We start from the raw sequence: 140,194 nt of genomic DNA, 5'->3' as shown, positions 1-140,194 counted from the left end.
TCAGGTCATGATCCCATGGTTTGTGGGACCGAGCCCTCCACTGTCAGCGCAGAGCCTGCTTGGGACTCCCCCCGCCCCCTTACCGCCCATCCCCTGCTCTTCTCCCTCTCTTTTTCTCTCTCAAAAATAAATAAACATTTTTTAAAAATTTTTAATAAATATATTGTCAGTGCCTGGTTGGTTATTGTGATGAGAAATGTGATTGAATCATTTATTAGTTTATTGTAATTAGTAAGGCTTCTAGAAGTTTAATCTTTCTAGGAGATGAAAATTTGTGGGGTAGTTCACTCTCATTTTGAAAAGACTTTTTTACTTGCAACTCACTTTGAACTAACTTCCCCTCTCCACTCCCCCTCTGTTTTTTTATGTAACCAAATGGCCTGTCAGTCCTTCCTATTCTTAATATTATTTTGGGGGGAGCGGGAGGATCTTATCTTTGTGTATATTCTTCTTGATTACACAGAAAAGAATACACATCCACACCATAAAGAGACGTGTAACTATAGAAGAGACAGAGAATAGGGGTGCCTGGCTGGCTCAGTTAGTGGGGCATGCAACTCTTGATCTCAGGGTTGTGGGTTTGAGCCCCACGTTGGGTATAGAGATTGCTTAAAAATAAAATCTTTTGGGGCGCCTGGGTGGCTCAGTTGGTTGAGCGGCCGACTTCGGCTCAGGTCATGATCTCGCGGTCAGTGAGTTCAAGCCCCGCGTCGGGCTCTGTGCTGACAGCTCAGAGCCTGGAGCCTATTTCGGATTCTGTGTCTCCCTCTCTCTGCCCCTCCCCCGTTCATGCTCTGTCTCTCTCTGTCTCAAAAATAAATAAACATTAAAAAAAATTTTTTTTTAATAAAATATAAATAAAATCTTTAAAAAAAAAAGAATTTGGGGCGGGCACCTGGGTGGCTCAGTCGGTTAAATGTCTGACTCTTGGTTTCGACTCAGGTCATGATCTCATTCATAGTTCATGGGTTCAAGCCCTGTGTTGGGCTCCACATTGACAGTGTGTAACCTGCTCAGGATTCCCTCTTTCTCCCTCTCTCTCTGCCCCTCCTCTACTCACTCACTCTCAAACTTTAAAAATAAATAAATAAATAAATAATTAATTTAAAAAGGAGAGACAGAATAACTATTTGACCATTAACACTGCCTTACATATTTAAGTCAGTAGCAAAAAAATAAACATCTTCCATTTGTGTTACAACTAGCATTTGGTAGACTTTGTATTTTTCTCCTTTTTAAAAAATGTTGCAACTCATAGCCTTTCATAGACTAAGCTTGTACCATTAACTAATTTTGTTATTTTCATTGATGTTCAAATTGCCCTTAGAATCTGATCAGGTTCACTGCTCTGTTCTTTGAGTACCACCCCAGATATTTTTTTTAATATGTTTTTTGTGAGTTTATTTTAGTTTTTTTTATTTTTTAAATTTTAATTATTTATTTATTTATTTATTTATTTATTTATTTATTTATTTATTTAGAGAGACAGAGACAGAGAGCATGAGCACGGGAAGAACAGAAAGAGGGAGAATCCCAAACAGGCTGTCAGCACAAAGACCCACATAGGGCTCAAACTCACAAAACCATGAGATCATGACCTGAGCCAAAATCGAGAGCTGGATGCTTAACTGACTGAGTCACCCAGGGGCCCTTACCCCAGATATTCTTGAAAGCATTCTTGCTCTCTGACAATACCAGGCTTCATTTATTTCTTGCCTTTTTTTGTGTTTTTTTTTAAATAGTGCCAGGAGTCAGGGAGAGGGTCAGAGGGAGAGAGAGAGAGAGGGAGAATCTTAAGCAGGCTCCACACTGAGCACAAAGCCCAACGCAGGGTCTGATCCTGCGACCCTTGGATCATGACCTGAGCAGAAATCAAGAGTCAGACACTGAACCGACTGAACTACCCAAGCACCCCTATTTCTTGTCTTTAAACATAGACTCAACCATCTTCTGAGGACAGGTTCCTTTGAACAGAGTAGTTACTTAATTATTTATTCAGCGTACGTTGGGTGACTACTATGTGCCATGCACTGTTTGGTTCCTAGGGATACATCAGGGCACAAAGCAGACCGATCTGTTCTCTGCCCTTACACAGCTTATCTAGTCAGGGGAGCCAGATAATAAAAAATAAGTAAATGATACAGTATGTCACACAGGTTGACTGTGCTACAGAGAAAAGCATGGAATGGAGAGAAGAAACACTGGGAAAACTTTTTTTTGTAACTTTGTATGGTAACAGGTGGTAACTAGTATTATTGTGGTGATCATTTCACAATGTGTATAAATATTGACTCATTGTTGTACCCCTGAAACTCTGTTCTGTACCAATTATACTTTAATAGTGAAAGGAAAAGACACATTGCCTAGGATGGAGCGATTGTAGTTTTAAATAGAATGCCTGATAGGATGTGGGGTATAAGAGTTTTGGGCTGAATAACTGGAAGGATGCAGTTGCCATTATCTGAGAGGGAGAAGATAGAGAAGGGGAAGATTTGGATGGGGAAGATCAGGAGTTCAGTCTAGGACCTGTTAAGCATGGGGTGCTTGTTTAACATTGGAAGTTTTTGAAGATGTGGTTAAAACCCCCAAGGCTGGAGTTCAGGAGAGGGGTCTGGACTGAAAATATAAATTTGGGAGACATTGATATACAAATGGGTTTAAAATACTGTTTTTTTTTTTCCAATTCAACATTCTATGTTGTTATACTTTTCTTACTGTATTTAATTTGCCTAAAATTGACTTCTGTGATAGCTCAGCACAATAAAATCCATATTTCTCCTTATCACAGTATCAAGACCCTGCGTGATCTAGCCCCTTCCTACCTTTTAGACCTTATCTTGGACTTTCTGTCCACCATTCACTTAATTCCTAACACTCTGACTTCCTGAACAGCTCTTCCAAAAGCTCTTTCCTGCCTCTTGGCCTTTTGGGGGGAAAAGACCCTCTTACTGTTTAACTCTTACTCATTCTTCATTCTTCAAAAGGGCCTTCCTTGACCTTTGGTATCAGTTAGGATTCTTTTGAGTGAGACTGATCCCAGTTGGCTTCTAAGATATAAGGAATTGAGGGGCACCTGGATGGCTCAGTCAGTTAAGCGTCAGACTTCGGCTCAGGTCATGATCTCGCTGTGAGTTCAAGCCCTGCGGCGGGCTCTGTGCTGACAGCTCGGAGCCTGGAGCCTGCTTTGGATTCTGTGTCTCCCTCTCTCTCTGCCCCTCCCCTGCTCATGCTCTGTCTGTCTGTCTCTCTGTCAAAAATAAACAAACATTAAGATATAAGGAATTGACTGGTTTATGTAACTCCGCAGTCAAGAGCCAGAGTGGTTTCAGACAACTCCAGCTTCCCAGTTAGGCCCAGTTAAGCTTCCAGGTTTAGGCTTTGGCATCTTCTTTGAGTCCGCTTACAACTGACATCCAACCTTTGCTAAATCCTGTTGACCCTACCTTCCAAGTATGTTCCAAATCCAGTCACTTCTCATCACCTCAGCTGCTGTCACTACGGTCTGAGTCTCCATCTCTCACCTGGACTATTACAGTAGCCTTCTCACTGGACTTCCTGCTCCCACACTAGCTTTCCTTATCCCCAGTCCTCCACAAAGTGGCCAGGTGGATCCTCTTAAACCCTAGTCGGTTCACATTCCTTCTCTGATCACAAGCCTCCCTTGGCTCCCACCTCACTTAGAGTAAAAGTCAGAGTCCTTACCATGGCCTGGTGGGTTTTACACGATTGCCTCCCCGGCTTACCTCTCTGACCTCCCCTCCTACAGTCCCCCTTCGCTTATTCTTCTCCAGCCACACTGGCCTCGTTGCTGTGCTTCAGACATGCCAGGTACACTCACACCTTTGCATGTGCTGGCCCTTGTGTCCAGAACATTCATCTTCCATAGATCCACGTGGTCCACTTCTTTAAGTCTTTAGTCAAATGTTTCTCAGTACAGTCATTTGTAAGTACTCTAATTAGAATTGTAGCCCCACTCCCGCACTCCTTATCGTCTCTTATCATTTGACTTTTTCATTTTACTTATAGCCATCCGACACACTCTGTATGTCATTCCACCATTTGTCCCTCTTAATGAGAACTCGAGCTCCATAAGGCTGAGATTTGTGTTTGTTGCGTTTGTTGTTCTCTCCCCAGTCCCTAAAAGTGCCTGGCATAGATCAGGGGATTCAATAAATGTCTCTGAATCAGTGCAGTCCAGGTGGTGGCAGGGCATCTCCACATAGGAGCAGGTGAGGCAGTAGGTTCCACCTGCCACATGGAAGTCATCCAGGACACAGGTAGTTCTTGAAGTGATGAGGAAGCAGCATCCTCATGAGCCTAAGTGGGGCCCACTTCGCCCTTTCTTGTTTCTTTTCTCCAGGCTCAGCGACAGCCTCACCAAGGACTCCATGAATATCAAGGCCCATATCCACATGTTGCTAGAGGTGAGAGCAGCTCACCCCACTCCCAGACTCTGTCTCCGAATGTGTTCAGGGTGGTGACCTGAGGAAGGGAGAGAGCCAGGGACGAGAAAGACCATCTTTCTCTCTAAGCTGGAGCCAAGCTGGAGCCAGGCTGGCTCTGAGGGAGGGGAGGTCAGAGCAAGCCTGGGATGGGGCCTGGACCCAGTCTCTGTTCAATCTCTTCTGTCCTCTTTTTTCAGGGGCTTAGAGAACTGCAAGGCCTGCAGAATTTCCCGGAGACACCTCACCATTGACTTCTTCCCTGCCTCCCCAGACATTAAAGAGCCTGAATGCCTTTGAGTCACATGGCCCTTCTTTCCCCACCTCAACCCCTGCTGTTTGCTCAAGTGCCCTGTTTCTAAAGCACAAAGTTATCAGGAGGCCCAGAGATCCAGTCTCCGTGTGAAACCTTTAAAGCACCCCTGAAGTCCCGCCTCCAGCCTGTTGCCTAGCAGCATTTGCCACTTGACTTTCTGCTCTGCCCTATCTTCTGTCGCCTTGGCAACCTGGGCCCCCCACCTGGCTCTTCTTTCTGTTTCTTTTCCTGGACATAACTCTTTGAATTATCATAGAGAATGGGCCCGTTCAAGGTGGAGGTTTGTTCCCAAGACACTCATTCCTGGCCCTAAGTTTTGCCCCTCTCCCACACCCTAATCATTACTGGGGTACCTTAGATTACGCCCACGCCCGTCTCGGCTAAACCTTGGCCTCACCCCGCTTCTAAATAGTTCCAGCTTCCACCAATGGGCACAAAGCCGAATCCCTCCCTCCCTGGTCCGGCCCCTATTCTAGGTTGAGTCCAGCTTCCGCCAATCAATGCAGAGCCAGGTTCCGCCCGTTTATAACTGGCTGCTGCTCGACGCTACCCTCGTAGGCATTTAGTTTCCACCACTCAACGTCCCTTTTGCGTGCCTGGCGGCTGTCCAGCCCTCCTATCTCTGTCCCCTTCTAAACTCGTCTTTTCTAGCCAATCACTATAGAGTTACCGTGCCCACCTACGCACAGCCCTGGTCCGACCCCCTTCCAGGCGGCTGCTACGCCCACTTCCATACAAGTCCAGCTTCCGCTGAGCAGCGTGGCGTGCAGCACCGCCCCGTTGGTGTTTTGGCAGCTGTCTAGGAGTCCCTCATCCACCAATTAGCAGAAAGCAGGGTCCATCGGCCCCTATCCTCGGAGGCTGTCTTCCATATAGGCCAATCAATGTGAGGCAGGCGCCCCCAGGATCTTGTCAATCGCCCACGGGCTGTCAGTCTCGAGCCAATTAGCGTGAAGCACCGGAGGGGGGGGGGGGCCGGCACGCCCCCTCGGAACCCAGGCGGCCATCTGCGTTCCATCAATTCCCCTTGGGCCAATCACGGCGTAGCTCTGTGGGGCAGGGCCCGCCTCCCCAGCCTTGGAAGCCGCGCGGTCGATCCTCGGTGTTCTGTCCAATCAACGAGCGGCAGAATGCTCGGCCCCTCCTCTGTAGTCCCACGTGAGCGGTGAGGAAACGCAGGGGCGGCTTCTAGCTGCTGCCGCCGCCGCCGCCGCCGCCACCGCCGCTACCGCCGCCACCACCGCCGCCGCCTCGGAGCCCGGGCCTGGGGGGCGGTGGGGCTGCGCATGGAGCCCCCGCCCCCCGGAGCTGCCAACACTGCCACTGCGCTACACACAGGTGAGCCCGGGGCCTGGAGGGTGGAGGGCCAGTCCGTGACCCCACGTATCCTTCCCGCCCCCGCGCGAGGGATGTGGCTTGGCCCGTGGCCTGCCTGTGTTCGACTGCCCACCGCCACCTCCACGGCTGGTGGACCTGCCTGTGGTATTGTCCCCTCCCTTCGCCCCTTGTAGTGGAGCTGACCGTGGCCTGACCCCCCTTCCTGTTTGATAATGGATCGGTCTGCGTGCTTATATTTCTCCCCACCCCACCTTACAGTGGACTCGCCCACGGTCTTGCCCCCACCCCCACTTAGAGGGGAGCAGTCTCTGGCATTGTCCGACTCCTTGACAGTAGGTGCACCTGAGTGTTCTTATATCTCCTGTCCTCAACTTTCAAGGACCCCGTCTGTGGCCTTGTTTGTTCCACCACTCCTGTTCCTTGTAGTGAATCAATCCATGGCGTTGTGCACCCCCACCCCCTTTAACAGTGAGTTAATCTGTGAAGTTGTATTCCTGCCTCCTCCAGTCCCCCAGCGCATCAGTCCATGGCTCTCTCACACATCTTTTTTTTTTTTTTTTTTTTTTTTACTGTGGATCAGTCTAAAGGCTTGTATTCACATCCCCCTAGTTAGCAGCCCATTGCCCTGTCCTCCTTTTTTTGTAGACTGTAGCTCCGGTCCTTGGGCTTCTCCCTTCCTTTTAATAGTGGGTCAGTTTAGTGCTTTTTATCGCCCCATTTTCAGTAGCCCAGTCCATGGCCTCGTTCCCTTCTTTTAATCAGTCTGTGTGATGGCTTTTCTCCTCTACTGTTGTGCAGTCTGTGTGCCTTTCTGCTTCCCTTGCCCCCAGTAAATTAGATGAGCCTTTGCACTCCCCCTACCCCCACCTTTGCAGTGGATCTGTTCATTGGCCTTCCTGTCACCCATGTGCTTGCATTCAGGCACACACCCCCATACCCTCCCCTGAGTCCAGAGCTTTGTAATCCCTCCCGCGGGAGGTGCTTTTATCTTCTCCCTTTCCTTGTGGTGGATCAGTCCGTGGCCTTCTCCCCCACCCCTACCATCCTTCTTTCTTAATATTGGATCACCCTGTGTGCCTGTTGAACCCAGGTGTTTTTCACTCTAGAACACACCCCCTCATATACATCATTAACCACTAAGACATTCGGTCTCACTCCAATAAATGGATACGTTAAAGATAGTGATAATGCCATTAGGAGCCAACATTTATTGAGCACCTACTAGGGACCTGGCAAGGGGCTGTATATTAATGAGCTCATTTAATCCTCACCATCACCCTATGAGACAGGTAGTGAGGAAAGTTTGGCATAGGGGTTCAATACCTTATTCAGAGGTAAGTCCCCAGTGAGGTGACCCCTCAACACAAAATAATTTTTGAGGCTCCCCTCTCTCACCTCACCCCATCCCACGTGAGACCCCGCTCCTTAAAAACCGAATGACTTCTCATCTCCAAGCTTTTGTTTTTGCTGTTCCCCCTGCCTGCAGAGCTGCCTCCATTCCACACCTTGTGTCAGCACCCATCCACCCCCAATCCCAGCAGCTCTGTGACCTGAGTGATTTAACCACTTCCTCCCTGCACCCGATTCCTTATTTGTAAAATGGAGAAATCAGAGCTAGACTCCCCTCCAGTGTAAAGAATGCCCGGGAGTCAATAAAACAAGTAACCTGTCTGGCCTCACCTCCTGCACCTTGTCCTCTCAGCTCTGTTCCAGCCACAGTGAGCTCCTCACTCATCCTCAAACACATCAGATGTGATCCAGCCTCAGGGCCTTTGTGTTCGTTATATTTCCTGCCTGGAACACTGTAGCCCTGATCTCGCCATGATTCCTTTCAGAGCTCTGTTCAAATGTCAGCCCGTCCCTGACCATCTGAACCTGCATACTTAGCAGGACTCAAGTCCCTTCTCTGCTTTATTGATCCTTTTGCCCCGTATCACTATCAGATACACTGTGCACTTTACCAGTCGATTGTGTTTATTGTCTCTCCCCATTAGAACGGGAGTCCCATGAGGGCTTACAATTTTTGTCTGCTTATTTACTGCTGGGTAAATATACCTAGTATATAGTAGGTGCTCAATAAGAATGTGTTGCATGAATGAATGTGAAAAATATAATTTCAGACGAATCAGGGTGGCGGGGAGGAAGATAGAGATGATGAGGGCATATGAGAGCTCGTTAAGAAGCTAGTTGGGATTGTTCATTCAGCAAACACTTAGCACCTACTGAGTACCAGGCACTCTTCTAGGTGTTGGGGATACGGGAAGGAACAGAACAGGCAGAAATTCCTGCCCTTGTGGAGCAGACGCTTGCTAAAAGTGGGTGAGATGGACTATATAAATAAAACAGTAAGTAAAATTAGATCTAGTATGTTAGACAAGCACCAAGGGGGAAAAATGAAGTAGGGAAGACAAGGATAGAGTATGGGGGTGGTTGAAATCTTAGGCACCGGGCAGGCCTCATTTAGAAGGTGACTCTTGAATTAAGGCCTGAAGGAGGTCAGGGAGGAAGCCATAATGTCCAGGGGAAGAGTGTACCAGGCAGAAGGAACAGCCCGTGCAAAGGCCCTGAGGTCAGATTGTGCCTAGAGGGTTCAAGAAACATGAAGGAGGCGGCACCTGGGTAGCTCAGTCAGTTAAGCGTCCGACTCTGGCTCAGGTCATGATCTCACAGTTCATGGGTTTGAGTCCCGCATCCTGACAGCTCAGAGCCTTGAGCTTACTTCAGATTCTGTGTCTCCCTCTCTCTCTGCCCCTCCCCTGCTTGCACTCTTGTCTCTCTCTCAAAAATAAATAAACATTTAAAAAAAAGGAAGAAAGAAACCTGAAGGAGGATGGGACACCTAGTAACTCAGTCAGTAAAGCATCGAACCCAGTTCGTGAGATTGAGCCCCACATCGGGCTTGCACTGACCACACGGAGCCTGCTTGGGATTCTCTGTCTCCCCACCCCCACTCGCTCTCTCTCAAAAATAAACATTAAAAACAGAAGAAACATGCAGGAGGCCAGTGTGGCTGGAGGAGAGTGGAGGGAGAAGGCAGGAGGCAAGGTCAGAGTGGTGATAAGAGCCAGATGGTATAGGCCATGGTGATACATAAGGCGGGGGGGGGGGGGGGGAGAACTGGAGAGGGGTGGCTGTGTATCTTAGCTTGATACACAAGCTAAGAGCTAACATTTGTTGGGTGTCTCCCACATGCCAGAGATAGTTTTCTAAGTCCTTTACATATATTGGCATTTAATCCTCACAAAAGCCTTTGAGAATAGTATCTTTTGAGGATGTTTTACAGTTGCAGAAACAGACCCAGAGAGGTTAAGTAACTTGCTCAAGGTCACACAGCTAGAACAGGGCAGAGGAGTATGAGACCGAAGACCCAGAGAGAAGAACAGATTTGCGAGAGCAGACAGGTTGTTCGTCACATTGGCTCACACAGAGGAAGAATTTTAATTCTGCCTGGGAGATACTGGAACTTGATGATTGTAGAATAAAGGGTTTATCAGGTGTGAGAAGATGTAAGGGCACATTCATATCCTCAGAGGTGGGACCTGGATGAACTCACGGTGCCCGTGATGTAGTGTGCCAAACTTGTGGCCACCTTAGAGTCTGTGTACAGCAGTCTGTGTACAAAGACCCTTCCCACAGAGGTCAGCATGGCTTGCTCCCTCCCCCCCTTCAGGAGGGGACCCTCCCTGCTCACCCTGTGTAAAAATACCATCCCTGTCACCCTCTAGGGTGTCTTCCCCTTCTGTCTCTCATCAAAGAGAACTGGTGTTGTAAAGTGCTGGGATCACTGCCTGGAGCCAAACTGCCTGGGTTTGAACCACAGCTCTGCCAGCTTCCGGCTGCGTGATTTGGGGCAAGCCGGCAAACTCCACCTCTATTTCCTCATCTGGAAAATGGGAGGATCGTGATAATGCCCACCCCACAGTGTTGCTTTGATGATTGAGTCAAGTGATTTAAATGATATGCGGCACACAGCCAGCGCTGTAGGACTATTTTTAAAATCAATATTATTATTCATAGCATACATATAGGTGTCTAAAAGGCCTCTGAGACGATCTCCAAAATTGACCTCCCAGTCTCACCTCAAAACCTGCTCTCCTGCAGCGCTCCCATCTCAGTTGGTCCTAGCTCCATCGTTCCAGGCGATCAGGTCACAAACCTAGAATCACCCTTGATGATGCCTCTCTCACCCACCCCCATCCTTTTTGTCAGCAAATCCTGTTCACTCTGTTTTCACATTTTGTCCAGAACTCAGCCACCCCTCTCCAGTTCCACTGCCACCGCCACCATCTCTCACTTGGACTATTGCAGTAGCCTCTCCTATCCCTACAGTTGGTCTCTTCACAACAGCCAGAAGGATCCTGTTAAAATCCAAGTCACAGCCTCTTACGCCTCTGTTCACAGCCCTCTTGTGGCTCTCCTCTCACTCAGTCCTTGCAGGGCCTGAAAAAGCCTCACTCAGTCTGGCCCCCTTAGCCCCTCTGTTCTCACCTCCTACCACTTTTTGTGCCCTTACTCCCTCCTCTCTGACCTTGCCAGACTCCTTTCTCTTCCTCTGACCTGCCCAGCACTGCTCCAGCCTCAGGGTCACTCACCCTGGCTGTGTCCCCGTGTCCTCTGCCTGGATCGACCTGCTCCCGGGGTCATCACAAACCTGACTCTCTCGTCTCATTCAGGCCTTTGCTCAAATGTCAGCTGCTCAGTGCCTACCCTCCCCTGGCTACCCTTTCAAAAATAAAAACTCCTTTCCCTGCTTCATTTTCTTCCCATAGCTCTTCTCACCATCTGACATATTTTTGTACTCATTTACCTTGTTTCTTATCTGTCTTCCCCACTACAGTGTGAATTCCACTAGAGCAGGGATTTTTGTCTGTTCACTGCCATATCCCCAGCACCTGGCGCTCAATAAATGCTTGCTAGGGGCACCTGGGTGGCTCAGTTGGTTAAGAGTCCGACTTCGACTCAGGTCATGATGTCATGGTTCGTGAGTTCGAGCCCCGCATGAGGCTGTCAGTGCAGAGCCTGCTTCAGATCCTCTATGCCCCTCCCCCACTCGTTCTCTCCCTCTCTCCCTCTCAAAAATAAACATTTAAAAAATTTTTTTTAATAAATGCTTGTTAAATGAAAGAGGTGAAGAGAAGTAAACACATTTGAGGTAGGCAAATTACTAGGACTCTCATTAGGGGTCAAGTGGGAAATATGATAAACAAAATAGAAAACCCTGTGTGCTGTTGAGGCTTGAAGCAAACTGTTGGATTTCACTTTAATTGGTAGGTTGGATTTCACCTTAATTGATAGGTTCTAGCGCGAATGAAAGAGGAACTGGTAAAATTGCCTGTCTCCACCACCAGGAGTCACACTGAACTCTTTGTGCCTCTGAAACAGGCAGGTCTTTGAAATAAACCCAGTGAAGCCTCTGATGACAGGACTCTCAAATGTGGACACTTCATGGCTCTGTGACTTGTATAATAGCCTAAAATCATGTCCGCCAAATGAGCTTCAAAACATCTCGGAGCTGAGAGGCTCATACTGTATATTTCATTACAGATTAAAGAATCAAGCTATAAATAATAGAGGAAGGTTCTTTGAAACCTGGTTTGGAAGGTCTTCTGAACCCAACAGTCCCAGCCAGTGAACAGGTGATTGATGAAAGCTCATTCCTTGAGAATAAATAGGAAGCTCCATGTTTATTTCTAGTTCACCCTCAGCAAAGAGGGCAGTTCTGGGGTGGTGGTCAGGGGTGGTCCTGTTCTCCACAGGATGTGCTGAAGAAGCAGTGTGGGGGCAGTTTAGCCTAACTGTTCAAAGGCTTAGACAACTGGAATCTGACTGCGTGGGTCCGAATCCTGGCTGTGCCAGTTAGGCTCTGTGGCCTGTACACGTCACTTGGACATTTTGTGCCTCAGCTTCCTCCCCTGTAAATTAGTGATAATAAAGAGCACCTACTTTCCAGAGTTGTGATGAAAGATAAATGAGTCAGTACCTATAAAAATAGCAGTACAGGTCTACATGCCCTTATCCAAAACCCTTGGGGGCCAGATGTGTTTCAGAATTGCACATTTTTCAGATTTTAGAAAGGCAACAAGGTGCACATACAAGATGTTACATAACACCGCTGTAGCAAAATGTACGAACAGTCACACTGAGTGAGGATCAATAAAGACCAGAAAGGGCCCTGTTCACTTCAAATCTGGTTTTGCCACCCAAAGGCTTATAAAGTTTTCTGTTGTTAGAGCTTTTTGGATTTTGGAATAGTAGGTAAGGAATCAGGAACACATTAGGAACTTAATAGCTATTAAAAGCTTATCGTACTCCAGGCACATTATATTTAATCTGTACAGTAACTCTGTGAACTCGGCATTATTATTATCCCTATTTCACAGATGGGAAAATTGAGGCACAAGGAGGTTAAAGAATATGCCCAGGGCCACACCGCTAATGAGTAGCGGAACCAGGATTCCGATCCTGGCAATCTGGCTCTTGAACCTGAGCGGTTGTCTGTTAGGCCATATTGCCTGATTGGAACAATGCCAGCCAAGTGTTATGAACCTAATAAACGTTGGCTATTGCTGTTCTCAAGAAGGAGAACATACAGGGACAGTAACAGGCCCAAGGAATGTGTAGTAGAGAGACAGGAGAGGGCAGACATTGAGTTTCAGGAAGGCTTCAGAAAGGCAAGGCTCCTGTGGCTGGGACTCGAATGATGGGAGAGACTTGTAGGCAGAAAGGAGCCCCACACAGAGTGAACAGCTTTTACGAGGGGCTAGTGGAAGGAACCTCCTGGAAAACTTGATGTTTGTTGCGGTGGAGGATACAAATGAAAACGTTCAGGTGAGGGGCATTATACTAGTTTTCCACCCTGGCTGTTAACAAACTATCACAAACCCAGCTGCTTAAAACAATGTACATTATTATGTCGGCACTCCGGAGGTCAGAAGTCCAGGCCGAAACCCAGGTGTGGGCATGGCTGCATTCCTTTCTGGAGGCTCCAGGGGACCATCTGGTTCCTGCTCACTCAGGTTGCTGGCAGAATTCAGTTCCTTGAGGTTGTAGGGTTAAGGGCTCTTGTTTCCTTACAGTGGTAGCCTAACGCTATGTCACAACACCTACATCATTCACCGCGCTTCATCTCATTGTGTAAGTATTCTGTCATCTCACATCATCACAAGAAGGGTGAGTTCAGAATAATAAGATATTGAGAAGAGAGCACAGTCCCATAACTTTTATTATATAGTATATTGCCATAATTGTTCTATTTTATTATCAGTTATTTTTGTTAATCTCCTAGTGTGCCCGATTTATAAATTAAACTTTATCCTGTGTGTATATGTATAGGAAACAAACATAGTATATATAGGGTTTGGTGCTGTCCACAGTTTCAGGCATCCACTGGGGGTCTTGAAACGTATCCCCTGCAGAGAAGAGGGAATTCCTATAACCTTAAGTTCATCTGCAAAGTTCCTTTTGCCGTGTAACATAATATACTCCTAGGTTCCAGAGAGTAGGAGGTAGACATTTTTTTCCCTTTTTTTTTGTTTTAAAGTTTATTTTATTTATTTTTGAGAGAGAGAGAGAGAGAGAGCGAGCGAGCAAGCAGGGAAGGAGCAGAGAGGGAAAGAGAATCCCAAGCAGGCTTTGCGCTGTCAGCATAGAATGCGACGCGGGGCTCCAACTCACAAACCATGAGATTGTGACCTGAGCCGAGATCAAGAGTCGGACCCTTAACCGACTGAGCCCCCAGGCACCCCAGCATGTGGACACTTTTTGAGAGGGGCATTATTTTGCCTACCATAGTCTGCCCTCTGGCCCCCAAAGATTCACATTTGCCCCACACGCAAAATTCATTCACACCATCCTCGTGTCCCCCAAAGTCTCCTACCGTTATGAGGGGTCATCCAAAGCCAGGCCGAGGAGCTTAGAATTTAGTCTGAGGGGGTTTAGGGAATGATGGTGGGCTTCGGGGACAGCGGTGGAGCCAAGATGGCGAGAAAAGGAATCCTCCTCCTGCTGACCTTTGCCTCCTTCTGTGTTCACAGCCTCTCAGCTCTGAGCCGTCTGCCCTCCAGGTACCCCTGGGATGGCGTGAGCACTCCCCCAGCGATGGACCCCTCTGTGACGCTGTGGCAGTTTCTGCTGCAGCTGCTGAGAGAACAAGGCAACGGCCACATCATCTCCTGGACCTCCCGGGATGGCGGTGAGTTCAAGCTGGTGGATGCCGAGGAGGTGGCCCGGCTGTGGGGGCTGCGTAAGAACAAGACCAACATGAATTACGACAAGCTCAGCCGGGCCCTGCGGTACTACTACGACAAGGTAAGGCCTTGGAGGCCAGGACCGGGAACTGCCGACATTTGCGTCAGTCATTTCATTTTTTTGCCTTACTTGTCGGAGCTGTAACTTTGAAAACAAAATTTACTATTTCCTACCCCATTCTCTGATACTCTCACGCCGGTGTTGGGCACCCCAAACATTTAGCTCAGGTATTTCCTTTGGGCTACCGCTTTGGCTGAAACCTTCACAGCAGTGTTAATACTGACCCCTACCCCACCACCCCCCACACAACATTTCGTTTTCTTGTCTTACAGCTAAAAATGTTTGAAAACACCATTAAAAATGACTCTTCCTCATCCTGTCTTCTGGAACTGGACCAGTCCTGGGCTTCCTCAGTTATTTCATAATCCGCTCTTATTCCAGAATATTCTTATTCCCAGCATCAAAATCTCCATGACAGTATTATACCAACCTTTCTGTACCTCATCCTCTGGGATACTGAACATTTTTATCGATTCTTCTCTCATTCCTTTAGCTGAACCTCCAAAACAACATGTATAATGCCAGCCGCACACCCCATTCTCTTGCATTCCCAGAGCAACACTGGTCCACCCCAGTGTTTATTATTTTATCATCTTATTCCTATAGCTAAAATTTTACATTTTCCTTACCCTTTCAGACTCCCACACCGGTGCTGCATTTCCCCTCCCCCACAATTTACCAGTTATTTCATTTTCTTCTTTATCTAAAACTTCCAAAACAATATTAATGAATACCCCTCTTCATTCCTTTTCTGAGAAACACAGACCCACCCTGTGACATACCTGACCGGGATTAAGAGGTCTCTAAGGTGCCCGAGTGCCCCCCACATGCCTCTTGTCCCCCAGGACAGCCCTGGACCTATGCTGCACACCCTTAATTATTTATAGCATTTATTCCATTTTTCATATTTTATTCCTTTAGCTGAAACCTCCAAAACAATATTAATGAGGCCACCACAACATCCCTGAGATCCTCCTGACCTATCCTGAAATATCTCAGACGTGGTCTGTGATCTACCCAGCCAGCCTTGAGATTCCCCCCAATATTTACACCAGTATTTTAATGCTCTTATCTACTTGCTGTCAGTCACTCCATTTTCTAACGGCCTTAGCTTTAAAGTCTACCACAGAATTAAGAATGGGGCTCCTCAGTTACAGCTCAGTCAAGAAATAAACTGTGAGGGGCACCTGGGTGGCTCAATCGGTTAAGCGTCCAATTTTGGCTTAGGTCATCATCTCGAGGTTCATGAGTTCAAGCCCCACGTCAGGCTCTGTGCTGACAGCTCAGAGCCTGGAGCCTGCTTTAGATTCTGTGTCTCCGAGCTCTCTCTCTGCCCCTTCCCTGCTAGCGCTCGCTCGCTCTCTCTCTCTCTCTCTCTCTCAAATAAATAAACATTTTAAAAAAAGAAACTGTGACAAGCAAAAAAAAAAAAAAAGCCCAAAACAAAAAGAGTGAGGCTCCTCAGCCTTTTCTCCCTAGTGACGTTGCCCTGTTGTACTTCTGTATCAATAGCTTTACATAATTCTCCATATCAGCAATTCCTCACCACATTCTTCTATATTAATTTAGTCTCTTCCAATATTTACATCAGTTACTTCGTTTTCCTGCCTTACTGCATCAGCTACACTCCCAACACTGTCTTGGCAGCCACCCCCGCAAGGCCTGGCCCTGTTAGCCCCCCAGACACCCCTGGTTCCTGGAGCCTGCTCCTGCACCGACTCCCCTAGGTGGGCCCCTTGTGGAAAGGTGCCTCAGGGTGTGGGTGTGTGTCTCTGAGTTGGGGGCGGGCGCGGGGTGCAGACGGATGGCGATGAGAAGTGACAGGGAGACTCGGAGGGGAGACAGGGGAAGGGGGAGAACAGCAGTAGACTAAAGGAAGAGTTGTGGAAGGGAGAGGAGAGAGAGGGGAGAAACTGGGGAGAATACAGAGAAGGAAATCATGATGGGGAAGAGAGGTAGAAACTGAAGGAGAAGGGAGGAGCCCCCAAATCAGGAAAGACGTGGGTGAAAGATAGGCTGGGAGGGGGGACCCATGCAGGGGCAGACACAGAGGTGGGATGGCATATATGTAAAAAGACAGGAGAGGGGCAAGAAAGACCCTGGGAGATGCACCCCTCCACCCTCCATCCGTTCCCCCCCCCCCCCAACTCTGGCCCTCTCCTCTAAGGCCCTCTATCCTGTCTCCTCCCTTCCCAGAACATCATCCGCAAAGTGAGCGGCCAGAAGTTCGTCTACAAGTTTGTGTCCTACCCCGAGGTCGCGAGGTGCTCCACTGAGGACTGCCCGCCCCAGCCTGAGGTGTCGATCACCTCCACTGTGGCAAATGTGGCCCCCACCGCTGTACACACTGTCCCCGGGGACACAGCCTCTGGGAAACCAGGCACACCCAAGGGTGCAGGCATGGCAGGCCCAGGTGGCTTGGCGCGCAGCAGCCGGAACGAGTACATGCGCTCAGGCCTCTATTCCACCTTCACCATCCAGTCCCTGCAGCCACAGCCACAGCCGCCCCCTCATTCTCGGCCTGCCTCAGTGCTCTCCAACACCGCCCCTGCAGGAGCTGCAGTGCCCCCTTCTGGGAGCAGGAGCACCAGTCCAAGCCCCCTGGAGGCCTGCCTGGAGGCTGAGGAGGCTGGCCTGCCTCTGCAGGTAAGAACTGGAACATAGAAATTCAGTAAGAGGGAGGATATACAGTTCCCAAATGAGGAGGCGGGCTGGTGGGAGAAGGAGCATAAACATCCTACTTAGATATGGTGGAAGGAGGGACACAGAAGTTCCCTGGGAGAAGGGGTTGGGGAGGAAGAGCTATGCAAGTATGAAGCTACACAAGGTGCCCGAATTTATTTGCTTAACGCATAGACTCTCTCACCTTAGCGTTCATCAGAATCACCTGGAGGGCTTTTTAAACTCGATTGCTGGGGCCCACTCCCCAGAGTTTCTGGTTCTGTGGATCTGGGGTTGAGCGCGAGAATTTGTATTTTTAACTAGTTTCCAGGTGAGGCACATGCTGCTAATCCATAAAGCAAATTTTTGAGAACCACTGCTTTCATGAATGGGGGCAGTGTCCCCGGGAAGCCCACCCTGAGGGGCAGCCCTGTCCCTGGAGAGACGCTGCCCTAGAAGAAGCCCCACATCCTTGGCAAAGCCCCACGTCTTGTCGATGTACCTGCCTTGATGTGCGATCATGCCCCCTGCTACAAAGTCCTGCTTTCCAAGAGAAGTCCTTGGCTTCGCTAGCCCAGCAATCCTTATGCACCCCCTCTGCCCGCCCGCCCTCCTCTCTCAGGTCATCCTGACCCCACCCGAGGCCCAGAACCCTAAATCAGAAGAGATGAATGTGGATCCCGGGTTGGGCAGGCCACTGCCCCCCGAAGTGAAAGTGGACGGGCCCAAGGAAGAGGTGGAAGCCACTGTCGGTGGGGAGGCGGGGTTTGTGCAGGAAGCCGCTAAGGCCGGGCCGGAAGTTCCTCCTGCGGAGGGTGGGCCGGCCCGGCTGCCCGCGGTCGTCATGGAGACAACAGCGCAGGTCGGCAGTCTCGCGGCTTCCACTGCTTCCAACACGGAGATCGCCCAGCCTCAGAAGGGCCGGAAGCCCCGGGACCTGGAGCTTCCACTCAGCCCGAGCCTGCTGGGTGGGCCAGGACCCGAGCGGACTCCAGGATCGGGAACTGGCTCCGGGCTGCAGGCGCCGGGGCCAGCGCTGACCCCGTCCCTGCTACCTACGCACACATTGGTGAGTGCCTGTGCAGGGGTGGGGCGAGCGAGGGAGGAGCTAGACTGCGAGAGCCAGTGTGGTTTCTCTGAATGAGTGGGAGGGTGGGGCCTTCGAGCCGGATTGGCTGCACTGAGACCCCAGGCTGGAGGGACGGGGCTTGATTAACGCAGGGCCCACTAGTCTCCAGTGCCTTGGGTTGGGCTGTCCGAATGAAGGGCTGGTGTGGGGAGTTTTGTGGGCAGGGATCGAGAGGCTTTGTGCGGGAACTGTTTGGTGGGTTGGGGCATGGGTTGAGGAACCTGCGTGGGGCTTTTTGGTCTGGGATTTCCTTAGCGGGTTTCCTGTGAGGTATATGGTTGAGTGGGATGTAAGAGTTGGAGGTTGATCCTAAGCTGATGGGTTGGTGACTTAGGAGGTTGAAAACGGCATGTGGATGGGGTCTTGTAGGTGGTCTTGCCCAGCGAAGCTGCAGGTGGGCTCTCAGGAGTTGGGAGGGGTGGTCTGTATAACATTGGAGAGGTGTCCTGGGCTTGACCTTAGTAGTTAGGGTGTAAGCCTGTGCAGTTTGGGAAGATAATCTCAGACGTCCGAGTGGGAAATCTGGTGGGGCTGGAGCCAAGTTCTTTCCATTTTCCCACACCTGCCCTGTGTTCACTTGAGTTCCACCCACCCCTTCCCCCACAGACCCCGGTGCTGCTGACGCCAAGCTCGCTGCCCCCCAGCATTCACTTCTGGAGCACCCTGAGTCCCATTGCACCCCGTAGCCCAGCCAAGCTCTCCTTCCAGGTAGGATCCCCTTCCCCCATCTCGGAGAGGGTGAGAGACCCTGGCATGGCCCCCATCCCTGACCTTTCCCTATTTCTGTCCCCAGTTTCCGTCCAGTGGCAGCGCCCAGGTGCACATCCCTTCCATCAGCGTGGATGGCCTCTCAACCCCCGTGGTGCTCTCCCCAGGGCCCCAGAAGCCATGACTACCACCACCACCGCCACCACTCCCTTCTGGGGTCACTCCATCCATGGCCCTGAACTTCTCTCCAGCCAGCCGTCTCAAGGAGAAACATAGTTCAGCTGACAGACTTGTGCTCTAGTCGTGGTAGGGTAGGGATTCTTAGGAAGGATCACTCAATAACCCTTCCACAGGAAACACAACAACTTCTCTCTTCTTGGTCAGTTCCCCAGTGGCCGCCCTTACACGTCTCCTACTGCAATGGTGGGGGCGGTTTATTTATTTATTTTTTTAAGGCCACTGGGAGGAGTCTGGCCCAACCCTTTTAGGGGGGTGGCGAGGACATCTCCCCTATCTCTGCATTTTTCCCCTAAGATGAGATAATCGGGGTCTGGCTTGAGAAGGACCTTTTCTTTATTTATTTCTCAGCCGGCCCTTGGGAAGCTGAGGGAGCCCTGTCTCCATTTGGGGGTGTGGGTAGAAGAGGTAGCTTATTGTAGTTTATTATTCCTGGCCATACCCAAGGGTCCAGGAAGAATTTGTGCCGTTTAACGGTTTGGGAGTCTTGGCCGAGGAAGTCTCACACCCTTGAAATAGGATTTTCCACCTCCCCAGCCTCTCTCTCAGATACCATCTTTTTGGCCAAGGAGAAATGCTCCTTTTGTTCTTCTCCCCCTGAGAAGCCATTCCTGTGTCTGCCAAACTCCTGGGGTCCTGCCTGTTACCTCCCAATGGAGGGTTTTTTTTGGGGGGAGTGGTCCCCGTCTGGGGGACCCCTCCAGCCAGTACTCCAGGTCTCCTTGTCCCCCACCCCTTGCCATTTTGATAGTATAATCTATTTTTAAACAGGGCTTTTCAATAGGGGAGAGGGGAGCATCTCTTCCTATATCTGAGATGGGGTGGGTGGGAAGGAAGGGATTTGGGGGGGAATCTTCCTGCCACCCCCAAGTGTTTATTTTTGATACCAAACGTGTATTTTCAGCTCCCTCCCAGCCCCCCAATTTCCTGCGGGCGGGTACAAAGGACCCTTTAAGTGTCCCTGGAGTTGGGAGGGAGGAATGGGGGGCATAAAGCCTATCCTATCTTAATTCCAGGCTGGAGAGGAGGGCGGGTTCAAAAGACTCCTGGGCTCACCTCCTGTAAGCACCGGTCCAGCCCGGGCCTGGGGACCTGGGGGTTGGTGATTTGGGGGACGGTGCTACACCTGTCTCCACCGTTTGTTTTACTTCCCCAAAAAAAATGGATCTTTTTTTTTTTTCTAAGAGTCCCAGAGAATGGGGAATTGTTCCTGTAAATATATATTTTTAAAGGTGATGTTGGAGTCTGCTAGCCGTTTTTCCCTGAGACCATTGGGGCTGACTGTGACAGGCAGGAGTTTGTATGAAGGGCGGTGAGGGTGTGAAATTGACTACGAGAGGTAGCATGGCGGTGTGTGTCAGAGAGACTGCAGATCAGTGACCACATGTGTGAAGAAGAGAGCAAGTGTGGAGAGCTGTGATCGTGCATGCATGCGTGTGAAACCATGTATGAGAGAGTGGTGGCTGTAACCACAAGCGACATCGTGTCTGTGTGAGAAGTTATGGCTGTGTGGCAGAAAATCACTGTGGGACGGAATGACTGATTAAGGTACTGTGCACGAGACCAGAGGTGCGTGTGAAGTCCTGTTTAGGCAAAGGTAGCGGGGGCCACACCCCCGACACTGACAGGCTGATGATGGTGAGCGAGACAGACCGAGTGACCAAAACGATGTGTGAGCCTGTACGGGCACGAAGGTGCAGTGGAGATGGTCAGAGACACTTCACTGTAAATAAGCAGATGACCGGGAGATGGTTTGTGTGTGAAACTTCACGCAAGGCTGTGGTAGCAACTGAAGCCATGGCAGCCTTGTGGGGAAAGTCGATGGTACGAGGAGAAAATGGCTGTGAGGCCAGATGGGTGCCTGAGACGCCAGATCCAGGAACGCGTGATTGTGTGTGTCGACACTGTTCATGTGAGACTAGCAAAGACTGAGCACCTGAGAAAAGATGGCTCTGGCCAGGGAAGCGTGAGGCTGCAAAGTGTGCATGTGCATGTGTACGTGTGCTTTGTGTGCGTGTGTGTGTGTGTGTGTATACCTGAGACGAGTGGAAGATTGATTACAGTTTCTACTCCAGTCTAGCCCGGAGGCTCAGGGGGAACTGTGACAGCAGGAGAGAAAATGATGGTGAGGCCGAGTGACTGAAACAGTATGAGAGGCCACATAAGTGTTTGTGAGTGAGAGCCGAGAAGGAACACGGCACTGTGTGAGAGAGAATCAACAGCCCAGCAGTGAGCGAGTCTGTGAAACATCTCATGTGGGACTTTAATCAGAGGGGTTTTTTTAAATATTTTTTTAAGTGTATTTATTTAGAGAAAGAGAACAAACTGGGAAGGGGCAGAGAGAGAAGGGGACAGAGGATCTGAAGTGGGCTCTGCACTGACAGCAGAGAGCCCAGTGTGGGGCTCGAACTCACAAACCGTGAGACCGCGGCCTCAGCCGAAGTCGGACACTTAAGCCACTGAGCCACCCAGGTGCCCCTAGTTAGAGGTTTTAATGTGTGTGAAAATCAGAAAATGAGGCCCTGGGAGGCCATGGGATTGGTATGTGGGAGAAGCGGGCAAGGCTGTAGCTGTGTTCAAGTGTCCCTGCTAAGGAAAGATGGTGTGAAGGACCAAGGCCATGAGAGACCGTGTGTGTGTGTGTGTGTGTGTGTGTGTGTGTGTGTGTGTGTGAGACACTGAGAGCCTCATAGCAGTTGAGAATTGGTGACTACAGATGGCAGAGGCTGACTGAAGAAACATGACCGTGACAGTGAACAGGTGACCGAGACAGCATCTGAGATACAGATGGTCTGAGTGTATGTGAACCTCCTTGCAAGAGACTGTTAAAGGCTGTAAATCAGGACTGGGTATATTGAACGCCGCTGGAGAAGAAACGTGACACAAGGTGACTGACACAGTGTCTGAGATACCGTATGACTGCATGCGTGTGCACCTTAGCTACCATCGGCGACTGTGGCTGTGTGAGATGGATGGGGGCTTGGGTGAGAAGAGGTAGGAGAGATGGCGATTTCGTCTGTGTGCGAGAAAGTCCATGAAAGACCAGCAGGGGCTATAAATCAGTGACTATTCTGATATGTGACTAAGTGGTAGAAACATCTAAAGGCGTGACTGTGTTGTGTGCATGTGAAAAACTGGTAAGAGGACATGGTGGTGTTACTGGCCAAATGAGGGAGGCTGTAAGACGTGTGTGTGTGTGTGTGTGTGTGTGTAGCTGTTTGTAGGAGACCAGGAATCCATGACAGAGAAAATGACTCCCTGAGTGTGTGAAGGAAAGTCTGAGAGGCTGTGAGACCAAATATGTAAATGAGCCCTGCTCCTAAGACACTCTAGTAGAGACTAGAGATCCAGAACTGTGTGTAACTGTGTTAAAAAAAAAAAAAAGGTGAGAGAAAATGACCAAGGCCAAATGAGACTGTATGAGAGACCACGGAGCAAATATGCCAGGCCTGGGAGAAAGTCACTTCCTCTACGGGTCCTGCCTCTTCTGTCCCCTGCGCTGGCTTCTCCCAGTTCTCCAAAACTTGAAACGCTGGAGTTCCCGGGGTTTTACCTGGCACAAGGTGAAGTCTCCAGGAAGTCTGGTCCAGTGCCGGCCCTTGAGACTCTACTTATCCCCTCAGCGGCGATGCCCACATTTTTACCACCAGCCCAGACTCTGTTTCATCGCACTTGTCAGAATCTGTAGAGTCTTGTTGATTTCACATATTTATTCATTCGGCGCCTGTTTATTGAGCCCTGTGGCCACAGCAGTTACCAAGCCAGGCACAAATCCCTGCCCTTTGGAGAGCAGGCATTTTAGTGAGGGTGATGGTGATGGACAAGAAAGAAACAGATAAATACATCATATCAGGCGGCAGTGCAATAATTACGTGGGACAAGAATCTCTCACTCCGTTGAAATAATCTTCAGAGTCATTTTATTGCCAAACGTGGAAGAAGATGGAAGCACCAATACCCCTCTTCCACAGGGAGTCCTAGGAGTATACAGTTTAGGCACAAAAGAACTATCAATTCTATCATTATTACCAGGGCAACGGGTGATTAGATAAAACAGCCAACCAGAATCACAGGTTTCTTGGGGAGTTTGTTTCTGCAGGATTAACACCAAGCTGATGTTTGAGTCTTGGAATCTTAACAAGATCCCTTTGTTCAAAGCATACTTTCAAAGACAGGCTTATGTTCTCAGGAAACAATACATCTGTAACGGATACAAATGTCAACATATCACCCATAACACAAGACCAACATCCTTGCGAAAGTTCTCTTTTAACACCTGACCCGATCAAATTCTATTACCTTGTTTTAATTTGCAGAACGGTACCTCTCCCTCCATGAATGCAGAGGAAATGACACCCGGCCTTCCTAACTTTCTTAGACTTTTTTTAATGTTGATGTATTTTTGAGAGAGAGAGACAGCACATGTAGGGGAGGAGCAGAGAGAGGGAGACAGAATCCAAAGCAGGCTCCAGGCTCTGAGCTGTCAGCACAGAGCCCAACGCAGGGCTCAAATTCACGAACCCTGGAGATCATGACCTGAGCCGAAGTCAGATGCTTTACTGACTGAGCCACCCAGGCACCCCAGACTCTTTTTTGTTAATTAAAGAACTTCCTGTTCTTAAAGTGGGCTCTGGAGTTTCACTCATCAGAGCTTATGAGAAAAAAGAAAAGAGCAGGTCCGTGGAGCTCAGTTTTACCTGCATCAACAAGGGGCTGAAGAGGACTTAATTATTAACAGTAAAAGAAGGAGCATGCAGAATTGTTTTTATAGATGAGACCTACAAAGAAAGAGGTTTCAGTGACTAGAATGGTTCTTAAAGTGTAGTCCCCAGACCAGCAGCATCAGTGTCACCTGGGAGCCTGGTAGAAATGCACATTCTTTTTGTTTTAATGTTTATTTATTTTGAGAGAGAGTGTGAGCAGGGGAGGGGCAAAGAAAGAGAGAGAGAATCCCAAGCAGACTCTGCAGTGACAGTGCAAAGCCCAACACGGGGCTCAATCTCACAAATCATGAGATCATGACATGAGCTGAAATCAAGAATCGGATGTTTGAGCCACCCAGGCATCCCTAGAAATCTATATTCTTTTCTTTTTTTAACCTTTTTTAAGTTTATTTATTTATTTTGAGAGAGACAGAAGGAGAGAGAGAATTCCAAGCAGGCTCTGTGCTATCAGTGTGGAGCCCAATGTGGGGCTTGAGCTCATGAACCACAAGATCATGACTTGAGCCAAAGTCGGATGCTTAACTGAGCCACCCAGGCACCCCTAGAAATGTACATTCTTGAGTCCCACCCCACACCTACAGAATCAGAAACAGGTGGGGCCCAGCAATCTGTGATTCAACAGATCTTCCAGATAATTCTGATGCACACTAAGGTTTGAGAGCCCCTGGGCTACAGAGTGACAGGAATGCCATACAAAAGGGTAGCTAGAGAAAGCCTCTGTGAGGGAGATGACCTTTTTTGTTTGTCTCCTCTTTTAGAGCGTAAGCCCCTAGAGGGCCAGGATTTGGGGCCATCTTATGCTCTGCTCCATCGAGTGCCAAGAACAGCATCTGACCCCCAATAGATGCTCAATACACGTTGAGTGAATGTATTTAACAAGCAGCACCTACTGTATGCCAGGCACTGTTCTAAGGACTTTTAAGGATCTGAAAGTCCCAGTCTTTGCAACAAACTCCGTGATACAGGCTCAGGGCGGGGCTTGTTACCCACCCCAGTTACTCGATGGATCGTGGTCAAGCTCGGTCCTTCCCAACCACCCCCTCCCCAGGCCCCAGCTGCCCCCACCTGGGACAGTGGATAGTCCCACTTCACTCCCACACCCTTTTTCCCATACTTTCACTTCCCCTTCTCACTTCCCTGTGCTGACCGCCCTTCCCCATGCTGACCACAGGGAACCTCACTTTCAGGAAAGAGGAGGATGAAGCAATTACCTCGATCCAATGAGGAGGGACACACTGAGCACCCTACACTCATTTCCCGTCGTCCAACCCCCACTTGAGGTTGACACTATCGTTGTGGTACAGACTGCTTTTTACCGTTGGAGAAACTGAGGCTCGGAGAGGTTCAAGTGACTTACCCAAGGTCACCCAGATAGCAAGTGTATGCTCCATTTCCTCTCAGTAAGGATGTGACCAGGGAGCACTGACTGAGTACTCAAGGGTTGCTGGGCAGGGTGCGGGTGCCGGGGATACAGTGAGGAGCAAAACCGGACCAAGAGTGAGGCAGGAAGTAGGGAGGGGAGAGCAGAGCAGGAGGCCTCCAGGGGAAGAGGTGACAGGAAAGAGGATGAAGCTTCGGGGACCCTGCCCGACACTCTCCCCTCCCCCCCAACTGCCCTCCCCCTCCCAGTTCCTCCTGGCCCGGTTCCTCTTTTCCACTGATTCCAGAGCCGGGTCAGCCCATACAAAGCCAGGCCTCCTCTCTGGCGGAGGGCAGAGCTGCTGGGGTGCAGTGCTCAACATGCCCGCCCGAGCACAGGCCCCTCGGTTGCTACCACTGCTGCCGCTGCCGCTGCTGCTCGCCCTGCTGCCAGCCACAGGTGAGTGGGTGAGGGCGCCCTGGGGTGCCGGGGCCCATGACAGCCCTGACCGTGCCCCCCCCAACCCTGTTCCAGGCTCAGACCCCGTATTGTGCTTCACCCAGTATGAGGAAGCCACAGGCAAGTGCACGGGCCTCCTGGGGGGAGGTGTCAGTGTGAATGATTGCTGCCTCAACCCTGCCTACGCCTTCCAGAAGCCTGGCAGCAAGCTGTGCCAAGCATGCAGGTGAGGGGGCACGGGGGTTGCAGGAGAGGCCACCCACAACTGGGGCCCTTGCTCCTCTGTGATTTCCAAGGGCGACTCCAAGGCCCTGATCAGGACCACAGCCCAGAGGTTCTCAGCCTCTGTTGACATTTGGGGCTGGAACATTCTTTGTTGTAGGCAGCTGACCTGTGCATTGCAAAACTTGTACTCTGGAGCCTCCCTGTCCTCCCACTTGATGCCAGTAGCAACTCCCCCAGCCAATCGCGACAACCAAACTGTCTCCAGACATTGCCAATTGTCCCCCCACCCGGGGGGCAAAACCACCCCGGGTTGAGAACCACTGCCAAAGCTTGGGTATTGAGAACTTGCTGCATACTGGAAGCATGGTGGGTGGAGTACAGCTCAGGTATTCTGAAGGTAGCTCACATCCCCTAATTGTGATTTCAGCTCATACTGCGTGCTTACTGTATATAGACGTGTCGTGGGGGTGGGAGAGTTTGGGGAATTGTGAGGGCAGCTCCAAGCTCCTGAGTAGCCCCTAGTTATGATGACACTTCACGTTGTTCGTTGAGTACTCCCAGCACACTGGATGCATTGCAGAGGTCATGGGTAGCTGGAGGATTTCTGAGGGTGTCTCTAGTCTCCCAATCACGATGCCAGCCTACATGTATTGAACCCTTACTGTATGCCAAACATGTTTTCTAACAGTTTACTGTATATCCTAGATACACCCTATGGAAGGGGAGCTTGGGGAGTTTTGAAGGCAGCTCTGGGCCCCTAGTCGTGTCAACAGTTCACATGAGTTTAGTATTATGCTGTGCAGGGAGTTGGGGATAGATCTGGGGTGTTTCTGACCAGGTCTCTAAGCTCACTGGGTTGATAGCTCCCGTTTATGAAGCACTTCCTGTTTACCAGCTATCATGTACGGTGGTGGCCTGGCAGGTTTCTGACAGCAGGTCTGGGCCCCTAGTCCTTATATTTGCTTACTGCATGCCTGGCACTATCCTTGAGGGACCTCAAAGGGTTCCAGGTCCCCGATCGTGAACGTCAATGATATCGTTAAGTGCTTACTGCGTGCCCTCCTCTTCCCATTTAATCCCTGACATCCCTAAAGAGGTAGGTACTCTGGCCAATCCATTCCACATACACTCAGCCCGCGCCCCCGCCCTGTGCCTGCCCACACTCTGTAGTCCAGTACATCATCCTTGCCAGCTCCAGCCAGGATGAGACATATGTGCTCCTCTCTGCAGGCCTCCACGTTGGTCGCCGTGGTCTGCGTGGGGCCCCTGCTCGGTGACCTGCACTAAGGGATCCCAGTTACGGCACCGGCGCTGCATAGGCTGGGATGGGCAGTGCTCTGAGAAGGTCGAGCCTGGGACCCTCGAGTGGGAGCTGCAGGCCTGTGAGGACCACCCGTGCTGTCCTGGTGAGGAGGATCCCCAAGGCAGGCGACCCTGGGAACAATCAGGGCAGAGGCCCTAAGGGCAGGACTGTGCCTGATGTGTGTGAGGCACTAAGGAACAGGCCGATGTGGCTGGAGGAGAGTTGTGGGAGGCGACATCAAAGGGGAACTGATCCTTGTGGGCTAGGATAAGGATGCTGGCTTTTATTCTGTGGTCGTGGGCAGACGGGGAACGTGAGTGGACTTGGCTTGTGACATCCCTCTCACTGTCAGGAGGAGGGCAGATTGTATGTGGTGAGGGCTGAAGCAGAGGGGACCGGTGTGAAGGCTACTGCAAGAGTCCGGAGGAGCAATGATGTTGCACCAAGTGTGGCAGAGGATGTGGGGCACGTGAGGAAGCGAGGACCCCCGCATGATGCCCCCATTTCCATCCTGTCCCCCTCCCTTCTATCCCACAGAGATGGGTGGCTGGTCCAACTGGGGTCCCTGGACGGCTTGCTCTGTCACCTGTTCCAAAGGGACCCGGACCCGTCAGCGAACATGTGATCACCCCACCCCCAAGTGTGGGGGCCACTGCCCAGGAAAGCCACAGGAGTCAGAACCCTGCGACACCCAGAAGGTCTGCCCCAGTGAGTGAAGGCAACCACAGGGCACTGATGCAGGCACCTGGGGTGGGTCTGGGGGTTCCAGCAGGGAACTGCCAGGGCCGGAGGACTTCAGCATGCATGACCACACTTAGCATCCCCCCGCCCTGTCCCGCCACAGTACACGGGGCCTGGGCTGCCTGGGGTCCCTGGGGCCCCTGCTCGGGTTCCTGCCACGGTGGACCCAGCAAACCTGTGGAGATACGAAGCCGCACGTGTTCTGCACCTAAGCCGTCCAAGGAGCCTCCTGGAAATCCCTGCCCGGGGCCAGACAGTGAACAGCACACCTGCTCCGGCCTGCCACCCTGCCCAGGTACACAGGGATGAGGCCTCTGACACTCTGTTCTTGACTCGGGCACAGACGCTCTGCCATTTCAGGGGATAGAGATCCTAGGCCACGTGACCATGGAGCTCTTCACTGGGGCTTCGTTCGTCTGCCTCGAGGGTCTAGGGGCTGAGGGGAAGATTGAGGTGGACTTTCTTCTCACTTCATCCCCCACCCCAACAGTGGCTGGTGGCTGGGGACCATGGAGCCCTATAAGCCCCTGCCCTGTGACCTGTGGCCTGGGCCAGATCCTGGAACGACGGACATGTGATCACCCTAAGCCCCAGCATGGGGGCCCCTTCTGTGCTGGTGATGACGTCCGGACCTTAATCTGCAACACGGCCAAGCCCTGCCCAGGTCAGTACCTCAAGATGTATTGTCGCCATGCCTTAGCCCTCACCCATCTCTGCTGCCCAGTTCCTGCTACTAATGCCTTGTTCCTGCCTCTGACTCCCCCATTCCTGGCCCTGGTGCCTCAGTCCCACCCCTGATCCCCCATCCACACATCTGCTCACCCCCGCTCCTTCCCCCAGTCTTCATTCCTTCCTCTGGATCCCCTCACTGGCCCCCTTCTCTGGTTGCCCCTGTCTCTGCAGTGAACGGAGAGTGGGGGCCCTGGGGGCAGTGGAGCCCCTGCTCCCGTCGGAACATAAAAACTATCAGCTGTGAGGCGATCCCCGGCCAGCAGACACGCTCTCGGAGCTGCAAGGGCCGCAAGTTTGACGGGCAGCGGTGCATCGGGGAACAACAAGACATCCGTCACTGCTATAACATCCAGCGCTGCCCCTGTGAGTGCCTCTGCGGACGAGCCTGTGAGGCTGGGGCCGCCCATGCAGTGAAGGGGGCGGTTCTGACTCTACCGTGGACCCCATGTCCCTGCCACCTCTCTCTCTCTCTCTCTCATTCCCCACCCCACTGAGACCTCTCATTCTGACTCCTTGCAGGGAAAGGCTCATGGTCGGAGTGGAGTAGCTGGGGGCTGTGCATGCCCCCGTGTAAACCCAACCCTGTACAAACCCGCCAGCGCCTCTGCACGGCCCCGCTCCCCAAGTTCCCGTAAGTGAGGGGGTACAGTGTGCCCAGGAGGGGGCGGGAGAGTCTGCTCAGCTCCCTGCAACCAGGGCGTCCACTCCTGTGTCTAAGGTGCCTGCCCTGACAATTGCCACCTCTCACCTGCAGGAAGAGGAGAGAAACTAAGGAAGCAGCTGAGAAAGAGAATACTGAGGGGAGAATTGGTAGCCTCTGTGCCCTCTGAGCCTCTCATTCAGTCACTCAGCCATTCCCCCATCCCCCCAGTCCTTCCTGCGACCGTGTGCTCTCACTCTCTCGGTTACCCATGCTTCCATTTGCTCCTTCTGTCACTCAAGCCTTCATTCACTTATTCATTCCTTCAGCCACCCACATCTCACTCAACGTCTCACTGCCCCAAGGCACTTGAAGGCCTTTTTGGCAACAATCATAGGCCCACAGAACCCAGGTCCCTTGGGTCCCCCAAAGGATCCAGGTCAGCAGAGCCCTGACAGAAGGCAAATGTGGAACAGTTGGGGCATGGATAAGGGGCTGCCATCTTGACCCAGGCCCAGGAAGCTTATCGGGTCTCCCCTGGCAGGAGGGGCATTCCCAGTCTCATTACTGTGTGAGCAGAGTCCTGGACATAGGTGACCAGCCGCCCAAAGTGTTTCCTGGTGGCCCAGGTGTTGGAGAGGGTTAAAACGCCCACTCATCCCTTCTGTATTTCCAGATACACCAAGCCACTAGATTGAGTGGGCCATTCTCAACTCATGGAAGGCCTGCCATCTGGGAACTGGTCTCTGGCTCTGGGGTTTCTAGGGGATCTTGAAAATGAGTTACAGGTGTTGAGTGGAGGCAGAAAGCACTTGACAGAGTGGGGAAACGAATGGATTTGAATGAGGGGACTGGAGTGAGAGCAGATGAATGGAGTGCTTGCCTTGTGGGAGGAATAAGCCAGGCAAAGACCATTCTGGACGTGGGACTAAGTCCAGATGAAATGGAAGAGAGAGAGGTTGGCTTGGGGCAGGCATGTGGGCCCAAAAACAAGGTCTCGAATACCAGGGCAAGGCATCTGGCGTCTTTTCCAGTAGGCAATAGAGAGAGATGTAAAGGATTTGGAAGGTACGAGAGGGTAACTCTTGTCAATAAGTAACAATTACCAACATTTATTGAGCACTTACTGTGTACCAGACAGTACTCTGAGCATTTTATCTAAATTAACTCAGTTATCCTCACTCAGCCCGGTAAGGTGGGTATTATCATTATGCCAATTATTCCCATGTTTCAGATGAGCAGAGGGAAGATACAGAAATTGCCCGATATCTCATAGCCAGAAAATAGTGTTGGGCACTCAGTAGGCACAGTAGGCACTCAATAAGAATTTGTTGAATGCATTCTTGCCCTCCTTGAGCTTCTCCCCTCCATTCCCCTCTAATGCCCCAGGCCCACCATTACCGTGGTCGAAGGTCAGGGTGAGAAGAACGTGACCTTCTGGGGGAAGCCATCAACACTGTGCGAGATGCTGCAGGGGCAGAAGGCGGTGGTGGAGGAGAAACGGCCCTGTCTACACGTGCCTGAATGCATAGACCCTGAGGATGAGAAGCTCTAACACCTCTCTCTCCCACTCTGACCCCCGGACCTCCCAAACTTCAATAAACGGATCTCTTCCCCAGGAGGGGGGCAATACCATCTTCTAAGCCAAAGGGCACAGCACGGGCAGAGTAGCAGCGGCTTGTTGTGGAAAACAGTATTTTCCGCTCTAGCCATAGTTTGGCAGGAGCGAAGGTGAGTATCGGTCCCTTCGTGGCTGTCTGGATCCCAGCGTCTGCGCAACCCCCCCCCCCCCTCCCGCCTTCTGCAGCGCCCTTGGCCAGTACAGCACGTTCCTCTGCAGAGCTCCGCGTTACGGGTTTCCTGGTTGGCTACTCGCCCTGGCAGGCACTTTCTGATTGGCCGACGTGCCCAGGTTTCCACCCGCCAGAGCCTCTCGGCTGGCGGTTCCGCGTTAATTCGGCATTGAACCGCGGCAAAGGCGGCAGAGGCATGCCTGTGGTTGGCACCCCGCCGCTCGAACACCTGCACCCACCCACTCCCAACAGCCCTGCTCCAATGCCACAATTAGCAGAGACGAAATAGCTCCGCGAGACCGCAAGTGGGGGGATGGCCGGGGGTGGACCGAGGAAGTGCCTGTGAGGTGCTCTGAGCTGGGGCAGGAACAAACAGAAGCTAGAGTCAGCATCTGCCAGAAGGAGCCCCCGGGACAAACCCAGACACAGATTCCTTTGGTATTTGTACATTCATTCAACACTTGATAGCGTCTACTGTATACTAGAACTAAGTCTGGGCATCTGGGGTGGAGGAGGGCTGGTAGAAGGAGAGGACATCTGAGCGAGGGAACAAAGTCAGAATATGTGATCCTTTCGTTTGAACATTTATTCAACACTTATCAACGCCTACTGTATACTAACAATAGCGCTGGACATCATGGAGAATAGAGAAGAGGAGTCAGAACGGCACGTGTCTCCACAATGAAGGGAACAAACCCAGACACTAATACTGTTAGCATTTGCTCATTCGATTTTGCACCAATTCGCATTTACTGAATTCTGAGCCCCTTGTGATGAGACAAATCCTAAGAATCATCATAACTGTGGAATTAGCTAATACCTAGTGTGCCTGGTTAGTGTTTTAAGACTGCATAGCATCATGAATTCATTTAATCCACAACAAACCTAAGAGGGTCGATATTATCATCATTCCCATTTACAAAGGAGTAAACTGAAGCACAGAAAGAGAGTAGGCTGAACATTTGAAGCCCCATGTGTGCTGTGAGTGGAGGGACCCCTCTGTGAAAGGGTTCAGATGAAAGATTCATGACACCTGGAGTCTGTCAGAGTGCTACTTTCTCTGGGTCGATTTCCCTCTGTAAAATAGGTCAGTTGATGGGTGGAAGTAAAGACAAAGTTGATGAATTTTTGGTCATCTTGGGAAGACTGAGCTGAAGTGAGTGATTCTGGTCGCTACCACAGGGTATGAGAGGTCTGTGTTTACAAGAAAGTGGAAATTTGTGCATTATGAGACATATCTTTGTGTATGTGTGATATGCAGACCTATGGGTCTGGGCAAGAATTAAGGATGTATTGAGTGTATGCAGAATGCATTTAAAGTTACAGCCATGTGTGCGCCATAACAATCTGAATTATAGATGTGTGTGTGTGTGTGTGCACATGCACGCATGTACATGTGCGTTAATGTGCCATGGATATGTGCGAGTGTGCATTATAAACACGGGTACGATACTGATTACGAACATATGTCAGGTGTGTGTGTCTCAGGGTCGTTGCTCACCAATGCACAACAAAGAAAATCATTCCTGGAACCCCTTCAGTTCATTCATTCCTGCTGGAGAAGATGGAGACAGTGCAGTGGAGCCTTACCTCTGCCTCAGGGAGTTGAGACACTCTTGAGGGGAATCCTCATTCTTCTGTAAAACAATCTAGAAAACATGTATTTCTGGGGATCGAGCCACCTAGAGAAAGGGAATGATGCTGGGGGCCGTGAATAGTAGAAACCTAGGAATGGGGGCCCCGGGAAGAGGCAGTCTGGAGACAGATTCCTAAGTTCCCCAACTTCTGGCCCTGAGAGGAGCCAGAAAGATCTGTAGACCTGCACCTGCTTCTGTCCCCCGGAGAGGCCACCACGGGTCCCGCACACAGCCTGTTTACTTCAGTTATTGAGCAAAAAACTGGGAAACACATACCTCTACATGTTGGGAAATTACCTGACTAATGGGGAGTTCCCCATCTGGGGGACACTGGGAGATGGAATGCAGAGAGAGCATCCAGGAAAGACAGGGAAGGAATAGCCAAAGAAAAGACCCAGGAGTGAGACTGAGGCTGCCTGGCACGGAGGAGGGAGTAGAAAAAGAAGAATTTGACCTGAAGACTGTGGGAGGCTGGGGGAAGAAGAGATGGAATCTGAGTCCTGGACGAGGGGACTTCCTGGAGACCTTGGCCAAAGATATCCTTGAGAGAGAGAGGTAAAGGGCATTCCTGGCAGAAGCCACAGCACATGCGAAAATATAGAGGTCGTCTCCCACCCACACACACCCCCCCTTACAGGTGGGTCAGTTGATCATTTTGACAGATGAGGAAACCAAGTCTCAGAGGGGTTAAGTCACTTTCCCAAGGGTATGGTGGAGGTCTATTTTGAACTTCAAGCACTCTGACTCTAGGCTCCACCCCATCACTACCTTGTTTAAACAGGCCAAGGATCTAATGAATAAAGAATGAACAAATGAAGAACGGGTGGATGATTCAACTGAAAATCCTGCAGGCAGAAGAGACTCCAAATCTGCCTATTTCTTACCGTATCTTCTTCCACCTCACTTGGTCCACCCCCATCACTCCCTGCGGCCCACAAGAACCTGCTCAGTCTGGTCCCTGCTAAGCAGTCTGACGCCATCTCCTGCCACAAACTCCCTTGCTCACTTTGTTCCAGCCACACTGGCACCTCTTTCTAGCACATTCTATTTAAGAAATGCATGGATCACAAAGTCAACATGGCCCTTTGGGAATGAACTGGAGTTTTGGATTCCTTCATCTGTAAAGTAGCAATGTTTCCCACCCCACAGGATTGTTGTGAGGGTTGGATGAGACAATACCTTAGTTAAGTATTGGGTGCTGTCAACAAATGATTGCTTTTAAATGGATTTGTGCTTTCACTGTAGTCAGGATCCTACAGGAGCTGTCAGGATGGCTTCCACAGCCCACCTCTGCCTGGACTATACAGGTCATTTGCTCGTGTGGCAAACATTATTTGGCACCTACTGTGTGCATACCCTAGGAAAAGTCTGTGGAAAGTTCTCTGGTCCAGGGGAGACAACGATGGGCACCGATGATACCAGGTGGTTATGGTGGTTTTTGGCTTGTCCAGGGCAGAGGGATGGGGACATATAGACTGAGTGTGTGTGTGTGTGTGTGTGTGTGTGTGTGTAGGGCCACGGGGTGGGGAGCTAGAGCTTCAGGTGATGTGTCTGTGTGGCAGATCTGGGTATGTAATTTGGGTGTGCATGTTCGTGTGCGTTTCTCTGGGTCTCTGTGTGTCAGTGTGGTGACTGTGTGTGTATAGGCTGATATGCGTGCATGTATGCATGCATGCACATGTGTGTTACCCTGGGCTTGTGTATGCCTACAGACCTAGATCGGTGGGTTATCTGTACGTGCCTCCGTGTGTTTCTTTACTTCTGTGTGTGTCCATATGTTTCCCCACGTTTGTGTCATTCTTGTGTGCCTCCAGGCCCCCGCAAGGGTATGTACCCCACCCAAGTGTCCAAGTCTGCCTATCTGATGCTGTCGATGCCGCCCCCGCATCCTCTGTCTGCCTAGCTGAGCCTGTATGGATATGGGAAGTTAATCTCCCCCCCACCTCCAAGGTTCTGCGTGTGGCCCCCACCCGTCGCGGTGAGGTTATTTCTCTACTTTTGAGTCTTTGCGTGTTCTTCCAGTCCCACCTCACCCCCCCCCAACATGACTTCTGTAGTGAACATCAACACTGGAAATTGAGTATCTGCCGAGAATCCTGCGTGTGGCTGAGACTGGGTGCGAAGACCAGAATGAGGCGGGGTGGGGGGGTCTTGCCAGGCCACTCACCCCCAATCCTCCTAACAAGTACCTACCCCGCCCCCACTCCCCAAATTGCGCATCCCCGTTCGGACGAGGGGGAGGGGAAACAGGTTGCGGCGTGGCGCGTGCGCACTGCCGCCTTCAGCACCACGGACAGCTCCTTCGCCCCCGCCTGCCGGCGCGCGCCACCGCCGCCCCAGCACTGAAGGCGCGCTGACGTCACTCGCCGCTCCTTCGCAAACTCCCCTTCCTGGTCGCCTTGGTCGCGTCCGCGCCGCCGCTGGCCCAGCTGGACAGCACCATGCGGGGCGCGAGATAGGGGGGTACGGGCGCGACCATCCGCGCTGCGGCGGCGGCGACTCGGCGCTGCCTCAGTCTGCAGCGGGCAACCGAAGAGTCGCGTCGTGCCTGAGAGCGCAGCTGTGCTCCTGGGCCCCGCGCGGTCCGCCCCCGCGGCTCCTGACCAGACTGCTCCTAGGACCCCCTGCCCCGCGCCGCAGCCATGAACTACCTGCGGCGCCGCCTGTCGGACAGCAACTTCATGGCCAATCTGCCAAATGGGTACATGACAGACCTGCAGCGCCCGCAGCCACCCCCGCCGCCGCCTGCTGCCCCCAGCCCCGGAGCCACACCCGGTTCCGCGACTGCCACTGCCGAGAGAGCCTCCGTGTCTGCCCCTGTGGCCTCTCCGGCTGCCCCTAGCCCTGGGTCTTCGGGGGGTGGTGGCTTCTTCTCGTCGCTGTCCAACGCGGTCAAGCAGACCACGGCGGCCGCGGCTGCCACCTTCAGCGAGCAGGTGGGCGGCGGCTCTGGGGGCGCAGGTCGTGGGGGCGCTGCCGCCAGGGTGCTGCTGGTCATCGACGAGCCCCACACCGACTGGTAAGCCACTGCTGCGGACGTCTTCCCGCGGGCCTGGGTCCCCAGATCGTTCCACGATGAGCACTTAATCAAGCGCCGCTTGTGTGCCAGACATCTGGCCCCCTTGCCCAAACCTTCTTCCTTTAAATTATTATGCTGGGCGCTTCCTGCGTGCCCCATCCTTGCCCCCCACCCAGGCCTTCTCGCTCCATACAGGGAGCAGTTATCGGGCGCCTGCTGTGTACCTCCTTCCCAAAAGCCTTGGCTTGAATATATCCTGTGAGCATTCGAGAGCCAAATGTTCCCTGTCCCCCCAACCCTCACCCCAAAGGCCTTGTCCTTTAATGGACCCTGTGAGCATTTATCAAGTACCTGCAGTGTGCCTTATCGGGAGCGCTTCCCCAAAGCCTTTGGCTTCCATGAATTTTGTGAACGTACATTGAGAGCTTGCTATGTGTCTTGTCCCCCTCAAACCTTGCCTGAAGGACTTCTCTCTAATAGGTCTTGTGAACATGTATCCAGAGTGTGGTATGTGCCCCACCCCAGCCCTCTCCCCAAAGACCTTTTAAGCTATTCAGTGAACATCGATTGCCCGCTGCGTATCCCATCCCATGGTCTCACGAAAAGTGTTGCCTTTAATGGGTCCTGTGAGCCTTTATTGAATGCCTTCTGTGTGTCCCAACTCCAAGCCTCCTCTCCAAGGGCTTATTTCTCCCAAGGATCTAGGACGCATTTATTAAGTGCCTGATGTATCCCCTATCTCCAAACCCCTTTCTCGAACGTATTTTGCTCAAATGAGTCCCCTAAGCATTTTTAACCTTCTGTGTGTGACTCATCTTCAGACTCTCCCCTAAATCCTTTTCCTACGATGGATCTAGAAGGCATTGATTGAGTGCCTCGTTTAGCCTCCATTCTCAGGCTACTTCAAAGACCTTTCCTTTGGTGAACCCATCTAGCATTTATCACCTGCCTGCTGTGTGAGCCTACTCTAAAGCTTTTTTCCTCCAGTATATTCAGCAAGCATTTATTGAGTGCCTACTGTTTACCCCATCCCCAAACCCTTTCCCCAGTGGCTTCAGTCTGCATGTGTTGAACACCTTCTGCATGGCCCAACCTTCTCCATAAAGGCTTACCTCCCATTAATACAGTGATCAGGTATCTAGCACTTGTTGTATGCATCATTTCAATCCTCTTTCCAGAGACCTTTTCTTTTTAATCACTCCTTGGAGCATTTGTGGAGCACCACTGTGTGCCTGATTCTGTGCCCTCTCCCCAAAAGCCTTTTATATCACGGATAGAGAATCAACATTACATGGACCAATCTTCTGCATCCCCATTCCCTTCCACAAAAGACTTTTCCTCCAGTGAATCCAATGATTGTATGCCCATCCCAACCCCCGCCCCCGCAAAGACCTTTTCTTTTAATGGATCCAGTGAGCATTTATTTATCCCCTGCCAGGTGCTCGATTCTAATCACCTTCCCCCAGGTGCCTTTTCCTCCAATGGCTCCTGTGAGCATTTATAGAGTGCCATCTGTGTGCTCTACGTTCACACCTTCTTCCCAGAATCTTTTTCTTTTAGTGGATCTGGTGAGCATATGTGCAGTTACTGTTTTGTGGAGGGAGTAGATACCCCTTCCTTACCCCTAGTAGAACCTGTGCCAGTCATAAAGCCTCTAGCTAGGGTTCTTTCTTTTGATAAATCTAGAGCCCAGTTTATAAGGATTACTCTTTTCCCACTCCCCTCGGGGTCCCTAGGATTCCCTCTCCCAATCTCAAGTCCATACCCCCAAAAGGTCTTTCTTCTGTTTAAGCCAGTAAACACTTATTGAGTTCCTACTGTATAAGGGCCGTTCTCAACATCCCCTTTCCAAGTCTGGAAGTTGCTGCCCCATCTCAAGAGCTCTCTCTCCAGGGGTCTACTTCAATATAAATTTATTGAGTTACCAGCTTTTTACTAGTTAGATCATCCCTCCACCCCAGGAGCCTTTACCCAGCAGCCTTTCTCTCTATTCAGAGCCATTTATTCATTCTACAGATATTTATTGCATACTTTCCATGTGTCAGAATGTGGGAGGCATTCATTTAGCATTACTATATACCAGGAAGAACTCTCCTTCAGTGCCATTTCCTTCTAACCCCAACCACCAGCTGTATTCTTTTTGCCTTTTCGTCCATTCAAGCCCACAATTGTTTAATGAGCACTTACTGTATACTAAGAACCCTATATTCAGTGCCTCTTTCCCTCCCCCCCTTGTAGCCCCAATTCGCCCTTCAACAATCTCCATCCTGCCTTTGACACTAGGCAATCCTGAAAGCTCATAATATGCACCTACTGTATTCTGGCTAGGTCCCTTCCCCCACTTAGTAGCCATCTTCCCACCTGCTCTTCCCCAACCAATTAATCCGAAAAGCATTTATTAATCTCTTACTGTATTCTTTTCAAACAACCACATCCTCTTTGCTCCATCAATCCATAAAGCAGTTCTTAAACACATGCTCTAATTCCTTCACCAACACCCACTCACACAGGAGCCATCTTCCTGGCTAACTTTGCTCCACTGAAGTCAACAAACCTTAATGGGGCCCCTGCTGTATATTGGTAACCACCGTCCTTTAGACTTCCCTTCTCCACTCCTATACTCCAAGAAGGTTCTTTGCCGTGTTTTCCTTCATCCAATTGAACATTTACCAATTGTCTCCCAGATACTGACAAGACCCTCCCCCTTTCCATAATCACAACTCCAACAAGCATTCATTGAGCACCTGCTGAATTCAGTGAAAGGTTCTTCCCTTCTCCTTCTGTGTCTCAGAACACCCCCAGCAGCTGCGCTAGTCTTTTCTTCCAGTCAATCTAGCAAATGTTTATTTAGTGTCTTCTATAGATGGGATGGGATGGACAAAGATCCCGTGTACATCAGGCTCCGCATGGCAAACAGAGACCTCTGCATCACCAACCTGCAGGCATAGCGAGTACCATCCGCACTCCAGCCTGGAATAAAGGAGGAATTGTGCAGTCTGTAATGGATTGTACACTTAGATAGAGTCTGACAACTTTCCCACCAAACCTCACCCCTCTCGTTCTCTCCTGGGTCTCAAATCCTCTGTGGCTTAAAGTTGCGAACTCTGAGTTGAGACTCATCTCCTCTTTTTAGAGATAATTTGGTTCAGTGTTTTTTCAAACTGTGGCTCACCTGTTGGCTTGTGACCAGCATTTCATTTTCTTCATGAATCGGTGTAAATGAAAATAGAACATAACAAGAATATGTTACACATTGTAAGTGCAATTATTATTATTTAGTGTAACTGTTACTCCAAGAAATATAATCAGTAATGTATACCATATATTATATGTGACATATACTATATAATACATTTGCTATATAATAGGTTTATAGTATATAATACATATATGTGTATGTTTTTCTTCATGAAATGGAATAGAATAGAGTAGGAAATATCAGACTCCATTGCACACAGTAAAGGTAATTTACTAAAGCTTTCTTCCAATTATATATGTATATTTATATACTTTCTAGGTACATATACACATAGTATGTGATATGAAATATATGTTATATATTATATAAGCCATACTATATTTGCTGTATAACATATTACAGATGTCATATAATATAAATTACATATATAGGGCAGGTAATTATGTATCTATGTATATAGTGGGTTATATAAACTATATCTCTTACTGTGGCTTCTTTTCTTAGACTTCCCTGGAAGCAGGCCCTGAGACTCTGAGGTTTGTGTGCAGTCTTCTTGGGGAGAGCTCTTGGGAACAACACCTGTTGCGGGGGAGGAGTGAGGGAACAGGATTTAGCAGAAGGAAAGGTTGAGCGATGATGCAGCCACAACAGAAGCCTCAGCCAATCCTCTGGGGGAGCTCTGCAGCTAGAATGACCCTTCAGAGTTACCCCAGTTGGGGCGGGGTATCCAGGCTTTTGTATTCTTACATCAGTCAACCATTAACCACAGGCTGCCCCCTGGAAGGAGGCATAATCATGGGGAAGGCAAATCCCTCCTGCAGAGGCCAACTCCCAGTGAGGGACAGCACTGGGGGCCATCAGTAGCACATATTCCCAGAAGCCCGGAGAGAGATGGGTAGGCCTGAAGGTGCAGGTGGGAGGCGTGAGGTTCTGGGCGGAGCACAGAGTCTACTTGCACTGCTCAGATTCACTTGCTTCTTAGAGTAAGTTTATCCTGTCTGGGAACAGCATTGCAGCCTGGGAACAGGACTGTAATTGGTCTTGTTTCCTGGAGGAAGCTTGAAAGAACACGGTTAGTGGGATGAGCGACAGCCCCCACTGCTGCACGTGATAAAAGTGGCATAAATAAATGATATGCATTGGTCTCCTTCTTCTGCGACACATTCTAGATTCCCCTCACCCCAAGCTAGCACCTCTCTTGGTCTCAGCGGCTTACCCGATGAGTGATTCATCCCTTCATCCTTGAGGGATCCCTTAGCCCTTGGTCCCCATGCCCTTCCAAGGCTGTGGCTGCTGTACTTGTTCATTTGCCACCAAAGTCGTACAAGGAGTACCAACAGATGCCTAAGTGGATCACCTGGGTGCCATGCATATTCCTCCCTGCCCCCACTGTGCAATAGCAGCCCTACCTCCTCCTGATGTTCAAGGTCATGTACCCCTGCGAAGACAGTGATACATTCCTCTTCATATCCGTTTGGCATGTGAAACCTGAAGTGTCCAGGTGGCATTCATAGCTTAGAATGTAATAGGATTCTTGCCGTGTCCCCTGGTAGCATGTTACCCCTTGGAGAACCAGGACCTCTAACCTTGCAGAGCCTTGAGGGAACAGGAAGCACACATTCCAAAAGTGGATCACTGGGACTGATGGTAAGCTGGGCCTCTCCTACTTTCACCTCTGAGTTCCCGGACCCGCGTATTCTACCTATTGGGAACACAGCACAAACGATGGGTTGTCGATTTCGGGTGTTTTAGAGGATGGTGCCCCATTCTTTCGTGGTATCATTTCCAAGCTAGGATCTTAGCGGTGGCCGCAACAAGTTGTTTCAGGCCAGCACCTTCCGGATGGTGTGGTATATAACGTCATTAGTTGATTCCACGGTCATGGGCCCATTTGGCACCTCCGTTGCTGTAAAGTGTGCCCTTCGGTTTGATGCAGTGTTACGAGAGATCTCATACTGGTGAATCAAACGTTGTGTAAGTCCTTGGACAGGGATACTGGCTATGGTCCTGCCGTCAGGAAAGGCAAACCCGCATATAGAATATTCCAGTACAAATGAATCATTAGTCTTTCCGGGGTGGAAGGCGCCCGATGTAGTCGGCTGGCCTCAATGTGGCCAGTTGGTCTTCTTAAGGGAAGGCACCATGTCAGGAACTCAGTGGTGGTCTCTGTTGCTGGAAGATTGGACCCTCGGCAATAGCGTGGTAAGCCCCACTTATAGCCTCTATCTCTGCTAATGTTGCTACTTCATTCATGTGCCCATCTGCTAGCACTGCGGTGGCTGATTTGAGAGGCTGGCTGACATCATCTGGCTGACTCATTCTGTCTACCTGGTGGTTCAGTGCCACTTCCATTGTGGATGCCGTCTGGTGGGTGTTAACACACAATGCAAAGATCTTCACTCCTCACTTTTTGCCCCCTCCCATGTCCACCCCCATGTGTCCACCCACGTTTCTGTGTCCCAGACTTCTTTGTCCTGATCTTTTTTTTTTTAAGTTTTTATTTAAATTACTTTCAGGTCTACAACGTAGTGATTCAATACTTCCATACATCACCCAGTGCTCATCACCTATTTCACCCATCCCCCCACCCACCTCCCTTCTGATAACCATCAGTTTGTTCTCTATAATTAAGAGTCTGTTTCTTGGTTTGCCTCTCTCCCTCTCTCTCTCTCTCCCCCCACCCCTTTCTTCCCTCTGCTCGTTTGTTTTGTTCCCTAAACTCCACAGTATGAGTGAAATCACATATTTGTCTTTCTCTGACGGACTTATTTCACTTGGCTTGATACTCCTTGTCCTGATCTTCTAATATTTTTCCTTCAAGGCCTCTGATCAGCCAAGCCATCCTCCAGTGCCCATCAGCGAATATATATTCTAATCCTGGCCCACTTCTCTTTCCCTGTTAAGTAGACTACCGGGCGCACAGCCCAAAGCTCTGCCCACTGGGAGCTCTGCCACTGTCTTTCAGGACCACTCTTGAGTGGGGCTGTAGTACAGCCGCTGTCCGTTTTGGGCTTCTCCCCACATACCAAGCCAGTCCGCCCGTGAACCAAGCTTAGGCTTTTTCTTCCTTCCTTCATCAGCTGGTCATAAGGGGTTCCCTCGGGAGCTGAGGGAGGCGCTAGATTACCTGCTCAGTCCTGCCTGAGCTTGATCCCAGCTGCTGGGTCCACCTGACTTAATTACTTGGTGGGCCTGGCAAGACCCAGCCCTTAATGAGCACCTGGGTGCATAATCACCTGGTACCCCATAGTCAAGCATTCTGTCTCTACCGGGGCCCAGTACCGCACCCGGAATCGTTTCTCAAAAGTCACGGAATTCTGTGCTGCAGATGGCATGGCCTTGCTCCAGAACCCCAGGGGCCTCCCACTCAAACTTCCCAGAAGCTCCACACCGCATCTCTTCCCACCACCGACACCTCCAGTATGGTAGGATCTGCCAGATCATGTGGCCTAAGTGGAAGGACTGCTGGCACCTCAGCCTGGACCTGCCGCACAGCCCTTTCGGCTCCGGCCCCCATTCAGGGGAGGCAACCTTATGCTGCATCTGAAAAATGAATCAGAGCAGTATTTACAGGTGTGGGATGTGCTGCCTCTAGAACCTGAAGAGACCTACTAAGTGTTGTGCTTTTTTTCCTTATGGTGGGAGGTGCAAGATGCAATGTTCGCCCCATCATTTGGAGGGGCTGTCCTGGCAGGCCTTGGACCACTGTGTCCCCAAAAGTTTTACTAAGGTGGCAGGCCCCTGGGTCCTTGTAGGGTTTATCCCCTACCCTCTGGAGTGCCTGTGTCTTGGCAAGACAGGGTGCTAATCATGCCTTGCTCATCTTGCCAAATCAATATGATGTAATTGATAGAGGAGTCCAGTGTGATATTCTGTGGGATGTCCAGACGGTCCAGTCCCTCTGGACTATATGACGATACAGGATGAGAAAGGTAGCAGAGCCCTATGGCGAGGCCATAAACAAATATTGCTGTCAGTCCCATGTGAATGCGAAATGTTTCTGATCAGAATCGAAAAGAGTGCATTCACTGAGTCAGTGGCCACCTGCCGCACTAGGACTAGTTTGCACCATCACCCTTAGGATAGATATAATATTATCTTTGGTTGCTGATTTGATCAGGGGAGGGGTGTGTAGTTTCAGAGGCACCCATTTGGACTTCCCCACCACAATAACTCTTACCCCACAAACCAAGGAACCCATGAAGGGGTTCTGACAACTACAGACATGTCCATTTTATTTTATTTTTTAAAATGTTTATTTATTTTGGGAGAGAGAGAGAGAGAGTGAGAAAAGGGGGGGGGGACAGGCAAAGAGAGGGAGAGATACAGAGAATCCCAAGCAGGCTCCACACTGCCAGTGCAGAGCCCGATGCGGGGCTCGATTTCACAAACCGTGAGATCATGACCTGAGCCAATATCAAAAGAGGTGGATGCTTAACCACCTGAGCCACCCAGGAGCCCCCAGGACTGTCCATTTTAATTATGCATTTGTGAAGCGAAGAAGTGACCACTGGGTGGACCTGTGGACCCAGCGGACCCACTGTGAGCAGGACCTGAGACAGGTCCTCATTTATTACCTTAACACTACCGTGCTGCTCAGCATGGGTCGTGCCACTCTCACTAGCATATGCCTTATTGATTTTTTAAGTTGGGCATATCCTCTGGGCCCTCCGATAGAACATAGTCAGTGGATGAGTTTTCTAGACTTACATAGTATATCTTCTCTAACATGTCTGCTTCTTTGAATCCTTTGATCCTTTCCTCCACAATCCTCCATGGAAGATTTGGCATTTCTGCGTCACTTGGTGTGGACCATTGTTCTCTCCAGGCTTCCACAAGTCATCCAACAGTGTATCAGCAGCATCTCCTAGAGTCCTTGCCGGTCCTTTTAAGGACACAGTGGTCCTTTTAAGTTGTCCAACTTCATGTTCCACCTCTTTGGTCCATTGTCCTTAGGATCCAGTGTCATGCACTTTTACAGCTCCTGCCAACATATATTGGCCAGATTTTTCAGCCTCTAAGTATTATTTCTTTCCTTCCTTTGCAAGCTTAGAACTTCTCCATTCGGATGTGCTAGGATTTGACCCTGCTTATTGATCTGGTTGCTAAGAGGGGAAGGGGGTAGATTCTGAAAAGGGCAAGCTTTGTTTTATAAGGGACCTGCTTCATTGAGGTCTCTGTATTATCTTCAAGTAGAAGGAAGGTTTATATTCTAACAAGGAGGAATGGGCTACTTCTGCAGGCCCAGTGGGTTCAGGTGAATCAATAAGTTCAAGGTGTTACATGCGTCTTCCCAGATAGCCCCACCTCAAGTTTCAGGGCTTCACTCTTGTCCCATTAGGACCCTGAACATGGTATAGGAGATGTCCTGGGCCTGAGAATTCAACCTTCTCTGAAGTTCTGCTACACTTATAATTATGTCCGAAGCCTGGTCTTCCCCTCTGTCTGCCCTCTAGTTGCAGAAGATTAGGGTCCCTTTTAATGTAGCCAAGGGGATCCTCGGGCTTTCACATTGTGCTTTGAATCAGTGATTATTCACCCTGAACATGTCAGATCTTTCTTCACCCGATCAATGGTGTTTAGCAAATCGTCACCCAAGCCTGGTTACCATCTCCCTCGCACCTCTCAAGTACCAGGGATATTTCGCCAACTGATAACATCCCCCTCCACCAGTACCTCATTACAGTTCACCACCAGTAAAAGTCACTGCTACCCCCAAAGCCCAGGGGCCCACACTCATGAGAATAAACCCCACGCTGCATCTTTTCCCATTACTGACATCTCTGGCCCACAGTCTTAGGTCGGGTTCTCTGGAAAGAGATTTCGAGGCAGGTATTTATATGCAGGAGGCTTACTGGGGAGTGCCTTTGGAAGCAATACCTGTGAGGAGGGAGGGTTGGGCAGAAGGAGAAGCTGGTCCACAATACAGCTGCGCCAGAGGCCTCAGCTGATCCTAGGGGGACCTCTGGGGCTGGGATGGTCCTTCAGAGTCAGCCTCTGTTGAGGCAAAGAGGCCAGCCTTTGTACTCACTCATAAACCAGATATAAGACATGGGCTGCCTGAAGTAGGTGTAACCTTGGCCAAGGCCAAGTTCCCTATGACAGAAGCCAGTTCTCAGCGGGACATAGCCATAAGCTGTTAGCAGCTGACATCCAGGGTGCATTGGCCCTGAAGAGGAGATCTGAGCAGAGTGCCACAGTATTCACTATGCTTATGGTCAAAACAAAGTTTGAAAGACAGTGATATAGTCTACGCTCATCATTATTTTATAAACGAAAAATGTGCAGGTCTCAGAGAAATTCTCTTCCAACACTTGTGAGGGGACAGTGTCAGTAATGGAGTGTTTGTGCGTGCGTGTGTGTGCGAGAGAGAGACAGAGGGAGAGAGAGGTTGGGAGGGAGGGAGAGGGAGAGGAGAAAACGGCCGTGCTTGGGGTCTTTGGGGCATGTCAGTGAAGTCACTAGGGCCTGCTTGTGCTGTGCGTGTGTCAGAGACCCTGAATGTGTGCACATAGGTAACCCTGAGAGTGGCTCCTTTCCTCATCCGTCTTGTATGACTGGAGATGAGCTTCCATGGGCAGAGAAGCCTGTCAAGCAGGAATCCTGGGCCTGGGCGAGGACGCCACTGGAAATCAAGCGCAGCTGAGGTTGGGCCCGGGGACAGTGACATGGCAGTTCATGATCCCTCTACTGCTGCTCCTACCCCTCTTCCCTCCTATGGCTTCCCCTTGTCCTCAGCTGCATCCCTCCCCACCCCCATCATTGCTGGCTCTGGCTTCTCAGAACCACCGCCAGCCTGCACCCTCAACCTGCTCCTCCTTTTTTGTATAGCTGCCCCCCACCGTTGCGTCCCTCATAGCACACAGCCACACGTGGCAAATGTGCCCCTCCGCAGGAAAGGGCCAGAGAGCAGAGAGACGCTTCAGACCACACGAGCAGACACAGGCGCTGAGACATAGCCTGGCACACTTCATGTATTATGCATTCTCTAAGGGTTTTTTTTTTTTTTTGCCATTTACGAACCTCCGTGCAAGTTCCAAGTGTGTTACAGCTTACAAAGCACTCCTCGTTTTGCAAAACTTTTCTCAAAAACACTTACGGTAGCAATGTGATGAGCAGACCATACTCTGAGGAGGGCCTGCCTGCCACTTGCAGTTTAAGGACTTATTTTTACAGTTCGCCTCGTCCTTTGACACTGACATACCTCCGTGAGGATTACCACACACTTTATCGTTCATAAAGCGCTGTTGAGCTTTTCAAAGTGTTTCAACAATCGCGAAGCACGTTATGGTTTCTCTAGTAGCACTGGAGGGGTAAAAGGGTCAAAGGACTGGCCTGGGTTTTGTCTTCCTGAGACTGACGGATGTGCTCTGCTTTTCCTCTCCAGGGCAAAATACTTCAAAGGGAAAAAGATCCATGGAGAAATTGACATTAAAGTAGAACAGGTTAGTTGGGGCGGATGGAGCTGGGGGTCAGCTGTCCAGATTGAAAACTGGATGGTCATTTTCATGTGACTTGGCTGAATCACCATTTTTTTTCTCTTTCCTAGGCTGAATTCTCTGATCTCAACCTCGTGGCTCACGCCAATGGTGGATTCTCTGTGGACGTGGAAGTTCTTCGGAATGGGGTGAAGGTCGTGCGGTAAGTATAGAAAGGTTAATTTGGAGTTATGGGAGAAGAATAAGAACTCCCTTAGAGCTGAGGGAGAAGCCCCCACCTCCCCACCCATTTTTCTGTGAGCAAGAACTTAGCTATATTACAGTAGCCAAGATACGGAAACAACTTAAGTGCCCATTAGTGAATGAATGGATAAAGAAGATGTGGTCTGCATATACTATGAAATATTACTTACCCATGAGAAAGAAGGAAATCTTGCCATTTTCAACAACATGAATGGACCTCGGGGGCATTATGCTAAGTGAGATTAATCAGACAGAGAAAGACAAATACTGTATGATTACCTGTTGTCTGTGGAATCTAAAAAAGCCAAAGTCATAAAAACAGGGAGTAAAGTAGTGGTTACCAGAGGCTGAGTGGGGGTAGAATAGGAGAGCTTTTTAAGGCTAGAAACTTACAACTGGTAGATAATTAAACCCTGGCGATACAATGCACAGTACAATGAATAAAGATAACAATACTGTATCAAAATTATCAAACTTACTAAGAAACTAGATCTTAATTATTCCCACCACAAAAAGGAAATGATAATTGTGTGACATGATGGAAGTGCTAAATAGCCCTACAATGGCAATCCTATGACAATATATAAGCGTGTCGGGGCACCTGGGTGGCTCAGTTGGTTGAACGTCCAACTCCAGCTCAGGTCATGATCTCACAGCTGGTGGGTTCGAGCCCCGCATCAGGCTCTGTGCTGACAGCTTGGAGCATGGAGCCTGCTTCGGACTCTGTGTCTCCCCCCTCTCTCTTTCTGCCCTTCCCTGCTTGTGTTCTGTCTCTGTCTCTCAAAAATAAACATAAATATATAAATAAACATATATGTGTGTGTGTATATATATATATATATATACACACACACACAGTGTGTGTGTGTGTGTGTGTGTGTGAGAAACCTGTTTTATGCCTTAAACTTATACAATGTTATATGTCAATTAAAAAAATTAGGTACAGAATGTGGGAAGATAAGTTCTCTTCTGCAGAGCCAAGGATCCTAGCAGACCACAAGCCAAACGTTTTAGTTATTAAATCAGCAAATATTTCTCTTTCTTTCTTGAGGTTTATTTAGTTTTGAGAGAGGGAGAGAGAGCATGCGAGTTGGGGACAGAGCGGATCAGAAGAAGGTTCTGTGCCGATAGCAGAGAGCCCGAGGTGGGGCTCAAACCCACAAACTGTGAGATCATGACGTGAGCTGAAGTCGGACACTTAACCAACTGAGCCACCCAGGCGCCCCTAAATCAGAAAATATTCCTTGAGCATGTACAGATCCCAAAAAAGCCCCCCCCCCCCGAAACCCTCTGCCCTCAGGAAGCTTATATTCGACTGTGGGATACGTACAATAAACAAATAAGAAAACGTAAAGGTGGGGAGCACCTGGGTGGCTCAGTCGGTTGAGCTTCCAACTCCAGCTCAGCTCACAATCTTGCAGTTCACAAGCTCTAGGCCCGCATCTATGCTGACGGCTTTGGATCCTCTGTCCCCCTCTCTCTGCCCCTTCCCTGCTTGCGCGCGCATGCTCTCTCTTAAAAATAAACAAACACGGGGCGCCTGGGTGGCGCAGTCGGTTAAGCGTCCGACTTCAGCCAGGTCACGATCTCGCGGTCCGTGAGTTCGAGCCCCGCGTCAGGCTCTGGGCTGATGGCTCAGAGCCTGGAGCCTGTTTCCGATTCTGTGTCTCCCTCTCTCTCTGCCCCTCCCCCGTTCATGCTCTGTCTCTCTCTGTCCCAGAAATAAATAAACGTTGAAAAAAAATTAAAAAAATAATAAACAAACATGAAAATAAAAGAAAATGTAAAGGTGCTAAGAAAAAATATATAGCAGCAAAGGGATATAGGGATTGTTGGATGACAGAGGGGGTCTGCAATTTGGATAAGGCAGACCAATATTGTGAGAGTCATTTGAGGAAAGACCCGAAGGAGGTGAAGGAGAGCTATGTGGGCGTATCTAGCGGGGAAATGTTTCAGGCAGAGGGAAGAGCCAGTGTAGGGGCCCTGAGGATGGAATTTATTCTGGGCAGCATCCTTTGAGGACAGCTAATAGTCTGAGAGATTGTGACCAGGGAGCTGTCAGAGCTGAGTGGGTAGGCTGCTAGGTGACCTTGGCAAGGAGAGGAGCAGGTAGGAAAGGCTTAACGGGGGGTCGCCAGATGGGGAAAGGGCAGAAAGGGTGCCTGTGCCAGAGAAAACAGCTTGTGCATGTGTGCTGGGGTGAGAAGGCACTTTTCCTTGCCATTTCTAGGAGCTGTGGAGATTTAGAAAGTTGGTTTTTGTTCTGAGGGTGATGGGGAGCTTCTGGGGGTACCCTGGACACTTCTACCCCTGCCACCCCAGGTCTCTGAAGCCGGACTTTGTGCTGATCCGCCAGCACGCCTTCAGCATGGCTCGGAACGGAGACTACCGCAGTTTGGTCATTGGGCTGCAGTACGCTGGAATCCCCAGCGTTAACTCTTTGCATTCTGTCTACAACTTCTGTGACAAGCCCTGGGTGGTAAGTGACAGATAGGGTGCTACTGGCAGAGGGACTGCCTCATGCATGCGTGCACGCAGGAGCTCAAAACCACCATGCGCTGGGGGGGCTGAGAAAGTTGGGAAGCTTGGAATCCTAGCTTGGAGACTGTCCAGGTGAAAGGTTTGCTGACCCATCTCTCCTGACTCTCTCATAGTTCGCCCAGATGGTTCGACTGCACAAGAAACTGGGGACAGAGGAATTCCCTCTAATCGATCAGACCTTCTACCCCAATCACAAGGAGATGGTGAGTCTGGGGGAGTAGGATGGGCAGGAGGGAGAAGCGTCATGTTACCAATGGCGTGCTGGCAGCCAGTTCGGCCAGTGTGTGCATGTGGAGAGTGAAGTTGCTTCGCAACAGGGTTTATTAATACTACGAATTTACTTCTGTGCTTACAAGGGCTATTTACATCATTGATCCTGTTACTTATAGTATCTCTTATCGCCAGTATTAAACATTGACTTCTAATGTAAATGGACAGATCTACTGCAATGAATCAGATTATACTACGTATAGAAAGCAAGTCATTGTTACTAATATTGTCAAATGTGCTTCCTGATAGAAATGTGACCAATGTTCCAGATTAGGAGCGGCAATCAAATTATCAGTGGCAATGTTACAAATTAAATTGTTTACAAAGACCCGGGTGCCCGGTTGACGCAGCCGGTTAAGTGTCCCACTTGGGCTCAGGTCATGATCTCACGGTTTGTGGTTCGTGAGTTCGAGCCCCGCGTCGGGCCCTGTGCTGACAGCTCGAAGCCTGGAGCCTGCTTCGGATTCTGTGTCTCCCTCACTCTCTGCCCCTCCCCTGCTCACATGCAGTCTCCCTCTCTCAAAAATAAATAAACATTTAAAAAAATACTACTTAAATTGTTTACAAATAGCAATTGAATTGTTGGTTACTATTATCATAAAATATAATCATTAATATTACAACTCACTACAAATTATTGTTATTGATGTAAATTCTGAGTACCAATGTTATGAATCAAATTATAGTTCCTAATGGAAATTGAATAATCATTACTAGTGTCATCAGAGATTATAACTATTATTATAAATTATTGTCATATTAGAAATTATGCTCTAATATAAATTATAAGTCTCTGTTTTGAATTATATTATACTTCATAGAAATTACATTATCATTAATAATATCAAATATTATAACTAATATTACAGTTTATTACCAGTGTTACAAATTAAGATTTTCATGTGAGAAATTAAACCATTAGTATGTTGTAAAATATTATTATAAATTATTGCCAATATTACACATTAAGATTACTGATATAAATTACAAGTAACTATCTGATAGTTTCTAATGGAAATCATCATTAATATGGTTAACACTCCAGTTTATATTAGGAATATTTACTGATATTAAAGTAACAATTACTAATATAAATTGTGAGTGCCACAGTTATGGATCAGATTTTCATCACACATAGAAATTGAATCACCATTACTGATGCCATCAAATTTTACAACGAATTTTGCAAACTTTTAGCAACATTATAAATTATGTTTGCTTATGCAAATAATTATCACCACTTTTGTGAATTAAATTTACAGTTAAATATCAATATTGACCCAACATTGGTTAAATAACCAACTTGGCTAAATAAACATTGGATTTACTATTTAAAATTCTTATTGGTATTACAAATTATGGTTACTGATATAAGTTAACAGTGTTATGAATTAAGTTTACTTACAAATGAAAATCAAATCATTAGTTGTCAGGAAACCCAATTTGTTTGTCATTATTCTTATTCCACATTCTTTGAGAGACAGGATAGCTGACTGTGGGTGAGAGCATGGAGTCTAGCCAGAATTTCTATATTGGAATCCTAGATCTACAACTTACTAGCTTCCTAACATAGGAAATATTACTTAATGCTCTGTGCCTCAGTTTACCCATCTGCAAAATGTGGGTAATAATAGTTCCTGCCTCACAGAGTTGGCGTGAGAATTAAACTCGTTAGAACAGTGCATCTGGGGGCACTTGGGTGGCTCAGTCGGTTAAGCACTCGACTTCGGCTCAGGTCATGATCTTGTGGTCCAGGAGTTCAAACCCCACTGCCTGCCGAAGCCTGCTTCGGATTCTGTGTCTCCCTCTCTCTCTGCCCTTCCCCTGCTCACACTCCATCCCTCTCCCTCTCTCTCTCAAAAATAAATAAACATTAAAAAATTTTTAAAAAAGAACAGTGCATCTGGTATATATTAACTGCTACCTAAGTGTTGACAAAGTTCCCTCCTATTCTTAGTTTGTTGAGTGTTTTTATCATGAAAGGATGTTGAACTTTCTCAAATGTCTTTTCTCTATTTATTGATATGATCATGTAGGGGTTTTTTCCCCTTTATTCTATGAATATGGTGTATTACATGACTAGAGTTCCGTGCAAGTTGAGCCACATTTGCATACCTGGACCAAATCTCACTTGGTCTGGTGTATAATCCTTTTTAGGATTCAGTTTGTTAGTATGTTATTGAGAATTATGATATCTGTAATCATAAAGGATATTGATCCATAGTTTTCTTATGACATCTTTGTCTGGTTTGGGCATCAGGGTAATAGTAGCCTCACAGAATGAGATGGACAGTGTTCCCTTCTCTTCTATTTTGGGGAAGAGCTGTGAAAGATTGGTGTTAATTCTTTTTAAATATTTGTAGAATGCACCAGTGAAGACATCTAGTCCTGGGCATTTCTTTGTAGGCAGTTTCTTTATTACTCATTCAATCTCTTCATTTCTTATAGCATTATTCAGATTTTTCAGTTCCTCTTTAGTTTTGGTAGTTTGTGCCTTTCTAGGAATTTGTCCTCTTCATCTAGATTTTCTAATTTGTTGGCATATAATTATTCATAGTACTCTCTTCAAATTATTTTCATTTCTTTAAGGTTAGTAGTTATGTCCCTCTTTCATTCCTTATTTTTTTAAGTTTATTTAGTTATTTTGAGGAGTGGGGAGGGGCAGAGAGAGAGAGAGGGAGAGAGAGAATCCCAAGCAGGCTCCACCCTGTCAGCACAGAGCGTGATGTGGGGCTCAGTCCCACGAACCATGAGATCATGCCCTGAGCCAACATCCAAAGTTGGATACTTAACCAGCTGAGCTACCCAGGAGGCGCCCCTCATTCCTTATTTAATAGTTTTCTCTCTTGTCCTTCTTAATCTAAAGGTTTGTCAGTTTTGTTGATCTTTTCAAAGAATCAGATTTTGGTTTCTGTATGGTTTTTCTATTCTCTATTTCAATTTATTTCCACTGTAATCTTTATTACTTATTTTTTATTGAAGTATAATTAACATAATGTTATATTAGTTTCAGGTGTACAATATAATGATTCAACAATTCTATACCTTTCTCAGTACTCATCAAGATAAGTGTACTCTTAATCCCCTTTATCCATTTTGCCCATTCCCCCACCCACCTCCCCTCTGGCAACTTACCAGTTTGTTCTCTATATTTAAGAGTCTAAGGGGTTTTTTTAGGAGCACCTGGGTGGCTCAGTCGGTCGAACACCCAACTCTTGGTTTTGGCTCAGGTCATGCTCTCACCGCTGGTGGGTTCAAGCCCCACATGGGGCTCCACGCTGGCAGTGCAGAGCCTGCTTGGGATTCTCTCTCTCACCCTCTCGCTCTGGCCCTCCCCTGCTTTCTCTCTCAAAATAAATAAACTTAAAAAAAATCAAAAAGGGTCTAGGTCTTTTTGTCTCTTTTATTCTTTGTGTTGTTTTTTAAATCCCACATATGAGTGAAATCGTATGCTATTTGTCTTTCTCTGACTTATTTCACTTGGCATGATACTCTCTAGCTCCATCCATGTTGTTGCCAATGGCAAGATTTCATTATTTTCTATGGCCAAGTAGTATTCCATTGTGTATATATCCCACATCTTTATCCATTCATCAGTCGATGGGCACTTGGGTTGCTTCTATATCTTGGTAGTGTAAATAATGGTAGAATAAACATAGGGATGCGTATATCTTTTTGAATTAGCGTTTTCATTTTCTTTGGGTAAATACCCAGTAATGGAATTACTGGATCACATGATAATTCTACTTTTAATTTTTTGAAGAGCCTCCATACTGTTTTCAACAGTGGCTGCATCAATTTGCATTCCCACCGACAGTGCTTGAGGGTTTCTTTCTCTCCATATCCTTGCCAACAATTGTTATTTCTTGTGTTTTTGATTTTAGCCATCTGACAGGTGTAGGGTGATACCTCATTCTGGTTTTAATTTGCATTTCCCTGATGATTAGTAATGTTGAGCATCTTTTCATGTGTCTGTTGGCCATCTGGATGTCTTCTTTGGAAAAATGTCTATTCAGGTCCTCTGCCGACTTTTAATTGGATTATTTGTGGGCTTTTTGGTGTTGAGTTGTACAAGTCCTTTACATATTCTGGACATAAACCCCTTATCAGATTAACCCCTACTCACTTGCAAATATCTTCTCCCATTCAGTAGGTTGCTTATTTGTTTAATTGGTGGTTCCTTTTGCTATGCAAAAGCTTTTTATTTTGGTGTAGTCCCAATAGTTTCATTTTGCTTTTGTTTCTCTTGCCCAAGGAGACATATCTAGAAAATTTTTTCTATGGCTGATGTCAAAGGAATTATTGCCAATGTTTGCTTCTAGGAATTTTATGGTTTCAGGTCTCACATTTAGGTCTTTAATCCATTCTGGGTTTATTTTTGTACATGGTCTAAAAAAGTGGTCCAGTTTCATTCTTTTGCATATAGCTGTCTAGTTTGGCCGGCACCATTTGTTGAAGAAATTGTCTTTTCCCTGTTGCATATTCTTGCCTCCTTTCTCACAGATTAATTCATCATGTAAGCATGGGTTTATGTCTGGCCTCTGTTCTGTTCCATTAACCTATGTGTCTATTTTTGTGCCAGGACCATACTGTTTTCATTACTACAGCTTTGTAGTGTATCTTTAAATCTGAGATTGTGATATTTCCAGTTTTGTTCTTCTTTTTCAAAGCCGCTTTGGCTATTTGGGGTCTTTTGTAGTTCCATACAAATTTGGGATTATTTGTTCTAATTCTGTGGAGAATGCTGTTGGTATTTTGATAGCGATTACATTAAATCTGTAGATTGCTTTGGGTAGTATGGACATTTTCACAATATCGGTTCTCCCAACCTATGAGCACAGAATATCTTTCCGTTTGCTTGTGTCGTTTTTAATTTCTTTCATCAGTGTTTTATAGTTTTCAGAGTGTAGGTCTTTCACTTCCTTGGGTAAGTTTATTCCTGGGTATTTTATTATTTTTGATGCAATTATAAATTGGATTATTAATTTCTCTCAATTTCTTTTTTTAATGTTTATTTTTGAGAGAGAGAGGGAGAGAAGAGAAGAGAGAGCATACAGGGGAGGGGCAGAGAGAGAGGGAGACAGAGGATCCGATGTGGACTCCGCACTGACAGTGCTCTGATAGCAGTGAGCCCTGACGCGTGGTTCAAATCACAAACTGGAGATCATGACCTGAGCCGAAGTCAGACGCTTAACCACCTGAGCCACCCGGGCACCTCTCTTAATTTCTTAATTTCTCTTTCTGCTACTTCATTGTTAGTGTGTAGAAATGCAACAGATTTCTGGGGCGCCTGGGTGGCTCAGTCGGTTGAGCGTCCGACTTCAGCTCAGGTCACGATCTCGCGGTCCGTGAGTTCGAGCCCCGCGTCCGGCTCTGGGCTGATGGCTCACAGCCTGGAGCCTGCTTCCGATTCTATGTCTCCCTCTCTCTCTGCCCCTCCCCCGTTCATGCTCTGTCTCTCTCTGTCCCAAAAATAAATAAAAAACGTTGAAAAAATAAATAAACGTTAAAAAAAATTTTTTTTTAAAAAAAATAAAAAAAGAAATGCAACAGATTTCTATGTATTAATTTTGTATCCTGTGACTTTACTGGATTCAGCTATCAGTTCTAGTAGTTTTACTGGTGGAGTCTTGAAGGTTTTTTTTTCTATATAGTATCATGTCATCTGCAAACAGTGAAATCTTTACTTCTTCCTTACCAATTTGGATACCTTTTTTTTTTTTTTGTCTGATTACTGTGGCTAGCACTTCCAGTACTATGTTAAATAAAAGTGGTGAGAGTGGACATTCTTGTCTTGTTCCTGATCTTAGAGGAAAAGGTCTCAGTTTTTCCCCATTGAGTATGATGTGAGGTGTAGGTTTTTCATAGATGGCCTTTATTATGTTGAGGCATGTTCGCTCTAAACCTACTTTGCTGAGACTTGTTATCACGAATGGATGTTGTACTCGGTCAAATGCTTTTCATCCATTGAGATGATCGTATGGTTTTTATCCTTTCTCTTGTTGATGTGATGTATCACATTGATTTGTGAATATTGAATTACCCTTGCGTCCCTGGAATAAATCCCACTTGATTGTGGTAAATGAGTTTTTTAATGTATTGCTAGATTCGGTTGGCTAATATTTTGTTGAGAATTTTTGCAACTATGTTCATCGGAGATACTGGCCTATAGTTCTGTAGTTTATTGTGTCTTTGCCTGGTTTTGGTATCAGGGTAATGCTGGCCTCATAGAATGAATTTGGAAGCTTTCCCTCCTCTTCTATTTTTTAGAATAGCTTGACAAGAATAAGTATTAATCTTTATTACTTGTTTCCTTCTTCTTGCTCTGGGCTTAATTTATCTAATTTCTGAAGATAGAAGAATGGGTTATTGATTTGCTCTCTCTCTTCTTTTTAAATACACACATTTAGAATTATGAAATTCCCTTGGGAGGCCTGGGTGGCTCAGTTGGTTAAGTGTCTGACTCTTGATTTTGGCTCAGGTCATGATCTCATGTTTCAGGGGTTTGAGCCCCATGATGGGCTCTGTGCTGACAGAGTGGAGGCTGTTTGGCATTTTCTCTCCCTCTCTCTGTACCCCTCCCCTGCTCTCTCGCTCTCTCTCTCTCTCTCTCAAAATAAATAAATAAATAAATAAATAAATAAATAAACAAACATTTAAAAAGCTATGACATTCCCTATAAGCATCACTTTGGCTGCATACCTTAACTTTTGATACATTGTGTTTTTTTCATTCGTCTCAAAGTCTCTTCTAATTCCCCCAGTGATTTCTTCCTTGACCCATTGGTTATTTAGGAACATGTTTACTTTCCACCTGTTTGTGGAATTCCCCAATATTTTTTTTTTCTGTTAGTAGTTTCTAATTTCATTCAGTTGTGGTCAGAGAACATACTTTGTATGATTCAGTACTTTTACATTTATTGAGACTTGTTTTCTGGTTTTGTGCACTTGAGAAGAACGTGTATTCTGCTGTTGTAGGGTGGAGTGTTCTTTAGATGTCCATTAGGTCTAGTTGGACCTTCTCTTTCTTTGTTGATTCTCTGTCTAGTTGTTTTCTCCATCATTTAAAGTGAAGCATTGAAAGGGCACCTGGGTGGCTCAGTTGGTTAAACGTCCTCCTTCAGCTCAGGTCCTGATCTCATGGTTCATGAGTTCAAGCCCTGCGTCAGGCTCTGTGCTGACAGCTCAGAGCCTGGAGCCTGCTTCGGATTCTGTCTGTCTGTCTCTCTCTCTCCCTCTCCCCTTCCCCACTCACACTCTTTCTAAAAAATAAACATTAAAAATTTTTTTTAATAAAAAATATTTTAAAAGTTTCCTCTTTATAGGTTTAGTCTCGGGGTGCCTGGGTGGCTCAGTCGGTTAAGCATCCGACTTCGGCTCAGGTCATGATCTCACGGTTGGTGGGTTCGAGCCCTGGGTCAGGCTCTGTGCTGACAGCTCAGAGCCTGGAGCCTGCTTCTCCCTTCTGTGTCTCCCTCTCTCTCTGCCCCTCCCCCACTCACGCTCTGTCTCTCTCAAAAATATATAAACATTAAAAAAAAATTTTTAAATAAGTTTAGTCTCTCACTCTTCCATTGTGCTAACATAAATTACATCTTTACACATCATGTGTCCACAAATACAGACTTACAATTATTGCTTGCTGCAGTTGTCTTTTAAATTAGATGGATGTTGGGGCACCTGGGTGACTTGGTCAGTTAAGCGTCTGACTTCGGCTCAGGTCACGATCTCGCGGTCCGTGGGTTCGAGCCCCGCGTCGGGCTCTGTGCTGACAGCTCAGAGCCTGGAGCCTGTTTCAGATTCTGTGTCTCCCTCTCTCTGTGGCCCTCCCCCATTCATGCTCTGTCTCTCTCTGTCTCAAAAATAAATAAACGTTAAAAAAAATTTTTTTTAAATAAAAAATAAAAAAAAAAATAAATTAGATGGATGTTAAGTGTTACAAACAAAGCATGCATTCACACTGTCTTTTGTATTTACCTATGTACTTACCTTTGCAGGTGCTCTTTATTTCATTTGGATTCAAGTTACTGCTTAGTGACATTTCACTGCAACCTGAAGGACCCTCTTAGTATTTCCTATAGAAGTGTCCTAGTAATGAACGATCTCACTTTTTGCTTATCTGCAAATGTCTTCATTTCTCCTTCATTTTTGAACTATTGTTTGGGACAACATAGAATTCTTACATGATGGTCTTTTTCTTTCAGTGCTTTGCATATGTTGTCCCACCACCTTCTGGTTTCCAAGGTTTCTGATGAGAAATCAGCTACTGATCTTACTGAGGGTCACCTGTATGGGATGGGTCACTTCCCTCTTACTACTTTCAAGATTCCCTCTTTGTCTTTGGCTTTCGTAAGTTTGTTTATGATGTGTCTAGATGTAGATCTCTATGATTCTATCCTACTTGAAGTTCAGTGAATTTCTTGGATATGTAGGTTAGTATTTTCCCTTAAATGTGGGAGGTTTTCAGCCATTATTCCTTTTAATATTCTTTATTGCACCTTTCTCTCTACTGTCTCCTTTTGGGACTCCTGTTACTTGTGAGCTTATATGTTTGAGGGTGTTCCCCAGGCCCCTGAAGTGTTCATTTTGTTTATTTTTTTTCTTTCAGTTCCTCAGATTGGATTATCTCAGTTGACCTACCTTCCAATTCATTGATTCTTCCCTCTGGCAGCTCGAATCTACCGTTGAGCCCCTCTAGTGAATTTTTTTTAAGTTTATTTATTTTTGAGAGAGAGAGTTGGGGGGAAGGGGGCAGAGAGAGAGGGAAAGAAAGAGAAACCCAAGCCCAGAGCCCAACGCAGGGCTCAACCTCACAAACCGTGAAATCATGACCTGAGCCGAAACCAAGAGTTGGACACTCAACCGACTGAGCCACCCAGGCGCCCCTGTAGTGAATTTTTATTTCAGTTATTGTGTTTTTCACTTCTGGAATTCTATTATTTGATAAATTCTATCTTTTTACTGATAGTCTATTTGTTAGAACTTCATTCTCATACATTTATTTAGTTCTTTAGACATGATTCCTTTTAGTCTTTTGAAAATATTTTAATTAGTTGATTTATAGTCTGTCTATTAATTCCAATATCTGGGTTTCCGTAGGGACAATGTCTGTTGGATATTTTATCTTTCTCTGTTTGGGTCATACTTTATCGTTTCTTTGCACGTCTCATGAGTTTCTGTTGAAAATTAACATTATAAATAATATAGTATGGCAGCTCTGAAAATCAGATTCTCTCCCCAACTCCAGGATTTGTTTTTCTTGCTCTTTGTTTTTTTAGTGACATTCCTGAACTGGTTCCATAAAGGTTGTATTCTTTGTCCTACATGGCCGCTGAAGTCTCTACTCCATTAGCTTAGGGGTCAGGTAATTAATAGCAGATATTTCTTTAAACACCTAGAACCATCAGGGCGCCTGGGTGGCTCAGTCAGTTGAGGGTCCAACTTCAGCTCAGGTCATGATCTCGTGTCCCTGGCTTCAAGCTCCATGTCAGGCTCTGTGCTGACATCTCAGAGCCTGAAGCCTGCTTCAGATTCTGTGTCTCCCTCTCTCTCTCTGCCCTTCCCTGTTCGTGCTCTGTCTCTCTCTGTCTTCCAAAAAATAAAACTAAAAAATGTTCAAAAAGTTAAAAAAAAAACACCTAGAACCATTAAGTCTCTGAGCTTTTGCCGATGGGTCCTGTGTGCATGTCAGAGCAGGCCTTCAACGCTCTGGCAGGCTATTTACAACCTTGCCTTAGCCTTTACTTCCTGATTTTGCAGAGCCTCAAGGTCAGTCAGAAATCCTGAGCCGGCACACAGCTTAGTCATATTTGTGGCTTTCTAGACTCCTAGGAATGTCAGAGCTTTTCAAAGCCTCTTATGGATATCTCATTACCCAACTTTTCCTGTTAGGTTTTTTTGGTCAGCTTGTTGTTTGTCCTAGCTATAATCTCCGCCTTAAGCATTGCTGTGTTAAACAATTGCTACTCATTGTTTTTGAAAAGAACCCCCAGGGAAAGCTGTTCACACTAGGTGCACTCTGAGTCAAATCGAGTAGACAAGCCCCATGAATGGAGTTTTCTAGGAAAGTGCCAAGACAGGTTAAATGAAGATAGTTCTCTAGGAATGGAACTTGGGAGGAAGCTCCAACCCTGTTATGCCTCCTCCTGTGTCTGCTAGGCTGCTGGTTTTCATCAAGATTGCAAGGCTGTTGATTTTCAAGGCCGTTGTGGAGGTGTGGAGAAGAGGATGGGAACAGGGAAAGTTCAGATGCTACAAAGCTTACTGTTCTTCCTGAGTTTCAGCCATTTTTCCTGACTAGGTGCCTCCTGAATTGTTATAAACCTTTGGTCACTTTCTAGAGTTCTGAAAAAAATAATTTTGACAATTTTTGCTACTATTCTCATTGCTTTTACGAAGGAGAGGATTTTTATAGGCCACTGGTATCACCTCCAGATAGATATACTTTTTTCTTTCCCAGCCCTAATATAATAGTATTTCAAAGCCAGGATATGGGAGCTAGATGTACTCATTGATATCAGAATATCTTTACTTCTAGGCCTTGTCATTAGATAGTGCTGGGAAATATATATGAATATATTATATATGAATATATATATATATATATATATAATTTCATGTGTTCATACTGATACCTCCAATTCTAATCCAACACATCACAGGGTTCCTTTTAGCTTTCCCTCATTCTATATTTTTCTTCTATAACAGCATGAACCCTAGCCTCCAATATCATCAATATGTCTACTCATTTGTTCAATCCTACAATATAGAGATGTATTTTTAGAATTTCAACATCCATACCACTATGAAAAACAAACAGTAAGGTAGAGCTTGAAATTTGTTGGCCCTTTTTAGGTCTTTAGATGAGGACATACAGTCAAAATACTGTATTCAAAAGTTTCTTGGTTTAGCTCATTTTATTGTTCATTCAGCATGATTACATTATTCATTTTATTTCAAATATAATTTGTTTCTCCTTGTAGTAAATTTTAGGGTTTTTTTCCCTATCTGTGGCTTAAATGTAAGACATTAGCATGATTCCAAAAGTCAAAATATAAAAAGGCATATAACAGATAAAATTTAAAACCTAAATGAAATGGATAATTTTCTAGGGATACACAGTTTACCAAAATTGACCCCATTAGAGCTTAACAGACCAATTTCTATAAAAGAAATAGAGAAACTAAGTAAGGAACTACTTCATAAGAAAGCATCAGGCCCAGATGGTTTCATAGGAGAATTCTACCAAACTGTTAAAGAGCAGTCAATCCCAAAGACAAATAAATTGTTCCAGAGAACAGAAGAGGAAAAGAAACTTCTACATGGTTTTTCTAAACCAATTATAACATTGACTGCACACAAAAAATCATGCACACATATTCACTCGTGAATATCAATGCAAAAATCCTAAATGAAATATTAGCAAATGAATTCAAAACTACATTAAGAAAATTATGTAGCATAACCAAGCAAGTGAGTTTCCTTCTGGCAATGCAAGGATGGTTCTTTATAGGTGATTTGTTAATATAATGCAACATATTAATAGATCTAATGAGAAAATCATACAATCATTTCCATAGATATTTTAAAAGGCTTTGACAAAATGATAAAATCATTCAAAAATAGAAATCAACTGATAACTCATTTTTTTAATGTTTATTTATTTATTTTTGAGAGCGTGAGAAAGGCAGAGAGAGAGGGAGACAGAGAATTCCCTGCAGGCCCTGTGCTGTCAGCACAGAGCCTGATGCGGGATTCAAACTCACGAATGGTGAAACCAGGACATGAGCCCAAAGCAAGAGTCGGACACTTAACCGACTGAGCCACCCAGGTGCCATGACAACTTCCTAACATGATAAAATTTATATATGTCAGTCCTAAAGTTACCATCAACTGAATGGGACAACATGGAAGGCATTTCCACTAAGATCAGGAACAAGGCAGATGCCTGCTGTCTCCTCTCCTTTTCAACACTGTACTTGGAGGTATTAGACCAATGCAGTTAGGCTAGAAAAAATAATTATAGATGTAAGAATGGGTAAAAAGGGCACAAAAATATCTCTATTTATGACAATATCAATAGTATCCCTGGAAATCCCCAAGAGAACCAATAATAAACTAATTTAAACAATAAAGAATTCAGTAATATAATAGAATATAAAATCAACATATAGAAATTAGTTTTCAGGGGAGCCTGGGTGGCTCAGTCGGTTAAGCATCCAACTTCAGCTCAGGTCATGATCTCATGGTTCATGAGTCGAGCCCCACGTAGGGCTCTCTGCTGTCAGCACAGAGCCCGCTTCAGATCCCCATCTCCCTCTTTTTGCCCCTCCCCCACTCATATGCACACACGCGCACACTCTCTCTCTCTCTCTCTCAAAAATAAATAAAAATATTAAAAACAGAAATTAGTTTCCATAGACACAACCAGATATAATGCATAATAGAAGAGAAAACCCCATTTATGATAACAAATGAAAGATAAAATACTTCAGGATAAAGTCAACAAGGGGTAATGCAAACTTACATGAGGAAAAGCTTAAAACACTCCTGAAAGACACAAAGGTAGACTTACACAAATGCAAAGACATTCCTTGTTCTTGGATAGGATGAATTAGTATCATAAAGATGTCAGTTTCCCTTCTCAAGTGTTAATTCATAAATTCAATGTCATCCCCCAAAATATACCTATAAGCTTTTATCTGCAACTGATGAAAGTTGATAGTGAAGTTCATATGGAAATGCAAACATGCAAGAATATCCACATAAAAAAAAAAAAGAAAAGCTATGAGTTGGGGGGGTGGAATTAGACCTCACAGTCCACAGGGAGTCTAATGCCTCTGCCAGGAAACATTTTATGAAGGTTTTCTAATTTAAACAGTATGATGCTGACACATGAATAGACAGTCTGACAGACTAAAGGAAGAAAAATTAAAAGTCCGTATATAGACCCATATACATATGGAAATGTGTGGATGGTAAACGTGGCAAGCTTTGTTTTTGACATTCAAATTTTCCCTCGTTGTGAAATGGATTTTTCTCTTTTTTTAGCACTCTTACAAACACCTTTATTCTGTGTGCTCTTTGGAATTTTCTCTTTTTTTAATGTTTATTTATTTTTGAGAGACAGAGATAGAGTGTGAGCCAGGGGAGGGGCAGAGAGACAGAGGGAGACACAGAATCCAAAGCAGGCTCCAGACTCCACAGAGCCCGACGCGGGGCTCGAACTCACAAACTGTGAGATTGTGACCTGAGCCGAAGTCGGTCAATCGACCGAGCCACCCAGGCGCCCCAGCTATGGTTTTTGTGTGTTTGTTTGGTTGGTTGGTTGGTTTTGAGAGACAGAGAGAGACAGAGCGTGAGTAGGGGAGGGGCAGAGAAAGAGGGAGACACAGAATCCGAAGCAGGCTCCAGGCTGTCAGCACAGAGCCCGACGCGGTGCTCGAACTCATGAACCCTGAGATCGTGACCTGAGCCGAAGTCGGCCGCTTAACCGACTGAGCCACCCGGGTGCTCCTGGAACTGATTTTTGTATAAAGTATGAAGTAGGTTGAGATCCAGTTTCAAATTTCTCTGTCATACACTAAAATCTCATGTATTTCTGGGGCAGGTTCTGGACACCGTTCCAGTCCTGGTCACTTTCTCTATACCTGTACCAATGCAGTACTATTTTAATAACTATATTTTCTCATTAACTACCGGTGTCTAGTAGGGCAGTCACACCCCGTGGCTGTTCTGTGGCCGTGTAGAGGCTATTTTTGTCAGAGACAGACAGAACATGACTTAAGAGGCCAGGAAGAAGACAGAGCTAATGGTGGGTGACGGTGGCAGGTGGGGGCACAGGCATTAGACTTCCCGCAGGCCAGCTTGCCGCTCACATTTCCTCGTTTGTCCCCCACCCCACTGTGTGGCATGAAGGCGCAAACGCCAGGCCTGGATTTGTGGCAGCTGTCTGCTCCCACCCTGTACTTCGAGGCACTGGTTGGAAGGTTACCCATCCTCTATCACGTGGTGGGAGGCACATATTGAGACTCTGGCTCTGCTACCCTGTCTCTTCCCATCCAGGCTGCAGGCCACCAGGAATCCTCAGGGCTGCTCAGCTCAGCATCTCTAAATAGTCACCTGTCAGGGATGGGGCACACGGGAGGACTCTGTTAAGCACAGCCCTGACTTCTTTTAACCCCAGCTTCCCTATAATGGAGTGAACTGATTTTTGGTCAAGCGGACCTAGCGGTGGGGGCTGCTGCAGGAATAGGGACCTCCCCTCCCTTGCTGCCTACACTCCAGCTGACTCAGGGCTCGGCAAGTATTTATAGATGAAGTCCTACCCCAAGGCCTCTCTGGATCCAGTCCCTTCTCTGGGCCCAGGATTCATGGTCCCTGTGCAGTGGGGAAAGAGAGGGTGCTTGGGAGTGAGAATCAACAGTGTCAGGGATGTGGGGGTTGTGTGAAAGGGACAGGGCATGAGAGAGTGAGGAAGTGAAGGGAGGGACACGGGAGATGTGTTAATAATGTGGGGAGTTTTCTTTTGAGGGGCCAATTTCACCAAGATATAACAAGTCCAGAAAAGCAGGCACATCACAAGTGTGCAGCTCCTTAAAATTTCCCAAAGCGAACACGTTCCCATCGCCTGCATCCAGATCAAGGAACACTACATGACCAGGGGCGCCTGGGTGGCTCAGTTGGTGAAGAATCCGACTTCGGCTCAGGTCATGAGCTCACAGTTCGTGAGTTCGAGCCCCGCGTCGGGCTCTGTGCTGACAGCTCGGAGCCTGGAGCCTGCTTCAGATTCTGTGTCTCCCTCTCTCTCTGCCTCTCCCTGCTCGCACTCTGCCTCTCCCTCTCTCTCAAAAATAAATAAACATAAAAACTTTTTTTAAAGAAACACTACATGACCAAATAGATCCCCGGCACAGTTGGAAGGTGACGGTCTTTTGGGGAGGCTTGAGGGGACAGTTGTGGGAAGCCAGTGGGACTTGAGGAGGCTTACAAGGTGGAGAGTCCCCAACTCACTGTGGCCGAGTAGAAGTCCAGGTCCAAGGCTACTGTACTTGAGGGTTCAACAGCAGATATTGGGTCACCAGGGAAGGCAGCCAAGTTCCTGGCGTCATGTTCTTGCCCATGTTCAAATCAACAGGTGTCCCTCCATGGACACTGCACAAGGTTGGGATTTAGGTAGGGAGGCATGTAGATGTGGTTGGGCAGAACACTGCTCCCCATGCTTCTTCTCGTGGCTTTCGGTCCTGGGAGAGAAGAGTAGTAGGCACTAAGAATGGGCGGAGGGGCCAGGGAACAGTGAAAGGGAATAGCTCACGGTGAGGAAACAGGGGAGGAGCAGGGAGCAGGGTGGAAAGAAGAGAGCAAGGAGAGGGAGCAGGAACAGGGAGAGAGGGATAGTGAACATGGAGAAGGACCAGGGGGGCAGGGAATGGGGAACCTGGCAAAGGAGCAGGGGATGGCAGAGGGGACGGAGAGCACCGAACAGGGAAGAGTGGGGCTATGGCTGCAGGCATCCGTGAGAGGCACACTCAGAGCCCAGTGACCCCCTTTCCTGCAGATATTCAGGAAGCCTCCCTGATATGCTCCCCTCTGAGCCCCTTCCAAGGATACACCACTCATTTCTTGAAGTGCAAGTTCCCATCCCTCAAAGAGCCTAGAGGGGACAGATGTCATGCCTGACTCTTGGGGGTCAGTAAAGTGTGACCAGATGTCCCTTGGCTAGGACTAACTGTGACCCACAAGTGGTCAGTCCTGAAGATTCAGGACAGTATGGGTTGGGGACAGAATTTGCTGTGATTGGCCTAAACGGGGAGCACAGTATCCTGGGGAGGGGGGAGCACTCGTGAGAAAATACCCTGGGGAGGGGATACCTTGTTCCAGGGCTGATATGGGGAGAAGCTTGAGGATGAGGAGTCCATGCAGGGTAGAGACTCTACTCATGAATATCCCCACAGCTGTTCTTGGTGGGCATGTAGATAGATATAACCACATCGTTCTTTATATTCTGGTACTTCTATGAAGCAGAGGTTCAAAATCTCTTTAGGAACCTTGATTGTCTGTGAAGTGAGGAAAGGGAGAGGGACACTGAAACTGAGGAGCATTTATGGGGTGAGGGGATGGGATCTTAGTATCACATCAGTAGCTTTTGGGTCTCAGAGACCCACCCCATTTCCTCAGCCAGAGCAGGGTCAAGGGACTTGTATTTTGTGTTTTTTTGTTTTGTTTTGTTTTGTTTTTTTGTTTTTTGTTTTTTTAAATTTTTTTTTAACATTTATTTATTTTTGAGACAGAGAGAGACAGAGCATGAACAGGGGAGGGGCAGAGAGAGAGGGAGACACAGAATCTGAAACAGGCTCCAGGCTCTGAGCTGTCAGCACAGAGCCCGACGCGGGGCTCGAACTCACAGACCGTGAGATCATGACCTGAGCCGAAGTCGGATGCTTAACCGACCAAGCCACCCAGGCGCCCCAAGGGGCTTGTATTTTGGTGGGGAGACAGGTATGAGGAAGATGTGGGCAAAGTACCTACATGATTTGAATTCATGATGCCTCCTAGTCTCAGTGAGGAGGATGAGCCCCAGGAATTAAGCCACGAGAACTAGGGATAGGAGAAATGTGTCAGGAAGCCCTTTTGAGTTCAAGTAAGATTTCCCCCATCCCTAAGACTTCTGAAAAAAAATTTGCAGAGCAACTCCCCTGCAGGTTCTACCACCTCAGGGGGGTTTATCTACCCTTCTGGAACCTCACTGTGAGCCCCTGGTTGGAAGCCTGCCTAGACTTATCCATGTCTGAGTTACAATAAATAGCATGGGGGTGTGGATGGTAGCATCTGAAGGCTTGCCCAAGGGTGGTCACAGACAGCCAGGAGCAAAGCAGTGACCAGCAGGAAGGCAGGATTCATGGCAGGAGCTTGAGAAACATACGTGGGGGGAGAGTTGAGGAGTGATCTTTAAAAAAAAATGAATGAGGGGCACCTGGCTGGTTCAGCCAGTGGAGTGTGTGACCCTTGATCTCAGGGTTGTGAGTTCAAGCCCCATGTTGGGCATAGAGCTTACAAAAAACAAAGGAAAAAGAAAAAATATTGGGATGCCTGGGTGGCTCCATTGAGTGTCTGACTGGCTCAGGTCATGACCTCATGGTTCGTGAGTTCAAGCCCCACATCAGGCTTCACGCTGACAGCACAGAGCCTGCTTGGGATTCTCTCTCTCGCCCTCTCTCTCTGCCCCTGCTCCCCCTCAAAAAAAAATAAACTTTAAAAAGAAAGAATGATCTTTCTCTGGCCCAGCTCCCCCCAGTCAGGAGAGGATTCGGGAAGCTCCTGTCTAACACTACTGCTTTCCAGGGGCCTGGGGTCATGGGGAGGCCCCCATTGTGGGGGGAAAGGACACTGAGTCTGGGCCGCTGGCCAATGACCCCACCTCCATCCATCAGAGCTGTAGCTCTCCACAAAGGTTCAGCATCAGGCCCCCAGTGGTAGATAAGTAGTCAACAACAGGTAGTACAGTCTGGGCATTCCTGCCCACATGAACCCTCTATTTTATTCTTTCAGTTCCTTCTACTGGAGTGGGGATTAGGAGTTCGGGAGTGTATCTGAGGTTCTAATGGCTTCTTATACAGACTTTCAACCTATCTTCCCTTTTTAAAAAAATCTCCGCCTTCATTCCCACACTGAAAGGCAACTTGTGTCCTAATTGTTTCCTTTGGAGGGAGCTCTACAGTGTGATAAGAGGTAGTCTTCAGATTTCACCAGTCCTGTATAGGAAGTGTCCAGGGCTGGACAATGAGACATAGGTGTCAGTCACTATTGAGAAGAGAAAGGGCTGGTCTTATTATAGAAATCTACTTCTTCATTTGGGGCACCTGGCTGGCTCAGTCAGTGGAGCATGCAACTCTTAATCCCGGGGTTGTGAGTTCAAGCCCCACGTTGAGTGTAGAGATTATTTAAAAAATTTTTAAAAAGCTTTAAAAAAAGGAAAAGAAATCTACCTCTTCATCTGTCACTGGGGGGTGGGAAGAGATGTGTCATCATATATGGTAATACCGTAATATAGTAATAGATTGGGAGCTGTTCCACCAAGGGGATTTTCCAATTAGACGTATCTAAGGTAGTGAAATTTCAATGGGGAGACTTCAATGAGGGTCGACCAATAGGGGCTATATGGAGGGGTGTGTTTCTTTTTTTTTTAATTTTTTTTAACGTTTATTTATTTTTGAGACAGAGAGAGACAGAGCATGAACAGGGGAGGGGCAGAGAGAGAGGGAGACACAGAATCCGAAACAGGCTCTAGGCTCCGAGCTGTCAGCACACAGCCCGACGCGGGGCTGGAACTCACGGACCGAGAGATCATGACCTGAGCCGAAGTCTGACGCTTAACCGACCGAGCCACCCAGGCACCCCGAGGAAGGGTGTGTTTCAATGAATGGAAAGATTTTTAAATGGGCTTATCATTGATAGATATCAATGGTTGATATTTTTGAATGGGAAGATTGGACAAGGAAGTTTATCAATGGGGGAATTTCGATGCACATGTCTGAATGGGGAGATGTGTCAGTGGGTCTAGATAAAGGAATAGGGAGATTTGTCAATAAAGATTGTCAATGGGAGGGGGTGTCTGGCTGGCTCAATCAGTGGAGCATGCGACTCTTGATCTCTGGGTTGTAAGTTCAAGCCCCACGTTAAGCATAGAGATTAGTTAAAATAAAATCTTTTAAAAAAAGATTGTCAGTGGGAATTATGTCATAGAAAGACATTTATAGATTTGTCAACTGAGTGGTCAGTAGGGGATATGCAAATGGTGGGTAATTATGAAGAGAGATATTTGTCAGTGGGATCCATCAGTGGGTGATACATTGCCGCTAGGTATTTTTGAATGGGGAGATTTGTTAATGGAGATCATCCATGGGGATATGTCAATGGGATATTTATGAATAAGGTGGTAGGTAGCTCAACAGGGGTATTTGTTATGGGGTATTTGTGAAAGAGGGGACTTGTACAGTGAGGAGAGGGAACTCTTCCAAGGAAAGAGTTGACCTTAGAAATTTGTCACCTGCATTCTTGGGAACAGAAGAGATTTGTAAGTATGCTGATTCATCATCCACAGTAAGGACTTCATAGTGGGGAACATTATCACTGGGGAGGAGGAGTTTTCTTAGAAATCTTTTAAAGCATTGGTATTTTTCAGTTGGGGAGACTTGTGCACCAGGAAGAAGTATATGAGCTTCAGAGTGATAAGAAAAACATTACAAATGAGCATATTAAATATTTGTAACATCTCTGGGGGGATTATCAGGATCACGAGTTAAACTAAGGTTTCCAGAGTGCATTAAATTAGTATTACTGGTATTATACATTATTTCCAATGTTGTAAATAATACTGATACAAATTATCACTACTAAAGCTTTACATTAAATGACATTTATCATACTACTACTAACTAATACTTGTAAGTGCTACATGCCCAGTACATTTTACATGTACTCCCTCATTTAACGTTCACATTGTCCCTGCGAGTTAGGCATTCTTTTTATCCCTGTTTTACAGATGTGGAAACTGAGGCACAAAGGGGTAATGTGATTCCCCCAAAGACACAGACCCAGTGCATGGAAGGGGCAGGATCTGAATTGCAAATGACCTGGCTCCAGCATTCATGTTCTTAACCACTACACACGGCCCGGCTAGAAATGAAGTCACTGTTAGAAAGATTTCACATGAAGTTATTATTATGAGAGTTTCATGTTTTGACCTCAAAAAGTACCCAAGGGGCAAACACACCCTTTAATCATCCTCCAAGCCTAGCACAGACCTCAGAAGGATTCTGGGTAGGGACTGTGAGGCCCATTTTTCACGGAGAAGTATTGAGCCTCAGGTGAGGGAAGGGCTGGCCCCCAGGCTACCCACTGAGCTGTACCGCCCCCCCTCCCCCCCCGCCCCCCCCCGCATGCTGCATGTGTCACAAGGCTATCACACTTCCCCCGTGTGCTTTCTCTCAGCCATCAGTCTCTCCCAAGCAGAAATTCACACCCGGATACATGGAATGCTGGAGTGTGGGGGAGGGGGGTAACTCACTCACTTTAGTGAACGTTTTTAAAATCCTTTTTTTTTTTAATTTTTTTTTAATGTTTGTTTATTTTTGAGAGAGAGAGAATGAATGAGGGAAGAGCAGAGAGAGAGGGAGACACAGAATCTGAAGTAGGCTCCAGGCTCTGAGCTGTCAGCACAGAGAGCGACATGGGGCTTGAACTCGTGAACCGTGAGATCATGGCCTGAGCTGAAGCCGGAAGCTTAACCGACTGAGCCACCCAGGCGCCCCACAGTGGATTTTCTAGAAGAGTGAAGGGGGGATGTAGTGACCCCAGGACTACAGATATCCTGCCAGGAGCTCCTGCCAGGGTCTGGGGGGAGGAGGCCTCATATGCTGTCCTGGCCTCAGTAGGGCCTGGTGGTCAACCCTGTCCATGAAGCATTGACGTCTCTATCCAGGGCACCACCTGCAGGTGGGCAGGTCGGCAGGAGAACGGCCTCCACACTGGGCTCCATCCTTTTCCACTGCCTCCTTCTGCTTCACCTTCCTCCCAGGGATTAAAATAGCTGAGGGCTCAGGAAATGGGTCGTGGGGTCAGGGAACAACAGCCTAGCAATGCAGGGAGCTGATACTAGGATTTGGTAAACTGGTAGGAGCTGCTGAGCCAATAGCGACAAGGGCCACCAGGGCCCTTACAGTCAAACCCATCCGCGAAGGCCGCCATTTGCCCCTTTTAGCGGACAGGGTTTAGATCCTCCCAGGGCATACCCAAGATGTAGATGTTCAGGTAGAAATTGTCACTGCAGTGGGTGTCCCCTGCACAGGCAGATAGGCCCTGAGTGCTCAAAATCTACCCATCCTTTGTAAAAAATTTTTAAACATTTCTCCATATTTGAGAGTGAGAGAGACAGAGCGTGAGTGGGGGAGGGGCAGAGAGAAGGGGAGACACAGAATCTGAAACAAGTTCCAGGCTCCGAGTGGTCAGCACAGAGCCCGACGCAGGGCTCAAACCCATGAACCACGAGACTGTGACCTGAGCTGAAGTCGGACACTTAACCAACTGAGTCACCCAGGCACCCCAAAGTCTACCCATCCCGATCTAGGACATACTTGGGCCCTGGGGGAATCTCCCAGGAGTGCCAGAGGATCCGGGGGGCCAGCTTGCTGGCCCAGAATTCCCTGGAGGAAACCTGGCTTCTTCTTGTTAGGAGCGGAGTGTAGTCTGACAGGAGGGAATTTGGGGGTCCTCTCCTTCACCAAAGATGCATTGGGATCTTTTTCAAGCAGATCGAGGCCGACAGGACACTTGAGTGTTCTGTTAAATGTTTGCACCAGTCTGAAATTGTGGTTTCCAGGGGCCTCACTCGAGTGAGGATCTTTGGAGTGGAGGGGACAGGAGCCAGGGATGGGGAAGGCCCCAGGGAGGCATGGAACAGGAAGGCCTAAGACTTGGAATAGTCAGAAGGGCAACGTAACACAGCCTCATGTGGGGGGCAGTCAGAGCTGCAGAACAATAATCAGATGTGCTGGGGAAGAGTCATCACTCAGCTTTTATGGGGGAGGATGAACCAGAAAGGTGAGGTTTGGGTCTAGAGCCCCCAGCTTTGGTGAGGGAACAGCTGTGTAGGAGGAGGTACGTGGGGGGTGAGGGATGGGCTGACACATGTGGTTGGTCCCCATTTTGAACCCCACCTGCACTTCACTGCTGTCGGTATTTCCTTCAGAGGTGGTCAGAGTGAGGGGAGGAGAGGTAGGGGAAGGGGGAGAAGGACAGAGCTTGGGGATCTCCAGATCGCACCTTCTCCTCATCCCTCCTATTCCGCAAACAGCCACTTCCAAGGAATCTCCCACAGGCCATGGGGTGGCCGGGGGAAGCCAGAGCTACCCCTTCTTCCAGAGTCCCTGGCTGGGAGGGGTATTGTGGGGGCCCTGAGCCCCCCTGGAGGTTTCCTCTTTCATTCAAGTCAGACTCACAGTAAAAAGCCAAAGGTGTGGACAGTAACACCTACAGATCTGGATGGGACAGGACATCCTCCTCGATGACATCAGGACAGTGCCCAAGGGATGAGAGCCGTTCCGTTGGCCAATTGATAAGACATTTGTCAATGAGCTTGTCAACTGGAAGGGAATATTTGTGAATAGAGGAATTTGCCAGTGAGACGGTGATCTGTCAGTAGTGGGATAATTTTCTAGAGAGCCCTGTGCAAATAGGAAGTATAAATTAGTCTAGTAAAATGTTCCAAAGTACCGAGCAGAGAGATTGTCCAGTGAATTGTGGTTGATGCAGGTTGAATGGCCAGTACTGATGTTAAAGATTGCCAATGTTAATGCCAAGGTAAACGATTATTACCAGTACCTCAATTTTTTTAAATGTTTTTTTATTCTCGAGAAAGAGAGAGAGAGAGAGACAGAGCCTGAGTGGGGGAGGGGCAGAGAGAGAGGAAGACCCAGAATCCGAAGCAGGTTCCAGGCTCTGAGCTGTCAGCACAGAGCCCAACACAGGGCTCGAACCCACGAACCGTGCGATCGTGACCTGAGCCGAAAGCCGGATGCCAAACTAAGTGAGCCATCCAGGCGCCCCATCAGTACCTCAAATTTTATGTACAAATATACAAAGCCGATTTCGCATCCCCCACTCCCTCGGCATTGGTCCCAGGGTGCTCCCACCGGGTCATCAGTGACATGGCTTTGTTCCCACACATTACACGGGGACACTGCCTGCTGGATGGTAGTTGTTTATTTCATTGTTTGGGATAAAGAAAGACAGGAGTGGGAAATGGGGTGAACACTGTGCAGGCTTCAGCTTCCGCTGGGGGCCGGATTCAGGCCATCCGGGTCCTCAGGGACTGCCAGGTGCATATCCCTGGCTCTCTTGGCAGGCAGGCAAGGTGGCGGCTCTGGAAACCCTTGTCAGTGCCTGTGAGGAACTGGTCTGTCCACAAGCAGTGAGTGTCATTCTGCAGTTTGCAGGGGATGGATGAACAGGAAAATACCTAGAGAAGGGGAGGGAGGCACATCTCTGAGGGCATCGCCTCCCGCCCCTACTCAGTTTTCAACACTCAGCTGCCTAGGGAGACCTGGTGTTGCCCCACCTGGGGAGAGACTTGAGAACAGCCCCTCCCATTGGAGGAACAGGCATTGGGCTTGGCAAGGTGATGGTAATCCAGGGAACTGATCACTTTCCTGGAATGGCGGCTGGAGAACAGTCATGGGGGGGCGGCGGTCAGACAGTTTTCCGGAAACTATTCCATAGGATAGGGAACAAGCGGCAGTAGTAGCGGGGAACAGCTGGCCAGTGGGGCACAGGCATAGGATAGAGCCATGGGGCTCAGACACACAGTCACTGGGATCAGAGGACATTCAGGGCCACCAGAAAATAGTCTTGGAATGGCTGGAAGGGCAATGTAACACACCCTTGTGTACGGAGCAGTCAGAGCTACAGAGAAATAATCAGATGTGCTGGGGAGGAGTCAGTGGGTTGGGGGATCGGCAATTTGGGTTCCTGGAGAACATTCTAGGGAACCAAGAAACAATCCCTGGGGGGTCAAGAATAGACAGAGGGACTAGAAAATAGTCCCAAGGGGGATTTAGAGGGACAGGAAGCAGCCAGAAAGTCCAGGCAACAGCGAATCCCCAGGTACAAGGCACAGAGCAAAGAAGAACCAGAATTTGCAGTCTCAGGTTTCGGGGGACCAGCAAGAGAGATCAGGGACAGCACTAGGGTTTGGGGAGCAGCCATACGGACAAGGAATGGTCAGGAGGAGCAAGAAAGAAGCCAGGGTTTGGGTAAGAACCCAAGGACCGCTCTCCAGGTGGCGGGCAGGGCCCAGGTACTCACGGTGCATTCTTCGCAGCCAGCAGCATAGGTCTTGGTGAAGCCCCGGCGCTGAGAGGAACTCAGACTGTTCCAGGGAACCACGTAACTGCAGGTATTGATGTGCAGGTGTCCGTTCCGCAGTTTTCCTGGGGGGCAGGGGGCAAGAGGCAGCAGCTGATCAGCTGGGCCGGCGTCGGGGCGGGGGGGAGGGTAGGGCGGCGCCTGATTGGCGTCCCGGGCGCACAGACCCCCGCTGGGCAAAAGCCCCCCCCCCGCCTTCCGATAGGCTGAAATTGGGGCGGTTCCCATTTCAACTGGGACCAGTCCCTCGGAGCCTCGCCCCCTCGCGGCGCCAGGCGGCGTCAGAGGGACGGGCCGGCGTGGCACAGGACGAGGGGGCGGGGCCTCACCGGCGATGAGAAACTCCTCGCTGCGGTTCTGGGACCTGTGGAAGTATCCGCAGACGCTCTCCGCGGTGGGGGTGTAGACGAACCGGATGTCAGAGGCATCCCCCAAGGCGCTGAACCCTTTGAACATCTGTCGATAGGTGAGGGGAAGAATCTTTTACTGCTATAATCCTCCCCCTCCACGTTCTTCCCTGAAGTCATAGAGCATCCTGACATCACAGCCAACTTCCTCGACAAACCGGTGGCCCTTGGCTTTTACTTTGACGGGAAGGAGGATGTTAGGAACTGCTGGGAAAAGGGCAGGAGGAATACCTTGGTCATCTTGATCTCATAACGCTGGCTTAAGGCAGTCTGGTTGACTTCTGCGGTCCCCACGAACTTGGCCCTGATGACTGCAGGAGAGGAGGGGGGAGAGACGAGTCAAATGGACTGCAGGAGCCAATAAAATAAAATAATCACAATACTAATACCGGCGAAGCACATACTTAAATAGGGATCGCTAGATGTCAGCTCACTAAGCTATTTACACACCGGTTAATTGATTTGATTGGTATATTGAGCGACTACTCTTTGCCAGGCGCTGCTTAAAATTAAGCCTTTTTCATATATTCATCATGTGTTCATTCACTCAACAAATATTTCAGAGCCTGCTGTGCGCCAGGCACTGTTCTGGGTGTTAGGAACACAACAGTGAACAAAACACAACCCCCCCCCCCCCTTGTGGAGCTCACATTCCAGCCAGAAGGAGGCTAAACACAAGCGAAATAATATGTACATGGAATGTTACAAAGTATTTAGTGCGATGAGGAATTTCAGACATGGCGATCAGGGGGTACTAGGGGACCGGGGTTAAAATCCTGAACAGGGAGGGGGGCACCTGGGTGGCTCTGTTGGTTACGTGACTAGCTCTTGGTTTCAGCAAAGGTCATGATCTCACCATTGGTGAGTTCGAACCCTAGTCAGCCTCCGTGCTGGGATTGTCTCTCTCCCTCTTTCTCTGGCCCTCCCCCTGCTCCTTCTCTCTCTATCTCTCAAAATAAATAAATAAACTTTATGTGTGTGTGTGTGTGTGTGTGTGTGTATATATATACACACACATACATATATATATATATATATATATATATATATATATATATATAAATTTTGAACAGGGAAGGCCATCCTGACATCGGAGGCCACCACCCGTGTGGATACCTGGGGTGAGGGGGGAAGGGTGTACCAGGCAGAGGAAGCTGCCAGTACAAAGGCCCCCGGAGGTGGGATTGGGCTCAGAGTAATCAAGGAAGCACAAGGATGCCGGTGCGGCTAAAGCAGAGTCAGTTCAGGGCTGAGTGGACTTGTTCCAGGGGTCGGCACCACTGTGAACCCCCCAAAAGCAAACGCACAGAGTGTGCGGGCAGAGTGGGGCACACTTACTGAAGTCCGAGCTGCAGAAGGCGGTCTGCGGGTGGAGTGGGGCACAGGTACAGGCCCGGCTGGGGGCTGCCAGCCACAGCAACAACAGGATGCAGGAGGCCAGGGGCGCCAAGGGTGCCATGGTGGGTTCTGCGGGGTGGGGAGGAGGGGTCAGCGGTCCTCTGCGAGGTGGGCAGTGCCCTCCCCAGCCTGGAGCGGGATTAAGCCTCCGCACTCCCGGCTTGAGGGGTTGGGGGGGCAGTGGAGATTTTAAGGGGGGTGGGGATCTTGGAGCCCAGAGGAGCCGAGAGGGCAGAGGGTCGGGGGTCGGGAGAGTCTAGGACTTGTGGAGCTCGTGCAATTTCACAGATTGGGAGAGTCGGGGGAGGGCGGGGGGGCGGGCTACAAGGCTGTGGTGTTTGCAGAATAAGGGGGCAGAGGGTTTGCAGGATTTAGGGACGTTGGGAAGTCAGAAGGTCGAGAAGCTGGGGGTGAGGAATTTGGGGTTCAGGGAGCCAGGGGAGTTTGGGGTTTCAGGGTTGTGCATAGTGAGATGGGGGAGTGGAGAGAAGCTGAGGAGTCCGGAGGAGGTTGGGGGTTCAGAGAGTTTGGAGGCTTCAGGGGTCGGGGTGCCTGAGGGATTTGGGAGGAGGGAAAGTCGTGGAGTTGGGGATTTGGGAGGGTTGGGGGGGGCAGTGAGGGAATTTTGGGGAGTTGGCAGCCTGGGAGGCAGCTGTGATATTAGGGGGCTCATGGGTTTGGAGGAGTCGGGGATAGAGATCGGGGTTCCAAGGAGTCTGGAGTGTGGGAATTGGGGGAGAAGTTCCAGCACCACCACCCCCCCCCCCACTCCCGCCCTCCTCCCCTGAACCAGCCCAGAGTCCTGGTACCCGCCGGCCAGGCTGAGCGGCCAGACGTCCAGCAGGAAAGCTCCGGCCAAGCTTCAGGCCCCGCGGGCCTCCCAGGCCCCTGCCTACCTCTGGTGGATCTCTCCAGGCGCTGGGTCTGAGGCGACAGTGGCAGGGCCTGAGCAGCGGAGGATAAATGTCCACGCGAGGGGCGGGGGTGGCAGTGGTGCGGAAACCACAGGCCTCCAGGCTTCCTGGATGCATTACTCATCCGCCCACCCTCCGTGGAGGCCAAGGGGCGGGCCAAGCAAGGGCTGCCGAAAAGGAGATGCGCCCTCCTCCTCTCCCTCCCGCTGGGCCTCGCCCTGGCCACCCGCCCCCATCTCCACGTTTGTCCATCTGTCAATCCATCCATCGTCTGACACTAGTCCTTCCAGGCAGCCTCTGGGGAGGGCTTAGAGGCAGGACTACCCCCTCCCCCCCCCCCCCGCCAGCACTCAGGGCAATTCCCTGAAGTCTCCAAACTCTCTCCGAAGTCTACCCCATCACCCACATCCCCCAAAATCCCCGTGGCCGAAGCCTGAGTTAGTCCATCCTTTTAGTAAGCATGTCTTGTGCACCTACTGTGTGCCAGGCACACACACAAATCCCTCTCCTTGGTAGTTCTGACAGTCTGGTGAAGGGTGAGGGAGGCAGAGAGGAAACAAATTAGGTAGAAACAGGGGCGCCTGGGTGGCGCAGTCGGTTAAGCGTCCGACTTCAGCCAGGTCACGATCTCGCGGTCCGGGAGTTCGAGCCCCGCGTCGGGCTCTGGGCTGATGGCTCGGAGCCTGGAGCCTGTTTCCGATTCTGTGTCTCCCTCTCTCTCTGCCCCTCCCCCGTTCATGCTCTGTCTCTCTCTGTCCCCAAAATAAATAAACGTTGAAAAAAAAAATTAAAAAAAAAATTAGGTAGAAACAGTGGAGAGAATAAGGCAAGTGAGAGGAGGAGGAATACAAGGGGGGCAACTGAGGCACCGAGAGGTTAAGTGACATATCCAAGATCACAGTTAATAAGCAGCAGAACTGGCATTTGAACTCAGGTGGCCTGAAGCCAGAGCCTGGATGTTAACCCCTCACAAAAAACACAGACTTGGGGCGCCTGGCTGGCTCAGTCGGTGGAGCCTGCAACTCTTAATCTCGGTCGGGGTTGTGAGTTCAAGCCCCACATTGGGTGGAGATTGCTTAAAAATAAAATCCTTGAAAAAATAAACACATAGGTAAATAAATAGCATTTATACAGCACCAACTGTGTCCCAGGCACTCAGCATATTTTTTCTCACTTAGAGCTCACAGTAAACCTCCGAGATGGGTACCGGTATTAGTCCCATTTTACAGATGAGGAACTATGAGGCATAGAGGGATTGAAGAACCTTCCGAGGATCACCGGGCATGGCTGGGATTTGAACCTAGGTTAACTGGTGCCAGGATCTCACCCCAGCCGTGGCACGGCCCTGACCTGTGGGGAAAGTGCCAGTAAATTAGTGAGCATTACGGTGGGGGGGGCGGTTCACTGGTGGTGAAAGAGGGCTGTGAGTCAGTAGAAAACGGATCCCCTCCCATCCTGCCCTGCCCCTTCCCCACCAGCCCTCCCACACCTCTGGGGGGGGGGGGGTTGGTGGTGAGGCAATCCCTGCCCACCAGCTTCCAGATGCTGCCTGAATCTTCCCTGGGGTCCTGGGAAAGGGCTCTAAGGGCTAATTAACATCCTTTGTTGGTTGGGGAAGGCAGACCAATGATAACAGTGATGGTGCTGTGCGCTGTGTCCTATATTCCTTACGTAAATTCTTTCGGTCCTCATGGCCCCCTTGCTAACGAAGCTTGCTTAACTCAGGGAGGTTAGCCCAGTCACCAGCACCACCCCCACAAAAACGACACCCGCCCCCCACCCCACTACTGTGGGTATCGAACAGCGTTCTGGAACCTTTGTGAGCACTTCATCTCTCAGTCCCGATTCCCACCTTGGTAATTCATGTCGGCTGGCCAAGGGATGCTGACCCAGTACCAATAGCAGTAGCCAACACTTTTTGAGGAGGGGGGCTTCCTGTGTGCCAGAAAACCGGGCTCAGCGCTTTTCCTGAAGTAATCTGTTCCTCACAATTTGCCTGTGACTTAGGGACTTGGCGTATCTCCTGATGCCGATGAGGAAACCCAGACACGCTGAGGGGTCGAGTGACCTACCCAGGAATGAGAATGAAGAAACGGCCCGTCCGGCAGGGGCGGGGGCAGAGGGGGGAGGGGGAGTAAACCAGGAATTTGGAGCCGCCGGTTGTGAAAGTGGGGAGGGAGAGTGAACGAGGCAGGGGCTAAGTCAGAGCTCGGCCAGTGGGAGCCGCTCGGGAAGGGAAAACCCTGCTGCAGCCCCTCACTGACCCTGCTTCGGATGCCAGCTCTCTCAAGCCTGAGTCAGCAGCGAGTGTGGCCGACTATCTACACGTGAGGGGTTCTGTGCATCCGGGTCATAGTGTGGGTTTTGAAACCGGTGGGGTTTCGCGGAGATGTATCCGGATGTGCAGCCCCTGGGGGACATTGCATGCGTGTGGGGGCCGTGGGGCCGGCTGGGTGTGCAGCGCGGACGCCCAGCCATCTCCACGACGTGCCAAGCGCTTGGGCCTCGTGGTGCCCTTTGTGCAGGTCAGGAAACTGAGGCCCAGAGAAGGTTAGGCGACCTGACCCGGGCTTCCACGTGGCTTTAGGAAGAGGCGAGGCCAAGATGCAAACCTAGGGCTCTCCAGGGGATCCTGGAGTGCAAAGCTCCCAGCATGCACGCGTGTGCGGGCATAGTCGTGCACATACGTACACACGGGGTTGCGTTCAGACTCAAGTCCAGAGGAAACAAGGAGGGTTTGTGAAAAGAGGGGCCTGGCCTGGGTGGCTCAGTCGGTGAAGCATTCGACTTCCACTCAGGTCATGATCCCTGGGTTCGTGAGTTCGAGCCCCGTGTGGGGCTCTGTGCTGACAGCTCGGAGCCTGGAGTCTGCTTTGGATTCTGTGTCTCCCTCTCTCTCTGCCCCTCCTTTGCTCACACACACTCTCTAAAAAATAAACATTAAAAAATTTAATAAAATTTAAAAACAAGAAAAGAGGGGCCTAGAGACCTCGAGGTGGGGGCCTGTGCGCGCGTGTGCACTTGCACGCAGCTCTGCTCTGTGCCTCTGAGAACTGTGTGTGCGCCCCTAGTGTTGCGCACCTGTGTGTTTTGTGTCGCTCCTGGGAGTTGTACCTCTGCTTCTGCAGAGCGGGTCTAAGTTGCGCATGTAATTGTGGAGGTGGTGTTCCTGAGTTGTGTGTGTGCCCGAGTGTTAACGTCAAGCGCTGCCTCTGCGCTGCTGCCCCGGAACGTTAACGAGAGGATCCCCGCAGCCCCCTTCCCAACGCGGTGCCTCTCGGGGGACCTGTGATGACGCCAGTCATTTGGGAAATGAGGAAGGTGGGGGTGCGGAGAGAGGGTGAGGCCTGAAGGTCAATCGGCCACCCTGAGCCTGCGGGCTTCCTGTGCCTGTCGGGAACCGGGAACCGCCGCCGCCCGGGCAGCCCCTCCGGGAATGCCCTCTCTCTACCCCGCGGGACAGCGGAGGGGGCGGCGCGGCCGTGCGCGCGCAGCTCGCCCAACCCGAGCCCCTCTGCCCGCCCCCGGGGTCGCGGGAGGCCTGAGGCATCCCCACACCTGGACGTGTGAGTGTGCGTGTGCACGCACACACCCGGAAGTGCCTACACTTAGGAAGACTCTGGGTGTCCCTGGCTGTGTGTGCGCCTCTCCGTTTGTATGGGTGGCAAGGCGCGTTGTGTGTGTGCGTCCCTAGATGTACTTTGGGTGTGCCCCCCCCTCCCCGTCTGGTGCGGCTCTCTGTGCTGAGTCTTGGTGGTTATGTGACGACCTAGGAGTGTGTACCTCTATATGCGGCGTGGGTCTTCCTCGTGCGTGGGCCCGGGAGTGTCGCGGGTGTGTCTGTGAGTGTTGGGTGTGAGTACGTGCCCAGTTCTGTCGTGTGTGCCTGTCGGGGTTGTGTGTGCCTGTGCGCTCCGTGGCTGTGCCTCTGAGGGTGGTCTCTGTACTTCATGGGCAATCCTTCATGCTGTGTGGGTCCCTGACGTGGCTTTGGGCCACAGGAAAGGGGCTGTGTGTGTGTGCCCCAAAGCGTGTGCTGCTGGGCAGAGGCTGGCCAGAAGCGCCTGGCTGGCTGAATGTGTGGACCTCTGCAGCCGGAGAGCAAGGTGTGCTCGGACTGAGCCTGCGTTGGTTGTGCGTCTTTCCATCTCGTGGGTCTCAACCTACTTGGCAATCTCTGGGCTTGGTTGTGTAGATCTGAGTTCTGAGGGTTTGTGTGCGTGCCTCTGGGTCGCGTCTGTGCACGGACGATGCTTACACACGAGGCCTGGCTGAGGGATCCGGTTACTACATGCTTGCCACCACACCCCCGTGCATGCACATGCACACACTCACTTCTCTATCATCCACTCATTATAAAAACAAACTTTCCCTTTTCCGGAAAAGTCCCCCACCCCCACCCCTATCCCATGCCTCTGCCCGGGAAAGCAGAGGCGGGATGTCTGGGACTTGAGGGTAGTGGAGAGAGGGACAGGCAGGCAGGGCTCTGAGTTCGATTCTGGGCACAGAAACGTGTGTGTGTGTGTGTGTGTGTGTGACCCCCGCTGCTGACTGTCCCTGACTCGCCTCTTCTGGGAAATGGCTTCTAATGTGGCTCCCACAGAACGGGCTTCCCTCAGCCCCCCCCCACCACCCCTGTGATGGCCCTCCTGCCCTGACCCTGCTCTGCCTTTCTGCCCTACCAGCTCAGCAGCACGACGTACCCTGTGGTTGTGAAGATGGGGCACGCACACTCCGGGATGGGCAAGGTGAGTCCCCAGATGGGGTGTGTAGGTGTGTGTGTTTGGAAATGGTGCGTGCTCCTGGCATGGTGCATACGTATATTGCGTATTCAAAGCACTCCGGTAATTCTGTGTGATTGTGTGTCCTGGGGTGTCTTTGTCTCTTTGGACTTTTTTCCCTCACATTCTTAGAGTTTGTCATACATTCAACCAGGTTTATGCGTCCTGTTACTTTGTTCGTGTAACCAGCATTGTGTTTGTGTATACACATGCCCCTGTGTTGAACACACACTATATAATCTTTTATGTTCAAGCGTCTTGGGGTCCTACGTGCATTCCGTCCACTGATTTTGTCTCTGTGTGCGTAGAAAGCAGACTTGTAATGTGTATGCTTGCATATCGTGTATACAACCGATTGTGTGTCGCGGTACCTGTACACATAGACCATATATACACACAGTTTTTCCACAGATTTACTGGGATATAACCCACCTACCATACAACTTACCCATTTAAAGTGGACAACTCAATTGTTTTTAGTATGTTCAAAGTTGCATATCCCCACCCGTGTGTCTGCTGTGTACGTGTAAAAACTAGGACCCCCAGAATTATGCACGCCCGAGTGTCTTGGTGTATCCACTGAATTTGTACGTACTTGGCTCACCCGTGTCATTTACGTGCATGCCCCCACCCTGGGACACCCCCCCCCCGCCCGCTGCCACCTTGTCCTAATCAGGTCCTGATCCCCGCCCCACTCCTACAGGTCAAAGTGGACAACCAGCACGACTTCCAGGACATCGCGAGCGTCGTGGCACTGACCAAGACATATGCCACTGCCGAGCCCTTCATTGATGCCAAATATGACGTGCGCGTCCAGAAAATTGGGCAGAACTACAAAGCCTACATGTGAGTGGAGAGACCGAGGCCTGGGTAGGGGTCCCCTGCCCTGTGCAACCTGGGCTCCTCTGAGCTTCTGTCCTCTCTCGTCTTGTCCCCCCAGGAGGACGTCAGTGTCAGGAAACTGGAAGACCAACACCGGCTCTGCCATGCTCGAGCAGATCGCCATGTCTGACAGGTGGGGGTGGCCTGGACTCAGAGGGAGGGGACGCCAGGGGGGAAGCATGGCTACGCAGGCCAGCCGGGCACTGACAGGCTTCCTTGCCCCACATCTCGGCAGGTACAAGCTGTGGGTGGATACGTGCTCCGAGATTTTTGGGGGACTGGACATCTGCGCAGTGGAAGCACTGCATGGCAAGGATGGAAGGGATCACATCATTGAGGTGGGAGCACCCAGGAACTGGTAGGGGTACGGGGTGGGGCAGGTGCATGGCAGCATCGTTCCATAAGCCGTGAAGCTCTCCATGGCCCAGGTTGCTATAAAGGCACTCTGTGAACTGTAAAGTACCTCATAAATTAGGAGGTGCTTGAGGAACAGCCGAGTGCTTTACAAAACTATATTGGGGCGCCCACGTGACTCAGTCGGTTAAGTGTCCAACTTCGGCTCGGGTCATGATCTTGCAGTCTGTGAGTTCGAGCCCCGCGTCGGACTCTGTGCTGACAGCTAAGAGCCTGGAGCGTGCTTCCGATTCTGTCTCCCTCTCTCTGCCCCTCCCTTCCTCCTGCTCTGTCTCTCAAAAATAAGAATAAACGTTAAAAAAAAATAAAACTATAAGAAAGGAGCTCTGTAAACTGGGAGGTCCTCGTTACTAAAGCAAAGCACTTGCAAAATTCTAAATCTGTTTGTACACAGCAGTGCCCCTGGCAAACGGTAAGGCAATTTGGAAACCATAAAATGCCTTGAAAATTGGAGCGCTTTCTACACGGTGAGGCATTTTGTAAACAGTGGCGCCCATGCAAAGCACTTTTCTAAAGTCTAAACATACCATATATCCCCTAGTCCCTTGAAAAGGACAAGGAACTTTGTAAACTATAAAGTACTATAGCCACCACGAAGTTCTTTGTAAATGACAGAACACCTAGCAAACTAAAGCAGGGACTGGCAAATGTTTTCGGTCAAGGGCCAGACAGTGCACATTTTAGGCTGTGTGGGCCATACAGTCTCTGTTGCAGCTTCTCTGCAAAAGCAGCCGAAGACAATACGTACAAAACAAACGTTCCCCTAAAACTGTCGGGATATAAAAATTGAAATGTATATTTTCACGTATCACAAAATCTTCTTTTGTTCTCTTACCTACCATCAAAAAATGTAAAACCCATCCTTGGCTCCAGGGGCCATACAAAGACAGGCGTCTGGGCTGGATTTGGCCCGCGGGCCCTAATTTGTGGAGCTGTGCTCTAAACTGTAGGCTCCCTTCAGGAGCTGTCCGGTACCTTGTAAAAGACAAGCCTTCGTCGCACTGCAAAGCTGGTGCTTCTCAAACTGAATCTTTCCTTGGCACCAGCCCGCGCCTTTCCCCAGCTTAAGGGTGCTCGGTGGCTGTCACCCTCCCATGCACTTCCTGCCGCTCTCCTCACCGGATCCGTTTCCCTCCCCCAGGTGGTGGGTTCCTCCATGCCACTCATCGGGGACCACCAAGATGAAGACAAGCAGCTCATCGTAGAGCTTGTGGTCAACAAGATGGCCCAGGCCCTGCCCAGGCAGCGGCAGCGGGATGCCTCCCCCGGCAGGGGCTCCCACGGCCAGGTCAGGCCCCTGGTGCTGAGCGAGGGCGGAGCTGGCCAGAGGGGGGCTAGTGGCTGCCAGGCCAACCCTCGGTCTTGCTGCCGCAGAGCTGATAATCAGCAGGCAAAGGGCACTGCCAGTGCGCATGTGCGGCGGCAATTACCAATTGCTGTAAAAATTGATAAAATGGCTGCTACCCTGACTTCCCCGAGTGCCTCCCAACCCTCCCCCGCAACGAGCTCCCCCCTCCCCAGCTTGATATCCCCTCAGCTCAGCCACAGACGCGTCAACACCCAGCACACTGGGAGCCCGTGTCATTTTGATTGGCTGATGCTCTGGCTGGCCGGTAACTATTTTTAACCTCTCCTGCTCCACTCCTCTGCCGCAGACTCCGTCCCCAGGGGCCCCGCCCTTGGGCCGCCAGACCTCCCAGCAGCCCTCAGGACCTCCAGCTCAGCAACGACCCCCACCACAGGGTAAGTGAGGGGCCGGCTTCCTGGGCCCTGACTGTACTGGCAACCCCCACCCCCCACCTCTCACATGTGCACTCTTTCTGTCCCTCAGGTGGCCCTCCACAGCCCGGCCCGGGCCCCCAACGCCAGGGACCCCCGTTGCAGCAGCGCCCGCCCCCGCAGGGCCAGCAGCACCTTTCGGGCCTCGGACCCCCAGCTGGCAGTCCCCTGCCCCAGCGCCTACCAAGTCCCACATCAGCACCCCAGCAGCCTGCGTCCCAGGCCCCACCACTGACCCAGGGTCAAGGCCGCCAATCCCGGCCAGTGGCAGGAGGACCCGGGGCGCCTCCAGCAGCCCGCCCACCCGCCTCCCCATCTCCCCAGCGCCAGGCGGGCCCCCCACAGGCTACGCGTCAGACATCTGTTTCCGGTCAGGCTCCACCAAAGGCCTCGGGGGCCCCACCGAGTGGTCAGCAGCGCCAGGGCCCACCCCAGAAACCCCCAGGCCCTGCCGGCCCCACACGCCAGGCCAGCCAGGCGGGTCCCATGCCCCGCACCGGGCCACCCACCACGCAGCAGCCGCGGCCCAGTGGCCCGGGCCCTGCTGGACGACCCACCAAGCCACAGCTGGCCCAGAAACCCAGCCAGGACGTGCCGCCACCTGCCACCGCCACTGCCGGGGGACCTCCGCACCCCCAGCTCAAGTAAGAGGACCCCACGGCAGCCCTCGCCTTGCTGCTCACAAAACAGGCTCCTGCACCAGAAGAGTGGCCCCAGCTCCCAGGCTCCTCGGACCCAGGTCCTATACAGGAGTCCCAAGAGTTTGATCTTCAGTCTGGACAGAACCCTCATCCAACCTATACACACACACACACCCCGCCGCCCCACTTCACGGAGGCTCCTGCCCTCCATCCCAGACATTTGTGGCAGAACCCCAGAAAAACCCCTTTTCAGTTCACAGTCTTCCCACTAGGCCCCTGGGAAAGCCCCCTCCCCCAGCCCCCCAGGCACCTTGCTGATTGACCCTGCCCATCAAATCCTCCACCCAGCCGCACTGCACTGGAGCCTTCGCAGCAAAACGCACCCTTCTCCTACCCAACTGGACTCCTCCCAGCCGAACCCCCCGACTCTTCCTGGCCAACTCACAGCCCCGCTCTATCACTTCCCGCTCTTTCCAGCTTGTCCTCATGCTTTTCCTACAGTCTAGCCTCCCTTCTGGGCCATTTCAGTCTCCTCCCAAATCATCACATGGTGCTCTCTGCCTCTTCTGGTCCACTCCAGACTCCCCCCACCCCAGCCTGAGCTCAGCAGTCCTCCCCACCACATCCAAATGCTCCCCCTTAGATTGCCCTCCACCCACACTAGCCTGTCCTCGGTGCAAACCCCACCGCACTCCCTCCCCGACTCCTCACGCAGACTGGGAGGCTCCCTGCCAATCTTCAGCTTTACATCCTCCCAGTCTAGTCTACAATTTGGAGAAGGTGCAGCCCAAGACTCCTCCCACTAAGCCCAGACTTCACCTTGGATCCAAGTCCTCCCAGTCTGGCCCAGGGCTCCCCCACTCCACCTGAGAATCCATCAGGGTCCAGGCCTGTGCTGGTGGGCGGGAGGGTCACAGGCACAGCCCCAGGACTAGAGGGGCAGGGCTGGGCCGGGCCTGGGGTAACATTGTGTTTCTCTCCCCTTCCTCCCTTCCTCCCCACCCCCTTCCTCCCATGCCTCCACCTTGTCTCTCTCTAGCAAATCCCAGTCTCTGACCAATGCCTTCAACCTTCCAGAGCCAGCCCCGCCCAGGCCCAGCCTTAGCCAGGACGAGGTGAAAGCTGAGACCATCCGCAGCCTGAGGAAGTCTTTCGCCAGCCTCTTCTCCGACTGACACCCCACCCTGAGAACCCTTAATTCCTCCTGGGCAACCCCTCTCTGGGCCCTGAATCCATTTCTCACTTTTGGAATCTCCAGATCCCTTGAGAAGTCCTCTCCTGGTCTGCCCAGACCCCTCTTCTCACTCTGCAGAATGCCCAAGTCCCTGGGGAGACCGCACTCCTGGTCCTACATCCAATTCTCACTTTGGAATTCCCGAGTCCCTATAAAAGGCCACTCTCGGCCACCTCAAGACTTTTTTTTCAGTTTTAGAACCTCCAAATTCCTGAAAACCTCCTGACCTCCCCCCCCCCCCCCCGAGTGCACTTTCCTTCCCAGAAGCTCCCAAACACCAGGGAACACGTTCTGGCCCTAACACTACTGAGTCCCCTCCTGGAACCCTGAAATTCCTGGGAAACCATACTCCTGGTCCCAGATCTCTCAAGGACACCTTGTTCCCCATCAAGATTTCCTAGATCCCAAAGAAACCCCTACCTTGGAGCCCCTTTTCAGGGATCTCACATCTCTGGAGTTCCACCTCTTCAGATGCCATTTTCCAGCCCTGCAAGGATGTCTCTTAACCACCCCTCAACCCCACTGATCACATCGGGAGGTCCTCCCACTGCTAGGACCCTTCTGTTCCCCAGGGACCCACACTCCCACTTTCCTGCCTCTGACAGCTATCTCTAAATATGCAAACTCCACCCATCTTCCCAGAATCCTTTGCACACGGAGGGCCAGTGGTCCTCTGCTTCCCCACCTTTGCCGTGATGTCTGTGTCTGTGACTGACGTGGCCTCCTCTTGTGCCGTGCTTGGCATATGTGGTCCTCGTTCATCGTGCCGCCTGTGGTGATGCGTGCAGTGGCGCTGTTTGTGTGGTCCGCACTTCCCCCCAACCACTCCTTGCCTGGACTCACCCCCACCCTTCAGCGGCTCTGAACCCCATGAGAAGAGTCGGGAAGCAAAATAAACAAGCAAAGGCCCAGCAGAATTCTGTGCTTCTTGGTGAATAGGGGAGTCCTTGAATGGCGGGGAAGACACAGAGGGGACCCCCCCAAATCCACATGGGGTGCTGGGGACCCCAAAATCCAGTGGAAGGCACATCAGGCACAAATTCCAGAGGTTCTGAGCGGAATCCCTGCCACAAATCCCAGCCATTGGATACAGAAGAGCTCCCAAATTTAGTAGTATCCCCAAAGCCAAGAGGAAACCAAATTATGGAGGAAGCAGGGGTCTCGGTCTTTGGGGGGGGGGGGGCCAATTCCAGAGGAACTGGAAAAGCACACGGGGACCCTCTCCTCTCCCAGGACGGGGATGGGGGATCCTGAGGCAGTATCAGGGCAGAAACAACATTGATTGGCTGGTGGGCAGAGCTCCTTGGTGTGGCAGGCTGAGATTGGTTCCCTGGCGGCTGGGGGCAGGGCCTAAGGCACAAGGCGGGCCGCGCTGAGGAGGCAGGCAGGCAACTCATCAGCCTGGGTGCGGTGCAAGGAGGGTTCGGAGGCACTCCGCTCAATCTTGGGGAGTGACCGCTGCAGCAGCTCAATCGTGGCCAGGATCTGGGGGCAGGGGCAGGTTAGAGGAGGTGTCCAGAGTCACACGGGCACCCAGACACCCGCAAACCCCGGCCTAATGGGGAAGTACACACATCATACACTCCTGACCCTTGAAGGTGCACCGTTCCCACTGACACCTCGGAGTCTTCCTCCTCCTCAGACTTGCCCTCCCCATTGTGTCCGGCCCGCCTACCCGGCCCACCTGGGGGAAGAGGGGACGTTCCTCTCGCTGGAACTTGAGGCAGTCAGACAGCAGGCGCCGCATGGCCTTGGGGCAGTTGCTGGAGATTTTGCTGAGGTCCGGGGACAGATAGCCACGGCCCACCATGAAGATAATCTGGGGGGGGGGCAGGAATGCGGTGATCTGGGGGTCTGAGCTGGGAGGCTGAGGGAATTCTGGGTCTCAAGGGGCTTTGGAGGCTCCTTTTTGGGAAACTAGGGTACTCTGGGTATTCGGGTCTGAGGACTGTGGGTATCTTGTAGATGCAAGGATTCTGGGTCTCTGAGGACTTGGGACTGGGTCTCTGAAGACAAGGATTCTCTGCTTGCAGAACAGAATTTAAGCTCAGGAGAAGTCAAGAATTGTAGGTATCCCTTGGCTCACAGGTTTCTAGGGGGCTTAGAAGCCCAGAAAGTACTGAGTCAGGGGAAACATAAAGTTCTGGGTCTGGAGGTAGCTAAGTGACTCTAAATCTCAGGAGTTCCTATTTCTCTAGGTGTCTGGGTGCTAGAGGACTATGGGTCCATGCATCCTGTAGGACTGTGAGTGCTCAGGGCTTGGAGCCTAGAGGATCCCCAATTTCAGAGGTCCTGGAAGATTCCACACTTTAGACCTAGGAAAACTGTGACAGTCCAGGCCTAAAACATCATGGGTTCCAGGGCCCCAAAGGCCTGCTAGATGCCCAAGGCCTGAATGACTGTGGGTATCTGTGAGTATTCCAGAAGCACAGATGGCTTCTGTGACAGGCAGAAACCGAATTCTTGGCTTTTTGGGACTTGGGGGATTTTGAGCACTGAGGTCAGAGGACTGTAGGTATCTAGAGTTCCAGAGGGCTTCTGGGTACTCGGGAGCCCTGTGGGATCCTGGGTATAGGGGATTCAAGAGATTCTGGACTTCAAGGACCCAGAGGCTGATAGATGTATAGGGGAGGAGAGGATTCTGACTAGGGAAGACAAAGGATTCTGGGAGTTCTCAGCCCAGAAGACTTTGGGTTTCTGGGGTAAGTGTGGCGTTCTTTACAAGGAGGAAGTCTAAGGTTTGGAGGCTGAGGGGACTCCCTTCCCTGAGAGATTATGGGTAAGGTGTGGGGCTCACCTGGTCACGGCTGCCAATGTGGCTGTAAGGCAGAGAGCCGGTCATGAGCTCATAGAGCACAACCCCGTAGGCGTAGACATCCGACTGGAAGCTGTAGGGGTTCGGGTCCTGCATACGGATCACCTCAGCCGCCTTCGATAGGGCAGACCAGACCAGGCAGGGGGATCATGGAGGCCAGAAAATGGCTGGCCAGAGTCCCAGATCCCACTAGCCACACTGGGTACAACTGGGAACACCCTCACAAGGTAAAAACATGAGCAGTCTAGACACCCACATCTGGCACAAGTATCCCCGTTCCCACTCAGCTCCTCACATCCTGGCCCAGCAACCCATGTCCCTACATGGCCCCAGTCCAGCCTGGCCCAACTCACCATCCATAGCACAGAGCCCGAGGGCTGTTCCAAGGGCTGGGCCCCGCTCCACCGTGTCTTCACCGTGGCCAGGCCAAAGTCACCGATCTTCACTGTGAGCCCCTCGTGTAGGAAGATGTCCACCAGGGTCAAGGGCCACTACAGGAGCTCTCAATAGCCACATCTCTCATCCTGACTGGGAGGTTCCCACTGATGCCTCCACACTCGTGCCTCTGACCCTGACCAGAAGCCCCCCAATATCACACAAACTAGCCACAATCTTGACTCGGGCTGGGAACTCCAATTAGTGCTCCCTACCTTGGCCCCCCTGTGACTCCCGGCCAGGAAGCCCCTGGAGTGGCACCCATAACTGCCACTCCCATGACCCTGATCAGAACTCCCTGTAATGTCCTCCACAGCTGCCATACTTTAGACCCTGACCGAAGTCCCCAGGAATAGCACCCGAACCAGTTGCAACTTTGAACCCTGACCAAGAGAGCCCCATTAAAGCCCCTATTAAGCCACATGACACATGCCCCTCCCTATGCATCTCCAGAAGGCCCCCCAACAAGAGCCATCCCTCTAAGCCCCCACCCCACCCAAGCCCTTAGACAGGGACAGGCAGATACTGTTAGACTTGAGATCTCGGTGGATAATGTTCTTGGCATGGAGGTAGCTGTAGGGATGGAAGCAGGCGGCAAATTGGCTGGGGGTGACCTCATCTCCCCACCCCAAGCCTGCCAGCCCCCTCCCTTTGTCCCCAGGCCAAGAGGCTCACTCCATGCCCTGGGCAGTCTGCCGGGCCACGTCGATGAGCTGGACCATGTCGAAGCGTGTGTCGGCCACATGTAGGTGGTGGTACAGGCTGGAGCCCTCACACCACTGTGTGATGATGGCAAATCCCGGCCGGGTCATGAAGCCCATGAATAGCAAGATGTTGACATGACGTGTCTTCCTGCAGGCAGGGAAGGTGGTACCAGGACAGGAAGGAAAAAAGAGCAACTGTCACTCACTTTCTGAGCATCAGGAGTGGTGCTGTTCACTGCTGCCTTCTGTCATCATTTCCACCCTGTCTTTCGGGAGGCTCAGGGCCAGGCTGTGGCCAGCTTCAGTGCCTTTGTGAGATATGTTTCATGGGCTACAATCCCACCCCGGGGGCTTACATCCCAAGCTTCCTCATCCGAGTCTCCCAACAAAAGCAGGAGGGAGCAATTACTGACCCCGCCCCTCTGGCGACCAGTGGCTCTCCATCATCAACACCTGCCAACCTCTGACCTTGACCATGACCTGGGCCTGTGACCACTCTACAGACAAGAAAGGGGAATGCCAACCTTCTTCATCGATGTATCGTCGTAATACTGACAAATGCCGGTAAAAATACCAGTGACATGTGACTATGTCCTGTTAATCACCACGAGAGGCTTCGAGGTAAAGAGCTTTGGGTTAGGACTCAGATCAGAGTCTGTGTTCCAATCCAGGCTCCCCCAGGTACTCACTCTCACTGTGCAACCTCAGGGAGGACACTTAACCTCTCTGTGCCTCATTTTCCTCAACTTCCAAACTGTGATAATTAGATTAGCTGCCTTATAGGGAAGCTGGAAGAGTAATTAGTAAATAATCTGTAAGGCACTTAGAAGAGCACCTAACGCATAAGCACCCTGCAAATGTCACTGTCCTTGTTGTTATTGCTACTGGGTACCTGAGTCTACCTCACAGAAGCTCTGTCACAGATGAACAGATCCCCTCTGATTTAGAAGAAAAACCATCACTCCTTATAGAAGTAAGTAGTAACCACAGTAGTAACAGTAACACAACCGCACACAACATCAACGATGCTCTGCCATTTTGCTCACGTCGCAGTGGATAATAGAGGACGTGAGCATTCCTCACAGTGGGCGGATTATGGTTAAAATATTGCCATAATGCAAATTTAGAGCGTGCTCAAGTAATTTCCAGGGAGGAACAGAGAATAAAAGTTTTCTTACTGCGGCATCCGTAATGAGGATAATTATTTAGATAGCACAAGAAATTCTGATAACGTCAACTCTGTGACACAGTTGTGCCCATTTGTCAGAGGGAAAGTCCACGCCAGCAACCCCAGGAGGGGTAGCAACTAGAGAGGCAGAAAAGGAACCCCGGGATTTCTCAGTGCCAATTAATTAATATCGCATTAAAGACAGATTAAGGAGAGCAACTACAATCGTTAATTACACTACAATTAAATTACGGTCACCATTACAGTTAAATAATACTGCTCTTTCAATTACGGCATTGCTGTAATTAATAACAGGAACGCAACACGGTAAGCGTCCCACAAATGATACAGCAGACACAGAGGGGAAGGAGGGACGCAAGCCTTCCTGGCAATGTGGTTGACACTATGCTATTAATGGAAGGGCACACAGTAAGGCTGAGGTCCTGGCCTGCCACCACACCCATTTCACAGCAGGCGAATGACAAGACCCACGGTTTGCAGGCAGAGACGTTAATTAATATCAGTATCAACCCCAACACAAACAATACTATCGTCAGCTGTGCTCTACCCATACCCACTTCCCAGAGGGGAAAGGGACGGCCCGGCTGAGAAACAACTTCCGATTATGGTTATAACACAACACAAACACGGGTGCTGTGCGGGAAGTGCCCTGAGCCTGGCCTTTCCCCAGGGAGGGGCCAGAGCTGCCCCGCCTCCCCCACACGAGTGCAATCTCACCTGAGCACCTGCATCTCGTTCTTGAAGGCCTGCGCCTGCTCCGCTGTGGGTTGAGCCACCTTGAGCACCTTCACGGCCACGTCGCCATGCCACCGCCCGCGAAACACGGTGCCAAACGAGCCCGTCCCGATCCTCTTCAGCAGCTGCACCTCGCTGGGCGGCACCTCCCAGTAATAGCCCGAGTCCCGGTACCCCAGATTCTTCTGTGGGCCACACGGCGGCATCTCAGGGGCCTGCCCGCTTCCCTCATCACTCAGCCTGTAGCGCCCCCACCAAAGGTTCCCGGGAGCTTACCACTTTCTTCTTGTCATCAGCCAAGGACTTCCGCTCCCGCTGCTCACGCTGCTCTGACGGGGATTTGGAATGTGGAGACTTCCTCCCCGAGGGCACGCTGGGGCTGGGGCTCCCCCGGGGGGCTCCGTCGCCACCGCCTCTACTACCAGCAGCTGCAGTTGTGGAAGGGACGTGAGTGGAGGCACGTGGAGTGTGGTTGGGGGGGGCACAGGCGGAAGGGCTGTGGGGGGGCAGACTCACCATCGGTGCTGAAACTCTGGGCAGTGAGCTGGAAGAAGAGGGACGGGACTCAGAGAGGGGACAGGGGAGCCAACCGGAATGGCTCTCCCCTCCGCCCGGTGCCCTCCGTGACTGACACCCGCACCACCAACCTGGAGGAGGCTGGAGTCCATGGGGGCCGTGGTGCTGACCATGTGCACGTTGGGAGTGGATGTGGAGCGGATGCGCTGGAGTGGGGCGTTGGCAGGGGCGGGGAAGGGAAAGTGCTCAGGGTCGCGGTGCTGGGTGCAGGAGCTGGCAGGGGAAAGCCTGTGAAATCACTGTCGGCCCAACAAGGGAACAAGTAAAACCGCCCCCCACCCCGGTAAAGGTAGGTCTAGCTCAGAGTAAGTCAACGTGATCACGTTTCACTTCCTCAAGAAACACTTGTTGAATGCCTGCCCTGTGCCAGATACCATTAGAGCTGGTGGAAGGAAAACTGTGGGCACAGCACGTAAAAGTTCTTGCCCTCGTGAGACTGATGTTCCAGTACGGACAGAGCGCCGTAACAACCCAAGAATATTTAATATGCCCACTGCTGACAGGGGCAAAAAAGAGAAAAATAAAGCAACATGAGGAGACAGAAAGTGGCCCTAGTAGGGTCTGGAAAGGCTTCTCTGACGTAACATCTGAGTAAAGACCTAAGGAGAGACAGCAAGCCACACAGACAGTGGGGGAAAGAGCAATATATAATATTTTATAACCATGCGTACTATTCAAATACATCATTACATAATGCACAACACATTAGCTGTATTCAAAATGCCAATGTTGGGGCGCCTGAGTGGCGCAGTCGGTTAAGCGTCCGACTTCAGCCAGGTCACGATCTCACAGTCCGTGAGTTCGAGCCCCGCGTCGGGCTCTGGGCTGATGGCTCAGAGCCTGGAGCCTGTTTCCGATTCTGTGTCTCCCTCTCTCTCTGCCCCTCCCCCGTTCATGCTCTGTCTCTCTCTGTCCCAAAAATAAATAAACGTTGAAAAAAAAAATGCCAATGTTTCCAAATATATATATTATAATAACGTCATACAGTTGACCCTTGGACAATGCAGAGGTTAGAGGCACCAGATCCCTGCCCAGGTGAACACCCACGTATAACTTCTGACTCCCCCAAAACTTAATTACTGAGAGCCTACCTTTGACCAGAAGCCTTACCGATAACATAAACAGTCAATTAACACAAAGTGTGTATGTTCTATGTAGTATATCCTGTAGTCTTACAATAGATTTACAGAGCAAAGTAAGCTAAAGAAAAGAAAGTGTTTTGGGGGCACCTGGGTGGCTCAGCGGGTTAAGTGCCTGACTCGGGCTCGGGTCACGGTCTCACGATTTGTGAGATGGAGCCCTGCGTCAGGCTCTGCACTGACAGCACAGAGCCTGCTGAGGGTTCTCTCTCTGCCCCTCCTGCACTCTCTCTCTCTCAAAATAAATAAGTCAACATTTTTTAAAAAAAGGAGAGAAAGGAACGTTTTTAAGAAAATCATAAGAAGGGTGCCTGGGTGGCTCAGTCATTCATTAAGCATCTGACTTCGACTCAGGTCATGATCTCACGGTTTGTGAGTTTGAGCCCCATGTCCGGTGAGCTTGAGCCCCGCTTCGGGTGAGCCCCGCTTCTCTCTCTCTTTCTCTCACTCTGCCCCTTCTGGGATTCTCTCTCTCTCTGCCCCTCACTCACTTGTACCCCTCTCTCTCTTGAAAAAAAAGTGTGGAGGTTCCTCAGAAAATTAAAAATAGACCTACCCTATGACCCAGCAATAGCACTGCTAGGAATTTATCCAAGGGATACAGGAGTACTGATGCATAGGGGCACTTGTACCCCAATGTTCACAGCAGCACTCTCAACAATAGCCAAATTATGGAAAGAGCCTAAATGTCCATCAACTGATGAATGGATAAAGAAATTGTGGTATATATACACAATGGAATACTACGTGGCAATGAGAAAAAATGAAATATGGCCTTTTGTAACAACGTGGATGGAACTGGAGAGTGTAATGCTAAGTGAAATAAGCCATACAGAGAAAGACAGATACCATATGGTTTCACTCTTATGTGGATCCTGAGAAACTTAACAGAAACCCATGGGGGAGGGGAAGGAAAAAAAAAAAAAGAGGTTAGAGTGGGAGAGAGCCAAAGCATAAGAGACTGTTAAAAACTGAGAACAAACTGAGGGTTGATGGGGGGTGGGAGGGAGGGGAGGGTGGGTGATGGGTATTGAGGAGGGCACCTTTTGGGATGAGCACTGGGTGTTGTATGGAAACCAATTTGTCAATAAATTTCATATATATAAAAAAAAAAAAAACCACACACGAAAAAAAAGAAAAAGAAAAGAAAAAATCACAAGAAAGAGAAATGCATTTATAGTACTGTATGTAAAAAATCCACAAGTGGACCCACTCAGGTCCTTGAACCCAGGTTGTTCAAGGGTCAGCTGTATATGTTATACATAGATGTGTGTCAATACATAAAGATGTATGTTATATATATATTGAAACATTACAAACACATTTTAAAATGTTCCTTTCACTATCCTGAAATGAAATTTATAGGCAATTAATCCACATATACCCATAATTAAAAATAACACAATGCCCTAACTTTACTATTTTATATTATGTAAAAATGTGTATTTTACATTATATGAAGGTAGTGTAAGTAGAACACATGATGATGTATTTATAGCATACCGTACAAATATAGACATTCTAAAATACATAATCAAACAGATAAAATGCATGTTTTATAAACTTACACTATCTTAGAATAATAATATACTTTAATATAGAAATACTACAGTATTATAATACTTAACATAAAGGAGAAATAAAATGGAATTTATGGTAAAATAATATGTATTTCAAAATGGAAAGGCTTGAGAATGGTTATACTCCAAGAATTAACAAAATAGTTAGATGCTTCATATATGTATTTATAATTAATAAGGACCCCTTATTCTGTAGCAGATCTTGTCCTAAGCAGTGGATGTGTCTTAACACATTTAAATCCTCACCAGAACCCTATGTGGTAAAAAGTATTATTATCTCCTCTTTGTAGATGAGAAAACTAAGGCCCAGAGAGATTGGGTAACTTGCCCAAGGTCCATGCCCTTACTCACAGTTGTAGGTACTCAATAAATGTTTGTCAAATAAACAAATGAATGAAGCATGGCTTGTGGTCTACAAAGGCCTCCAGATCTTTTTCTCCCGACAACAGGCGTTCAGCTATAGGCATCCCTACCTGGGACCCTGAGGGGTTAGCGGCTCATTCAGGGGGCGGTTCGAGGGAGCCTCGTGCTGTCTGGAGCCTCCGGACAAATCCTGGACACTGTGGTAGACCCTTGAGGGCATTAAGGGTGTACAGCAAGAGGACAAGGGTCAAATGTCTATAAGAGCTTGTGGCCTCTGTCCTCCCCATTCCCCAACCCAACCCAGGCCAGGCTCACTGTCGGCGGTTGGTACTCATGTCAACACAGACTGTGGGGACCTTGGAGGAACAGTGCTGGTGGAACTTGTAGCCACAGGTTTGGCAGCGGAAGCCATGGAACAGAAACTTAAGGCAGAAGTCACAGAATGCCAGGCTGAAGAACGTCTTCCGTACCTGCTGCCACAGAGCAGGGAAGGTTGAGGCCTGGTCAAGGACTCTCCCTGCCCCATGCCCACAGTCTTCCCCCACCATCCACTCCACACTCACAAAATTGTGCATGGTCAGTGGCACATCTTCAAGGACCTCTACGATGAGCTCCTCTCCATCCAGGGGGGCAATGGCTGTGTCCCAGGCAGTGACTGTCTTTCGCCTGCAGGGGGCACGGAAGGGAGTGAGAGGGTGGACAGGGAGGGTGGAAGGCAGGGAACCCCCAAAAGTCCCTCCAAGCCTACCATCCTAGAGTAATATCTGACATGTTTAAATTTCATCGTGGCAACTCTAGGAAGTAGTTACTCTCCTAGTCCCCATTTTACATATGAGGAAACTGAGACTGAGAGGAAAAAGTGACTTGCCCAAGGCCACAAAGGATTGTGAGTGGCAGGACAGTGTGAAGAGTCCATGCTCTTTAAAGATTTTTTTTTAGAGAGAGTGTGTGCATGAGTGGGGGAGAGGGGCAGAGGAAGAGAGAGAGGATCTTAAGCAGTCTCCATGCTCAGCATGGAGCCCAACGCGGGGCTCGATTCCACAGCCCTGAAATCACGACCCGAGCCAAAATCAAGAGTCGGGACGCTCAACTGACTGAGCCACCCAGGTGCCCCAGAAGAGTCCATGCTCTTAACCACAAGGTGAGGAGCAAATAAGACAGTGAATAAACAGCAAATCTCAGAAGTGCTCAGCAAGCCCCTGAAAAAGTGGCTGATGAGGCACTGAAACAACAAATGAAAAGCCATGTGTGAATCAAATAAAAAAAAAAATTAAGGCACCCCAGGACACAGGGATAAACAGAAGGTCAGCACGGCCCCTCGCGGCAGACAGAGAACAGGGAAACGGAGGCAGCAGAGAGCTGACAAATGGATGAAATGGTGAAAGAACAAAACAGATGAATTCTGGGAGGAGGCATGGGAGCAGGGTGAGGACTTGGAGGCTAAGTCGAGAGGAGCTGCTCTGACCTTAAAGGCCAATGAACTAATAAAGGTATGAAACTGAAGCTGGAGGCACTCTTAGTGGACTCACTGAGCTAAGGGAAGACTAATGGGAACTGCAGGACAGAGGGAATGAGTCAGGCAGCTCTCAGAAATGGGAGGCTGGGTGCCCAGCAGAGGGAGGTGAAGTGGGGGTGGCACACTTACCCCTCAATCAGCCGGTAGACCACACAGCAATCCTGATTAAGACCCCGTACCTTGAGGGCCTTGTCTAGAGAGTCGTAGACACTCATGCCATCCCGGACAGTCACCTGTGTGTGTGTTTGTGTGTGCAGATGGGCGCGTCAGTGCCCAACACGGGCCCCAGCCAACTTTCCCCCACGCCTCTGTTAAAGCCTCCTCCCATCCCGAGTCACCCTTCTGAACCAAGACTTACAACGGGGTCCATCCCCACCCCCTGCCAGCTTTGCCCCTGCCACACTCACCACCGTGCGTTGCTTGTTGGGCAGGTACACTTTGACAGTGCCCACTGCCCGGGACGGCTCGGCCCCGTTGGCAGGGGGGCCCCGTGGTGGCTCCATGGAGCCTAAGACTTTGTCAAGACGGACTGAGGCGGGGCTGGGCAGGTGCCATGGGGCTCCTAGAACACAGGAGGGATTCAGAGGTCCAGTAATGACAGTCTGGAAGCAAAGTGGCAGGGGAGGAAAAAACAATTCAATCTCCAGGCTCCATATCACCCCCTGTCGCCTAATCACACAACAGCCCAAGGGATCCTATTAAACACCCTGAACTCATCCAGTCCCTCCTCTGCTCAGCCTCTCCTGTTGTTTGTCTCACTCTTAAGGGCCGAGGGCGGAGAGGAGGGGACAGTAAGGACACAATGAGAGGCAGCACACTCAGTCCTGGAGGGCACAGGAGTACCCAGTCTCTGCTGGGGGCCAACAATCAAGTCAAACCACACCGCAATGGGGCGTGTCAGGTACATAAAGGACTTGAACAGGCTGTCCTGGCTTTTTAATGGACAAAGGGTGGTTACCAGATACTGTGGTGACAAAGGCGATGGGAAACAAAGAGAAGATCAGATACCGCCCTTAGCTTAGGGGCAATGGGAACTGCACCAAAAGAGTGTTCGTAAGGGCACTGCAGGAATCCCTAAGCCCCGGGCTGTAACGGAAGGTAGGCTCTCAAACACTGTATTATGTGGCTAATGGAAGTCACCAGACTGTGATGGGGAGTTCATAGGGGCTCAGCAGACACTATGCTGCAGGGACGGTAAGGGGGAGAAGAACGGAAATGGAGGTCACCGGACATTGTCATGGGGTGAATGGAGGATAATGGTGCGTTACTAAACACGGTTAAGGTGAGATAAACAGGGGTAAAACAGGAGTGGGGGGGGCTCTAAAATCCCCCCTAATTAATGAAGGGGTCACAGACATATTACTGGTGATAATGGAAGGAGGCTGCGGTGGGTTTCAAGAGTAAAGGGGGAATCCTCAAACATTCTTCCAGTGGGTCAGACATTGATCCGGAATAAGGGGAGCGACTAGTGAACGACATCTCCAAGTACACCCCGTTGTCTGCAAGGAAGGGTCACCAAGAGACCTCAAGGAGGTTTAGAGGGAGTCCGGGCACCACGCCACAACCCAGGCCCCATTCAGCCCGGTCCCGCCTACCAAGGGCTTTCCAGCTCTGCGCAGGCGCGCTGCCACACGCGACGGGCGAAACCATCCCCCGCAGCCACACACCCCTATTCCTGTCTACCCCACCCCCCCCCCCGCTGTCGACGATGGTCTCGCCCCGGGTCAAACCACTCCTCCGGTTCCGGGCGTGGGGCGCCGGGGCCCAGGCGAAGCCATCCTGGAGCTGAGCCTTCGGTCCCGGCTCCCTGCCCGTGCCCGGCGGTCGCTCCAGAAACCTAACCCCACCGGGCCCGCCCTCACCTGTCACGCCGCTACGGCCACCGCCGCCTCCATCTTGGGCCTGTCTTCTTGTTTCCTCGAAGAGTCCGCCTCCACGGCCCCTCAGACTTTGGCCATTGGCTCCACAGGATTCAGCCCTCAATTCTTATTGGATTAGGGTCACGCCTGTCAAGGCAGGACCGGCGGAATGTGGGTCCTGTTCCGGATTAGGAGGGGCTGGAAACGTCAGGGTCTGGGGCAAATTCGCATGTCTGGGCTCGCGCAGGCGCAGTCAGGTGGAGACCTGCGTGCTGTGAACTTTAACCCCAATAGTGCCATGGTGGAATAAAGCAGGAATTCTTTTTTCTGCTTTGAGGGTTCCTGAATCTGGCCGGGCAATCCTTAAGTGCCTTTTTTTGGCCAGTGACTGGAGTCCTTGGTACCCATTTGGGATTTTCCTGTGTCTCAGTGTTGCCGTCTTTGAAATGAGTTGGAATCAGACCACTTAACTGCAACGTTTTCCAATTCTGACACTTGTAGTCACACCTTTTGATAACGGCGGGGCTCTAGTGTGGCCGGGGCTGCAGGGTCTGGCCCTAGGAGGAGCGGCCTGCTGTTTTGGGCGGCTTACTGTAGAAATGGAGTTGGTAAGGATTTTGAGAGATTAGTCATAGATAGCCAGGTGTAGAGGCGAAGGAAGTGTGGACCTGGAATGGGGTACAGAGCAGAGACACGTGAAGGTATTGTAGGGTAAAAAAAATTTTAAGAGTTGAATGTTCCCTTTCTTAGAGCATTTCCTTTAGAAAGGTTGTAAAATTGTTTCTCCGTCTCTTCCAAATGTATGTAAATCTTTTAAAAAGCCACTTAGTCCTCTTGCCAACTTTACTACCCATGAATGTTGTTCTTGAGGGCCTTGGAGCCATCTCTTTGAAATGTAAACATCAATGAGTCTAGCACCCTTATCTCCACGTTTCCATAGGAATTTGACCTAGGCTCCTGGCTCAAACTTGTTACCTGCTTGTCAAAGAGATGTGTTTTATTTTTCCTTTGGGTAAAGGCAGATGGCTACCCCAAATTCCACACGAATTTGAGATGAACTATGTGTAGCAAATGGTGCTGTCAGTTCTCTTACTTGAGGACAAGTTATTGTCGTTTTTGGGAACATGTATGTAACGGGTTATATCTGCCTGGCTGTATAAAAGGATGAGGTTACTTTCTGTCTTTGCAAGCTCTTTAGCGCATCGCTGGAACTGCGCATCGCAGCCTGCTTTAATGTTTATTCGAAGCTTCCTATAACGTCAAACATAGACATACCATGCAGTCTAGCAATCTCACTCCTAGGTGTTTACTCCAAAGAAATAAAAACATATGTCCAGTGATGTGCTGGTAAATGTTTAACAACCAGCTTTCCAGGAAAAGAAAAAAAAAATCTCTAATTTGTAGCATTGCCAACTATGGTGTAAATAATCCCACCATGGCTTATTTCAAGCTACTAATATGACCTCACCGAACAAGAGTTGAGAAGAGATTTACAAAATCGGCTCTAGTGAGCCGTCCACAGCATGCTATTGAAATATGTCCACACAAAAACTTGCACTCAGATGTTCACATTAGTTTGATTCATAATAACCAAAAAATGGAAACAGCCCAGGTGTCCCATAACAGAAGAATTGACAAGAAACACAACAATGGGATCGTGGAATACTACTCAGCAATGAAAGGGAATCTCATAGACATAGGGTTGAGCGAAGGAATCCAGACTCGAAGGAGAAATACTGTTTGTTACTCCATTTGTATGAAATTCTAAGGCGAAACTAATCTATAATGAGGGAATTCAGGCTAGTTGTCTGGGGGAGAATAACTGGGAAGGGCATGAAGGAACTTTGGGAGGTGACTGGACTGTTCAGTACGCATTTGTTAAAACTCATTGAACTCTATACTGAAACTGGGGACATTTTATTGTGTGTAAAATATACTTCATAAAAATGCATGGCAAAACAATGGCTTCAAACATAGTTCCAAACATCTTGATTTCTTACAAATTCTTATTGGTTAGAGAAAACATTTTTTAATTCATCTTTCCAAAATTGAATCCCTGGACCCCGAATCTCCATTTCTCAGTGCAAGAGCCCTGGCGGCCACCTCAGAGCCACATGAGGTCAGGAACAACTGTAGGAGCTCAAGTGAAGGGCTCCAAACACTCACTCCAACTAAAAACAATTTGAGCAGTTGGGGGAATACATTTTAAATTTCAATTAACTTAAATATTATTCAATTACATATTATTTTATTTGTTTAAAATTTTTTATTTCTAGGCAGTATTTGAAGACAGACTTCTGGCTGTGTTGCACAAGGTTTGCAAAAAAATGAACAAAATCCCGCTGCCATAAACTCACTGCACACGTGCCAGGTGGGGGCGGGGGGAGGGGGAAGGGGTGGATAGTGGAAGGGCAATCCTTTCTCTCCCAAGGACTTCACTTCAAACCCGTCCCAACTGGTATGACTTCAGCCAAGTACCTGACAAGCCATGAAGGCCTTTAAAGTGATTTGGGTTTTTAACATCCACCATCATCACCGTATTAAAACCATCAGAGGGGCACCTGGGTGACTCAGTCGGTTAAGTGTCTAACTGGCTCAGGTCATGATCTCACATTTCGTGGGTTCGAACCCCGCGTTGGGCTCTGTGCTGACAGCTCAGAGGCTGGAGCCTGCATCGGATTCTGTGTCTCCCTCTCTCTCTGCCCCTCCCCTGCTCATTCTCTCTCTCAGAAATAAATAAACATTAACAATTGTTTTTAAATAAAAATAAAACCATCCGAAGCACCATGTATTAAAACAAAAATTAAAAGCTGAGCTAGGGGCGCCTGGGTGGCGCAGTCGGTTAAGCGTCCGACTTCAGCCAGGTCACGATCTCGCGGTCCGTGAGTTCGAGCCCCGCGTCGGGCTCTGGGCTGATGGCTCAGAGCCTGGAGCCTGTTTCCGATTCTGTGTCTCCCTCTCTCTCTGCCCCTCCCCCGTTCATGCTGTGTCTCTCTCTGTCCCAAAAATAAATAAATAAAATTAAAAAAAATAAATAAAAGCTGAGCTAGCCGGTTATGGTTTTCTGACATTTCCCTCAAAATTACCCACCTAGATGGGGCGCCTGGGTGGCGCAGTCGGTTAAGCGTCCGACTTCAGCCAGGTCACGATCTCGCGGTCTGTGAGTTCGAGCCCCGCGTGGGGCTCTGGGCTGATGGCTCAGAGCCTGGAGCCTGTTTCAGATTCTGTGTCTCCCTCTCTCTCTCTGCCCCTCCCCCGTTCATGCTCTGTCTCTCTCTGTCCCAAAAATAAATAAAAAACGTTGAAAAAAAATTAAAAAAAAAATTACCCACCTAGAAATTTTTAAAAGATTCTAAAGTGGTTGTTGGTTTTCATTACTGTTGATTTTAAATTCTTAGAAACGTGTCTAAAAAATATCTAAAATCTTAAGGGTTCACCAACTGCGGTTGTAATGCTACCCATTTTCCAGCTAAGCAAACTGAGGTTCATGCCGCTCTAACTGGAGGGACTGAGAAGAGCTCAGTCCAGGAATAAAAGTTTGATAAAAAAAAACTGCTGAACAGGGTGCAGGCCAAGGACACCTCCTTAAGGAATCTTGGATCCACCCCAGCAGTCCTGCATGCCTGAAGCCCACTCTAGAACCTGCGGCTCACATTTCCCAACGCCAACACCCTTGCCCCCTACACCCCCCCCCCCCCCGCAGCCGCCACCTGTTAAATGCCACCTCTGGGACCCAATAGCAATGCCTCCCTCTCAGCTACCGATTTTGGAAGAGAAGACTGTGCATACACATTTCACTGAGGACCAAGACTTAGCAGGGCGCCCCACAAGCCTAACTCAGGACCTTCAACCCTCGGTTCTGCTGGGCCACGGGCGGTCTGCAAGGACCCACTCTGCGCTCCTGGCCCCAGGCGTCGAGATCTGCCAATGGCAATGCAGTGGAGGCAGGGTTTGGGGATGCCGCGAGCATTGATAGACTCTACCTCAACCCTGGCGTTTAGGAGCGAGAAGACCGGGGACTTCCAGACGCTGAGGAGCCACTGGCAAACCAATAGCTACTCACAGGGGGTGGGCTTTGGGCCATCCCAGCCAATGGGAGGTGATGCGAGCTAGTCTCTAGCTGCAAACCCGCAACTTAATGTTACTTTCAAATTAGGGGCAATGCGGCTGTAATCGTTCTATCTAAAGCAGAGTGTGGAAGTTTCCACTTCTGAACATTCCTTGAAGAGATTTTTAATATACAACCCAGGGGTAAGAAGTGTGGGAAATTCACATGGGAACCAAAACAGTATTTTAACATGGATTTTCCTTATTAAAAAGTCTTTCCTAACAAAATGCATTGAGCAGTGATTTGAATTTGCTATCCCTATGATCCAAATTGATGAAAAACACACCGTTAAACCAACACAAGATACTTTATTTTAAAGAATTTAAGTTCATGATGTGCTACGTATGACATTTCCATGTTTTCATAAAATTAAACAAACGTGCAAGTTTGCATATTTTCTATCTCCAAATCCAAGGATCAGATGAGGAAAAAAATAGTCAATTATTTCACGATAAAGGGGAAAAAATAATTAAACCAAGTAACAGTCCTGTAATTGTTATTAAAATTTTACTCTGATGAGGAAATCCTTTGTTGAGTGTGCTTGTTTCTTAGAAATAAAACAAAACTCAGGTATGAAAATATTTAGGTCAGGATCAATATAAGCCTACAAACTGAGCAATGGAACCACCTTCATGTGTCATGGACAGTGACATACACCTCTGGCCCTCCTTGGTATGGATCACAATTTAATATGGTCAGCAATTATTTTTAAATTTTTAATTAATTAACTGAACAAACAAACAAAAGTAATTTCCCCAAAGGAAGTGATTCTGAAGTGTTTACTTTGGATTTCATCACAAACACATCTGCTAAAAATTTGCTCAAGGTTAACACATTTATTTCAAGCCCATATACACTGACTTAACAGGCCTATCACAGGTGGGGGAAAAAAAAGCTTAATACCTGTTGGTTTACGTCACACATATTTAATAAATTTCTAGTCAATTTATAAAACTATCGTAGGGGCGCCTGGATGGTCGGGTCAGCTGGGCGTCTGACTTCGGCTCAGGTCATGACCTTGGGGTTCATTAGTTGGAGCCCTGCATTGGGCTCTGTACTGACAGTTCTGAGTCTGGAGCCTGCTTTGGATTCTGTCTCCCTCCCTCTCTGCCCCTTCCCCACTCACACTTTGTCTCTTTGTCTCTATAAATAAACATTTTCTTTTAATTTTTTAAAATGTTTTTATTTATTTTTGAAGGAGAGAGAGACAGAGCGTGAGTGGGGGAGGAGTAGAGAGAGAGAGAGACACACAATTCAAAGCAGACTCCAGGCTCTGAGCTGTCAGCACAGAGCCCGATGCGGGGCTCAAACCCACAAACTGTGAGATCATGACCGGGGCCAAAGTCAGACGCCCAACTGACTGAGCCACCCAGGCGCCCAGTGTAAATAAACATTTTTTAAAAAGCATTGTAAATGAGATTTCAGACAAATGTACTCCAAGTAAATTCTCATTATTTCATTCATTAAAATGACCCACATGTGGTCTTTGCTATATCATATATATATATATATATAATTTTTTTAATATTTATTTTTGAGAGACAAAAAGAGAGACAGAACGTGAGCAGGGGAGGGACAGAGAGAGAGGGAGACACAGAATCTGAAGCAGGCTCCAGGCTCCGAGCTGTCAGCACAGAGCCCGATGCAGGGTTTGAACCCATGAGCTGTGAGATCCTGATCTGAGCCGAAGTCAGCCACCCAACCGACCAAGCCACCCAAGCACCCCTTTACTATATCATTCTTGATACAATATGCATATTATATATAGCCCTTTGTAAATATAAAAGAATTCCTCATAGTTTTTATGCCACCTATGTAAATATTATGTACGGTCATGTGGTCTGAGAAAATCAATTCTAGAATTACCTAGAACACCTTAGGACTTAACCACTTGTCTAGTTAGAATGTGAGAGTATCCCCATGTCCTGCTATGTGTCTGTGTGACCTTGGACAAGCTGTTTCCTCTCACCATGTGTCTCAGCCTTATCGTTAACATTCTTTAAGTGCTTCTGTCATAAGGTTGTAAGACTTTGTGAACTAATCTATATCAAACTTTACACAGTGCCCAATACATAATGACTAAGCAGTAATTACTAGCTATTCCGGTTATCACTATCATCATCACTGATAGTATTAAAGTATTAAAGCAAAGATCTTTGTCCCTTGGCAGAATTTGTATGACCCAAGTTCAAGGACGCTGCCAGGAGAACAACAGATTAAACATACATTCCAAAGAATCCAATATGAAGGCTAGTTTCTTTTTTTCCCAATGTTTATTGATTTATTTTGCGCAAGTGCATGAGAGAGAGAGAGAGAATGCACGAGCACGGGAGGGGCAGAGAGAGAGAGTGAATGGGAGGAGCAAAGAGAGAGAGAGAGGGAGAGCAAGAATCCCAAGCAGGCTCCACAGCTGTCAGCACAGAGTCCGAGCTCACAAACTGTGAGATGGTGACCTGAGCTGAAATCAAGAGTTGAAGTCACTCAGATGCCCTGGAGGCTAGTTTCATTTCAGAAGGCTCTGTCCCAGCACTGACAGATGGTGTAGCCATTCTGGGGGCCTGTAAGTAACCAACTCCACCAGTGCTATGGTCTACTCCTTTCCTTCTTTTCTTTTCCTTTTCGAAGATACCCATTAGGGGGTACCTGGGTGGTTCAGTTCATTGAACATCCGACTTTGGCTCAGGTCATGATCTCACTGTTGGTGAGCTCGAGCCCCACTTTGGGTGAGCTTGAGCCTGCCCTGGCCTCTGCATTCTCTCTCCCTTTCTCTCTGCACCTCAGAGGAATTCTCTGTCTCTTTCTCCCCCTCACTCTCTCAAAAATAAATAAATAAATAAATAAATAAATAAATAAATAAATAAATAAAAGAAGGTACCCTTCAGAAGGTTGATAAAGTTCCCTTTTATCCTAATTTTCTGAGAGTTTTTATCAAAATGGGTGTTAATTTTGTGAAATGATTTTCTGCATCTATTTAGATGACCATATGGTTTTCTCTTTTAGTTTGTTATTGTCGTTATTGTGATGAATTCCATTGACTGTCTTTTTTTTTTAAATGTGTAATATTTATTTTGAGAGAGAGAGAAAAGGCATGAGTGGGGGAGGGGCAGAGAGAGAGGGAGACAGATAATGCCAACCAGGCTCCAAGCTCAGCACAAAGCCCCATGCAGGGCTGGAACTCAAGAACCGGGAGATCACGACCGAAGCCAAAATTAAGAGCTGATTGCTTAACCAACTGAGCCACCCAGGTGCCCCCATTAATTGATTTTGAAATGCTAATCCAATTCTACATTTCTGGGGTAAACCCCACTTGGTTATAATGTATTATCATTTTAATGTATTATAGAATTTGATTTGCCAAAATTTTGTTTAGAATTTTTGCATCTATTTAGAAGTGTGCTAGTTTGTTTCCAGATATTTGGGGATTTTCCAAGGATCTTTCTGTTACTGGTCTCTGTCCACTGGATCTGTTCATTTCTGAGAGAGGGTTGTTGAAGTCTCTGGCTATGAAAGGGGATTCACATGTTATTGGTTTCTAATCCAATTTCATTTTGGTCAGGGAGTATACTTTGTACGACTTTAATTCTTGTTTTATGGCCCAAAATATGTTCTATACATTGGTAATGTAATGTACATTTGAGAGGAATGTGTATTCTTCTGTTGTTGGCTGGACTATAAAGGTAAACCAGGTCAATTGGTTAGTAGTGTTATTACAAACTGAATCATAGTCCCTCCCAAATCCCATGGAGAAGCCCTAACCACCAATGTGACTATATTTGCCGATAGGGCCTTTAAAGAGGTCATTAAGGTTCAATGAGTCCATAAGGGTGGGGCCGTAATCCAAAAAGACCAATGTCCTTGTAAGAAGAGGAAGAGATACCACAGAATGACCACACAAAGAAAAAAAGGCCGAGTGAGGACATGGCGATAAGGCAGCCATCCACAAGCCAAGGAGAGAAGCCACAGGCGAAGTCAACTCTGCCAACACCTTGATCTTGGACTTCCAGTCTCCAGAACTGTGAGAAAAGAAATTTCTGTTAAGTCACCCAGTCTGTGGTATTTTGTTTGGCAGCCTGTGCTGACCATACAGTGTTGTTCACATCTACTATATCATTGCTGATTTTCTGCCTATCTGTTCTATCAGCTTTTGAAAGCGGGGTATTGAAATTTCCGATTTTCCTTGTGGTTAGACAAGTTTTGGTTTCGTGTATTTTGATCCACAGTTATTAGGTGAATGAATGTTTAGGAGTGTTATGTTCTCTTGATTACTTGGCTACTTTATCATTATGAAATGACCTTTGCTGTGGTATGTCCTTTGCTCTGGAATCTACACTGTGAGATTTTTAGATAGTCACTCTAGCTTTCTTTTCACTAGTGTTAGCACAGTGTATATGTTTCCATTCTTTTACTTTTAACCTGTTTCTGGTTTTATATTTAAAGTGTGTTTCTTGTAGGAAGCATACAGTAGTGTCTTGTCTTTTCATCTAATCTGGCAATCTGTGCCCTTTAATTTGGGTGTTTAGGCCATTTATATTCAGTGTGATTATTGCCCTGGTCTGGTTCAAATCTATCATCTTGCTATTTATTTTCTGTTTGTTCTATCTATTCTTTGTGCCCTTTTTTCTCTTTTTTCCTGCCATCTTTTGGATTGAGTATTGTTATGATTATTCTATGTTATCTCTTTTGTGGACCTCTGAGCTGTAACTCTGTTATTTTAGTGATTGCTTTAGGCTCTATAATAAACCTTTAACTTATCATAATCTACCTCTGAGTGACAATATACCACTTCATATATAGTACAAGAACCTCACACAGTATACCTCTCTTTCTCCCCTCTTGAGATTTATGCTCTTGTCATGCATTATATTTTTACCTATGTTATAAACCCCAGAACATGTTATCATGATTATTTTTAAACAATTATCTTGTAAAGAGATTAAAGGAGGGGCACCTGGGTTGCTCAGTAGGTTAAACATCTGACTTCAGCTTAGGTCATGATCTCACGGTTTGTGGGTTTGAGCCCCATGTCGGACTCTGTGCTGACAGCTCAGAGCCTGAAGCCTGCTTCGGATTCTGTGTCTCCCTCTCTCTCTGCCCCTCCCCCACTTGCACTCTGTCTCTCTGTCTCTCGAAAGTAAATAAATGCTAAAAAAAATTTAAAAAGCTTAAAGGAACATTTTAAAGAGATTTACCTATGCAAAATCTTGTTTATTTACCTATATAGTTATCACTTCCAGTGCTCTTCATTCCTTTGTGTGGGTCCTGATTTCTATCTGGTATCATTTGCCTTCTGTCTGAAGGACATCCATCCTTTAACATTTCTTGTACTGAAGGTCTGTTGGTGATGAATTCTTCCAGCTTTTGTATATCTGAAAGCAACTTTTTAATGCTTTCAGATCCTATTTTTTTTTTTTATGTTTATTTGAGAGAGAAAGAGAGAGAGAGTACAAGTTTGGGAACGGCAGAAAGAGAGAGGGAGACAGAGAATTGCAAGCCGACTCCACACTATCAGTGCAGAGCCCAACACAGGGCTCGAACCCACGAACTGTGAGATTATGATCTGAGCTGGTAGCAAGAGTCAGACGCTTAACCAACTGAGCCACCCAGGTGCCCCTATTTCTCCTACTTTTAAAGTTAAGTTTTTTTTTTAAGCTTTTCATTTTGAGATAATGGTAGATTCAAATGCAATTGTAAGAAATAATACAGAGAGATCCGTGTTCTCTTTTAAAAATTTCCCCCAATGGAAACATATTGCAAAATTATAGTATACTGTCACAACCAGGAGATCCCTCAACTCAAGGAGCCCACTGGTCTCTATCTCATTCCCTAGCCTTTTACTGGGTCTGGAAACTCTTAAGACAGTAAGCCAGGGGCAATCACAGGGCTGTCCTTGTTTATTTCCTGTTTCTCAGGGATTACTGTCCTTCATTGCGTGATGTCCAGTATCTTAAAAACCATTGTTTTATTTATATTGTCTGGGATTTTTTGGTTCTTTCAGATGGGAGGTTATATTTATTCCCTGTTACTTCATCTTGGTTGGAAATAGAAGTGTCTGCTCGTTTTCTTAATGACTCCACACAATCCCCCAAACCAAGGACTTGGGTGATTTTCCCAAAACAATGATATAACTCTGGCCAGAGCCTCTGTAAAAGCTGCTGTTTCCCTGAAACTGTGTCCCCCCACACACACACACACTGGCAATAGTTTCTGTACAGAGAACATCCTTCCTCTTGAGAAGACCTGTCTGTCATCCCTGGATTTAATTCTGAGTGCACAGCTAAGGGCTTGACATAGAAACAGCCTAGGGGCGTCTGGCTGTCTCAGTCAGTAGAGTGCGTGACTTTTGATCTCGGGGTTGTGAGTTCAAGCCAGACGTTAGATACAGAGATTACTTAAAAATAAAATCTTTCTGCCTGTCAGCTATTCTATAGGAAATCGAAATCTTTAGGTGTAGAATGAATATTCTGTGAACCTTCTGAAACCTTTTTCCCATATTGTGGAGTATTCCATCATTGGCTTTAATATTTAAAGAGATTTACCAATATATTTATAGGGAACAAGAACATCTAGGGGCACCTGGGTGGCTCAGTTGGTTAAGCATCTGACGTTGGCTCAGGTCATGATGTCACAGTTCCTTGTGGGTTCGAGGCCCACATCGGGCTCTGGGCTGGCAGTTCGGAGTCTGCTTCAGATTCTGTGTCTCCTTCTCTCTGTGCCCCTCCCCTGCTCACACTCTGTCTCTCTCAAAAATAAATAAATAAACATTTAAAAAGAGAGAGAGAGAACAAGCACCTCTATTACATTCAACTTATTTACAGAAGAGAATGAAGGCATCTTCTCTGTATGTTATGGACTGAATGTTGTGTCCCCTCAAAATTTATGTGTTGAAACTGTAACCCCCAGTGTGGCTGTATTTAGAGATGGGGTCTCTAACAGACTAATTAAGGTTAAATTAGGTCATAAGAGTTGGGTCCTGACCTGATGGATTAGTGTTCTGATAGGAAGAAACACCAGAAAGTACTCATGCGCTCATCCTCTCTCTCTCTCTCTCGCTCTCCCTCCCTCTCCCCACCACCCCACTCTTCTCCCTCTCCCTCCCTCCTTTCCAGCTTCCTTCTCTCCTCCTTCACAAAGAAGAGGTCATGTGAGCCCACAATGAGATGGCTGCCACCTACAAGCCAAGAGAAGAGATCTCAGAATGAAACCTACCTTGATAGCACCTTGATCTTGGACTTCCAGCCTCCATAACTGTGAGAGATAAATTTCTGTTGTGTAAGCCACTCAGTCTGTGGTATTTTGTTATGGCAGTTCCAAAAGACTGATACACCATATTTCTCATCCACGAATGGGGATCTGGGAACATCTCTTTCCTTTAGATTACACATTTCTGTTTCAGATTCATGTTCTCAATAACTACACGAGCAAAGATGACATTATCAAAAGACACAGAAGGAAACTAGGCAAAATGCCTTTTTATCAGTGGTTCCTTCAGGAAATCGCTAAAAAAAACCCAACAAGTTTTTGGTGCTCACAAATGCATACTCATTTAGGGGCACCTGGGTGGCTCAGTCAGTTGAGCACCTGACATTGGCTCAGGTCATGATCTCACAGTTCGTGAGTTCAAGCCCCACATCGGGCTCACAGATCCTCTGTCCCTCTCTCTCTGCCCTTTCCCCAGCTTGTGCTCTCTCAAAAATAAATACAATATAAATACACTCATTTGAGAATCTTTACAATTGTATAGCTGATGCTTATTTTTCTAGTCTAAATATCATTCTCTCTCATGGGCACCCTTTTCCAACAGAGAAGGAAAAGAGGTGTCTTGTAGCATTAATGTAGTGAGATGTCCAAACTTGAGACCAGTCCAGGCAGAGGCTGGCAAAGAGGAGTGAGAAAATCACACCCCTTTCCTTCCCTCCTTGGTCCCACAGATGAGGAAGCTGAACTTGCCAGGGACAGAATGAGGAGACCTAGACATGCCTTTCTCAGCAGGGCCCAGCCTAGGTCTCTAAGCCCATGTCTACTCCTTTATGCCCAGTATTGCTCTTAACAGTGTAATTTGTATTGTAACATTAGAATAATTTTATTTTATTATTTTTTAAATGTTTATTTATTTCTGAAAGGGTGGGGAGAGGCAGAGAGAGAGGGAGACACAGAATCCGAAGCAGGCTCCAGGCTCTGAGCTGTCAGCACAGAGCCCGACGCGGGGCTCGAACTCACAAACTGTGAGATCATGACCTGAGCTGAAGTTGGATGCTTAACTGACTGAGCCGCCCAGGCGCTCCAACATTAGAAGAATTTTAATTGATCCTAAAAACATACGGTGCCAAAGGTCTTGAGAATGCCACAGAAGGATGAGTTTCTCTTAACATTTTCTCTTTCAAAGTTTGACTTCCCCACTCATGCACTGTTGGTGGGAATGCAAACTGGTGCAGCCACTAAGGAAAACAGTATGGAGGTTCCTCAAAATGTTAAAAATAGAACTGCCCTATGATCGAACTACTAGGTATTTACCCAAAGAATACAAAAACACTAATTCAAAGGGATACATGCATCCCAATGTTTATAGCACCATTATTTATAATAGCCCAGATATAGAAGCAGCCCAAGCATCTGTCGACTGATGAATGGATAAAGAGGTGGTATATATATATATATATATATATATATATATATATATATAATGGAATACTATTCAGCCATAAAAAAGAATGAGATCTTGCCATTTGCAACAACATGGACGGAGCTAGACAGTATAAGGCTAAGAGAAATGAGTCAGGCAGAGAAAGACAAATACATGTGATTTTACTCATATGTGGAATTTAAGAAACAAAACAAATGAGCAAAGGGAAAAGAAAGAGAGAGAGAAAGACAAACCAGGAAACAGACTTTTAACTATAGAGAACAAACTGATGGTTACCAGAGGGGAGGTGGGTGGGGGGATGGGTTAAATAGGTGATTGGGATTAAAGAGTGCAGTTGTGACAAGCACTAGGTGATGTATGGAAGTGTTGAATCACTATATTGTACACTTGAAACTCATAACACCGTATGTTAACTACACTGTAATTAAAATAAAAAGTTATAAAAAATAGAGGTGCCTGGATGGTTCAGTTGGTTAAGCCATGGACTTTTTTTTTTAATTAAAAAAAATTTACTAACATTTATTTATTTTTGAGAAAGAGAGAGAGAGAGACAGCATGAACAGGGGAGAGGCAGAGAGAGAGGGAGCCACAGAATCCAAAGCAGGCTCCAGGCTTTGAGCTGTCAGCACAGAGCTCAACGTGGGACTCGAACTCAAGCACTGGAAGATCATGATCTGAGCCGAAGTCAGGCGCTCAACCGTTCAACTGACAGAGCCACCCAGGTGCCCCTAGCCATGGACTCTTGATTTCAGTTCAGGTCATGATCTCTTCATATGATTGAGTCCCCCTGTGGTGGGGCTATCGCTCTCTGACTGGGATTCTCTCTCCCTCTCTCTCTGCCCCTCCTCTGCTCTTGCCTGCGTGCGTGCACAAGCATCCACATACACTCTCTCCCTCTATCAAAAAAAAAAAAATAGGGGCGCCTGGGTGATTCACTCAGGCATCCAACTCTTGGTTTTGGCTCAGGTCATGATTACATGGTTCATGGGTCTGAGCTCTGTGTCGTGCTCCATGCTGACAGCAGGGAGCCTGCTTGGGATTCTTTCTCTCCCTCTCTCTGCCCCTCCCCCGCTCTCTCTCTCTCAAAATCAATAAGTAAACATTAAAAATAACAATAAAATAAACATTAAAAAGACTTTCTTAAATGTACTATTAGAAAAATTCAGGGGTACCTGGGTGGCTCAGTCGGTTGAGTGTCCAAGTTCGGCTCAGGTCATGATCTCTCGGTCTGTGAGTTCGAGCCCTGCGTGGGGCTCTGTGCTGACAGCTCAGAGCCTGGAGACTGTTTCAGATTCTGTGTCTCCCTCTCTCTGACCCTCCCCCGCTCATGCTCTGTCTCTCTCTCTCTCTCTCTGTCAAAAATAAATAAACATAAAAAAATTTTTTTAAAAAGAAAAATTCAGAAAGTATAATAAAGTACAAGAGAGAAATAAAGATCATTGATATTCTCACTAAAAAAAAAGAAAAAAGAAAGAAGAATTTTGAGTTCCCATGGGAAATGGCACTTCGTAATTCTGAAGAGCAATATGGGGACAGTTAGGCCCTAGGACATTTAAGATCCTTCCTGTAACCCATCATCGCCTCATGCTTCATTGTCACGGTCTGCCTTTCTACATCTCTCCCTCACTTCCTCGCTTTCTTCACGCTAGTTATTTTCTATTTTAAAGCTGTTGGGGTGCCTGGGTGGCTCAGTCAGTTAAGCGTCTGACTCTTGGTTTTGGCTCAGGTCATGATCTCACAGTTTGTGGGTTCGAGCCCCACATCAGGATTCACACTGACAGGAGCCTGCTTGGGATTCTCTCTCCCTCTCTCTCTCTGCCCCTTCCCCTCTTGTTCTCTCTCTCTCTCTCTCTCAAAATAAAAAAGTAATAAAAATTAAAAAAAATTAAATATTAGGGTGGCTCAGTCGGTTAAGCATCCAATTTCGGCTCAGGTCATGATCTCGCAGTCAGTGACTTCGAGCCCCCCATCGGGCTCTGTGCTGACAGCTCAGAGCCTGGAGCCTGTTTCGGATTCTGTGTCTCCCTCTCTCTCTGCCTTGACCCAGCTCACGCTGTGTTCTCTCTGTCTCTCAAAAATGAATAAACATTTAAAAATTTTTTGAATAAATAAATAAAAATAAAATATTTTTAAAAAAGCTGTTAAAGCTCTCAAAACCAGCAATTGCTATAAATGGTACCAAGTGTTTCCTACAATGTAGGCCCTCTAGTGGCATTATTGAAAGATTTCAACAGAGACTTGTACTAAAAATTTATAAATATATGTATATATATATTTTTTAAATGTTCATTTATTTTAGAGAGAGAGAGAGAGAAACAGAGGCAGAGAGAGAGGCAGAAAAAGAGTCCCAAGCAGGCTCTGCACTGTCAGCGTAGAACCCAACACGGGGCTCGAACTCACAAACCATGAGGTCGTGAGTAAGATGCTTAACCGACTGAGCCAACCAAGCATCCCCAAATTTATATTTTTTAATATATATTTATATTGCACTAAATACGTATCATTTATATTGAATTTATAATGTACTAAAATTACATTTCAAGAAGATGCAAATATTTTATTCTGATATAAAATGTTTCTATTCAGATTAAAACAAATTTTTTTTAATGTTTCTTTATCTTTCAGAGAGAGAGAGATAGAGCATGAGCAGGGGAGGGGCGGCAAGAGAGGGAGACACAGAATCGGAAGCAGGCTCCAGGCTCTGAGCTGTCAGCACAAAGCCAGATGCGGGGCTCAAACTCTTGAACAGCAAGATCATGACCTGAGCCTAAGTTGGATGCTAAACCGACTGAGCCACCCAGGAGCCCCAAAATGTTTCTATTCAGATTAATTTTAAGTTTTATGTGACACAAAAGAAAAAAAAACAAGGGGCACCTGGGAGGCTCAGTCGGTTAAGCACCTGACTTCGGCTCAGGTCATGATCTCGCGGTTCGCGACCACAAGCCCCACATCAGGCTCTGTGCTGACAACTCAGCCTGGAGCTTGCTTCCAATTCGATCTCCCTCTTTCTCTGCCCCTCCCCCACTCACGCTCTGTCTTCTGTCGCTCAAAAATAAACATTGAAAAAAAATTTTAGAAAAAGAAACGAAAAAGGCCAGGATGGTGAAAGACATTTTTATCATTAATATGAGGGTTATCGCTTAAGGATTTTAAGTCATCTCTACACTCAACGTGGGGCTCGAACTCACAACCCTGATATCAAGAGTCACATGCTCTACCGACTGAGACAGCCAGGTGCCCCTCAATATGAAGTTTTAATTCAGATAAAATCCTTACATTTCTAGAGCACTAATTTTTTTTTCACAATTAGGAGACAGATTTTCATGCTGAATCCAAGAGTCTCTGTGCCTTAGGATTTGTACATACTAAAAAAAATCTAAACTGGGTTAATGGATTTTTTTCCATTTACATCTTCGTTCAAAAGGCACACATTTCACAGTAGGCTGAAGCTTTGCAGCTTGAGGTGCAATCTAGACACATAATATTAACTATATCATACACAGAAGTTTGTTGAAACCATATACCTTGCAGCCAAAGACTCATCCATCTGACCAGATAGTCACAATGTTTGTCATTTCCTTTAAAATCTGACAGCGTAGGCTACAAGGTAGAAAGGTGATATTGCAGATCGGGTTTTCTAATACGCAGGCCCTGCAATGGAGTTTAGTGTTCAGACTGTTTATTCGGGAATGTTCTTGGCATCAGTGCACATGGAAGCAATGGGGGAGAGGCCAGATTGGACAAAAGGGCAAGTCGAGATATTATGTGCAGTCCTTTGGACAGCCTTGGCTGATCATGTAGGAAAGCTCTGGATGGAGGGTGGCCAATCAGAGATTTCCAGAGCTGGGCTGAAGATAGCCAGGCCTTTCTACCTCCTCATCAGTCAGTGACTGGGTGTGGACCGAGAGAGAGCATGGCCTCGTGCTAGGTGTCCCTCTGCAACTGTGGCCACCCTTGCAAGGGCTGGTGGCTAAAGATTATGCTCCCAGCGCTCCCAGCAGCTGGGGCCACAAGTTATTGCTTAAAGGAACATCTAGACGCCACATCAGAGTATCCACTGTTAGGTGAGTTGGGGATTTTTTTCTAGCTTTATTGAGGTATAATTGACCATAAAAATCATATATATTTAAAATGTACAATATAATGATTTGATATACCTATACATTATGACATGATTACCACAATGAAGCTATTGGACATATCCAACACCTTCCATAATTATCATCTTTTTGTAGTGAGAACACTTCAGATTTATTCTTTTAGCAAATTTCAGGTATATAATACAGTATTATTAACCATAATCAGCATGCTGTATGTTACATCCGCAGAAATTATTCATCTTATAACTGAAAGTGTGTACCTTTGGACCAACATAGGTGGGTTGATTTAACATTTTTTTAATGTTTATTTAGTTTTGAGAGAGAGAGAGCACAAGCAGAGGAGGGGCAGAGAAAGAGGGAGACACAGTATCTGAAGCAGGCTCCAGGCTCTGAGCTGTCAGCACAGAGCCCGACGCAGGGCTCGATCTCGCCATGAGATCATGACCTGAGCTGAAGCCAGACACTTAACTGACTGAGCCACGCAGCACCCCTGAAATAGGTGTACAGGATTTTAACATATTCTGTCACAATATAAATAAAATGATAATGGAATAAAAGTGTTTACATTTAAAATGATTTGCTTCAGGGGCGCCTGGGTGGCGCAGTCGGTTAAACGTCCGACTTCAGCCAGGTCACGATCTCGCGGTCCGTGAGTTCGAGCCCCGCGTCAGGCTCTGGGCTGATGGCTCAGAGCCTGGAGCCTGTTTCCGATTCTGTGTCTCCCTCTCTCTCTGCCCCTCCCCCGTTCATGCTCTGTCTCTCTCTGTCCCAAAAATAAATAAACGTTGAAAAAAAAATTTAAAATGATTTGCTTCAAAAATACTCAATATTGGGGTGCCTGGGTGGCTCAGCTGGTTAAGCGTCCAACTCTTGATTTTGGATCAGGTCACAACCTCATGGCTCATGGGTTTGAGCCCCACATCAGGCTCTGCACTGTCAGTGTGGAGCCTGCTTGGGATTCTCTCTCTCCCTCTCTCTCTGCTCCTCCCCTGCTTGTGCTCTCTCTCTCTCTCTCAAAAATAAACTTAAAAAAATAAAAAAATTTTAAAAAAGGAAAATAATACTCAATATTAACTGTTAAAAGGAAAATGTAAGTTATAATTGACAAACCATAAATGAAAAACTTTAAAATGCAGACAAATCTTGGTTTTTAAATGTTATTCCCCGTTAGAAGGAATCGGGGCAGGGAAAACACATGAACTTGGAACACATTTTTGTGCAATTAAGTAAGGATGTGCTCACTGATGGAGACATGTCAAAAGGACACAAAAGCCAGCTTGCAGGGGCTTCCACTGGCCAAAAATAGGATCATTTGAGTATCAAAATAAATGCTTAGTAACAGATTATAACCATTTTTAATAAGAATCCATGAACCCGTACTCATAATAAGTGCATACACACACATGTACAACATACAGGCACAAATGGATAAATAAGGGTGCTATGTTAGTTTGTTTGGGCTGCGATTACAAAATACCACAGAACGGGTGGCTTAGAAACAACAGAAATTTATTTCTCACACTTCTAGAAGCAGGAAGTCTAAGATCAGGGTGCCTGTATGGCGCGGTTCTGGTGAAGGCCTTCTTCCAGGATGCAAACTACCAACTTATCACTGTCTTCACTTGGTAGAAGGGGAGAGGGAGCTATCTGGGTCGCTTGTATCCCATTCATGAGGGCTCCACCATCAGGACCTAATCCCTTCCCAAAGGCCCCACCTTCTAACACCGTCACCTTGGTTATTAGATTTTCAACATAGGAATTTTGGAAGGATGCAAACTTTTTAATCTATACCAGGTGCCTTACAGTAGAATACAATTAGTAAATGTAGAAAAAAAATTGATAAGAATTAGAAAATCACCACTTTCAGGGGCTCCTGGGTGGCTCAGTTGGTTAAGCATTCAACTTCGGCTCAGGTCATGATCTCACAGCTTGTGGGTTCAAGCCCCGAGTCAGGCTCTGTGCTGACAGCTCAGAGCCTACAACCTGCTTCAGATTCTCTGTATCCCTCTCTCTCTGCCCCTCCCCTATTTGTGTGCTCTCTCACGCTCTCTCTCCCCAAAATAAATAAATAAACATTTTAAAAAAGAAAATCTCCGCTTTCAATCATTCTTAATTTAGGCAAGAGTAATCAACGAATATTAACTGGTTGGGAGGGGTTTGAGTCTACAAAATATCCTATTCATCATAAAAGTGTCTATGTACTATTCTTGCAAGTTTTCTGTTAAATTTAAAATCATTTCCGAGTAGGGGCACCTGGGTGGCTCAGTCGATTAAGCTTCCGACTTCGGCTCAGGTCATGATTTCATCGTGAGTTGGAGCCCTGCATCGGGCTCTCAGCTCTCAGTGGAGAGCCTGATTCATTCAGATCCTCTGTCTCCCTCTCTGCCCCTCCCCTGCTCGCACTCTGTCTGTCTGTCTCAAAAATAAATAAAACATTTAAAAGTAAACAAATAAAATCATTTCGAAATAAACATTTAAAAATGTAAAATAAAATATGATGGGAAAGAGGAAATACCCTGGCTTGAAACTAGAGAATGTTTACAAACCTACTTAATCTTTAAGTACAGTCCACTTCTGCATACAGGGGACTTCCATGTCAGCAGATTTGGCTCAGGGGTTTCCTGGCCTTCCTTCCTGGTCCCCACAGTTAAGCGGAAAACCTGGTGTCTGGAAGAGTCTGATGAAGGCGCCCATCCAGGGGTCCTGAGGATGGGACTGCCCCACAGGCAGAAGCCAGTTGTGGTGGGGGGATGAGAAGTTCTCCATGAAAAATACTTGAAGAACTAAGGAAAGAAGGGGCCTTAGCCAAGTGACAGCTGGGGTTGGGGAGACAAAGATCTACCAGACGGAATGAAAATAGTAACCATGCTAGTTTCCTAATGAGAAGGGCTTGTGATCTAGATTAGGCAGGAAAACCTATTGGGGGTGGGGGTGGGGAGGAAGTTTATGGAATGAAAAATGCCTGGTACATAAAAGTAATCTCTCAATATTTGTGGAATAAACACACAAATGACCCTTTAATTCAAAATATACTTGAATGACAGAAAGTCATCACAGACAGTTTTTTCCTCCTTGAAATCAAGATAAAATTTGTTTCTGGAAGAGTGATCCGTGCCTTCTTCACATAAGTCGATTCTTCCACTTTTTTTGCTGAAAGGATAAAAATGACAAATTAGATAAAGGTTAAATGGGTCATTCTCATGTATGTTACTTAACATTTTTTTTAATGTTTATTTATTTTTGAGAGAGAGACAGAGCCAGGGGAGGGGCAGAAAGAGAGAAGGAGACACAGAATCCAAAGCAGGCTCCAGGCTCTGAGCTGTCATCACAGAGCCTGATGTGGGGCTAGAACTCACAGACTGCGAGATCATGACCTGAGCCGAAGTCAGACAATTAGCCGACTGAGCCACCCAGGTGCCCCTACGTTATTTTATACTGTTCTAAAAATGCTTTTAATAAGTTTTTTAAAAAGTGGGTCTAAATGTTTTGAATCTTTTTGATAAGCATATATTTACTTCCTGTCTCTTGTTTTTTCTTTCTTCTGTATTTTCTTTTTGAAAGTGGAATATTCAAAACAAAATACATGTGCTACCATTAAAATCAGGAAAACAAAAGAATGTGGCAAAATCAGCCATCATCTCGACAGTAATAACCATCCTTTACCATTGTGATGTATTCCTTTTGAATGTATTTCTCCTAAGCGGTTGTATTACATGCCTGAACAGCTGTAAATGGAAACTGATAGCCCTGTGGGTGGAGTGTGGGAGGTTAGAAGCCCTCATTCCTGATTTCCATCCTAACTGGGTCTGCAGTGTCTCCTACATATGCCTGATTGTGGCTCAGAACACAGGGCCCTCTACCAGGCTATGTGCAAAATCCTGTCCACGGAATTTTCTGGAAGGAAACAGGCCACGGAGGGTGTAAGGGAAATTTTCTTATTTTGTTGTTGTTGTTTTTAATTTATTTTTGAGAGTGAAAGAGACAGAGTGCAAGCAGGGGAGGGGCAGAGAGAGAGAGAGACACAGAATCCGAAGCAGGCTCCAGGCTCTGAGCTGTCAGTACAGAGCCCGATGAGAGGCTCGAACCCACAACCCTGGGATCCAGACCTGAGCCAAAATCAGGAGCTGGACGCTCAACTGACTGAGCTACCCACGCGCCCTTATTTTTTAAAGTTAATAACTAAAATGGCACATCTTTATCATCGCTCTGGAAAGCAAAACTGACGAAATTTAAAGTGGGGTTCATGAGCAAATGGATAAGAAAGAATTCTTGAGCCGTTTTTGGTGCAAAAAGTGATTTTATTATATCACAGGGACAGGACCCCGCGGGCAGAAAGAGCTGCACTGCGGTTGTGAGGAGTGACTGATTGTGTACTTTTAAGTTTGTGGAGGGAGGGGGAAGAGTGATCAAGTAAGTCTCCAAGGAATTTTGATGCAAGGTTTTCAGCTGTTAAGATAAAGTTACTTTTAGTTGTTAATAAAATATAAACATTAAGGCACTAAGGCAGCCATGAGTTCCTCTAGGAAGGTCACGCTCTGCACATTTCCGGTGTCTCTCAGTGGGCTGCAAGCTGTGAGGAGATTTTAATTTAATCTACAATGCCTTTGTTTCCCTCATCAAAAACGATTCAATTTTCCAACATCCATAACTTTATTGTCTTCAGAATCTTAATTACTATTGTTTTTTTTTTTAATATTAAGATTCATGTCCACCTGGGAGTGGTGGAAAAAAAACTATATGTCCTGTGACTCAGCATTTTTTTTTCCAGAATCACTTATGTCCAGTCACACACTGGAACAGAGGATGTCACAAAAAAACATTGGATTAGGTGCTTTGAAACCCTTTGAAAAGAATCTCTAGGCATTATAAATATTGGTGTAGGCTTATTCTTTGCTTCTCCTATAACCTAGTCAGTTAAGATATTTACAAAAGAGAAGAATATGAAAGAGAATACATTCTCGATTTCAATATAATGAGATACTTATACACCCATTAAAACAAAGGCACTACTTTGGAAAGACACCATTATTTTATTGCCAAGTGAATAAAAATAAATTGCAAAGCAATAACCATTCACTGAACTCATTTCTGGTAAAAAAAATATGTTGGTATAAGAATAGCAAAATGTTCAGAAGCATACACAATTATATTTTTAGGAGGCTTAATTTGTCAGTTCTTTTTCTTTCATGACATCTGATTTGTCAGTTATATAAATATTCACCTTTGGGGTGCCTGGCTGGCTCAGTCGGTTGAGCATCCGACTTCGGCTCAGGTCATGATTTCATGATTCGTGAGTTCGAGCCCCACATGGGGCTCTGCGCTAACAGTGGGATTCTCTCTCTTTCCCTCTCTCTGTGCCCCTCCCCCATTTGTGTTTTTTCTCTCTCAAAATAAATAAATAAACTTAAAAAAAAGAACCTGGATTCAAACCTGAGTTTTAAAAACATATATTTGCCTTTGTTTTAATTTAATACTCCCAATGTCTTTTTTTTTTTCTTTAGGTTTGTCTGGGTTTGTATTGTATTGTTTTGTTTTTAGCATTTAAAGCTTCTATCCAGAAGGAATTTCTTGTGGCATAAGGAGTAAGATAGATAACGAATTTTTGTTTTTTCCCCAAATAACTACTAGATACCCTAGAAATATCTGAAACTTATCGGAATTTGTCAAAAATAGCATATAGAAAAAATAGTGAAAACTTTTAATCGAGGGAAAATCTCAGAACCCTTTAAATATCTTCAGTTTTAAAAGCAGTGAGACGTAGAGGAAGAAAATGCCATACAAGAAGCAATTAAACTAATCACCACCCAAACCAGAACCATGCCAGGGCATTAATTGAATAGGGGGAAGCCACAGCACCTGGAAATACATGCTATTTTGGCATTAAAGCTTCCAAGTTGGTAAGGGAGAAAAAGGCTTTCACTGTCTTCATCTTTAGTCTATAAGAGTTATTAAAAAAATTGGGGGGGGGGGGCGCACCTGGGTGGCTCAGTCGGTTAAGTGGCCGACTTAGGCTCAGGTCATGATCTCACAGTTCGTGGGTTCGAGCCCCTCGTCGGGCTCTGTGCTGACAGCTCAGAGCCTGGAGCCTGCTTCGGATTCTGTGTGTCCCCCTGTCTCTCTGCCCCTCCCCCACTCATACTGCCTCTCTCTCTCAAAAATAAATAAACATTAAACAAAATAAAAAACTTTTTTTGACATTTATTCAGTTTTAAAAGACAGAGAGACAGAGCGCGAGCAGGGGAGGGGCAGAGAGAGAGAGGGAGACACAGAATCCGAAGCGGGCTCCAGGCTCTTAGCCGTCAGCACAGGGTCCGACGTGGGGCTCGAACTCACCAACTGTGAGATCATAACCTGAGCCGAAGTTGGACACCTAACTGACTGAGCCACCCAGGTGCCCCAGTGTTTTTGTATTTTGGGGGTAAATACCCAGTAGTGTGATTGCGGGATGGTAGAGTAGTTCTGTTTTTAACTTTTTCAGGAAACTCCATACTCTTTTCCACAGTAGATGCACCAGTTTGCATGCCCAACAGTTCAGGAGGGGGTCCCTTTCTCCAGGTACTCGCTAACACCTGTTGTTTCTTGTGTGTTTGATCATAGCCATTCTGACAGGTGTGCGGTGATAGCTCTTTGTGGTTTCAGTATTAATTTCCCTAATGGACGATGGGGCTGAACATCTTGTGGCTTATTTGCCACTGCATATCCCATTCAGTGAAATGTCTCTTCATACCTTTTGCCCATTTTCTAATGGGATTGCTTGTTTTTTTTTATTGACTTTTGGGAGTTCTTTATTCTAGCATGTTGTTGTTTTTTTAAGTTTTTCTTACTGATTTATTTTGAGAGAGAGCACATGAGCATAAGTGTGAGTGGGGGAAGGGCAGAAAGAGAAGGAGAGAATCCTAAGCAGGCTTCGAACAGTCAGCACAGAGCCCGACGTGGGTCTCGATCTCACAAACCATGAGATCATGATTTGAGCCGAAACCAAGAGTTGGTAGCTTAACTAACTGAGCCACCCAAGTGCCCCTCTAGCATGGTATTTGGTCATGTTTTTAATCCACTCTGCCAATGTGTCTTAATTGATGAATTTAGATCATTTACATTTAAGATCATTATTGATATGTTAGAGTGTAAGTCTGCCATGCTAATGGGTTTTTTGTTTGTTTTCTCTGTTTCTGTTTTTTTTTTTAACGTTTATTTATTTTTGAGACAGAGAGAGACAGAGCATGAATGGGGGAGGGTCAGAGAGAGAAGGAGACACAGAATCTGAAACAGGCTCCTGGCTCTGAGCTGTCAGCACAGAGCCCGACGCAGGGCTCGAACTCACAGATCATGAGATCATGACCTGAGCCGAAGTCGGACGCTCAACTGACTGAGCCACCCAGGCGCCCCTGTTTTCTCTGTTTCTTATTCCTTTCTCTTTTCTTGCTTTCCTGTGGGGTCCTTGAAGATGTTTTAGGATTCCATCTTGACTTATTTATAGTGTTTTGAGTGTGGAGCTTTGTATAGATTTCTTAGTGGTTGCCTTCGGTAACCAGTAGATAATGTAACTTATCTATTGGTATCAGCATTTGCTACTTTGAATGAGGTCTAGAAACCTTACTTCCTTTACCCTTCCCACTTTTTAAATGTAATTTCTTAAATCTTTTCTCCACGTATATTTAACACCATATCAGATAAAGTAGACTTCAGAACAAAAAACAAAAACAAAAACAAAAAGAACCCAAAAAACAAAACAAAACAAAACAAAACTTTAGTAAAAACAAAGAGGGACATTGCATAATGATAAAAGGATCAACGTACCAGGAAGATGTAACAATCCTAAATGTGCAGGTACCAGACAAAAGAGCTTCAAAATACATAAACCAAAAACTGATGCACACCAGTCAGAATGACTAGTATCAAAAACACAAGAAATAATGAGTATTGCCATACGCTGTCAGTAGGAATGTAAATTGGTGCAGTCACTATGGAGAACAGTATGGAGGTTGTTTTTAAATATAAAAATAGAAATACCATACGGTCCAGTAGTTCCACTACTGGGTATTTACCCAAAGAAAACAAAAACACTAGTTCAAAAAGACACATGCACCCCTATGTTCGTTGCAGCGTTGTTTACAACAGCGAAGATGCAGAAGTCACCCAAGTGTGGGTCCATAGATGAATGGATAAAGCAGATGTGGTATATATACATACAATGGGATATTACTCAGCCATAAAAGAGAATGAAATCTTGCCGCTCACAAGATGGATGGACCCAGAGGGTATTATGCTAAGTAAAATACATCAGGCAGAGAAAACCAAATGCCATATGATTTCATTTATATGTGGCATCTAAAAAACTAAAACAAAATAAAACAACAACAAACAGAAACAGACTGATAAATACAAAGAAGAAATTGGTGGTGGCCAGAGGGGAGAAGGGATGGGGAGATGACTGAAATAGGTGAAGGGGATTAAGAGGTGCAAACCTCCAGTTATAAAATAAATAAGTCATGGGGATGAAAAAGGTACAGCCTAGGGAGCAGGGTCAACAATACTGTAATAATGTTACATGGTGACAGTAGCTATGCTTATTGTGGTGAGCACACTGCATAATGCATAGAATTGTCAAATCACGATGTCGTACACCTGAAACTAATATAACCCTGCATGTCAACTATACGTCAATAATGTTTTTTAAGTAGGCTTCATGCCCAGCGTGGAGCCCAACGAGGGGCCTGAACCCACAACCCTGAGATCGAGACCCGAGCTGACATCAACACTGGGACACTCAACCAACCAAGCCACCCACGCACGCCCTTCAATAATAATAATATTAAAAAAAAAAACCCTAATGGAGCTGAAAGGAGAAATAAACAGACGCACTGAGTTGAAGACTTCAACACCCACTCTTATCAATTGATAAAACCACTAAACAAAAACTCAGCAAATATATGGGAGATGCGACCCATCCAACACCACTTACACTGCCCGGAAACTCGTCTCCTCCCTCAGCAGGAAATGTGTCTCCAGCAAAATTAGAGCACAGGCTTGCATCATCTCCTCATCTCTGTGTGGGATTGTAAACTCACCTGCTTGCTGGGCCCTGCTGACCCGAGAAGTGAGGAGAATGTGCAATTCCGGATTAGATCCCCTCTCTCGCTGCCTGGTGTAATCTGTTCAAGTGAGTGGGGGTGAATTTTCCATTGGTACCCGGCTGCTGCGGGGCTGGTATTACCTAAAAAGTTTCCTGTTGTTAGTCCACCTGTATTTTGGCACCTTTGGCCAAGGGGAGCAGACTTTCCCCGTGGCTTTTTATTTTTTATTTTTCTTCGGCTCCTGTGGGCGGTTCTGGATGGGCCCCCATCCAGGGCTTACAGGTGGCAGTGAGGCAGCTGAGGAAATTCACTGCCCTGTTATTTCTCAAATCCTGGGGGTCCTTAGGAAGTTTGTTTTCTTTCCACCTTTCAGAACTTCCTGTTTGTTGTGCTACAGGAATCTTTAGTTGCAAGAGGGAGGGTTTGGGAGGAATGGGGCTACTCCAACTTGGTGTGAACTATAAGTCCGAATATTATTTATTTTGGTGCTTCAATTGATCAGATTTGACCCAGTGAGACCCCCTTCGGGTTGCCTCTCGTATCATTCTGATATGTCCCCAGCATCCTCTGAGCACTCCCTTACTTTCTGGTACAAGATGTTCCAAGCTCATCTTGTACTTTCCTGGCTCAGCCCTAGAAAAAGCGATTTCTTCAAAGAGCCCTGAATCTTCTCGTGGTGAGTGGTATTTAGAAGCCACTAATAAGGGGGGCTAGCAGATACCCCCCCTTTGTCCCCCTGGGGCTCCAACGCAGCTTTTCCAGACATAAGGTGTGTGAAGGCCGACAGTAAATACTCCTCTTCCAGCAGCTGAGGCCCCCAACGGCTCTCCATCGCCGGTCACCCTGGCATTGGTCGCTAAGGAGCTACGGTTTGGCTCTGGGAGCGAGCTTGCATTTGGCCAGCCCACGACAGAGCTGGAAGGTTCGAGAAAGATCTCAGGGTTGAAGCAATTAACTCCTTGGTTTGCTGGCGGGGGGGGGATTAGGTTATGCGATGAGCGAGTTTCGCCCGGTGGGGAGCTGGCGTTCTGCCAAGTCACTGCGGGCGTTCTGCCAAGTCGGCCCCCGTAATCTGACCTGGAGCACCCAGGCGCCCCCGCCTGGAACCCGCTCCTGCCCTGGGGCCATGTCGCCCCTCTAGCATCTCCCCTTTCTCTCCCTGCCTCTCACGTCTCCTTGGGCACCTCGGCGGGCTTTTCACATCCCACTCCAGCCCCTCCCTTCTAGGTCTCCCCCAGCCCTCCCTAGGTTCCCCGTCCCTTGGGGTCTGTGCGTGCCTCTGGTTGGTGCCGCCGCACAGGCTGCGCAGGCACCTGTGAACTTGGCGACAGGGGCGGGGCTTGTCGGGGGCTTCAGGAAGCTGCGCGGAGGGAGCGTTAACCCCTATCGCCCTAGTTAATGCGCAAGACAGTATTGATGACTTATGGAGTGCCCGCCACCACGTAAGCAGCAGATAAAAGTCCTGTCCGTTAAGACCTCACGAAATCTCATACAATAACCTGTATTTTCTTTTTTTTTTAAATGTTTGTTTTTGGGGGCGCCTGGGTGGCGCAGTCGGTTAAGCGTCCGACTTCAGCCAGGTCACGATCTCGCGGTCCGTGAGTTCGAGCCCCGCGTCAGGCTCTGGGCTGATGGCTCAGAGCCTGGAGCCTGTTTCAGATTCTGTGTCTCCCTCTCTCTCTGCCCCTCCCCCGTTCATGCTCTGTCTCTCTCTGTCCCAAAAATAAATAAACGTTGAAAAAAAAAATTAAATGTTTTTGAGAGAGAGATAGCCGGGGGTGGGGGGGTGGGGGGGGTGCAGAGAGACAGGAGGACAGAGGATCTGAACTGGGCTCTGCGCTGGCAGCAGATACCCGGATGCAGGGCTCGAACCCCCCCCCCCCCCCAAACCTGTGAGATCTTACGTGTAAGTCTTTAATCCATTTTGAGTTGATTTTCACGTATGGTGCTCACATACGCAAGGGACCTAATTCCATTCTTTTGCATGTGGCATTTATTTTGAAGTGAGGAGACAGGGGGCGCCTGGGTGGCTCAGTCGGTTAAGCGCCCAACTTCTGCTCAGGTCATGATCTTGTGGTTCATGGGTTCAAGCCCTGTGTTGGGCTCTGTGCTGACAGCTCAGAGCCTGGAGCCTGCTTCAGATTCTGTGTCTCCCTCTGCCCCTCCCCTGTTCACACTGTCTCTCTGTGTCTCTCAAAAATGAATAAGCATTAAAAAATTATTCTTTATTATATCTTAAAAAAAATTTTTTTTACATTTATTTCTTTTTGAGAGACAGAGAACAAGTGGGAGAGGGGCAGAGAGAGAACGAGACACAGAATCCGAAGCAGGCTCCAGGCCCTGAGCTGTCAGCACAGAGCCCAACTCAGGGCTCGAACCCACAAACCGCGAGATCATGACCGGAGCTGAAGTCGGACGCCCAACTGACTGAGCCACCCAGGCACGGCCCCCAAAAATTTTTTTTTAAAGAAGAATGTGTGGTTGTACTAGCTTTGGGGATGGCAGACAAGGTGGGGGAACAGGATAATGAGTTAGAGGACTTTTTTTTTTTTTTTAAGTAATCTGTACATCCAATGTAGGGCTCAAACTCACGACCCTGAGATCAAGAGTCACACGCTCCACCCAATGAGCCAGCCAGGCACCCCAAGTTAGAGGTCTTATAGCGTGACATTTGGCAAAGCTAGGAGAGCCTAAAATGCCTCAGATTAAGATCCGAACATTTGTGACAAAGCCTGATTAGGATGCGAAGAGGTGGAATCTCTGAGAAAGTGAGGAAAGAGAAGAGGAGGATGTTAAGTTTCATGAAGAAATGTACGAAATGCCTCATGCTTTCTGACCCCTTATACTGAGAAAAAAAGAAATTTTCAACTAGGCTCCACACCCAACATGGGACTTGAACTCATGACCCTGAGATCGAGAGTCACATGCTCTACCAACTGAGCCAACCAGGCGCCTAAGGAAAATTTTCCATAGCAATTACCTAAACACTCTGAGGAGAAAACTTGCATTCTTTCTCTGTCCTGGGAAGTTGTAAATTGTATCATGCCTTTGAAACATAAACACTCCAGGAAATAAATGAAACATTGACCAAAGAGACCAAAGGGGAAAAGGGGGAGGCTTTTAAAAAGACAGACTGCTGCACCAGTTCCCGTGCCCCAATTCTAGTCCACAGCCTCCATAAGATCACAAATATCAGTAAAAAGCTTTAGCTGTGTGAGTGGATACCTGATTCACAGTTTTGGGATAAAGGCTGAATGGGCAGAAAGTTGTGGAAGGTCTATGGAAAAGGTAGTCAAGCTAAGAGATTGGAATGGACTTACATAAGTGAAAAAGAGAAAAATAAGGGGGCTCTTGGGTGGCTCAGTAGGTTGAGCGTCCGACTTTGGCTCAGGTCATGATCTCCCAGTTCTTGGGTTCGAGCCCTGCATTGGGCTCTGTGCTGACAGCTCGGAGCCTGGAGCCTGCTTCGGATTCTGCGTCTCCCTCTCTCTCTCTGCCCCTCCCGCACTCACGTTCTGTCTCTGTCTCTTTCAAAAATAAAAAAAAACATTAAAAACAATTTTTTAAAAACTGAAAAAAAAAGAAAAAATAAGGAGAATTTTAATATCAAAAAGTACACTCGTGCTAAATTAGAATTTGGTTTTCTCTCTGTTAAGAGGACAAAGTTTTCTTAGATATTGGCCTGCTCTTAATAAGAAATTGTAAACAACAGTTTCTCTTTCCCTCTAATGTAATCTGTCTAAAAAACAAAGATTCTGTTTTGTCTTTACTGGGTCTTTGTTTAAAAAACTGAGTCGTCTCTATTCAAAGAGCTATGTTTTTTTACAATGTAATTTTTGTGTATGTTACATTTCATGGGAAGCATGTCAAAAAAAATGATGCTAAACTTTTTTAAAGGATATATTTATATGAAATTCCTAAAGCCTGATGTCCTGCTATAGTGTTATCAGTCATGATTTTAAAATGTATGTCACAGGGGTGCCTGGTGGCTCAGTCGGTTAGGCGTCTGACTCTCGATTTCGGCTCAGATCATGATCTCACAGTTCACGAGATCGAGCCCCTACTCGTTCTCTCTCTCTCTCTCTCTCTCTCTCAAAAATAAATAAACTTAAAAAAAAACTGTTAAAATAAAAATTGAATAAATAAATAAATAAATAAATAAATAAAATGTGTGTCACAGAAATAACCAAATTCTTTTGTCAGTTGCCTTATTGTGAGCTCTTATCAGATCTTTAACTCTTTTAAGCCTTTTGTCACCTGCAGATTCTACTCTGCCGCTTTGGCAGGAAGCGTTTTTTGCAAAAGTGCTTCATCTTCAAGGAAGTTCACGGAAAAGACTCTGACAAGTTTCTGGTAACTAAACTCGTCTTCACGTGGGAGGGATAATAATAAAAGGCGCCTTCCAAGTGCCTCCCCAAGGTTACCTGCATAGCCCCACAATATGTCATAAGATGGTAGCCCGAGACGTCTTCTTGTCCTTCCCCACACCAGTAAAATGGGCCCATTGCGTGGATGACATAATGTTAGCCTGTGAATGTTGCCTCTGCTGCAGGAGACCCTGAAGGCATTGCTGGCGCTTCTGCCACAGAGAGGATGGGCAGTGAACCCACAGAAAATTCAAGGCCCAGACACTACTCGAGGCCCAACGGCTCTTCCTTATCTCCAAAAAGTGGTCTAAACTCCGTCAAGTGGAGTTCAAGGCCATTCGTATTCTGGCCCCTTCTAGCCCCAACTGCCTCATCTTTCAAACCCTCCTGCTCTCCCACCTCCACCCACGGCTGCTGGGCTCTTCACTACCTAGTGCTGCTTTGTGCCCCAGGGCCTTTATTCCTGCTGTCCTTTTTTTTTTTAATTTTTTTAATGTTTATTTATTTTTGAGAGAAGGACAGAGCATAAATGGGGGAGGGGCAGAGAGAGAGGGAGACAGAATCCAAAGCAGGTTCCAGGCTCTGAGCTGCACAGAGCCGGACTCGAGGCTCGAACACAGAGGCACAGAGTCAGCACAGAGCCGGACTCGAGGCTCGAACTCATGAACCGTGAGATCATGACCTGAGCTGAAGTCGGACGCTTAACCGACTAAGCCACCCAGGCGCCCCTCCTGCCGTCCTTTCTATCTGTGTTTTCCTCTGTTTTCTTCTGTTAGTTCATTCTTATATTGCCACTACCCGGTTCCAGTATTTTCTTTCAGCAGAAAACACTCCCCTTCCGTTTGCCTGATGCAAATATCTTACTATGGTATGAAAAATGATCTCATTAGGAGCCCTGCTCTCCCATGAAGACTGTCATATGAAGGGTCAGGCATGTGTTCGCTTCATCCCTATACCCTAATGGCCTTGCATAGTTCTTGCATGACACAAAGTAGGAACTCATTAAAAGTTAATTTAACAGAACAACAACAACAACAAAAATACCAGAGGCACCTGGGTGGCTCAGTCGGTTGAGCAACCAACTTCGGCTCAGGTCATGATCTCACAGTCTGTGAGTTCGAGCCCCGCGTCGGGCTCTGTGCTGACAGCTCAGAGCCTGGAGCCTGCTTCCGATTCTGTGTCTCCCTCTCAATCTGCCCCTCCTTCATTCATGCTCTCTCTTTGTCAAAAATGAATAAACATTAAAAAAATTTTTTTAAACACCAGTAGGTACCCCAAATATAAAGTGACAAAGGACCTGAGCAAACTGTGAGAACATATTCATCTTATGAGTGAAAAAAGAGATGGAAATGAACACAACCACAACCACAACCACACACACACAAAAGTCATTTTCAGATATCAAAGTGGCAATAATTAGAAATAATGAAGATGGGGTATCATGCAGGCTAGGGGTATAAAACAACTCGTTTAGAAAGAGTTGAATATTCTCTGGCAGGTACATAAGAAACCTTAAGGGAGGGGGCACCTGGGTGGCTCCATCAGTTAAGCGTCTGACTCTTCATTTCATCTCAGGTCATGAGCTCATGCTTCCCGGCTTTGAGCCCTGCATCGGGCTTGCGCTGACAGCATACAGCTTTCTCGGGATTCTCTCTCTCTCTCTCTCTCTCTCTCTGCCGCTCCCCTGTCTGCTCTCTCTGTCTTTCTCTCAAAATAAGTAAATAAACCTAAAAGACAAGAAAAAGAAACTTGAACGGAAGTTATGCCCTTGGGCCCAGTAATCCTTCTGTGGCCATAAAGCTAAAGGGAAAGATGGGGAAACAGGAAAATCCTTCCACATGAAAGTGATTCGCTCCTACCCTTCACAGCAACATTTTGTTTCATCCTAAGCCTGGCCCCGGGCCACCCTGACACGGGGCCTCAGGCACCAAGAAACTGAGGAGCTGTTCCTTCCCCGTGATTCCGAGAGGTGGAGGGCAGAGCCCCAGAGGCAGGTATGGGACTGAGCCCTGGGACTGACCTGGGGGCGAAGGAGTGGAGCACAGGGGTGACGACCGCAGAGCAGATGGCCCGGAAATGGACTGTCTTGTCTGCAGGCCAGGGGGAGAGCGCCCGGAATGGGAATCACACCAAATGTTCCCTCAGCCTTCTCCCTTAGACGGTGGGTCGGGGAATCTATGTGGGGTGGGTGGAGGGCCTTTCTTTTTGGGTGTGGGGGGCTAAGTAGGGAAGAACTGAGGAGAGATGCCCAGGATGTAGCAGTCTGGGTTGCCACACCAAACCAACTGGGCTGGTGAGAGCTAGAGAGGTAGGGAGAGGCCCCAAGTAGCAGCCTGCCCCGCGGGCTGTGGGGGCCGTGGTCACTCACAAGGTGGCCAGGAACTACCTTAGAGTAGTGCGGTTTCTGTCAGAGATGGGGGGGTAGGGTCAGATCCAAGTCTCCTCTAAGCCATGCTAGGCTATGAACTCTGGGTACACCAGTGCCAGAGGCTTCCAGTGGAATGGGACTTGCTCTCCTAGCCTGGGGCAGTCTGCTAGACTATGAGGGAAGAAAGCCATTGATTTATGGGGACTCTCCCCCTCCTTGCAGAGACATGTGGTTTCCAAGAGTGGGTTCTCAGAGTGGGCATGTGCTGACTTTGGAGCCTGAATCCCCCAACTGCCCCAGACAAGACCAGACTCTTTCCATGCAATTCTCACCCATGCTCTCCTCGGAGGCCCTGGCTGCCTGCCGCATGGGACACTGACTCCATTAAACTGCCAGCTCCTTGAGGATAACACTGTTCTTGTTGCTGGAGTAGGCTTCTGGAACAAGTCACGCTGGCCTACGTGCAATAGACGCTGATGCTAAGGAAATGCGTCTAGGATGTGCACCATGATTTCGCAGTGGAAGTTTCCCTAGACTGGAAGGTGCGTGTGGTGGTGGGGGTGGAGGGCAGATCATGGCAGGTCTCAGAATGCTGATACTTCACTGAAGAGATGCTGAGGTCACTGAGGCATCGTGGGTGAGTCCAGAAGGAGAACCGGGCTAGAGGCCTTAAGAATCTCCTTCAGCCTCCCTCCCCCCCGGGGACCCCCTGAGAGATCTCGCCTCCCTTTATCTTCCCCCCTCCTTGTCTGGTGCCTCCTCTCCCTCCGTCTTTCTCCTTCCCTCCCTCCCTCCCTCTCTTTCTCCTCTCTCTCACCCCCACCTCTCTTCAGTCCTTCCACACTTTTTCTCTAGACCTCATTCTTTCTCCTCCATCGCTTCCTCCCACCCATCCATCCATCCACCCATCCATTTAGTCCTTTCTAAATGAAAGGAGACAGCACTCTATATGCCCCATAGGTGGCGTTGGTGCGTGAAAGACCATGGTCAAGTTGAAAGCACGACACTTGAGTTGTGGGATATCGTGGCCCCTGCCTCCTGTTTCCCGACATCCCCTTTGCTCCCTGTGTTGTAAAACCTCAGGCCAGAGTGAGACTTTTTCTGGGAAGAGTAGGTGGCCGGTTGGTTGAATTAGATTCAACAGGTGGTTGAACCTCCTAACGGGCAGTTAGGAGGCTGCCAAGGTAGGGTGAGGGGTCATTGGGCCAGGATGGTGGGACTCTGAGAATGTCTCACGGAGCAGGCAGAGGCCCCCACAGCAACCCCCACCCTTGGATGGAGCCCTGAAGGGCAGGAGGCAAATCACATCACTAGCTTGAAAGGAAGGCTTCTTGGGAAGGGTGTGTGGGCCTGGCTAACTGGGTCAGCTCCTGAACTACTTAACTTCCAGAAGTCCTTCCTCCTGGCCTACACCCACTGAAAGCAACCCACGGGCTTGCTTTTTGACAGAACTTGTCCCAGGGAGAAGAAGGGTGGCAACCTAGCCCTTATTTGACACCCATGGGATGCCAGACACCCTGCTGGCTGCTGTTCTCTAGGCCCACCTGATTTCAAGTTCACAAGACGTTTGCAAGGGGAGTATGTATATCTGCCTCCCCACACTTCCTGCCTTCCTTCCTTCATCCCTTCTCACCTGGTTTATGATTTTTATTTCCCTTTTTTTTAAGTTTATTTATTTTGAGGAGGGGAGGGGCAGAGAGAGAGAGACAATCCCAAGCAGGCTCCGCACTGTCAGCGCAGAGCCCGATGCAGGGCTCGAACCCACAAACTATGAGATCATGACCCCCAGCAGAAATCAAGTCTGACGCTTAACTGACTGAGCCACCCAGGCATCCCATGATTTTTATTTCCTACTGTTCCCTTTGCTTCCAGACTTTTGTTTTTTACCAAAAAAAAATTGTTACAACATTTCTAACTTTATTCAAACACACCAGTGGTGGCAAAGAGCGCCAACAAGTGACAGGCATGGAACCTAACACCTGGATCGAAGACCATGAGGGAGTCCGTGAGTGTCTATCAGTCCCTGCCCCTTCGGTATTGCTATTCCTTTCACTCTTATGCCTGTTGTCACCTTTGAGATTGATTGAATGTGTGCAGGAAACAAAGTCACTTTCAAGGAGCTTGGGCTGCACCCCATTATCAAGAAGTACCTTAGGCTCTGAGAAAAAGCAGCAACTAGAGATGACAATTTGCTTCTGCCCCACGTGGGACTCGAGCTGACCACCCCGGGATCAAGAGTCATATGCTCTCCCGACTGAGCCAGCCATCCCCCCACCCCTTTTTGGAGGATGGGGAGGAAATCTTTAAGGAGAGAACACTAACTTGATTCACTAATGGCTTGGGTCAAATACTTTTGCAGAAATCCCAATAAATGGCTCATCCTCAGATTCCTGGCATGGTGGGATATTTTTTAATTTTTTATTTACTTTTGAGAGAGAGAGAGAGAGAGAGTGCAGGGGAGGGACAGAGAGAGAGAGAGAGGGAGACACAGAATCTGAAGTGGGCTCCAGGCTCTGAGCTCTGAGTTGTCAGCACAGAGCCTGACATGGGGCTCGAACCCGTGAACCATGAGATCATGACCTGAGCCGAAGTTGGGCGCTTAACCGACTAAGCCACCCAGCGCCCCTGGCACAGTGGGATATTCAGAGGTTGTCACTGGTGGCTTTTTTCACCAGGTGCTAATGTTTGCTTTTTCCCTTCAAAGTGTTAAAACCATTGACCATGTTATCAAAATGCTACCTGACTGCCTGCAAAAAACAATCAACATAAGTCTTTACACTTACAATCTGTAAGTTGCCTTTGGACAGAACCAATAGAGTTTGAAATACTCTGAAAAAAAAAATCAGATGTTGTCACTGGGTTGAAGTGAGGAGGGAAACTTGGTGCCTCTCAAGGCAGAAAGATGATCTATGTCTATCTGTCCGGATGCTGAGGTCAAAGCTCAACACCAGTCCCCAAGATGGCGCCCTCCACATCGCCAGTGGCCAACCTGCCAAACCCAAGTCCAACACACTTCCTCTACTCCTCACGCTGTCCTCTATGTTCTGGCTACTGCCTGCCTTGCCCACCTCCTCTGCTCCGGGGCAGCCTAGGTTGTGTGAAGAGGAACCTGGGGTCACTGCACACCTACTTCCTTTGCCAAGAGAGCCCAGCCTTTCTTTGTCTACTTGGCAAATCCCTGCTCACAGCGTCGTTCTGAAGTGACTTCTTGAGAGCTGCAATTTCTGGTCCCCTCCTGACCAGTTCTTCCTGGCTTCCCCTGCGCATGCTCTCCGACTCTGCTTGGCTGTAACACCATCTGCTTTCCTTCCTGCTCTAAGCAACTTCTTTGCATCTCAAGCACCTGGGAGCTCTACAAATACTTGGTGAATGTGTGGATAGAAGAATAAATGGGGAGGGGCGCCTGGGTGGTTCAGTTGGTTGAGCGTCTGACTTCGGTTCAGGTCATGATCTCTTGGTTCGTGAGTTCAAGCCCCATGTTGGGCTCTGTGCTGTCAGTATGGAGCCCGCTTCAGATCCTCTGCCCTCTTCTCTCTCTCTTCTCCTTCCCCACTCACACACTTGTGCTCTCTCTCTTTCTCTCTCTCTCTCTCTCAAAAATAAACATTAAAAATTAAAAAAAAGAAATGGGGAAAGATGTGAAGATCCTGAGTCTTTGTAAGGCTGGGTCACATGTCTAAGCTCTGAGCTCTAAGCTGTGTGAATGGATCAGTGTCCAGGCTGGAATCCTGGGCTCTAGTGTTTGTAACTCTCCTCCTCCACCAAGCAGTCCTCCTGGTGAACCGTCTCTGCTTGGGAGGTCTATGGGGACCCTGGGGCAGCAGCTGGGTGGGTTCTGGAATCAACCTTCATGTCTGACTACTGGGAGTCATCCCCTGCCTACAAACCATGCCGAAGTGGCTTGGGTCTGGCCATCCAATCCCTGGTCTGGGACAGCAGGAGGGATAACCTGGTCCAAACACAAGAGACACAGAGAGGGGGCGCCTGGCTGGCTCTGTTGTTACATCCTGTGACTCTTGATCTCAGGGTTGTGAGTTCGAGCCCCACGTTGGGTGTAGAGATCACTTAAAACTGAAATCTTAAAAAAAAAAAAAGGAGGCACAGAGAGGCATATATATATAGGGGTTCCAGGTGAGATGAGATACTAATTGAACCTCACTTGGGGTGACTTGACGCTGGGTTTGTGGAGGGTCACTAAGGTCCCTTCTGGCCCCACGTGGATTAACTTAGCCTGGCAGCTGGACCATGAGAAGTCCCTCAGGCCAGGAGCCTGGTTGGAATCTGAGACTACTCTGAATCAGTGATAGTGAAATGTCAATCCCCAGCAGGCTGAGCTCTAGAGATCTACAAAAGGGGTGGAGAGGTGGCTTCCTCATGTCCCCCACAAGCCCCTCCACTCATTCCTGAACAGTCATCCTGCTCTCTAAAGTACCACCATCAAGGGGCGCTTCTGTGGCTCAGTCGGTTAGGCATCCGACTTTGGCTCTGGTCACCATCTCACGGTTTATGAGTTCGAGCCCTGCATCGGGCTCTGTGCTGACAGCTCAGAGCCTGGAGCCTGCTTCGGATTCTGTGTCTCTGTCTGTCTGCCCCTTCCCTGTTCACACTCTGTCTCTCTCTCACACACACACACACAAATAAACAAACATTAAAGTGCCAGCATTGGGCATTTCCAGGGTCTTGGGCCAAGAAGTGGTGACAAAAATTCTCTTTGACCAAACTCTACTCAGCCTCCCCTGAACTTTTCAACTAGGTCTTCTGTGCTCATCACTGCATTGTCCAATTTTGTTTTACTTATATATGTTTTAAGTAGGCTTCGTGCACAGCGTGGAGCCCAACACAGAGCTTGAACTCATGACCCTGAAATCAAGACCTGAGCTGAGATCAAGAGTTTGATGCTTAACAGACTGAGCCACTCAGGCCCCCCTGCATTGTCCAATCTTTAATCAGAAACCTGCTAAGTCAGTTTAGCCAAAATCCCCATCCTCCATAGCAGATCACCATCAATACATGATAGGGTTCCTTATCCACCACCCCTCCCCCAGTGATGTCTGATCACCTTAGCCTGCCATCAGTAAGAATCCTGATAGGTCGCTTTAGCCACAATTCCTCTGACCCGTGACATTTCTTCTTAGTAATTTTCCATTCCCCATCTCTCTGCTCCTCGGCTGTAAATTCCCACTTGTCTGTGCCATATTCAGAACTGAGCCTGGTTCTATACTGAAAGTTCTTTTCCCCTGTTGCAATAGTCCTGAATAAAATCTGTTTTCACCATTTTACTATCGCGCTCTGGTTTTTCTTTGACAATGGCAGGTGCGGGCCTCAGAAACCCCAGCCCTCTGGCTTTCCTGTCCCATTTCCTCTGCCTCCGCCCGAAGCGGGGGACCTATTGGGGGGCGAGGGTGTGCAGTCCCCACCACAGCCAGGGTCGGTCCCTTCCAGCACCTGCTTCCACAGAGACTGAGAGACCAGGATCTGCAAGGAGGGGCCCCGGGCCTTGGCAGCTCGGTACGACCACTCAAGATCAGCCGCCACGCCAGGAGGGGGACCTGGACTCTGGCCAAGTCTCCCGCCCCCCCGACCTGGGCCCCCTCTGGGCCTGCTCGTTCCCCTGGGTCTAACGACAGAAGCCGCCTCCTCCAGGGGCTCCTCGGGCTGGAACCCCGAAATTAACAAGCGGGCGGCTGGAGAGAGAGGAGGGAGAGGTGGGCGAAAAGCTGTAGCAAAATGGAGGAGGCGGCGGCGATGGGGAGAGGACGAAGAGCTGCCGCCCCTTCCAGGTTTACAGTGAGAACGGCAGGGGGCGCCAGAGACCGCCGAGGCCAAGGCCAAGCGCCACTGCGGCAAGTGCGCCCGCCCGGTTCTCCGCAGTGTGGAGGGCTGGCCTCCGACTTCGGGCTCCGGCAGCTCCGCCCCGTTCCGCAGCCTGGGCAGGGTGACGATCGTGCCCGCTCCTGGCTCCGCTCCCCGGGACCAGGATTCCTAACGTGAGGCAATAGCCCTCCTCCCTTCGTCTTCCCTCTCCTCCCCCGCCTCCTCCATCTTTTCCTCCATCTTTTCGTCTATCTTCTCCATCTTCTCCCCCGTGTTCACCTTCCTTTGATAGATAGATACATAGAGATGGTGTGTGTGTGTGTGTGTGTGTGTGTGTACAGGTATCTATTCAGGCTTTGTTTGTAAAAAGGGGAAACATTTGTAATCACTGCAGTTGGAGGATAAGAAATTAACAAAACCAGGGTAGACGGTCTCTCTAAAGATATTATGAAACCATTTAAAATATTGTTTCTCAAGACCAGGTAACGTCACTGGAAAAGGATTTTTCATGTAATATTAAAGCAAAAAAAATACAAAATGTACATGGATCTCCATGTGAAAAAAAGGTTAACTATGCACAGAAAAAGAATGACAACAAATGCTCTCCCCCCCCCCACAAAATATGAATAATGCATTTCTAGAGGCATAGTAATGGTTTTCTAGACCTTTCACATTTATAGCGTAGGTATGAATTCATACTAAAATAAGATGAAGCCTTCTCTGTTTGCAAATAGAGAAAGCAAGCTGCATCAGGGCTGTGGCTGGGCAGGAGGGGGAGCCTGGGCAGGGTTTGAGTTGGACAGGTCTCCCTACACACCCCTGAAACCCACAGTTCTTTGTTCCCCTTCCTCTCTACCTACATATCTCTTAGCCTTAAGATCCCCACCTCACATGCCCCAACCCACCCCCACAACCCCCAAATCTCACTCACTCCTTAGGCTTCTTGAAGTAATCTCCTATTAACATTTCTGTGCTGAAAATATTTTAAAATATTTCCATTGGTCTAATGAATTAAAGAAGCCTACCCACCTCTGGCATTAGAAGCATGCAGACTTTGGCCCTGATTTACAGTTTCCCCGTAACTGCAGTTTTCCCCCTAGGTATATGAATCAGACAAAGGAGACAGCTTGCCAATTCCCAAATCCTCCCCACCTTGCTGATGGTGCCCAGAGCCCGAATGGGGAGGGCAGAGCGCCCAGATGTGTTGACTTGGACCCAGGGGCTTTTAGTGTAACGGATGGGATCCAAGTAAAAAGACACACAGGTCACATCCCAGGTACGCATCTGGTGTTTAACCCATCTTTGTGGAATAAGGAATGCATTAAATGCCCACCAGTAAAGTTAAAATATTGGCAAACAGAGAAGCAAGGTTTAAATTTTTTAATGTTTATTTATTTTTGAGAGAGAGAGCGAGGGAGGGAGAGACAGAGCACAAACGGGGGAGGGGCAAAGAGAGTCAGAGACAAAGAATCCGAAGCAGGCTCCAGCCTCGGAGCTGTCAGCACAGAGCCCAACGCGGGCCTCGAACTCAGGAGCCCTGTGATTATGACCTGAGCCAAAGTCAGAAGTTTAACCGACTTGAGCCACCCAGGCGCCCCAAGAAGCAAGATTTTAAAATATGCGTTTAATTTCAAAGTGTGTGATACCTTTTATAGTCATTTTCAGGCCCTGCCCAGGCTATGGCTCCTAAAAGTAATTTTCGCCTGAGTATATTGGGCCCTTGATGGCAGGTAAGAAATTTGAATTGAGCCCTGACCTGGTGCTTCCCGCGCAGGTGCAGGACTTAACTTGACATTTTCTGTCTAGTTATGAAGGGGCTCTGTGTCTTCAGCCGTCTAACTCACCGGGACAGGCAAAGGGTGGTTTCATGCTGTTCACGGGATCTGATTTACAGTTCTGGCTACAGTGGGGTGGAGACGTAGCTCCTGACTGAGCTGCTGGAAGAGCTGTCCCTTTGCCCACAGGGCACCTGCCTTCCAGGCCGGGCTCCCTGGGGGATGGGGCAGAAGTGGTTGCAAAATAAACTGGGGGAAGCAGCTTGAGAAACAGGAGCCACTCCTATTCAATCCCCCCCCACCCCCTTTCTCCCTAGTCAGACCTTCCCTTCCTGTGTTCTCGGCACCTGACTTGTCCCTTCTCTCCTAGCTTGTCACTGTGACTGGAATAAATGGAGGGATGAGTCAGGACCTGGCAGCAATGGAGGAGCTGGAGGGAAGGGGCTGGTCCTCTGGCTCTAACACTTCCTGTTACAAATCTGACCCCTGCCTTCAGCTGCTGGACAGGTGGCTGGGAGGAGGGGACCGATGCACCAAGAGTCAACACTGGTCATTTTTTCTCCTCCTCCCAACTTTCCTATGGCTGTTATTTCTGCCTTATGTCCCAGGCCGACCTGACACTCAGCCCCACTGCCCCAGCCACCCCCCCCCCAGGACCTCTGTCCCCACCCCATTCACTGTCCATCAAATTCTGATCCGCAGTATTATTGAGGTGAAACATCGGTACCTCAGAAACAAGAACACATGGTATTTCTCTAGTTGCCAAAATGAAGATTGAAATGGCATTTTTGAGTCCCATCTATTTCTTTTAATTTTTTTTAAAAAAAAATTTTTTTTCAACGTTTATTTATTTTTGGGACAGAGAGAGACAGAGCATGAACGGGGGAGGGGCAGAGAGAGAGGGAGACACAGAATCGGAAACAGGCTCCAGGCTCCGAGCCATCAGCCCAGAGCCCGACACGGGGCTCGAACTCCCGGACCGCGAGATCGTGACCTGGCTGAAGTCGGACGCTTAACCGACTGCGCCACCCAGGCGCCCCAATTTTCTTTTAATTTTTTAAAAATCTTTATTTAATTTTGAGAGAGAGAGAGACAGAGAGACAGAGTGCAGGCAGGGGAGGGGCAGAGAGAAAGGGAGACACAGAATCCGAAGCAGGCTCCAGGCTCCGAGCTGTCAGCACAGAGCGTGATGCAGGGCTCAGACTC

The 140,194-nt window shown here is 48.3% G+C and overlaps 6 protein-coding genes and 1 non-coding gene across 10 annotated transcripts in view; 4 read left to right on the top strand and 3 right to left on the bottom strand.

The window, feature by feature from the left end:
- The window catches only part of UXT (ubiquitously expressed prefoldin like chaperone), an 8,855-nt gene extending 4,113 nt beyond the window's left edge, over nucleotides 1–4,742 (top strand). The window contains exons 6-7 of the mRNA XM_030305895.1: nucleotides 4,361–4,424; nucleotides 4,643–4,742. Of these exons, the coding sequence (XP_030161755.1) occupies nucleotides 4,361–4,424; nucleotides 4,643–4,696 (118 nt within the window). The 3' untranslated portion in view covers nucleotides 4,697–4,742. The remainder of the gene's footprint in view (nucleotides 1–4,360; nucleotides 4,425–4,642) is intronic.
- A 1,221-nt stretch (nucleotides 4,743–5,963) lies between these two features.
- On the top strand, nucleotides 5,964–20,374 carry ELK1 (ETS transcription factor ELK1). The gene is made up of 6 exons (XM_030305892.1): nucleotides 5,964–6,096; nucleotides 14,130–14,403; nucleotides 16,600–17,049; nucleotides 17,687–18,133; nucleotides 18,800–18,901; nucleotides 18,987–20,374. Exons 2-6 carry the CDS (start codon nucleotides 14,194–14,196, stop codon nucleotides 19,083–19,085), a joined length of 1,308 nt encoding a protein of 435 aa, XP_030161752.1. The 5' UTR covers nucleotides 5,964–6,096; nucleotides 14,130–14,193; the 3' UTR covers nucleotides 19,086–20,374.
- A 5,150-nt stretch (nucleotides 20,375–25,524) lies between these two features.
- On the top strand, nucleotides 25,525–32,170 carry LOC115507496 (complement factor properdin). Its single transcript, XM_030305891.1, has 9 exons — nucleotides 25,525–25,680; nucleotides 25,756–25,906; nucleotides 27,136–27,311; nucleotides 27,746–27,916; nucleotides 28,053–28,244; nucleotides 28,440–28,613; nucleotides 28,853–29,044; nucleotides 29,201–29,312; nucleotides 30,711–32,170. Exons 1-9 carry the CDS (start codon nucleotides 25,602–25,604, stop codon nucleotides 30,874–30,876), a joined length of 1,413 nt encoding a protein of 470 aa, XP_030161751.1. The 5' UTR covers nucleotides 25,525–25,601; the 3' UTR covers nucleotides 30,877–32,170.
- A 3,073-nt stretch (nucleotides 32,171–35,243) lies between these two features.
- Nucleotides 35,244–86,744, top strand: SYN1 (synapsin I). Of its 2 annotated transcripts, none has more exons than XM_030305888.2 (13): nucleotides 35,244–35,770; nucleotides 46,357–46,414; nucleotides 46,519–46,610; nucleotides 48,974–49,130; nucleotides 49,306–49,395; nucleotides 80,785–80,847; nucleotides 81,584–81,726; nucleotides 81,821–81,895; nucleotides 81,998–82,100; nucleotides 83,318–83,464; nucleotides 83,832–83,919; nucleotides 84,008–84,599; nucleotides 85,674–86,744. In XM_030305888.2, the coding sequence occupies exons 1-13, from the start codon at nucleotides 35,394–35,396 to the stop codon at nucleotides 85,699–85,701; spliced, it is 2,013 nt and encodes a 670-aa protein (XP_030161748.1). In that variant the 5' UTR covers nucleotides 35,244–35,393; the 3' UTR covers nucleotides 85,702–86,744. The 2 variants fall into 2 exon arrangements, with proteins under 2 accessions (XP_030161748.1, XP_030161747.1); XM_030305887.2 differs by having other exon boundaries at nucleotides 35,245–35,770; nucleotides 85,636–86,744.
- On the bottom strand, nucleotides 72,202–76,186 carry TIMP1 (TIMP metallopeptidase inhibitor 1). Of its 2 annotated transcripts, none has more exons than XM_030305893.1 (6): nucleotides 76,082–76,186; nucleotides 75,126–75,254; nucleotides 74,019–74,098; nucleotides 73,710–73,836; nucleotides 73,321–73,445; nucleotides 72,202–72,475 (listed from the first exon to the last, which is right to left on the bottom strand). In XM_030305893.1, the coding sequence occupies exons 2-6, from the start codon at nucleotides 75,244–75,246 to the stop codon at nucleotides 72,305–72,307; spliced, it is 624 nt and encodes a 207-aa protein (XP_030161753.1). In that variant the 5' UTR covers nucleotides 75,247–75,254; nucleotides 76,082–76,186; the 3' UTR covers nucleotides 72,202–72,304. The 2 variants fall into 2 exon arrangements, with proteins under 2 accessions (XP_030161753.1, XP_030161754.1); XM_030305894.1 differs by lacking the exon at nucleotides 76,082–76,186 and adding an exon at nucleotides 75,995–76,017.
- ARAF (A-Raf proto-oncogene, serine/threonine kinase) lies at nucleotides 86,738–98,850 on the bottom strand. 2 transcript variants are annotated; one of them, XM_030305889.1, is made up of 16 exons: nucleotides 98,745–98,850; nucleotides 97,290–97,484; nucleotides 97,012–97,115; nucleotides 95,930–96,032; nucleotides 95,682–95,836; nucleotides 95,477–95,575; nucleotides 92,356–92,497; nucleotides 92,225–92,252; nucleotides 91,985–92,136; nucleotides 91,691–91,893; nucleotides 89,756–89,932; nucleotides 89,607–89,653; nucleotides 88,999–89,117; nucleotides 88,628–88,759; nucleotides 87,515–87,649; nucleotides 86,738–87,315 (listed from the first exon to the last, which is right to left on the bottom strand). In XM_030305889.1, exons 2-16 carry the CDS (start codon nucleotides 97,383–97,385, stop codon nucleotides 87,181–87,183), a joined length of 1,827 nt encoding a protein of 608 aa, XP_030161749.1. In that variant the 5' UTR covers nucleotides 97,386–97,484; nucleotides 98,745–98,850; the 3' UTR covers nucleotides 86,738–87,180. The 2 variants fall into 2 exon arrangements, with proteins under 2 accessions (XP_030161749.1, XP_030161750.1); XM_030305890.1 differs by having other exon boundaries at nucleotides 97,290–97,444; nucleotides 98,745–98,838.
- Nucleotides 98,851–127,542: 28,692 nt separating this feature from the next.
- Nucleotides 127,543–127,615, bottom strand: TRNAE-CUC. Its single transcript has one exon. It is a non-coding gene; the product is annotated as a tRNA-Glu (tRNA).
- Between the last annotated feature and the right edge of the window lie 12,579 nt (nucleotides 127,616–140,194).

The sequence above is a fragment of the Lynx canadensis genome, chromosome X, assembly GCF_007474595.2.
Source record: "Lynx canadensis isolate LIC74 chromosome X, mLynCan4.pri.v2, whole genome shotgun sequence".
NCBI classification, from domain to species: domain Eukaryota; kingdom Metazoa; phylum Chordata; class Mammalia; order Carnivora; family Felidae; genus Lynx; species Lynx canadensis.
This window is presented reverse-complemented; position numbering and strand designations above follow the sequence as displayed.

What these genes read in the sequence shown, in the direction of transcription:
- ELK1 (XM_030305892.1), top strand. Translation starts at nt 14,194, where the DNA reads ATGGACCCCTCTGTGACGCTGTGGCAGTTTCTGCTGCAGCTGCTGAGA. An exon ending in TGCTACCTACGCACACATTG is followed by an intron (nt 18,134 to 18,799) that starts GTGAGTGCCTGT and finishes CTTCCCCCACAG; the next exon opens with ACCCCGGTGCTGCTGACGCC. An exon ending in CAGCCAAGCTCTCCTTCCAG is followed by an intron (nt 18,902 to 18,986) that starts GTAGGATCCCCT and finishes TTCTGTCCCCAG; the next exon opens with TTTCCGTCCAGTGGCAGCGC.
- LOC115507496 (XM_030305891.1), top strand. Translation starts at nt 25,602, where the DNA reads ATGCCCGCCCGAGCACAGGCCCCTCGGTTGCTACCACTGCTGCCGCTG. An exon ending in CGCCCTGCTGCCAGCCACAG is followed by an intron (nt 25,681 to 25,755) that starts GTGAGTGGGTGA and finishes ACCCTGTTCCAG; the next exon opens with GCTCAGACCCCGTATTGTGC. An exon ending in CGGCCTGCCACCCTGCCCAG is followed by an intron (nt 28,245 to 28,439) that starts GTACACAGGGAT and finishes CCACCCCAACAG; the next exon opens with TGGCTGGTGGCTGGGGACCA.
- SYN1 (XM_030305887.2), top strand. Translation starts at nt 35,394, where the DNA reads ATGAACTACCTGCGGCGCCGCCTGTCGGACAGCAACTTCATGGCCAAT. An exon ending in TCTGTGACAAGCCCTGGGTG is followed by an intron (nt 49,131 to 49,305) that starts GTAAGTGACAGA and finishes ACTCTCTCATAG; the next exon opens with TTCGCCCAGATGGTTCGACT. An exon ending in GCAGGGGCTCCCACGGCCAG is followed by an intron (nt 83,465 to 83,831) that starts GTCAGGCCCCTG and finishes CCTCTGCCGCAG; the next exon opens with ACTCCGTCCCCAGGGGCCCC.
- TIMP1 (XM_030305893.1), bottom strand. Translation starts at nt 75,246, where the DNA reads ATGGCACCCTTGGCGCCCCTGGCCTCCTGCATCCTGTTGTTGCTGTGG. An exon ending in CTTCTGCAGCTCGGACTTCA is followed by an intron (nt 74,099 to 75,125) that starts GTAAGTGTGCCC and finishes CCTCTCCTGCAG; the next exon opens with TCATCAGGGCCAAGTTCGTG. An exon ending in CTGGCTGCGAAGAATGCACC is followed by an intron (nt 72,476 to 73,320) that starts GTGAGTACCTGG and finishes CCCCTTCTCTAG; the next exon opens with GTATTTTCCTGTTCATCCAT.
- ARAF (XM_030305889.1), bottom strand. Translation starts at nt 97,385, where the DNA reads ATGGAGCCACCACGGGGCCCCCCTGCCAACGGGGCCGAGCCGTCCCGG. An exon ending in CCAACAAGCAACGCACGGTG is followed by an intron (nt 97,116 to 97,289) that starts GTGAGTGTGGCA and finishes ACACACACACAG; the next exon opens with GTGACTGTCCGGGATGGCAT. An exon ending in ACATTGGCAGCCGTGACCAG is followed by an intron (nt 87,650 to 88,627) that starts GTGAGCCCCACA and finishes CCCCCCCCCCAG; the next exon opens with ATTATCTTCATGGTGGGCCG.